At 40.7% G+C, this 111,272-nt stretch overlaps 2 protein-coding genes and 1 long non-coding RNA gene across 3 annotated transcripts; all 3 read left to right on the plus strand.

The window, feature by feature from the left end:
- Positions 1 to 9,369: 9,369 nt before the first annotated feature.
- On the plus strand, positions 9,370 to 10,992 carry LOC121891263 (ecto-ADP-ribosyltransferase 5-like). The gene is made up of 2 exons (XM_042404089.1): positions 9,370 to 9,402; positions 10,143 to 10,992. Exons 1-2 carry the CDS (start codon positions 9,370 to 9,372, stop codon positions 10,842 to 10,844), a joined length of 735 nt encoding a protein of 244 aa, XP_042260023.1. The 3' UTR covers positions 10,845 to 10,992.
- Positions 10,993 to 18,819: 7,827 nt separating this feature from the next.
- LOC121891173 (potassium voltage-gated channel subfamily D member 2-like) lies at positions 18,820 to 102,799 on the plus strand. The gene is made up of 9 exons (XM_042403958.1): positions 18,820 to 19,031; positions 19,443 to 19,536; positions 21,385 to 22,723; positions 23,529 to 26,430; positions 92,029 to 92,191; positions 93,514 to 93,612; positions 97,128 to 97,223; positions 98,085 to 98,326; positions 101,431 to 102,799. Exons 4-9 carry the CDS (start codon positions 25,319 to 25,321, stop codon positions 101,615 to 101,617), a joined length of 1,899 nt encoding a protein of 632 aa, XP_042259892.1. The 5' UTR covers positions 18,820 to 19,031; positions 19,443 to 19,536; positions 21,385 to 22,723; positions 23,529 to 25,318; the 3' UTR covers positions 101,618 to 102,799.
- LOC121891175 lies at positions 78,246 to 85,327 on the plus strand. Its single transcript, XR_006094048.1, has 2 exons — positions 78,246 to 81,986; positions 84,176 to 85,327. It is a non-coding gene; the product is annotated as an uncharacterized LOC121891175 (long non-coding RNA).
- Positions 102,800 to 111,272: the final 8,473 nt, after the last annotated feature.

The raw sequence follows: 111,272 nt of genomic DNA on the forward strand, positions 1-111,272 counted from the left end.
ATTTTTCTGTTCTGTATGTTTTCATCATCTCCTCCCAACAAACAGGAGGATTTAAAAAAATAAAAAAATATTTAGACTGTTTTTCTCCAATCGACCTTCCTGAACTAACTAACTAAATCTTTCTCTCTCAACCCAACCGGTTGGTTGATGGTTTCAGCTTCTGTGGAATAAAAGATGCAAGGATCCACTTCAAATTTAAATCTTTTGTGAAGAAAATCATTAACAGGATATATTGCTGATATTATTTAAAAATGTGTTTCTTTGACTTTAGGAGCAACAGGACATGATAAATGAAAATAAATAGACTGTTTCCTTAATGGGACGTCTATCTTATCTCATATAGAGCATGAGTTCAAATCTCTGAAATGTCATTGACATCATCAGCTTTTAAAGAAGGCAAAGACGGTGTAATGGAAGAGAAACAAACTGCTTTGTATCATTCAGAGTAAAGGAACAGGAACTGCTTTACAGATTCTGTCATTTCCTTCTCTTGAAATAGTAATTTTGTTCTTACTGGTAAACTCATCAAAGGATAATAAGAGTCCATCTGAATCCAATAAATCACGTTGAATGTTAAACCTTTGTTAACTATTCAGCTATAAATTTCTATTTATGACAATAACTCCATTATTGTTCCACAATAAGGAATTATGTGGTGAAAAGTTGCTGGTAAACATCATTTTTCCATAATGTAGTGCCTGTTTGTGGAAGTTTTACAGGAATTTCAGACACTTCAAATCAATCCCTCCAACCTTATTAAATATTTATTAGGGATATGGTACCATACAGGCTAAATGTGTTCTGCATAAATAATGAGTTTTGTTTCTTCATATAAACTAAAAATTATGGAGTTAGATGACTTTATCACTTTTGGTGAAGTGGACAGAGAATGGCAAGGGGTAGATAAACCTTGATAAACCTTCAGCTTTAGACAAAATAATTCAACCCAACATCGATAAATCAGAGCCAGTGATTTAAAGACTTGAACAGCTTTCAACCTCAATAACATTTAAATCTTCTCTGCTATGCATTTATTTTGTTTCTACTAAACCGAGGTGTTTTACCTCTTCTTTAACTGGGATATTGGATGTGCTACTCAGATCACTGCTATGAACAGCCACAACTTCACATTTTCTAAGGTTCAAAGTCAGACATGATGCTTGATGCTGATGGAGTAAAGATTGATCTTGTCAATTGCTTTTTTAACCATATTCTTGTTTTTTAAAAATAGTGCTGTATCGTCAGCAAATTGGCTAGTCATGAATTCTTTCCCCAATATTTCGATATCTTGTATACTGGGGAGTTTTTAAGGAATATCGCAATCAATTCTCCAGCTAAAATAGATAATAAAGGACTAATCGGGCATCCCTGCTGAATTCCCCGTTTAATTGGGAATCTTTTTGAAGAGCCACTGCCCAGTCTTCGCAGATTCATCAGTGCATCGCTTCATTAACCTCATCAGCCTTATAAATCTCAGAAGTCATCAGCCTCCAGCAGAGTCTGGACTCCATGGGGGGATTTATCTTGCTGCTGCTCAGGACTGATGTCCCTCGATTCAGAATCTGTCTGTAGAGTCGCAGCACCAAAGACTTTTGACACAGTAACACTCAATCATCAACATCTTCTGTATAATAAACAATTATTTTTGCTTCATTCACTTGTCTCCCCTGATTGAAATGCTATTTTTTATGGCTATAGTTTACACCATTGTTTACACCATGGGGCGGAGCAGGGTAATCAGCTTGGTGAAGCATGTCTACAGAAGAGAAGTTTTAAAGGGTATGTGTAAAGTTTTTGTGTTTATTTGTGTTTTATTGTTTGTGTCATGTTGTTTTATGTTCTGTGTCATGGATCTCTACGGGGGTTTGCCCTGATTTTGAAGCAGCTATATGTCATGTAAAAATTAAAATAAAAAAGTATAAATGGTACCAAAGAAGCTTATAAAACCTCTATCAAATAAATTTACCATTTGTACCTGGAGTATCAATGGACTAAAAGGTGCTAAAAAACATAAAGTTCTTGGTCATTAAAAAAATGTATTGAGACATTGTTTTTGTTCGAGAGCTTCATTTCGAAGCCCAGAAATATAATATCTCAAGAGACATGCTACAATCCCCCACACATTTATGTCCTTCATACAATGTTCAGGTCAATTTGACCCACATACACAAAGGGGGGGCCAAACTTTTTCAAACAACTTTACTGCAGCAGAACGCTGATCCACCGCTGCTAGGTGATCACTGCACGCCACTGCAACATCAGGTACTGTTACTACTGCTACTGCTACTACTATTACTACTTCTACTACTACTATTACTACTACTGCCACTGCTACTACTATTACTACTTCTACTACTACTACTACCACTACTACTACAGTTACTACAGTATTCTCGTCCCCGCAGGGCTACTACTACAATTACTGCAGTATTCTCGTCCCTGCAGGGCTACTACTACTGTTACTGCAGTATTCTCGTCCCTGCAGGGCTACTACTACAATAGCTGTGGTCCAGATTGACACTTGCATTAGGTTTTGGAGTCCATCAGAGCCAGCTAACACTAGTATCATAATGAGTGCAGCTTTTCTTCATTAATCTATTATACTAGTGTAGGGAGAGGGCAAAGGTCAAGAGTGCATTCTTCGCAGCCAAGACCAAGTGTGAGAAGATCTGAACGGATGTTTGCTTTACTTCACAGACTGAAAAACCACTTGAGATCTGAAACTTAACCACATAAACCACATGAACCACATGGACGTGCGAACATGTGGTTCATGATGGAAACTGCTGCTTGAGTGTTGCTTGGTGCATTGTAGAACTTTTAGCTTTGTCAGTTAAACCCGTTGCGTAGGCAGGTTGCCCTTATATAGATACTAAACCTTTAAGTGGTGTTTGGGTCAAATTGACTTATTTCTAATTTTTAACAGAAGAAAATTATACAAGGATATCAGGGCTACTACCACTACTACTAATACTACTAATACTTCTACAGCTGTGGTCCAGATTGACACTTGCATTAGATTTTGGAGTCCATCAGAACCAGCTAACACTAGTATCATAATGAGTACAGCTTTTCTTCATTAACCTATTATACTAGTGTAGGGAGAGGGCAAAGGTCCAGAGTGCATTCTCCGCAGCCAAGACCAAGTGTGAGAAGATCTGAACAGATGTTTGCTTTACTTCACAGACTGAAAAACCACTCGAGATCTGAAACTTAACGACATGAGCATGTGGTTCATGTGGTTCATGTTGATGGAAACTGCTGCTTGAGTGTTGCTTGGTGCGTTACAGAATTTTTAGCTTTGTCAGTCAGAGGTGTTGCTTAAGTAAGTTGTCTTTATATAGATACTAAACCTTTAAGTGGTGTTTGGGTCAAATTGACTCATTTCTAATTTTTAACATAAAAAATTATACAAGGATATCTGGGCTACTACTACTGTTACTGCAGTATTCTCGTCCCTGCAGGGCTACTACTACTGTTACTGCAGTATTCTCGTCCCTGCAGGGCTACTACTACTGTTACTGCAGTATTCTCGTCCCTGCAGGTCTACTACTACTGTTACTGCAGTATTCTCGTCCCTGCAGGGCTACTACTACTGTTACTGCAGTATTCTCGTCCCTGCAGGTCTACTACTACTGTTACTGCAGTATTCTCGTCCCTGCAGGGCTACTACTACAGTTACCGCAGTATTCTTGTCCCTGCAGGTCTACTACTACAGTTACTGCAGTATTCTTGTCCCTGCAGGTCTACTACTACAGTTACTGCAGTATTCTCGTCCCTGCAGGTCTACTACTACTGTTACTGCAGTATTCTCGTCCCTGCAGGGCTACTACTACTGTTACTGCAGTATTCTCGTCCCTGCAGGTCTACTACTACTGTTACTGCAGTATTCTCGTCCCTGCAGGTCTACTACTACTGTTACTGCAGTATTCTCGTCCCTGCAGAGCTACTACTACTGTTACTGTGGTATTCTTATCCCTGCAGGTCCACTACTACAGTTACTGCAGTATTCTCATCCCTGCAGGGCTACTACTACTGTTACTGCGGTATTCTCATCACTACTACTACTACTACTACTACTACTTCTACAGCTGTGGTCCAGATTGACACTTGCATTAGGTTTTGGAGTCCATCAGAACCAGCTAACACTAGTATCATAATGAGTACAGCTTTTCTTCATTAATCTATTATACTAGTGTAGGGAGAGGGCAAAGGTCAAGAGTGCATTCTTCGCAGCCAAGACCAAGTGTGAGAAGATCTGAACGAATGTTTGCTTTACTTCACAGACTGAAAAACCACTTGAGATCTGAAACTTAACCACATAAACCACATGGACGCGCGAACATGTGGTTCATGATGGAAACTGCTGCTTGAGTGTTGCTTGGTGCATCGTAGAACTTTTAGCTTTGTCAGTTAAACCTGTTGCGTAGGCAGGTTGCTCTTATATAGATACTAAACCTTTAAGTGGTGTTTGGGTCAAATTGACTTATTTCTAATTTTTTACAAAAGAAAATTATACAAGGATATCTGGGCTACTGCTACTGTTACTGCAGTATTCTCTTCCTTGCAGGGCTACTACTACAGTAACTGCAGTATTCTCATCCCTGCAGGGTTACTACTACTGTTACTGCAGTATTCTCTTCCTTGCAGGGCTACTACTACAGTAACTGCAGTATTCTCATCCCTGCAGGGCTACTGCTACTGTTACTGCAGTATTCTCGTCCCTGCAGGGCTACTACTACTGTTACTGCAGTATTCTCGTCCCTGCAGGGTTACTACTACTGTTACTGCAGTATTCTCGTCCCTGCAGGTCTACTACTACTGTTACTGCAGTATTCTCGTCCCTGCAGGGCTACTACTACTGTTACTGCAGTATTCTCGTCCCTGCAGGGTTACTACTACTGTTACTGCAGTATTCTCGTCCCTGCAGGTCTACTACTACTGTTACTGCAGTATTCTCGTCCCTGCAGGTCTACTACTACTGTTACTGCAGTATTCTCTTCCTTGCAGGGCTACTACTACAGTAACTGCAGTATTCTCATCCCTGCAGGGCTACTGCTACTGTTACTGCAGTATTCTCGTCCCTGCAGGTCTACTACTACTGTTACTGCAGTATTCTCGTCCCTGCAGGTCTACTACTACTGTTACTGCAGTATTCTCTTCCTTGCAGGGCTACTACTACAGTAACTGCAGTATTCTCATCCCTGCAGGGCTACTGCTACAGTTACTGCAGTATTCTCGTCCCTGCAGGTCTACTACTACTGTTACTGCAGTATTCTCGTCCCTGCAGGTCTACTACTACTGTTACTGCAGTATTCTCTTCCTTGCAGGGCTACTACTACAGTAACTGCAGTATTCTCATCCCTGCAGGGCTACTGCTACTGTTACTGCAGTATTCTCGTCCCTGCAGGGCTACTACTACTGTTACTGCAGTATTCTCATCCCTGCAGGTCTACTACTACTGTTACTGCAGTATTCTCGTCCCTGCAGGTCTACTACTACTGTTACTGCAGTATTCTCGTCCCTGCAGGTCTACTACTACTGTTACTGCAGTATTCTCTTCCTTGCAGGGCTACTACTACAGTAACTGCAGTATTCTCATCCCTGCAGGGCTACTGCTACTGTTACTGCAGTATTCTCGTCCCTGCAGGGCTACTGCTACTGTTACTGCAGTATTCTCGTCCCTGCAGGGCTACTACTACAGTAACTGCAGTATTCTCATCCCTGCAGGTCTACTACTACTGTTACTGCAGTATTCTCATCTATAGCTGTGGTCCAGATTGACACTTGCATTAGATTTTGGAGTCCATCAGAACCAGCTAACACTAGTATCATAATGAGTACAGCTTTTCTTCATTAACCTATTATACTAGTGTAGGGAGAGGGCAAAGGTCAAGAGTGCATTCTCCGCAGCCAAGACCAAGTGTGAGAAGATCTGAACAGATGTTTGCTTTACTTCACAGACTGAAAAACCACTCGAGATCTGAAACTTAACGACATGAGCATGTGGTTCATGTGGTTCATGTTGATGGAAACTGCTGCTTGAGTGTTGCTTGGTGCATTGCAGAATTTTTAGCTTTGTCAGTCAGAGCTGTTGCTTAAGTAAGTTGTCTTTATATAGATACTAAACCTTTAAGTGGTGTTTGGGTCAAATTGACTCATTTCTAATTTTTAACAAAAAAAATCATACAAGGATATCTGGGCTACTGCTACTGTTACTGCAGTATTCTCTTCCTTGCAGGGCTACTACTACAGTAACTGCAGTATTCTCTTCCCTGCAGGGCTACTGCTACTGTTACTGCAGTATTCTCGTCCCCGCAGGGCTACTACTACTGTTACTGCAGTATTCTCATCCCTGCAGGGCTACTACTACTGTTACTGCAGTATTCTCATCCCTGCAGGTCTACTACTACAGTTACTGCAGTATTCTCGTCCCTGCAGGGCTACTACTACTGTTACTGCAGTATTCTCGTCCCAGAATAACAACAATCATAACAATAACAATAACAGCACCAACAGCAATAGCAATAGACAGGGAAGGACACCAACAGGACTGCGAAGGACCACAAAGGCTCGGCCTGCAACCCAGGGTATCCTGCAAGATGAGAAAGCACAAAAAACTCTGGGGAAGAAGCCAAGTTAGTAACATGCATTGATGTTACATGAATACATACAGATGGAGAGGAGGAGGAGGAGAGAGGAGCTCAATGCATCATGGGAAGTCCCCCAGCAGTCTAGGCCTATAGCAGGATCACTAAGGGCTGATCCAAGGCGAGCCTGGTCGGCCCTAACTATAAGCTTTATCAAAAAGGAAAGTTTTAAGCCTACTCTTAAACATAGAGAGGGTGTCTGCACCCCGGACCGAATCTGGAAGATGGTTCCACAGGAGAGGAGCCTGATAGCTGAAGGCTCTGCCTCCCATTCTACTTTTAAAGACTGTAGGGACCACCAGTAAGCCTGCATACTGGGAGCGCAGTGTTCTAGTGGGATAATACGGTATTATGAGCTCTTCAAGATATGATGGTGTCTGACCATTAAGGGCTTTGTAAGTTAGGAGAAGGATTTTAAATTCTATTCTAGATTTTACAGGAAGCCAATGTAGCGAAGCTAAAATGGGAGAAATGTGGTCTCTTTTTCTAGTTTTAGTCAGAACACGTGCAGCTGCATTCTGGACCAGCTGGAGAGTCTTTAGAGACTTGTTAGGGCAGCCTGATAATAAGGAATTGCAATAATCCAGCCTAGAAGTAACAAATGCGTGAACTAGTTTTTCTGCATCTTTTAGGGACAGGATGTGATTTTTGTGATATTACGTAAGTGAAAAAAGGCAGTCCTTGAGATTTGATTTATGTGGGAGTTAAAGGACATATCCTGATCAAAGATAACTCCCAGATTCCTTACGGTGGTGCTGGAGGCCAGGGTAATGCCATCCAGAGTAGCTTTATCATTAGATAATGTGTTTCTAAGGTGTTTAGGGCCAAGCACAATAACTTCAGTTTTATCTGAGTTTAGTAGCAGAAAATTGCAGGTCATTCAGGTCTTTATGTCATTAAGGCATGTTTGGAGTTTGTTTAACTGATTGGTTTCATCAGGCTTCATTGATAAATATAATTGGGTATCATCTGCATAACAATGAAAATTTATGGAGTGTTTCCTAATAATATTACCTAAAGGAAGCATATACAAGGTCAATAGAATTGGTCCAAGTACAGAACCTTGTGGAACTCCGTGTCTAACTTTTGCCTTCATGGAGGATTCATCATTAACATGTACAAACTGAAATCAGTCTGATAAATAGGACTTAAACCAGCTTAATGCAGTTCCTTTAATGCCAATTAAATGTTCCAGTCTCTGCAAAACGATTTGATGGTCAATTGTGTCGAATGCGGCACTAAGATCTAACAGGACAAGTATGGAGGGAAATCCTTTGTCCGATGTAGTTAGGAGGTCATTTGTGACTTTCACCAGTGCTGTCTCTGTGCTATGATGCTAGATGGCGTCTGTCAGTCAAAAGTAACTATAGGTCACTTTTAACGACTGAATTTAAGACCTGTACTGTGTTTTTCTTGGGAGGACGGCTGCATTCTACATAAGTTGTAGCAAATCTGTAGAGTTGTGAACCATTTCAACTCTACATTCATTTTATTTACACCTTCATTTGTAGTTTTTACAAAAGCGGAACAGAAAAGATGAGATATAGTGAGAGAGGGGAGGGGAGGTTCCACGTAGAGAGTTTCTGTGAAATGGTGACCACAGAGAGTTCGTCTCATCTCTGACAGACTATAAAACCTCTGCAGTCTGACTCTCTGCTCTTCCTGCCTCCTCAGCATCTCAGAGCAAGTGTTCAACACAGGTAAAAACTCTTTGACACACTAACGATGAAATACTTTCAAATATGAAGATCAGGATTTTACACCAGATTCACTTAATAATAACTGAACCTAATAGATGTCCTCATTTATCAATGTATTGAGTTCATTATTATGCAATAACATTATGTTTTAACGTTTTTACAAACTTTATGTATTTGTGTGTCACTATGGTGACAAGCTGTGGCTTCGTGGTGAGCTGTGTGTCTATGGTATTTATAAAAAGAGACGACCATGAGTCCTGTAGAAATATTAAGGACCTGCTGTCTAACCAAACCTTTTGACCAGCAGTCAGCATGTCACACTTCTTTATTTGTGTATGTTCACGTTGTACAGCTGTTTTCCTGACTGCAGAGATGGCAGTGCCCTGCACAATCATCATGGCTGCTACAGTACTTACAGCCCTTATGCCACCCATCTATTGTGTGGTGAGTAACACATTCTGCTAACAGTGAGGGACATTTTTACATTTACTTTCCACTCCAACATCATGTGTGACAGATCTGTAGACACATCAGAAAAAGTCCTGACAATAACGAGACATGTGCTGTGTGTTTTCTGATTGATGAAACAACATCTGAAGTGTAACTTCATGTTGTGGTAAAAAAACCACGAGAAGCTTTTTTCAAAGTCAGAGCTCCAGCGTTGAAGAGCGTCTAGAGATGAAGCGTTCCCACCTGATCATTGGAGGAGTTCTAGTCCTACTTGCTGCTTTAAGACTTTCAGTCCTTGTCTGGTGGTTTAAGATTAATATTAACATTTATTTATTGTAATTTCTCATCATTCACATACATTGAAACTAAATGTATCCTCTGCATTTAACTAAACCTACACTCACACACTAGGAGCAGCTACAGAGCAGCGCCCGGGGATCAACTCCAGGTCTTTTTGCCGGTTTCTTGGTCAGGATCTCTGACAGGAGTATTAACCCTAACATACATGTCTTTGATGGTAGGAGGAAACCAGAGAACCCAGCAGAGACCCACGTAGACACGGGGAGAACATGGAAACTCCACGCAGGGACCTGCCCATTGTGGTGAGTAACACATTCTGCTAACAGTCTTAAGCTTCAGTTTTATTGTCTTTATACAACAGAGGATTGATCAGTCAAACCTGTTGAGTGTATTGAACGTTAAGGTTTGTATGTAACCAACTTGTGAGTGGACGGTATCATCTTGTTTTATTCCATGAAGTCAAGTTGGTTGTCAGCTCAGTTCCAGCCCTGTCTCCTACTAAATGTCTTTATATACTAGGAAATAGTTTTCCCATTGTGGTAACAAATGTAATGGCTGCTTGAATGATGTTTGAGAGCAGAGCTGTAGAGGAGGATAAACACACAGAAACACTGTTAAACCAGCGCTCAAAGTGCAGAGTTCACATCCTCAGTCCTGTGTGTTCAGTGTTTGGTTACAGTTAGTGAAAGATGCTGCTTTCACTTCATTGTTCATAAACTTTCTCTCTGTATTAAACAGAGACCAGGATCTTTCTCTGACCTGAACCAGGTGCCATAAACCACAGTCATAAAAACCTAAATATTGCTGTGTCACTACCAGCTGATATTAGTCTGCAAAACAATAAAACATGTTATCAGTCAACGTTTTATTGACACGTTCAGTATCAACATTTTCTCATCATGTTGACAGAAAACATCATTCAGACTGCATTACGTTTCCTTCAACCTGTATTTACTGCTGCACTTTATATAAGTTGGTTTGAATAAACCATAAAACCTTTGTTGTGTAACATCACCTGTTCCTTCCTTCTTCTGCCCTCCAGACCTCCAGCTCATTTCCACTGAACATGGCTCCTGATGCTGTTGATGACATGTACTATGGCTGCGACAAGGAGATGAAGAAGAAGGTCAAGAAAGAATATTTCAGAAAAGAGTTTGTGGGAACATTTAAAGATGCCTGGGAAAAAGCAAAAAAATGTTCAAACAAATACTCAAAGGATCTCACCAAAAACCAGCGGCAGGCAATCTGTGTCTATACATCCAACGACATTTATGATGAATTCAATGAAGCAGTCCGGACCGGTAGGAGCATCTATGGCAGCACCTTCCCATTCCATTCTTTACATTTTTGGCTGACCACTGCCATACAAAAGGTGAAAAAAAGCCAAAAAAGCCAAAAATGTCAGACTACTTATCGAAGAACCTGGCATGAATTCACTGGCAAGGTTAACGACATCATTCGGTTTGGTGCGTTTGCCTCCAGCTCTTACAACAAAAGCCTTACTCATTTTGGTAGCAAGACCTGCTTCGAAATTAAGACCTGTTCAGGAGCTTACCTGAAGAATTATTCAGAGATTCCAGAGGAGGAAGAGGTGCTTATCCCCCCCTATGAAACATTCAAGATAACTGACATTATTAAAGGTCGGAATAAATTTAAAAATCTGAAGGATTGTGAGAAGGTCTTTGTTTTGAAGAGTGAACGAAAAGATAAAAGTAACCTAAACTGCAAACTTGCACCCAAATGAGAGAGCAGAGTTTTCTTCTACTGATGGAGAAAATGCAATAAAATGAGTTTTGTTCTGTAAACGTCATAAATCAATCAATAAATCTATAAATCTCTACAACAGCTGTACTGAAGTCAATCATCATGCATCACAACATCATCTATTACTGTGTACAGTATCAGATGTAGGAGCATCTGTGCTGTTTTGATTCTACTCAATATTCTCATAACTGACCAAATAAAGAATGTTAACACGTGTGCAGCGTCAACAACAAATAAACAAACACAAACAGTCAGAAACTCATTCAGTCATGTTGATGTTGATGGAAAGTTTCCAGCAGCTGTTTGACGTCCTGCAGACTGACTGCAGCAGCTCAGACGCATCAGATGGAAATAAAAGGCTTCATGATGTAAACTGTGAGATTATTTTTCTGTTCTGTATGTTTTCATCATCTCCTCCCAACAAACACAGGAGGATTTAAAAATAAAATATATATATTTAGACTGTTTTTCTCCAATCGACCTTCCTGAACTAACTAACCCAACTGGTCGAGGCAGATGGCGCCACCTAAAGTCCGGCTCCGCTTAAGGTTCCTTCCTGTTTAAGGGGAGTTTTTCTTGCTGCTGTCACCAAGTGTTGGTAATCGGAGAATTGTTGAAAGTACAGTCTAGACCTGTTCTATGTGAAAAGTACCCTGAGATAACTTCTGTTATGATTTTGTGCTTTATAAATTAAAGCTACCAGCAGCAACACATCCTTTGTTAATTCACCCCTGAGAGTCTGTTTCTGTGAATGAAAACCCGTCACTGCCGACTGAAACCTTCCTGAAACAGAAACGTTCGTATATTTGATGATATTTGACGTCCAGCAGCAGTCGGCGTTGGAGACAAACTGTCTCTCAGTGGTTCAGATATAATCTGCAGTAACATCCTGCAGTAGTTTCATTTACGGTTTAATTTAGTTTGTGTGTGTTAGTCCTGATGAGTAGAAGCTTCTTCACATGCAGTTTTCATTATCAGAGTTATTAATTAATGCTCAGGCAGTTAACAAAGCGCGAGTCGAAGCCTCAGCCGCTCAGGACGAATAAATTAACGTCCTCATTGTTGTTCGTCATCAGTGAGTTAGAGCTTTAATTTTCAGAGGTAGAAACTTATTAATATTTGGTCCCAGGGACGTTTTAAATGAGGGAGGAATATTCAAAGAATCATCTATTAGATCCACAAAGGAGCTTCCATCACGCTCTGCTTTATTTATTCATATTCAGCTCCGACACAAACACACAGATCAGATAATGTTCAGTCCTCTGCTGCCATTAGATCCATATTACACCATAAACACTGAGCTTTATGTTTGTTTCAGCTCATTAAACCTGCAAATCTAACTGCTCTTCATTTCCTTATGTGACCCAACAGCTCCGACTCATCTTAAAACAGGGTTCCTGCAGATCCTTCAAAAGTCATTTTAAGAATTTAAGGTCATAAAAAAGTCTTATTCTTAATTAATGTAGGTCTTCTCGAGGTGACGCCTGGCTGTGGGAGAAACGTCTCTCAACAGGATTCATTTATTTAAATATGGTTTGGTCTTCAGTGCAGCTCTTTGTTTCTCTGCTAATGTTTGGATCAGAAGAAGTACACAAAACACAGTCAGCTGCAGAGCCCTCTGTTATCTCTGAATAATAATGTTAATAATGTTTTTAGTGCGACGGCCAACATGAAGGAGAAGAGCAGACGTTTGATCTGGCGACTGCTCAGCTGGAGTTTACAGATTTAATAGGCTGTTAAAGTGGATGAAAGGTAGATAAACTCTAACATGTACGACAACCTCCCAGTCCTGAACTGGTATTTTAAAACTCAAATAAAAACTCAAACTGGAGGAAAGTCTCCCTGACAGCAAGACCAACTGGTCAGAAATACAAGTTTGTGTTTAAGGTCTTTCTTCAGTTCTCGTTAACTGCTAATGTTGTATCAAATTGTTGCAGAAAAAGGTACCAGAGCAAAAAACTCTCTCTTGAAAATAAAAAGGGAGTCAGAGGTCCAAGCAGCAAAGTGTTCTTTAATGCCGGCAAAAAAAGGGGAGCAATCAGCACTTTTACAAAGAACCAAATCGCTCCAAAGGTTTTTTCTTTGGGGCATTGTTTTTATTCCCTTGGGTCGGCTTAGGTCACACCTTATCATCCACCCTCCCTAATTTTTGACCAATTATTATGTTACTTTTATCTCCGTCACTCGTTGTTGGTCAAAACTCTTCAAAACAGGTTTTGAGGTGTTTGAGGATATGTACTGGCATATTCAATTCTACCTGATTATATCCAATTTTTATTGGATTTTATAGTATTGGGAATCATTTTACACCATTATTGCCAAGTTGTCTTCTGGCCTTTTATTTTTTTATAAGTTATTCTAGTCATTTTACACCCTTATTTCTTGATCTCCTCCAGAGAGTATTTTTGAAAGGTGAAGACTTTAGCAGACCCAAGCAAAGTGACATGTAATACAAACACACTCACATTTCTCCAGTGTATGATTATGATTCTTCTATCGTGCCTCTATACGTACATTGTGATTAAATATGGTTCATGAGATTATAACTACACCAATACAAATTGTATCACACTAGCCCTTATTGCTTATAAACTTATAAAATCAATCTGCATAGCTTAATATTGTCTTTAAGCACACCAATGACTTTTAATGAAAATACACCACACTAACTCGTTTCAAACTTTTACTAGAAATACAGCATCATCAGCATATAAAATATCTCACAATAACAGGCCAAATTAAGGCCATTGATGAATAATAGTAATGGGTTTGATATCTATCAGTAAGACAGGATTTAACCACCTAATGGCCACATCATTAAAACCCAGAGCTTTTAATTTCTTTTTTTAACTTCTCATATACAGTACATGAGGCTGCTTTCAAAAACAATGCTGTGAATAGTTTTAATTTATCAATGAACTTGTTACAAAGTTGAGTAAACAGCAGAAAGTAAATCAATATTTGCTGTGAGCAGCTTCTCCTCAGTTCACTTTAACAGTTTTTCATGGTAACTTGCAGGCAGGTTGTTGTAACCATCCTGGAGAAAGAATCTTCTTCTGTGGATTTATTATTTAGAACATCTCAGGTGCTTCTTCGTGTTAATCCCAGATTGACTCCATGATGTTGAGATCAGGGCTCTGTGGGGGTCGAACCATCTGCTGCAGGACTCATCATTCTTCTCATTGCTGGAAATGGTTCTTTATGACTCTAGCTGTCTGCTCGGGGTCATCGTCATGTCATCAATACGTTTGGGACCGATCAGACGCCTCCCTGATGGTATTGCATAATGGATAAGAATCTAAACATCTAAAGTGCCTAAAACTTTTGCACAGTACTGTATATGTTTCTACTTTTCCTTACATATATACATATATATTTACTGTTATGAGGACATGCATGTACTTTGTACTCTATGATGCATTCTGGATGTACTCATCCTCTGTAGTATTAGAGATGGAACAGTCAGACTATGTATTTTGCACTCTGACATTACTTGTATCTCATTATCTTATGGAAATGTTATATAAATATAGTGCTGCAGTAAATAAGTGCTTTAGTTTTGGGGAATGTGAACCTGTTGGATTCTCCACTTTCATTATTTAAAGACACACCTGATGTAGTAGATCAGTTAATTGTTGGTTTAGATCAGATTTTCCTTTAACATCATATTTTGTAAATTATCTGATCTTCATTGTTCTTGTCAGAATCTGATGTCGTCCTCAGTCCTGCAGCAGCTCGCTCACATCAGAGGAGACACAGCAGGACTTCATCTGTATTTTCATATAACAGACTTTCCCTACAGGTGCAATTAGAACTCAGATATTAATTATACACACACACACACACACACACAGTCAGGAGGTTGTTGTATCATTTGACAGTGACAGAAACAATTAAACTGCATTAATCCCTCATTAATGTTCATCCTCCCTGCGGACCTGCAGCTGCACTGTTTGTAACAAACTGTTTAATTACCCGACACACCTGAGACACACCTGACACACCTGAGACACACCTGACACACACCTGAGACACCTGAGACACATCTGACTCACCTGAGACACACCTCAGACTCACCTGACACACCTGAGACACACCTGACACACCTGAGACACCTGAGACACACCTCAGACACACCTGAGACACACCTGTCACCTGAGACACACCTGAGACACACCTGACACACCTGAGACACACCTGAGACACACCTAAGACACACCTGAGACACCTGAGACACATCTGACTCACCTGAGACACCTGAGACACACCTGAGACACACCTGAGACACACCTGACACACCTGAGACACATCTGACTCACCTGAGACACATCTGACTCACCTGAGACACACCTCAGACTCACCTGACACACCTGAGACACACCTGACACACCTGAGACACACCTGAGACACCTGAGACACACCTCAGACACACCTCAGACACACCTGAGACACATCTGACTCACCTGAGACACACCTCTAACCCGAGACAACCTTCCCCCTGCTTCTAGTCCTTGTGAGAAGCTAGGCTAGCAGTTTCCCCCTGCTTCCAGTCATCATGCTAAGCTAGGCTAGCAGTTTCCCCCTGCTTCCAGTCATCATGCTAAGCTAGGCTAGCAGTTTCACTCTGCTTCCAGTCTTCATGCTAAGCTAGGCTAGCAGTTTTGCTCTGCGTCCAGTTATCATGCTAAGCTAGGCTAGCAGTTTCCTCCTGCGTCCAGTCATCATGCTAAGCAAGGCTAGCTGTTTCACTCTGCTTCCAGTCACCATGCTAAGCTAGGCTAGCAGTTTCCACCTGCTTCCAGTCATCATGCTAAGCTAGGCTAGCAGTTTCACTCTGTGTCCAGTCATCATGCTAATCTAGGCTAGCAGTTTCACCCTGCGTCCAGTCTTTGTGCTAAGGCAGGCTAGCAGTTTCTCCAATCACCAGTTGCATTGTGGGTAATGCAGGTGTCATGTTTTGACCAGAAAGAAGAGGGATGTGAGGAATAAAACAGATATTTCTGATTCTGCTGCATTGATTTGCTCATCATGAGTCTGAAGACGTTACAGGAGAGAAATGATAAAAATAAAAAATAATAAATCTGTGGAGTGAAACAGAAAAGTTTCATTTATTCAGTCATTTCAAAACAATCTGTTAACTATGAAAAAGTACATTTCCTGCTTCTCTTCTCAGTTTATTAATCGTCTCTCATTACAGAATGAATAAATCACGGCTGTAAGAAGCAGCTTCTCCTTCAGATCAGTGGTTTATAAAAGCTTCCTCACAGCAAACAAAAAGCCTTTTGTGAAGACGACTGCGACACACGAAGGTTTTTCATCAGTTTGAAGGTCACTGAGCCGAAGGACGAGCAGAGTCGACGCTTCCTGTGTTTTGTGGAGAACATTTGACTCATGGCTGCATGTTTTTTTTGTGTTGATTCTTTGGGAAATGGAAGAATGAAAAGAAGAACTCTGAGAGAGATTCCAGTTCAAAGTGAATCATAAATGCAAATGTAGGAAGAAAACAGAGCCGTGATGAGAGCAGCTGCTCAGACTTCATGTGAAGCCTCAGGCTGACCTCCGACATGTTTCAAACCTCGTGTTGATGCAACTGTTGGGAGAAAAAAATGTGTTTTTGATGGTTTTATCCAGCAGAAACTGTGAGGAGTATTAATGGTTTTAGTGAGGCTGCCAATCATCGAGAGCAGAAGAGAAGAAAAGTTTGGAAACATCAGTAAAGAAGCCTGTAAAACTAAATACAGTCATTTAAAAATAAATCACAGAATAATTACAGTATTTTAATAGTACTGTTAAATAAACTACAGAAGTGCTGCTACTCATAGTTATCACAAATAAAAAACATATTATACATATATATATTAATATAAAACAATATTTTGTTCTGATAATTCAATTTGAACAAGTGTGTTTGTCTAATATCGGAGGACTTATGTCTATGTGACCTGAGTGGGCCGAGGACGGATCCATGTGGGATTCCTGTCTGTCTTCTCGTCACGTCAGTCTGTCGTTAGTTTGATTGACAGCTGCCATCTAGCGGTCTCAGTAACTGCAGTTCAGATGACGTTTATATATGTGACAGATGGAGGACGGAGACAGCTGTTCATTTCCTGTTTCCGACCACGATCGTCCCCTAACCTTTAACCCTGTGGTTATTACTGTAGCCACGGCAACCGGGCTGGTCTAACTTTAAGGAAGTAGTATCTTTAACCAGAGCTGAACCACAGCGCCGTCACATCATCAAACATCATTATTGATTAACAGTGATGACTGATGATGTCGTCCTGCTGATTACTGCTGATAGAGACGCTGCTCTGTGTCCTTCTGGAGTCACATGATCAAACCACACATCTGGATTTAATGTGCAGGAAACTCTTATCAATAACAACAGTTCAGCTAGAAAGGAAGAAGTTTGAGTTTGCTGCAGTTTTATTTATATTTATAAAGTAAAAACCTTTTCTGAATGAAAATTAAAAACTGGAATCCTTGAATTTGGAGGATTTATTGTCTAAAACTCAAACTGGTTCTCACAAAGGAGACGTTACTGGAAACTTTACCTGTAAATAGTCTTCACCCTAAAATATAAAGATTCATCTGTTGTCCTCACAACATGAGAAATACAAGTTAACACACACACACACACACACACACACACACTGATGTATTTCCTGTCTTTGCTGCAGTTCGTCTCGTCCATCAGAGCAGCTTCACGCTGAAGGCGGGAGGTCTCACTCTGCTACTAAATCACCGAACAAAAAGAACCCAGAGGAGCTCAGATCAATGCTGTGTGTGCGTGTGCATGTGTGTGTGTGTGTGTGTGTGTGTGCGTGTGTGTGTGTGTGTGTGTGTGTGTGCGTGTGTGTGTGCGTGTGTGTATACACTGCATAGAGGGTCTCTATGTGTGCTCTGAGCTGTCAATCAATATGTTTGATTGATGGATCCCTGCGGAGCTAATGGGGAGTCTGAGCCGTGTGTGTTTGAGAAAGATTCACTCAATTTAAACCGTTTTCTTCTCACACAGATTCGTCTTCTTCACACGTTTGTCTCGTTTATTTGAGTGTTTGTGGTTTGTTTCATAAATGTTAGCTACTTTAGCTAAATTATGCTAACTGAGCAGGAACATTAAACTAATAGTGTGACTCACTGTGAGCCAGCTGTCAATCACAGCTGTCAATCAGCACCCACACAGCAGAAATAAAGTATCAGTCTCCAAATCTTATTAGTGGAGCAATAATTTCCATAATGACCACCAGCACACTTATTAGCAGCCTGAATGTAAAGACGGATACCAGAACGACTGACTCAGTGTTTGTAGAGAGAAGTTGCTGATTGGTTGGTCGCTAACATCAGGATAACATCTCCAGCGTCTCTCTGCTGTGTGGACGATTTCAGCCTGCAGGTAAACTCTACAAACACGATCAATACCTGTGATTGGCAGCTCCCGGTCCCGCCTCTCTCTGTAATTGGCCGGACACGAGGCGGCGTGTGTGTTTCACAGGTCAGAGGTCGATCAGATTGAACTGTGAGCGAAGTGAACGAGGCGATCGATGAACGACAGGAAGATGTCTGAAAATCAATCTCACTGACGTTGTATTAATCTTAATCAACGAGGTTATGTGATTTTGAACTTGTTAGCAAACAGCTGCTTATTTACGGAGCAACGTTATCATTCATGTGGAGTCGTGTTTCTGCTCTCCACCAGCTCCTGAGGGAAACATCTGGCTCTGTAGCTGCTAAATGCTCCACTATGTTCACCAGCTAGTCTACAGCTAACTGTTAGCAGGTAGTGAACAGCGGCGACGCTATGAGACGCTGAGAGTGAACCAGAACAGATAAACAATGAGCTGAAACTCACTATAAAGCTGCAGAGTCACTGAACAACACATCTGTAGTCTCAGTAAACAGTTTTTGATAGTAAATTTGCTCTGAAGTGTTAAACTTCAGGAGGAAAAGTTCCCTGTTTGGTTTTTATTTATTTACGTCCTCCTCTGCTGTCATTGGACGCATCAGTCCGACAGCGTCAGACAGACCGAGTGCTCTTTAATGAAACCTGAAAAACTCTTTCCTTCCTCTCGGCCAATCAGACGACAGCGTGAAACAGATGATTCAGCAGTTTTTCGGAGCTCAGTGAGACTCTGAGAGGATGAAATCAGGTCACTTTATCTGACGGGTGAGTTTATCAACCTGCTTCACGTCCGATGATCTGAAACTGGATCAACAGCTCAGATTACAGACAGAAGATTCATCTGTCTGGACAGAAAACAGAAACTGATCATTATTATTATTAAGAACTCGTTTCTTGAAGAAGAAGTGAGAAGTTAAGAGCGTTTCTATGAATGTTCATAAATGTTCTACATGTTTCATGGATGCATGAACACGACAGTCTTCTTCATGTGGGCTGTCTGGTGATGAAGATGATGCTGGAACATTATAAAGTGATTCTGCAGTTACGATGCATCTCTGAAGCTTCAGACGGTTCTTCAGATGGATTTTATCATCGTCTGAGTCTGAAGGTTAAAGGTCAACACACAGTCTCTCTGAACTTGACTTTTTCACTACTCTTCACTCCCAACACAACCAGAACACTTGATCCACATGTCAGGATCATCCTGGACATCTTTCCCTCCGGTCTGGTGGAGGTTCATCAGCTGATCTGGTCCACTTGGTCCTTGCAGGTAATAAACTGGTTCTCTCTTCTCATTGGCTGACAGACCAGCAGCCCTCAGGTGTGAGGTCTGTAATGGGAAATTGCTGATCACTCAATAAACACACAAAGAGAGCATTGTCAGGTTATGAAATAGTGTAATCAAATAATACAATCAGAAGTATAAAGCATCATAGTTCTGGAGACAAAGATACCACCTAGCTATCTTTACTTTGTCTGAAAGGTTAACCAGTCCCTTAAATACTGCTCGTACAGGATTTAAGACATCTGTTTACTAACCTTACAGGTCAGCAACCCTCAGATAGAAACATAAGTCAAAAGTTCAGCTAACCTAGGAACAGACTTTCTTCACCACCATATATGACAGTACATAAGCACCAAGTAGCATCACAAAATAACATTACTACTATATTAAATTAAGGACAAACCACACTATCCTCTAAAGCTGATCAGTTTTACACATAAACATCTACATAACTACAGTTTATCTTATCACTGGCTCAGGTAAAGGTATAACAGAATAAACTTAACTGTTAAACACACAACTGCCTCATCTTACACAGCAAAGAACTAAGTTTAGAATAGACACAGCACACACAAACTAACACTAAACTGAACTTAAACACTGTCTGAAACATGTATGATATATTTAAGAAATACATCAAATGATAACCTGTTATTCAGTTTTCCTTTACATTGGTCAAAATATCAAATTCTAACAGCAAACTTTAAGAAGACACAACTCAGCTCCGACAGTTTTTATCATTGCACTAAATTTCTATTTGTAAGCGTCAGAAGACAGAAACAGACGCTGTAAATGTGAAGTTTCATGCAAGTTTCTCACATTGAGCATCGCTGTGTTGGTTTCATTCTGATTTTTAAGGTTTATGTTTCGGTTTTCTTGTTTGTTTGTTTGTTTGTTTGTTTTTTTGGGGGGGGGGGTGCATAAAGCAGCTGTGTGCTAAACACCATCATTTACACCACATTCTGTAAACTGACTGTTGTGTTTCTTCGGTTTTGCAGTGGATCAGATCCACTCTCAGCTTCTCTCTCTCTCTGAGTGAAGGTCAGAGAGTCTCAGTGTGGATAATTGAAGTGTGAGTTTGTAATTAAGAAGTGTGAAGTGAGATAATCTCAGAGAGAGACGAGCAGCTAGTTTCAGTCTCGTAGAGACAGACGGAGGAGGAAGTTCTTATCTCTCTGCAGGAGCGAGGGATTAATATGTAAAGACGGAGGGAGGACAGCGAGGACGGGGAGGAGGACAAGACAAACTAAACACCTGAGCAGGTTACCTGCTGCAGTGGGAACCAGCTGTGATTGGTTCTTTCTATCTTTTATTAAGATGAACTGTTGATGTAGCAGAACACAACAAACTGCTTCTAACTTACAGTCATTTATTGTTCAGTTTGGCTTCTGAACATAAACTCATCAGTTCTGACAGTATGTAAGAGATTAAACACACACAGATGTTTGCTGCTGGCTGTTAAATCCAGTTTACTGAGAAATGTTTGTGAGTAATATTGTTAAAAACTGTAAATGTGATATTTTTACACATTATTTTTAGGCCGGTGTAGTGTAATGTAGTGAAAACTTGAGTTTATTTATTATTCATCGTGTCCTAGAAATGACCTTTAAATACTTCTTATACGTTTAAATAAAACATGTTAGTGTTTAATTAGTTCATTATTTAAACGTCTGCTTCATCGTCTGAATAAATAAATCTCGTGTGCAGATGTTGAGTTTTAGTCGAAGGCCAAACATCAGCAGCTCTGCATCGAGTTTCTCTCTTTAATAATCGACCCGCAGCCTCGTTTCAAGGTGGTTTTTTATTGTTGAGGAAGGTTTTCTGTGTCAGCAGCAGAAGAGGCCGTCGGGGGATTTGGAGGAAACTCGCTGGATCTTCTCCGACTGACTGAAGATGTGTCCCGCGGCCTTCTGGGGGGGGAAAAAATCCGGCTCATTGTGAGAGCTGCGACATCAAACCCGGCGTCCCCGAGCGTCTCTGCGAGCAGCTGCAGACCAGCAGAGACGACTGCTGAGCTCCCAGAAAACATCCCGCCAACTGTCAACAAAACTTCATCCAACCTGACTGCAGAAAATGATCTTTTCCTTGTTATTGCAATAATATTATTCAGCAGAATTCATTTAACATCTGGTTTAAATTCATGTGCATGAAGGTAAAAATGCGTTTTTAGAGCCAGAAGAAGCCGTGAAGGAAGGAAAATCTGAATAAAGCGATAAACTGGAGGAACAGTAACGATAGCAGAGCGATGCGTCAGAGATGAAGATCAACCTCCCGACAGACTGAATACACGTTATTGGTCCTACTGGTCTTACTGGTCCTACTGGTCCAGCTGTCATCAGGTCTCTGTTAAACTAAACTGGGTCAGACCAGGTTTCACCAGACACCCTGAAGTACAGTTCTAACCTACTAGCTCCTGTATTTACATCTTCAACTGGTCTCTCACAGCCTGCAAAGTTCCATCTTGTCTTAAGTCGGCTGTGATAGAACTGGTTTCCAGTAAACCCAGTGTCAGTGGTTTGAATGACTACAGGCTTTAACTTGATGAAGGTGTTGAGAGGCTGGTCTGTAGACGTCTCTAATGCAGATCTAGACCCACGTCAGTTTACTAACAGGGTAAACAGCAGGACCTTCTACATCTAGAGGGTCCTGCTACCGGTGCCAGGTCCTGCTCGTGGACTACAGTAAAGCCTTCAACACAATCCTTCCCTGAAAACTGCTGGATATTATTATTATTACTTTTATATAATAGAACACAAGTGGTAAAAATCAGGAATATGTTCTCCAAACCCAGAACAGAGAACGCTCCTCAGACTGTACATCAAACTCTGACCCGTCAAAATCACAACGTTTGCTGACGACACTCCGCTCGCCGTCTGATCAGGAAACGACGAGTCAGTAAACAGGAGGAAGGTGTAAAACCTCAGAGATGCTTCTAGACTGTCGGGAACGAGCTGAAGCTCATGGAGATAAACGGTGAAGTGGGTGAAAAGGTGGAGAACTTTAAATTCAAACACTATAATCATGAAACGTCATCAGAGATTATCTCTGTGACAACTGAAGAGGTTCAGGTTTTCTTCTGAGGCAGCGGTGGAGACGTTCTGATGTTCTCCATCACTGTCTGGTACAGGAACACAACAGCACAGGACACATCTGGAGGGAACATAGAGACCAGGTTAGTTAGTATCCGACACAAAGCCCTCAGAGTGACCTCTGACCCGTCTCGGATCGGACTCCCATCAGAGAGAAGATGGCGCTCCATCAGTACCAAAACCAGTAGATATAAAAACAGAACATATCCTGTTGTAATTCATATTCAGAACTCTTAATGACCCTTCATGTAAAGTATAATATGAACTTTTAATCTGTGACGACTGAGAAGAAATGTTTCACTCTTTTATTTTTACCTTTTTACTTTTCATCATTGTTGGTTATAGAAGAAGTTTTATATGTTTCCATGAACTGTGTTGTATTCTGAGCTGCACTGCACCAAATTCCAATCAGCTTGTTGAAATGGCAATAAAATATTGAATTGATTATGTGTGAATGTCAAATCTTCACATCTTTCATTATAATTATAATTTTTCATGGTGAGAACTGCGGCAGCGTGTTTCTGCCACCAGGTTTCTTATTAAAACGTTACAGACATGAGATATTTTTGACTTTTTGGCTGTAAAAACTTTGGCTGTTCCTGCAGACGTCATCCAGGTCATTAAAACTGAGCTTCAGGGGTTCAAAGCTGCTGCAAACTGACGTAAATCAAACAAGTTTTACTCTTCATTCAACACACGTCAGCACATCAAGAAGTGACTGATGTTACGGGGAAAGTGTCTGCTGCCCTCTAATAGATCAATCACAAGCACTAATTAAGTAATCCACGCGCACAAATGATTAAATCTTAAAAATCTTTAAATTATCTTCTCCTGTAAAACATGCAATTAAAGTCTGAGTGTATTTTTAGCCCTGAGTTTTGTCTGCAGGTCTCGTACAGTAAAGGCAGGCCGTATCCTGAGAGGCAAGACCCAGGGCAGAAAACGTCCCCAAACGCCCGGCTGCTGTGAAACAGGATCTTTAGAAGTGAGGATGAAGATGTTTCCTCTGGTTGAAGCTTCCTGACTGTCAGACAGAAGAGAGTCCGGCGTCTCTGCAGGGAAACAAATACTGTGTCGACACTGTGTTTGTGTCAGAGAGGTGTGAAGGATTCAGGTCTGAGTCTCCTGAGAGAAGAAGAAGAAGAAGAAGAAGAAGAAGAAGAAGAAGAAGCCTTTCAATATTGATGAGCACAGTTTCACTGATGTGGGAGGAAGATAAAGAGACGCTCAGCGACTGCAGATCAGAAAGAAGCAGCAGAGAAAACACACCTGGATCTTCACTAGATATGAAATATATAATAAACTCTCTGGTTTCATTATAACAGTCTGATAGTGTTGCACATTTGTTCTTTTAGCATCAAAGTGAAATTAAACTTTTTTGTCTCCTACAGCAGCACATCTCCTCTGTAAATCTCCATTTTTCTCCTTTTTAATAATAAAAAAACTATTAACATAATTAATAACATTAAATGTTATTAAGTGGAGCAATTAAGAACCTCATTCAGATTAATTCCTCATCAGATATAAACAGATTTCTTTTCTTCTTCCTGATGATGATTTAAACCTTCAACACGGACCTCTGCGCGCGACCTGTCTCCACCTCGCGGGCGCGCGGCCCTGCGTGTGTGTTGTCACCGCCCGCAGCTGATTATCAAACACACACACACAGACACATAATCACCGCCCGTCCCGCAGACACACACACTCATTAACCCTGAGCGCGGCAGGCCGCTTCCTGACGCGGCGCTGCGGCGCGTAAAGCGGCGGAGAGCTCGGTGTGATCCGCGGGGCTTCACCGCCGACACGCCCCCAACAGAGAGAGAGAGAGAGAGAGAGAGAGAGAGGGAGGGGAGAGAGCGGGGAGAGGGGAGGAGAGAGTGAAGAGAGAGAGAGGGAGTAACGTGGGTTTCCGCTCTTCTCTCAGCAGCACCTGTGTGACCACAGAACGAGCCGCGAACATCTTCTCTCCTCCGCTGCGGTTCGGTTCGGCTCAGTGTGGATCAGCGCGGCTGCCGGAGCGGCGGAGCTCTCTCTCTCTCCCTCTCTCTCTCCCTCTCTCTCTCTCTGTCTCTCTCTCTCTCTCTCTCGTGTCGCTGTTCACCGCGGGAGCAGTTTGGGGACCGGGAGACTCTGCCGGGGAGACCCGGAGGGAGGGCATGCCTGCGGCGGCTCGGTGCCAGCTCTGCGTCCCGGTGAGGAGCGCGGGATTATCCGGACGCTGCTGAACTTGTTGCTGTCGGAGGAAACACCGACTAGTGAGGAGAAAAAGTACCGACAACACGCCGAGGAACGGCTCTATGAACCGGATCTTATCTGACTACTGAAGCCTCGGAGTGTTTCTGCCTGTGGAGAGTTTATTCAGTTTTTCTGCTTCTCAAACACACAAACAGCTGCTGAGCTCGCACTGCTCACATGTGGATTTCTTTGTTTTGGGCTGTTTTTTTGAGGTGACTTTGCTGCAGTTTCGATTTTACGATTTCGTGCGTAAAATCTATTTTTCTTCTGGAGAGAGTCGCTTTGGTTCCATCTGTTGCCTGTTTCTCTGTGTTTCGTCTCCACATGTCCTCCCGTCGCTCCGCGGCTCCGTGAATCCTCCTCTAACGCGCTTCTGTACAGCTCCAGGACCCACCGGGCTCCTCCAGGACCTCCAGGACCGGGCTGCTCCAGGACCGGGCAGCATGGCAGCAGGAGTGGCGGCGTGGCTGCCGTTCGCCCGCGCGGCGGCCATCGGCTGGATGCCGGTGGCCAGCGCGCCCATGCCGGTTCCCCCGAAGCAGAAGCAGCGCGGGCAGGACGGGCTGATCGTGCTGAACGTGAGCGGCACAAAGTTCCAGACGTGGCGGGACACTCTGGAGCGGTACCCGGACACCCTGCTGGGCAGCTCGGAGCGGGACTTCTTCTTCCACGAGGAGACCAGCGAGTACTTCTTCGACCGCGACCCGGACATCTTCCGGCACATCCTGAACTTCTACCGCACCGGGAAGCTGCACTACGCGCGGCAGGAGTGCATCTCCGCGTACGATGAGGAGCTGGCGTTCTTCGGCATCATCCCGGAGATCATCGGGGACTGCTGCTACGAGGACTACAAAGACCGGCGACGGGAGAACCAGGAACGGATCCAGGACGACGAGGAGAGCGACCAGACCAACGACCTGGTCTCGCCGGACATGAGTTTCCGGGAGACAATGTGGCGCGCCTTTGAGAACCCGCATACCAGCACCATGGCGCTGGTCTTCTACTACGTCACTGGCTTCTTCATCGCGGTGTCGGTGCTCGCCAACGTGGTGGAGACGGTCCCGTGCGGCTCCGCGCCGAACCGCGTCAAGGAGCTGTCGTGCGGGGAGCGGTACGCGCTGGCTTTCTTCTGCCTGGACACCGCGTGCGTCATGATCTTCACGGTGGAGTACCTGCTGCGCATGCTCGCCGCGCCAAGCCGCTACAAGTTCGTGAAGAGTGTGATGAGCATCATCGACGTGGTGGCCATCATGCCGTACTACATCGGCCTCGTCATGACGGACAACGAGGACGTGAGCGGCGCCTTCGTCACTCTGCGCGTCTTCAGGGTGTTTCGGATTTTCAAATTCTCGCGGCACTCCGCGGGACTTCGCATCCTGGGCTACACGCTGAAGAGCTGCGCGTCAGAGCTCGGCTTCCTCCTCTTCTCCCTCACCATGGCCATCATCATCTTCGCCACCGTCATGTTCTACGCAGAGAAAGGATCCAGCGGCAGCAAGTTCACCAGCATCCCCGCCGCCTTCTGGTACACCATCGTCACCATGACAACACTGGGGTAGGTGATGCTGAGCGCGCGCGCGTGTATGTGTGTGTGTTGAGCTGCTTCTGAAACTCCTCAAAAGTTTGAAACATGGAAGCAAAACTTGTTCAAACTGCTGAGAAGTTCAGTTGAATGTGTGAACATCTGTGAACATCTGGAGGAGAGAAGCCCGTCTTCTGTGTTCTCGGCTTTTTAGTCTCAATATGTTTGAGATGTTTGCAGGAAGTGTTGAGCAGCGAGTGAAAGCTCTGGGTTGTTGAATGTTCTCAGTGAGGATCAGATCAGACGCAGGATTGAACCTGATGCTGTTGTCGTGACGCTTCGCTGTCCGTGGTGCTGAAACCAATCAGCTCCTCTGCTCTCATTAAACACATGAAGTTCATGTTGGAGGTTCAGCGTTTCCTCACAGTTAGAATCACCGTCTCGTTCTTCAGACTTTCATCTTCTAACAGTCACATCTGAGGCACAAACGCTCGATAAATATAATGTTGGAAGATGAGGATAAAGCTCACAAACTGTTTCCTCGCAGCGAAACAGATCGAAGTTTGTTCATTAAAATCTCTCAGCAGGTTTTATCTTTTGTTCATTTCACAACAAGCGTCTCGTTTTCTTTTCAGGTTTAACTGTAGAAGGTGTGATGACTGCTGTTTGGACGTAAACTAGTTCATGCTGTGTTCAGAACACACACACACACACTAACACACACTAACACACACTAACACACACACTAACACACACACACACACACACACACACACACTAACACACACACACACACACACACACACACACTAACACACACACACACACACACACACACTAACACACACACACACACTAACACACACACCAACACACACACTAACACACACACACACACACTAACACACACTAACACACACACTAACACACACTAACACACACACTAACACACACACACACACACTAACACACACACTAACACACACTAACACACACACTAACACACACACTAACACACACACACTAACACACACTAACACACACACTAACACACACACACACACACTAACACACACTAACACACACACACACACACACACACTAACACACACACACACTAACACACTAACACACACACACACACACTAACACACACACACACACACACACACTAACACACACACACACACAGACACACTAACACACACTAACACACACAGACACACTAACACACACTAACACACACTAACACACTAACACACACTAACACACACACACACACACACACACAAACACACACACACACACACACTAACACAAACACACACACACACTAACACACACACACACACACACACTAACACAAACAGACACACACACACACACACACACTCTTGTTCTCGGTTAAGTGATTATTTTTAATGACGTCGTCGTGAAGCAGAGAAAATGTTGCTGTTGTCAGAGTTTGTTTCATGTAGAAACAAACGTTTTAACGACACTCAGAGAACCAAACAGTCAGAGGAAGAAGAAGAAGAAGAAGAAGAAGAAGAAGAAGAAGAGGAAGAAGAAGAAGAAGAGGCTGGTCAGGTGAAGTAGTGAGGTTTTCATATCGTCATATTGAGTCTTTTCCCTGAACTCTGACTGACAGGCAGGAAGACGACTGGAAGCAACTGAGATGAAAACTGAACCTTTCATCTCTGATCAGACACAATATAATAATAATAATAATAATAATAATAATAATAATAATAATAATAATATAATGGAAACAGATTTTACTGACGATTATTTTCATTATCGACGAATCTGCTGATTATTTTCTCCATTAATTGTTTTGTCTATAAAATGTCAGAAAAAAGTGAAAATTGCCTCAAAATATTCCTTTTATTATCATATATGACAAACAAAACCATCAATTTGTCACATTTGAGAAGCTGGAAACAGTGAAACTTTGGCTTTTTTGCTTTAAAAATTACTAAAATTATTTATTTTTTGACAATCTACTAATGAATGAATGAATGAGTGAATGAATGAATGAGTGAGTGAGTGAATGAGTGAGTGAGTGAGTGAATGAATGAGTGAGTGAATGAATGAATGAATGAATGAATGAATGAATGAGTGAATGAATGAATGGTTTCAGCTCTACACTGTCAGGTTTGTACAGTAACTCTGGTGGACAGTATTAAATCTGAATAGTTCTCTGATACTTCAATTATCTTCTTTTGTCCAACAAAACATTCAGTTGATGAAACATTTCAGGAGCTGCAACCAGCAATGATTTGATTTGTTGATTAATTATCTGGTGATTGATTGTTTCAGTGATGATCAGCCTGCAGGTTGGTTCGCATCAACCTGTTGGAATAAGAACGTGACGTCAACCAGTCAGTGACATATCGCTACGCTACGTTAATAAAATGTTTTATGATGTGACAGCGCCGTGGTGACGTCTGGTTCGGTTCAGACAACAACTCCTCCCAAGAAGTGAAAAATCATCTGAACTGCTTCACTTCCTCAGGTCATAAAGTCAAAGGTGACAGCTAACAGGCATAGCAGCTTCCAGCTAACAGGTGCAGCAGCTTCCAACTAACAGGCGAGGCAGCTTCCAGCTAACAGGTGCAGCAGCTTCCAGCTAACAGGCGAGGCAGCTTCCAGCTAACACATGCAGCAGCTTCCCACTAACAGGCGAGGCAGCTTCCAGCTAACAGGTGCAGCAGCTTCCAGCTAACACATGCAGCAGCTTCCCACTAACAGGCGAGGCAGCTTCCAGCTAACAGGTGCAGCAGCTTCCCGCTAACAGGCGTAGCAGCTTCCCGCTAACAGGCGTAGCAGCTTCCCGCTAACAGGCGTAGCAGCTTCCCGCTAACAGGCGAAGCAGTTTCCCGCTAACAGGTGAAGCAGCTTCCCGCTAACAGGCGTAGCAGCTTCCCGCTAACAGGTGAAGCAGCTTCCCGCTAACAGGTGAAGCAGTTTCCCGCTAACAGGCGTAGCAGCTTCCCGCTAACAGGCGTAGCAGCTTCCCGCTAACAGGCGAAGCAGTTTCCCGCTAACAGGCGAAGCAGCTTCCCGCTAACAGGCATAGCAGCTTCCCGCTAACAGGCGAAGCAGCTTCCCGCTAACAGGCGAAGCAGCTTCCCGCTAACAGGCGTAGCAGCTTCCCGCTAACAGGCGAAGCAGCTTCCCGCTAACAGGCGAAGCAGCTTCCCGCTAACAGGCGTAGCAGCTTCCCGCTAACAGGTGAAGCAGCTTCCTGTTAACCTGTAACCACGTCAGACTGACTTCCTGTCTGGTTTCATCCATGAAGACTCTGTTTCCTCCTGCTCAGTGTCAGGAGACTGAACTCTCTTCTTCTTCTTCTTCTTCTTCTTCTTCTTTGTGACGAGTCAGCCAGTCGCAGTTTCTACTTTCAGGAACAGAAATGAAATAATGGTGTGAGTGTCGCGGCTCATTGATCCGGAGCTGCCGTGAATATCAATGACAGAGAGATAAATACGCTGCTCGACAGCTGCAGCACACACACACACACACACACACACACACACACACACACACACACACACACACACACACACATTCATTCAGCTGCAGGAAAAAGACTCCTTTTACTTACAGAAACACACCAGAAACCCAGACTGAGCTGCTGCTTCTTCTCCTTCCTCTTCTTCTTCTTCTTCTCCTTCTCCATCTCCCTCTTCTTCTCCTTCCTCTTCTTCTTCTTCTTCTCCTTCTCCTTCTCCTTCTCCATCTCCCTCTTCTTCTTCTTCTTCTTCTTCTTCTTCTTCTCCTTCCTCAATATGCAATATGATCACATGACCTTGTGTTTCTGGCGTTCCAGCCGTGTGTGTTTGTAGGTGTTCAGGTTGTTTAATCAGGTTTAATCAGGTTTCATTCTGATCGTGGACTCACATACGTTGAGGCACATCTCTGTTTTATCTCTGAGACACAACCTGTTGAAGATGAAAATAACTTTTAATACGACTTTCCTGCTGCTGCAGACGTGATTCAGCTCATTAAGACTCAACTTCATGATACATGTGGAGGCACAATAAGCATAGAGATTATTAATCCTTCCTTCTAACTTCCAGCTGATTGGATGTGTTTGGTTCCCTCAGAAGGGCGGAACACAGTCAATTGATCAATAGATCACTAGATCAATAGACCAATAGATCAATAGATCAATAGATCTCTAACAAACATGTTGAACATCTTTCCTTCATAAAACATTTACAAAGCTGATTTAAAGTATTTTACATCCTGAATTGTTCACACAGCCGGATTAACCCCATAATAAACATGGCAGCACTCTACAGCTGAAACCATCAATCACTTTGATAACTGATCGATCAGTTTGATCACTGATCGATCAGTTTGATCACTGATCGATCGTTGAGCGTCTCTCTGGCAGCAGCTTTTCCAGTTTTCTATGAACTCAACATCTTTGTTGTCGTCTGGGTTTGGATGTGATGTCACAGCTGTGGGTGGAGCCACCGCTGCTGAGGATCATGGGTAGTGTAGTTTTAAGAGTCGACATGTTTCTGCTTTTAAACAAATCAATTATATAATTACATTATTGTGCATTTTATGCTTCTTACAGCGACGGCAGAGATTTAATAACAATATATAAACATGACGATACATGACCGAACCATCAGACAATAATAATCTGACCTGTAATAATAATAATAATAATAATAATAATAATAATAATAATAATGATCAGTGTGTGACGTGGTCTCAGGATCAGGTTCTGAGGTGTCGTCGTGTCGTTTCTACTGCAGAAACGTTAAACAGCAGTTTTATTTCTCTCTGCGGACGAACCGACAATAAAAGACAATAAAGGCGTCTGATTGATGATCTCGCAGCTTTTTTTTATGATGTTTTGGTCCAAACACAGAAATGTGAATCCCATTAAGACCATCATCACTTCAGCTCAGAGAACTGGAGACACATTTACTGCTGATCAGCTGATTCTCTACAGGAAGAATAAACTAACATCACGTCTATGTTCACATGTTCACATCCATCAGTCCGACATTTATAACAACTACGAGTGTTTATTATAACGTCTCTTATGAAAACAGATACATTAATAAACACTTATATCTGCTGACGACGTCATTATAATGAGTTATAAACCATTTAATAACTGTTTATTAATGTTAAACAGCAGCATGTAAAGTGTCTCAGTTTGATAATGAAGGACAGAAAGAGTCGTATGATTATAAATATAATATATATATATATAATATATATATGTCCACAATAACATCAATAAAATTACATTAAATACATTTTCTGATAAAAGTGTTTCTGTATGATAATCTGATATATGACGATACATTTAGATTCATATGTATTATATGTATTATTTATTCAAACAGATGGAATAATAAACATGAGAGAAACAAACAGATGATGATGAAGCTGCTTTATTCAACCAAAAATATTCAGTTTATCATCATAAACATCTGAGAGGCGAAACCGTCAATAATATACAGAATATATATCAATAATATTTGACTAATAACTAACAAGTGGATGAAAACTTCCAGCAATGTAATTAGTTATTTACCATCTAATGTGAACATATTGGATCTAATATATTATATATATATTAGTTACATTTATGTTTATTATTAATCATCTGACTGAAAGAGAGAAAATATTCTTCACGAGATTTTGAAACGAGTCCGAGTGAGACGTCCTGCTGCAGGTGAGCAAACACAAAGAGGCTGAGGCCAAAGGTAAAAGGGGTTTCCATGGCGACGGCTGGGACCCGGCTTAGCGGATTGGCTCCGAGCTCGTTAAGTCTGATGACAGACGATGTTAAACAAGTGTTTCTGGTTCATTCAAAACAAAGAAGCTGAAAAAAGACTTAAGCACATGTTCAATAATCAACTTTATTTAAAACACAAAGTCTTCATCAGCTTCTTCGTCTGTTTCTCATCAACGAGACGAGAAATGAAGTCGATGTTTGACGTGATGAAGATGAAACGTTTCACGACTCTTTTCATGACGACTGATGAAGATTGAAACTAGTTTTGGCTGCTGGTGTTGTGATGTCATGTTAGACCAGGAGGCTTTAAGACTTCCAGGAATCCATGATGAGGTCCTGGAAGTCCTGGAGAATCATTCCAGGAATCCTTGAGAGGATTTCAGGCACCGAAAATGTTTTAGTGAGGTTCAGTTCAGCTGGTTTACTGCGTCTGTGTTTACATCATGTTCATGTACAGATACACAGATACAATTATACACACACACACACACACTCACACACACACACACACACACACACAGGGGGATCATATGGAGGGTGAGTCAGAGTCTGGAGGAAATCACTTCCTGTTCTTTAATAAACAACAACAACAGACCTGCATATATGTGTGTGTGTGTGTGTGTGTGTGTGTGTGTGTGTGTGTGTGTGTGTGTTTGACAGAAACCAGAAGGCTTTAACACAAACACACAGATGAGTCCGGCACTGTGGCCTCTCGTCTGTTTTTACTCTCCTCAGTCAAATCCTGAGTGATCAGTGATCAATAATCAGAGATGTTTGGGAGATCAATTCTCACTTTGGGGATAATCTGATGTTTCCTTTAGCGCCACCATGAGGTTTTATACTGGGCAGAAAGTGTTTCTGCTGTTTCTTTCTTATCGTATCCGATAAACGATGTGAACATGTTCAGATCTTCGTCCTGCAGGCTGAGCGGCGACATGCAGAGTCCAGCTGAGTCTCAGTTAAAGCTTCAAACATCAACGTCCTGATCACAGCTCCAGATGCAGAGTTTCCTCCAAGAAAACTTTCCTCCACTGATGCAACGACCCAGTCGCCAGAATCTACAAACGTAGCATATTAACATGTCTACCCGTTGAATGATGATGTTTTATGGTGTGACGTCACTGTGGTTCAGGTTTAGACACAAAGACCACTTGGTTAGAGTTAGGGGGAAAGATCATGGTTTGGGTTAAAATTAAATAAAAACAGCTGACGTCTCGCTAAAAACAGGAAGTGGACACTGGTGTCGAGGTGTTCTCTGCTGGTTTCCAGCTTACTAACCGTCCACCGAGTCCTCCTGATAGGAAAGATCAGCTCATATAGATCACATGTGAACTTCGTCACTTTGGAAATGTTGATATGATTCGTATTTCACGTGTTGAAACGTTTCTGTGGTTTGCAGAACGTTTTATTCTGGCGAGCAGGCTGGATGCAAACACGCAGCAGATACGTTTGTTGTCTATTATTCTGTTATTTTTTACTGAATGAGGAAACGATGTCGTCCTCACAAACAGTAAACAGAGAAGTGAAAGACTTGATGACTGTTTCTGTAAAAAGCTGCAGGCTGTGAAACCGGAGCGTTGACCTGCTCACCTGGATCAGGTGTTTCACTGCAACATGTGACTCCTGCATCACGTGTGCAGCGACACACCTGATCACGGGTCAGCTGATCGGCTCACGTTGTTTCACCGTCGATGTGACGGGAGGTCAAAATCTCTTTCATCGTTTTTGACTTAAAAAGTTAAAATTAGTGTCTTATAATTTTGACGTTCTCGGTTCAAATATCTTTTAAAATCTCATAACTTGCTTTGAAAAGTGAAAACTGTGTCTCCATGTTGTATAATTTTAATTATAATGAAGTATATAAATATTGAGTATATTAAGTTTAAATTGTGTCTTTGTGTCTCATATTCTTTGACTTCATTAACATGTAAACGTGTCGTCATTTGCACTTTGTTTTTCATATAATCACAGTTTAAACTTTGAAAGTGAACATTTTTGTCAAAGTATTTCATTTTTTACATAAAAGGTAAAAGCAGCATTTTTGCTGGCTGATATTATAATGTTATAATAATAATAACAACAATAATAATAGTAAGTATTTTATTGTCTCAGGATTTCATCATTTTAACAATTATTTTTGGCATTTTTGAGACACTGACAGAAACAGAGAGACACAATATCATAATATATTATAGTATATAATATTATATAATATTATAATATATCATAGTATATTATAGTATATTATAGCACCCGCAGTATAAACAGTGTATTCTAGTGTGTATAATATACACTATAATATATTGTACACACTAGTATATATATATATATATATATATATATATATATATATATATATATATATATTATAGTATATTACAGTATAAACTGCATTTTACAGTATTTTCAGTATATTACAGTAAATTGTAGTACATATAATATACTGTAATATACTAGTACATGCAGTAGTATACTACAGTATACTGTATGTACTATAATTCACTGTAATATACCTAACATACGGTACATAATGTAATATACTGAACATACGGTACATAATGTAACATAGTGTAATATACTACAGTACATACAGTATACTGTATGTACTGTAGTATATTACAGTAGTAGTTGAAGTATAAAGGCTCCTGTGTGTTTCTGCTCTCCTGCAGTCAGTAAAAAGGAAATAAAAAGCTTCAGTAGCAGCTGCTCTTGTATTTTTAGCCTCATTCAGACCATGGCGCCTCTTCATCTGCAGATAAACATCACACACACACACACATGAGCACACACACACGAGCACACACACACGAGCACACACACACACACACACATGAGCACACACACACACACGAGCACACACATACACACACACACATGAGCACACAAACACACACACACACATGAGCACACACACACACACACAAACACACACAGATGATAACTACATCCGCTGCTGGCCGTATGGTAAACACAATCGACTCTCTGCAGCCTGAAAACAGAGTCACACATCATCATCATCTTCTTCTTCTTCATCTTCATCACTTGCTGCTGCACGAAATGAAAAATGTAATCACAGTTTTTATTGAAATAGAAACAGACACATTGGACAGAGCAGCAGTCTTCATGTTAACAAGATCATAATTTAAATATATTTTACCACCATATTTGACTTTTCATATTTCAAAAGAAGCTGTCAGTTTTATTATTTATCACTTTATGATGTTTCTACCTCTAATATTTCATAATGAAATATTTTTAAGAGAGTAGTTTGAATGGAGTCTTTTTATCTTCCTCAAACATGGAGTCACAAGCTTTAATCTACAAAACAAACATTCATCTGATTTAATGCACTAATTGTCAAGTCAGTGTTATTTATATAGCAGCAGTCATCTCAGGGCACCTTTCACAAAGAGCCGGTCTCAACCGTACTCTTCAATTTAGAGACCCAACGTTCTCCAATGAGCGACAGCAGCAAGGAAAAACTCCCCTTTAACGGGAAGAAATGTCCAAAAGTATGTTGACAGCCCTGGTGTGGTTTGGGTCTGCTTTGTTCTAGCGAAGGTAAATATTAATCAATTAAAAGACATGATTCTAAAAAAGTGGAGTTTCAGACAGGAAATGTAATGCTGCTGTTCTGTCTTCAGCGGCCCCTAGTCGGTCCCTGGTCGGTCCTGTGTTTCTTTTTTAAAATTTGCATTTCATTGTTTAGCAACAGTAACTAACGCTAGCTATCACATGAAGACAGTAAACAACAGTAACAAACACTAGCTAACACACGAACACGAACGCTAGCTAACACAAGAAGACAGTAAACAAAATAACTTCCAATGAGACTAGTAGCTCATTGAAGTTACTTTTGTGTACTGTCTTCATGTTAGTTATGTTCATGTTAGTTACTTTTGCTGTTGCTACTTTTCCCATTCCCAAACAATGAAATACTGATCAGTGGATGTATTCTTGTGCCGCAAATATGACTCACCTAACTCAGTTTGAAGGAAGTAATATCACCATTAAAATTAAAAACTTATTTGAGGTCCTTGACTTCGGCGACTCGCAAGACTCCAGCTCCTGAGTCATATTATTATATTATTAAAAGGCACAATATCCTCATCACTGACAGAGTGGTTTGATTGTTATTTGATATAAATATTCTCAGTTATGATGAATAATATTCATATTTCACACTGTATGTTTGTTTTTAATTTCCTCTGTTTTTCAGTCTGCTGACCTTGTTTGTCTTCCCTCCTGATTTATTTAAACCTTCAACCTCATCATCCATCAGTGTTAACAGGTCATTATATCACCTGACAGCTCTGTGTGTGTGTGTGTGTGTGTGTTATATAATACATTTGTCCCTGAGGGTAATTACAGCAGGTGTGGAGCTGAGAGGAGAAACTCACCTTGTTTGTGCTACGTAACACCAGGATACAGTGACACACACACACACACACACACACACACACACACACACACACACACACACACACCTGACTGACTGTTGGTTCCTGTCAGCTGTTGAACACCTGTCGACCAGTTTCTGTTTCGGAAAAAATAACAAAACAGAAAACGCAGCGTTTTATCAGCTGATCTGAAACAAACAGAAGAAGAAGAAGAAGTGACTGGTTAAAGTGGGCAGAGACAAACACAGCGTGTCCCAGTGAGACATTCTGTGTTGTCACTGGAAGAACTGGTTAGAACTGGGTATTAAGGAGGTTCTAGAGATGTTTAGGTGGTTTTGTATTGTTTGTGTTGCTGTTGTGTGCAAATAGGTGTTAATGCGTTCTAGTGGTCACTGAGGAGTCTGTAATGGTTGTTCATGAGGTTCTAGTGGTCATTAAAGAGGTTCTTATAGTCACTTAAGGTTTGTTGTCATTGACGATGTTCTTGGGGTCCCTTGGTGATTCTAATGGTAATTTAAGGAGGTTGTAGGCAGCTCTAGTGGTCATTAAAGAGGTTCCAGAGGTCATGTTAGTGGTTCTAAATGACCAGTGGTCCTGTAAATGGTTCTTTTGTTTTTTTAAGAGGGTGTACTGGTTCTGTAAGTGGTTTTAGTGGTCCTTTAGAGGGTTGTGTTGTCTTGAAAAGGTCCTTGATGTCACTTAGGTGGTTCTCGTGGTAATTTAAGGTGGTTCTAGAGGTTCTAAAGAGATTTTGTGTCATTGAGTAAGTTTATTATTTTGAAAGTGCACTGACACACAACACTCAAACTAACTTACCTTCTTCTCTGGGTCCTGTAGTTTGTTCTAATGGTTTTTAGGAGGGTCTCGCTGGCCTTGAGGGGATTCTGTCAGGTCTTTATCAGTGGCTATGTAAGTTTTTGGATCCACATGTTAGACAGCGTTCTCCACCACCATCACCATATAAAGAAATATGTTTTGGAGAAAGACTTTTACAGATCCCCACACTTATAGAACCTGCGGAGACTCTGTCATCTGTCTCATATCTGTTAGTGTTTCTGTCTGTATACAGACTCAGACACACTGCAGGATGAGTCTCTGCTTCAGCAGCTGGATCAGCGTGCGGAGCTGCGTTTGGCTGCAGCCCAGAGTTCACTGAGTGAATCCAGGAGGGAACCCTGACACAAACACACCATAAACCCTCTGAGTGTGTTTCACTGTTTAATCGCTGCATTTGTTCTGTTTTCACATTCGTACCTGCTGATGATTCATGTGAGTGGCTGCAGAGGAGGAACAGATTCCTCAGAGTGATGAAGACTCAATAACACACACGTCTCTACTCGTCCTGCAGGGCGACGGCTCAGCGGTCGTCTGTCTGTGACAATATGAGGATGTTGCTGCTTTTCTGGAGAGTTGATGTGAGCCGACGCTGGAAAACAGAACACTGATACTCTGATGAGCATGAAGACATCACTGGAGTACAGGATAAAGTTGTATTCAAATTCAAATCTAATATCCTTGTTTATGCGATATTTATGTTCTCAGTGGCCTTGAACAAACACCATTTCCTGTTTTATTTATTTGGATCCACTATCAGGGTGGCAACTACTCTTCCTAAACATGACATCATCATGTCAAACACTAGTGTGATGAATCAACACCAATAAAACTAATAATAATAACAATAATAACAAGCAGCTGCAACATAACTTCAATAAGACAGTAAAGACATTTTATACAGCTCAGCGTTTACAGTGAGTTCATCTGCTTCTTATTTCAAACAGTCACATGTTCTGCAGCAGAAATAATCTAAATGTCTGCTGCTTTATGAGACGAACAGGAAGCAGCAGCTGGTTTTATATGTTTTACTTGTTAAATGTGTGAAGTCTGATGGAACCATGCATTCAGTCCTTGCATTTGTTTTTTGAGACAGGAAGTGAAAAACAACCTTATGATGCATGCTGGGTATTAAAGTTACAGCTGAGCGGTCGAGAATATGGAAAATAAGATTCAGCTTTTCACAGGAAACAGGAAGCAACAACACGTAGAGCTGCGACCGATGATTATTTTCATCATCGATTCATCTGTCGATTATTTTCTGCAATAATCAATTAGTTGTTTGGGCCATAAAATGTGGATCAGTGTTTCCCAAAGACAACGTCATCAAATGTCCTCAACTCAAAGATCTTCAGTTTACTGTCAGAGAGACCAAAGAAACCAGAAAATATTCACATTTAAGAAGCTGAAATCACAGAATTTAGACTTCTTTTTCCTAAAAAAAAATGACTCAAAACAGTGAATCAATAAACTAAATAGTTGCCGATTAATATTCTATTAATTGACTCATCGATTAATCAACTAATCTCCAGAGTGAGATGATCAGCAGCTGCTACAAACTAGTCAGAGCTGGAGGTCAGATCTTTAAGATTTAATGATGAACCAAACACATAAAACATAAGAAAAGACATTATAATGTAAATATATTAGATAATTACAGGTATGATACATTATAAAACATCTTATTTGAGACCTCCGTGATGTGAAATATGTTTCCACAGCAGCAGCAGGAGTACAGAGAGTCTCTGTGATGGATCCGAACCAGCGATCCTCGGCTCAACGTCCTGCTTGTTGCCGTAGAAACAAACAGTGGATGTCCGTCCTGCAGCACATTAAACAGATGGATGCATCGCAGCAGAGCGATCAATATAAAACCTGCAGAAACAAAACAGCAGCAGGAATATAAACTCTGCTGACAGCGTCTGCGTTCACGTCGTCATGAGAAAAAACGATCAGCTTCGTATCTACAATGTGAGATTGATCACTGAGAGCGGGTATCGATCCCGCGGAAACACAGAAAACTAAAGGAATTATAGAGGAAATCTGTGGTTTGTTGTTGATATTTATTCATAACTGATTCATCTTCTCTCCTTTCAAACAAACTTCAACACATGACATGTTGAACTCAGGAGAAAATATATTGAGAAAACATCAGTTTATCAGGAAGGAAAAGTTCCTGCACAGCTGAATAACCTGGTGTTTAGAACATCATTTTCTGTGTGAAAATACCAGTCAAACAATGATGCCAGATGTTATAAATACTGTGAATTCTCTTCAGTGAGGTCAGAGTCTGGTCAGTCTTACTGAGCTGTGGACATTCACACAGTTTTCACCACAGTGGAAACAAGTCTGACTGGAATAAACTCACTATTATAAACTGAAGAATCAAACTTAAATAGTCAAGACAAGTTAAATTGTTTACAATAAAAACAAAGGAGAAGAAGATGTTTCTATCTGGCTTCCTGCAGTTAAGGTCTGTCTAAGTCACTAGATTTGTCGCTAGGCACTTTTTTGGAAAGAATGTGATTAAAGGACCAGTTCCCAGTGTTCCCAGTGTTTCTAGTGTGTTAAAGCAGCAGTCAGGCGTCTGTAATCATTCCTCCTGTTCATACTGGATATTAAAAGATCCTTCAAATGTGTTTTCAATGCATTAAAAAGTCTGAAAAGTCTGTGTGAAGCTTCTATTCAGCTTCAGCAGTCTGAGTTAGTCATATCAAGTGGATATCTGACACATTTACAGTCTTTTTAGCATCAAATTCCCTCTTTGTGTTTCCTCGGACAGTGTTTCCCTGTTGAGCTGCAGGTGGAAGTATAGTAACAAAAAGAGGAACTTTGGCACTAAAAAGACTGTAACGTTGAAAGATATCTACTTGATTTGACTCATTTGGACGCTGAAGCTTCATATTAGCTTCAGACTGTGGATTTTGTCCTCCATCACTTCCATTGTAAGGTCATTATGAAGGGATCTTCTAATGGTCAGTATGAACAGGAGGAATGATTACAGCAAGATAAACAGCTTTAATGTTCATTTGGACTCCTGACTGTTGTTTTAAGACTCACTGGAAAAACTGTGAACTGGATCTTTAAAAGTTGCCAAATCCTGTGAGAAAGTCTGTAAGTTGGCAACACGTCTTCAGCATCTTCATCCTCTGACTGTTGTTGTTTGTTGTCGGACACTGAGGGAGATTATCTGATGCTATCAGGGAGGAAAGAGTTTCCTCTCCTTCTCATCAGGCGTGTAGCACTGACATTCACCTTGGAGAGAACATTATCATGGCGATAAAGACACGACTTGATCTGCAGTCCCCCCCCCCCTCCCCCCTCGCCCCCCCCACTCGCCCAGCGGCAGGGTACGGTGACCGCCAAACAGCAGCAGTGAGTTAAAGCTCTCTGTGGAAACACTGCAGGTGAGAGTTGAAGGATTGAGGGGAGTTTTAGAGCGTAAGCGTGTGATTGGACGACACGGTCACATGATAAAAAGATGAAGGATAAAGTGTATCAGGAGGATCAGGCCTTCCTGAGCTTCATCTTCCTTCCCAGCGTCGAGTCAAATCCCCGACCAATCAGAGCTTTGAAGTGCAGAGATTAAAGGATGTGAGTGATCCTGGCAGGTAGGACTCACCTTCCTCAGCGTTTTAACTTCATCGCCTCCAACCAGCAGCAAAACTGGAAGCAACTTAAAGATACCGTGAAGTGTTGTTGTCACGTCTTTACTGCGATGTGTTCGTCAGTTATGGAGAAACAGTCATGTGATGTGGAGCAGACATATCATGTCTCATCATTAACCAACCAGCTCACACAGATAACGTTCATTATTTATTAAGTTAGAGCTGATACACCAGTAAAAATAATGTTTATTATAACAGAGATAGAAATGATATTCATCTAAAAGTCTTTGGTGAAAAGTCTTCTACTGAGATGGATCCCAGTAGAGTCCAGACTGGTGATGGAGGCAGACAGACTGGGTGGAGACTGCATGCTGGTGTAGCTACGATTGATGTGTCTGACTTGTTTCTGACTTATTGCCACATAGTTAATGTTCATTATTTATCCTTCTAGAGCGGATTTTTTAATTCAGGAGAATTGACGGTCGCCAACTCAAAAAATGAGAAGCTGGTTCCACCGCGTGTGTAATTATTACAAGTTTGACGGTAAATCTGCCACACAAGCCGATTTCTGACAGGATGAAGCAGCCGTATTAAAGATGAATGCTACAGTTTATATTAATGTATATTTGTGTGAGTCAGCAGTTTCCCAGACTTCATGCAGAAAGAAACAAAATCCATCATCAACACTTTCTGTTCCCCAGTGACAAATATTATGTGGTCAAATGATACAATAAAATCTATTTTTATTCCTGGACGAAGACTGAATCTGTGTGTGTGTGTGTGTGTGTGTGTGTGTGTGTGTGTGTGTCTGCAGGATGTTTTTCTGGGCGATGCGTTCGCTGAGTTTCTGCAGGTCTGCAGGACTGAAGCTGCTTCCTGTCACACAGTGAAGTATCTGCTGTATATTTATGTGGAAGCTGAAGCGCTCTGGCGGCAGCAGCTCTGGGCTTTAGTTTTATTTTTCTCCATCTTTGTCAGATTTTTCTTGGCCGTTGTCACTGTGAGCTCACAGACGGTCGAGTCAGCAGATTAAAACGTCAACAGATGATGATGAAGAAGAAGAAGAGAACAATATGTCTTTCTGGGTCTATCTGAGTGTAACAATTGCAGCTGAGAGCAGAGATCAGTCCGGTAGTCCTGGTTGGTCCTGGTTAGTCTTCTTCAGCCTCAGAGGACTAACCAAGATCAACCAGGACCGACCAGGACTAATCAGGACTAACCATGACCAACCAGGGCTGACCAGCACCAACCAGGACTAACCAGGACTAACCAAGATCAACCAGGGCTGACCAGCACCAACCAGGACTAATCAGGACTAACCATGACCAACCAGGGCTGACCAGCACCAACCAGGACTAATCAGGACTAACCATGACCAACCAGGGCTGACCAGCACCAACCAGGACTAATCAGGACTAACCATGACCAACCAGGGCTGACCAGCACCAACCAGGACTAATCAGGACTAACCATGACCAACCAGGGCTGACCAGCACCAACCAGGACTAATCAGGACTAACCATGACCAACCAGGGCTGACCAGCACCAACCAGGACTAATCAGGACTAACCATGACCAACCAGGGCTGACCAGCACCAACCAGGACTAATCAGGACCAACCATGACCAACCAGGGCTGACCAGCACCAACCAGGACTAATCAGGACTAACCATGACCAACCAGGGCTGACCAGCACCAACCAGGACTAACCAAGATCAACCAGGACTGACCAGGACCGACCAGGACTAATCAGGACTAATCAGGACCGCCCAGGACTAATCAGGACCAATCAGGACTAACCATGACCAACCAGGACTAACCAGAATTATTATTAAGTTATTGCTGACTTGTTGACTAGTTGTTGACTAGTTTTTGACTAGTTGCTGACTAGTTGACTAGTTGTTGACTAGTTGACTAGTTGTTGACTAATTGCTGACTTGTTGACTAGTTGACTAGTTGCTGACTAGTAGTTGACTAGTTGCTGACTAGTTGACTAGTTGTTGACTAGTTGCTGCCTTGTTGACTAGTTACTGACTAGTTGCTGACTTGTTGATTAGTTGCTGACTAGTTGACTAGTTGTTGACTAGTTGCTGCCTTGTTGACTAGTTACTGACTAGTTGCTGACTTGTTGACTAGTTGCTGACTAGTTGACTAGTTGTTGACTAGTTGCTGCCTTGTTGACTAGTTGTTGACTAGTTGCTGCCTTGTTGACTAGTTACTGACTAGTTGCTGACTTGTTGATTAGTTGCTGACTAGTTGACTAGTTGCTGACTAGTTGACTAGTTGTTGACTAGTTGCTGCCTTGTTGACTAGTTGTTGACTAGTTGCTGCCTTGTTGACTAGTTACTGACTAGTCGCTGACTTGTTGACTAGTTGCTGACTAGTTGACTAGCTGTTGACTAGTTGACTAGTTGCTGTCTAGTAGTTGACTAGTTGTTGACTAGTTACTGACTAGTTGCTGACTTGTTGACTACTTGTTGACTAGTTACTGACTAGTCGCTGACTTGTTGACTAGTTGCTGACTAGTTGACTAGCTGTTGACTAGTTGACTAGTTGCTGACTAGTAGTTGACTAGTTGCTGACTAGTTGCTGACTAGTTACTGACTAGTTGTTGACTAGTTGTTGACTAGTTGCTGACTAGTTGCTGACTAGTAGTTGACTAGTTGCTGTATTGCTGTGTGTTGTTGAGTTTATTTGAACGAACCCATGAAAGGAGGAGAACACGTGTCGTGTGTTAAACATGTTATAGTGACCGCAGGGCTGTTCGGCGTGTACAGTTAGACCCGTCTCCGTGGCAACATCCCGTAGACCTGTGAGTTTGGCTCAGACCTCACATTCCTCATTTAGGCTGTCAGCAGGTTGTGTTGCTGTTGGTTATGTGAACACGTGTCACATGTTCCGTGTGGTGCAGCGTGTTGTCACCGTTAGCGTGTGTGTTTGCACAGAGCAGCAGAGCGTGAATTGTACATACCTCGCCCTGCTGTATCACCACGGCGACCAGATGGTGCTGCTTGGAGACCATTGCCAAGGTGACCCCTGAGGTGCTGGGGTTGTCGACCCGCGAGGAACGACATTCATCACACACACACACACACACACACACACAGTACATATATTTATTTACTGCTATACTTGTGAATTTTAAACACATGACCTGCTGTAAAGTCGTTCACCTGGACGGTCGGAGCTGACATGTTTGATCCTCTGATGCAGGAAGTAAGTAAGTAAAATTCACAGTGACATTAGTCACAAAGTGCTTCACATGAGCATGATGCAACATACAAAAAAAGGAAGAAATCATAACAGATGAGGTGACCTCCCAAGTCGCATGATTAAAATTGCAAAACTAAAAAAAACACAATCTGCAATAAAAAATACACAATAGAAACATAAAATGCTGACTTGTTGTTTACAAGTAATCAGGTAATGAGACATTTGAACTGAATCCTACAGACGGGTGACAAATGAAGGTAAAACCTGGTCCAGGTCTGGACCCCTACAGTGAGGGAGTCTGGGGGATCTGTTATGCTGGCATGGTTTGGGTCCACTTGTCCCCTTAGAGGGAAGGGTCACCGCTAATCAATACAAAGTAGTTGTGAGTGATCAGCTTTATCCTGTGATGACCTTCACAGTCACCTGATCTCAACCCAGCCGACGTGTTAGACAGCGCTCTGCATCATCATCATCACAACACCACATGAGGAAGATCTTTATAAACAATGATGTTCAGAGACTGTAGGATCAATAACCAGACTGAGGACCGCCGTTCCACCAGATCCCCTCAGTGTAGGGGTCGAGCATTCAGACCTGGACCGGTTTTTCCTTTGTCACCCGTCTGTATCTGCAGCAGGAAGCCAGTGAAGAGGTTTAAGTATAGGGGTGATATGAGATTGTTCGGCTGACCTGGTGAGGGGTCTTGCAGCAGGATTCTGGATGGTCTGCAGACGGTCGAGGGCGGAGATACTAAGAGAGGAGAATAGTTGACATCTGTAGATCTGGTCACCTGCCTAACACGGGTGTTGAACGATGAGAATTGATCAGATGTTACCCTAAATTACGCAGGTTGGAGTGGGCAGTGGAGGAAAAAGGCCCAATACTTTTTATAATCACAGGGGCTAAAAACCAGAAGCTCTGTCTTGTCAGCACTGAGCTGTAGAAAATGTTCTGCTGTCCAGTCTTTAACAGTGTTGAGACAGTCTGGGAGCCTGAAGAACCTAAAAGACTGCAAATCTATGATAAGCAACATCAAATCTGTTGATGATCCGTCCCGAAGGCAACAAATATAAAGAGAATAACAGAGAGCCCAGAACTGAACCCTGCAGGACACCACAGTCGCTAATAGAGACGCTGAAACTTCCGTCAGTGAGATAAGATATAAATCAGTCTAATGCTGTGCCTGATATGCCCACCAATCACGTAATCTCTTTATCAGGACATAAGGGGCTACTGTGTTGAACGCAGACCTGAGGTCAAGTCGTACTGGTACAGAACAATCACCCACATCAAAGGACATTAGTCTCAGTAGAGTGCTGTTTCCATAAACCATCCTGAAGACTCTGAAGGACTGACAGTAGCTGATACAGCGGGGGCCAATAACTGGCAAAACTTTTCAAAATTGAGAAGACGGCTTTACATCCATTGGGCTAGAAGATAACTTCATTTTCCTAATTAGTCCTATCAGATCTTGTAAGCTGATATGTTGGAAAGAGTCCAGAGCAGAAGGAGATAGAGTGGAGCTACAGCCTAACCTAATAGCATTAGCTTATCAACAAAGAAGGTAAGGAACCTGTTACAAATGTAGTGGGCGGCGGTGAAACAATGTTAGTTATAGTGTCAAATAAAATCTTAGGAGTTTTTCTTGAAGAAGAAATTAAATTAGCTAAATAAGCAGTCCGGGCTTCCTTAACTAGAGCATTAAAAGAGTATCAGAGATCTTTAAGATGCACCTCTGGCTTCCCGTAGTCGCTCTGTCCTGTGATGTTTGAATGTTTGTTCACACTTGTTGCTTCGTGTGTTTCCTCTGAACCTGCAGCAGTAAATACTGGAGCTGAGTGAGAACAAAGCTGTGACACCAACATGTTCACCATCATGAAACATCAGAAACAACGAGTTTGATTCAGTAAAAGATGGAAAAACTCTCCAGATTTAGTTTTTTTGTCTTTATTTTCAGTGAATTTTTCATCTTTCAGGTTCTTTATGTCTCCGAGATGGCGAGCAGATCTCAGGCTGATTCATTAAACATGGCTGAGGTCTATATTTAGTGTTGGTTTCCACGGCGATCACATCTGGATGTTTCATTCATCATCTGAACGTGCTCATTACATTTCACACCGAGCTGAGCTGACGGGGGCGGGGGGGGGGGGGGCACTGTCGCTTTAAATGTGATTACATTTTTAAAGGATTTAAATAAATGAATAGAAAATTAACATTAATTATTGTAAACAAAATACAAAACCAAACTACAAAATACATAAAATAATATTCAAATATAGTTAAATAATGTATTAAAATAATTTAATAAAAATTAAATTACAAATAGAAAAACAAAATTAACAAAATTACAAATTGAACATAAATTTGTCACTTGAATTAATTTTAGCTATAAAAAAAATACTTAAAATTTTACAAAATTTTAAAAAATTAAGTTGAATATAAAAATGAATAAATAATATTAACACAAAATAATAATTACAACAATTACATATTTCTTAATTTCATTACATTCATCAAAAGTGTAATTAATTATTTAAAATGTAATCAAATTATTTATTTTATAAATTAAAATATATATAAATTTATGATTATTTATAACCATAAATTTATTGAACTAATTAAATTTTTTTTAAAAGGTCATTAAAACTATAAGAATTCAATTTACTTCATTATTATTATTGTTATTAAAATTTAAAAATTACCCTCAAAATCTTACAAAAATTGTTCCTCTAAATGATTCTTACAAACCATTTAGTGTAAATAATTTGTCTTTATTTCCTGTTTTTAATCCTTTTAAAAAGATTTAATGATAATTTATTAATTTCAATGAGTAATGTCTTGAATGTAAACGCTCAGAGTGATGAAATAAACAGAAGCAAAGAATAATGAAACAGTCAGCTGAGCTCAAACCTCCATGAAAAGCAGAAATAAAATCATCTGTTTCCTCCGTCCTGTAATAACTCGCCTCTGATTTCCTTTTTTTATTTCCCCTGCTGCTGCAGAGAAATCTAATCATCAGCTGCTCGACGCCATGAAAAGATTCATTTATTTCTCACATGAGCACCGAGAGAGAAGAAGAAGAAGAAAGGATTTCATGCTTTTGTTCAGTTTTTAAATTATTATCTGTGTTCTCAGATGTCAGATCCTACAAAGAAGAAGAAGAACATGAGCTCTTCTTCTTTTGTTCTTAGTTTGCAGGTTTTAAAATCAAATCAGACAAACGACGATGGATTAAAACCTGTACGGAAAAATAAACATAAAGAAAATAAGAATAAAGTTACTCATGTTGACTTTATGAACGTTATGACTGCAGATGATGAGATATTAATAATAGTGAACATTGTTTAATGATGTTTTACTAAAACGTGAACATATATTAATATTAGACGTATGATTCTAATCAGGACATTTTATAACTTCTATATATTATTATATATTAATATATATTTATTACTTCTATATATTATTATATATTAATATATATTTATTACTTCTATATATTATTATATATTAATATATATTTATTATTTCTATCCAGCAAATATCAAACATCTTTACCTGATATTAAACATACAGTTATATATTACAGAATGAATATCACCTGATGTTCAACCTCCTCTTCCTCCTCCTCTTCCTCCTCCTCTACCTCTTCCTCCTCCTCCTCCTCCTCTTCCTCTTCTTCCTCCTCTTCCTCCTCCTCTACCTCTTCCTCCTCCTCCTCCTCTTCCTTCTCCTCCTTCTCCTCTAACTCTTCCTCCTCCTCCTCTTCCTCCTCTTCCTCCTCCTCTTCCTCCTCCTCCTCCTCTTCCTTCTCCTCCTTCTCCTCTAACTCTTCCTCCTCCTCCTCCTCCTCTTCCTCCTCCTCCTCCTCTTCCTCCTCCTCTACCTCTTCCTCCTCCTCCTCCTCCTCTTCCTCCTCCTCTTCCTCCTCCTCCTCTTCCTCCTCTAATCCTCCTCTTCCTCCTCCTCCTCTTCCTCCTATAATCCTCCTCTTCCTCCTTCTCCTCTTCCTCCCCTACCTCTTCCTCTTCCTCCTCCTCCTCCTCCTCCTCCACCTCTTCCTCTTCCTCCTCCTCCTCCACCTCTTCCTCCTCCTCTTCCTCCCGCTCCGCCTGTTCTCTGCTGACGGCGGCAGGAAAAGCTGCTGTCGTTATCGAACACTGAATCAGACTTCGGGGCCAATTTGTTCTGCCAGTAATGAGGGTCAAAGGTCAACGGAGCCTCAGAGACCTTTAACGTGTTTGCAGGTTATTTAAATATTGACTTTATAAAGTTTCTGTGATGAAGACGCAGAGTCTGGTTTTTAAAGGGCTGTAATTGTGGAAAGCTGATGTTTGGGCTGATCAGGGTGATCGATCAGGGTGATTGATCACTTCTATCTGCTCTTTAAAGTGATTTGAAATGTTGAAACCGGCGGCGGCAGAGCGAGCGGTGTTGAGGCGGGACTCAGGAAGCTTCAGCGCTACGCCGAGTGTTTCCGTGACGACGGTCGTCAGTTGGCAGCAGGAAGTGACGGAGACGATCTTCCTCCGTTATCAGCGAGCGACTGTGATCCGTCTCTACAACAAACCTCTGACCTACAAATGTCTTTTCATTCATAAACAGTTTATCAGTCGTTAATAATCAGCTGATTAAGACTTAATGAAGCTTTCAGTTTATTCTTTAGGTTTTATTTATTAGACTGTATTATGATCATGTGACTTCAGTGAACGTTACTGAACGTCTGAATGATGATTTGAAGTTTTTGAATAAATGAGGATCAGATTTAATGTTTGTTTTTGTTTATTCTTGTTTACTGCTGTCACATGATCAGACTGACTGACGTTACTGCTGCTTTCATTAAGGCCTCTTCTGATTGGCTGAGGGGGAAGATGGGGGCCACACCTCCAGCCAATCAGCCAATCAGAGTAGGAGCTCATTAATAATGCAGATTTATGTAAATAGCTTCACACACATTAGCATATTAATAAACTGGGTGTAAACAGGTTTTCAGTGGATCTATAACAGCAGTGATTGATAACGAACACACTGGTATTGATTGGTAATCTCCCTGGTGTAGATGCTGATCTGATGATATATGTATTGATTAACTTATTGGAGTGTGATCAGTCTGATCGTCACTGAGATTAATGAGGCGGGTCACATGATCACAGAGTGACAGACAAACCGGTTGGCAACACTTCCTGTGTCAGCACGTCAGCTCCGATCGATCGATCAGAGCCGGATCAATAACAGTGATTCTATGACTCTGATCTCTCTCTCTTCTTCTTCTCCTCTTCCTCCCTTCTTCTTCTTCTTCTTCTTCAGCGCAGCAGTCAGACTGTTCAGAGTGAAGTTTGTTTTGATCGATAAAGGTTTTTTCAGTCTCTTTCATCTCAGACAGACTTCCTGCTCGTCTTCGGTGTCGAGAGACGAAGATGAAGTTTCTTCAACATGAATAAATAAAATAACTCAGCAGCCTGAAAGAAAAGTGAACTTTGGAGGTTTTACAGTAACTTCAGCGTCTCTCGGTGAAAAACTCACCAAACTTCTGCAGTTTGTGTCTCGACTCTGAAATCGATCACATCTGCTCGTCAATAGAAAAGATCAAAACTGAACAGCTGCAGAGAGATAATGAGATAATGATCAAGTTTCTATCGTTTGTTTTCTCCTACGTGTCTGCTGACAGTGAGGAGAGGTGCACTGATGCTGGTTCTAGTCGCTCGCTAGAAGAAGAAGACGATTTATTCAATGACACGACTGTAATAAAAGGAGGAGATCTGAGATGTGAGTCTGTGGAAGCAAATAAAGATGAAAAACATCAGATTAAACAAAGCAATTAGAAAAACATCTTGACATTTACTAAAGTTCAAAGAGCTGCTGAGCAAACTGATGATTTATTATTTCCTACCAGACGAGTCTGATCGCTAAAAGCAGTCGATTAATATTAATATTAATAAAACAATAGTTACAAACTGCTTCACAGACCAAAGAAACACTGAAAGATCTTAATAAATAACAGAAGATCAAATATTCAAAATACTAAAATGAAGACAGTGAACTAAACATTATATATATAATATATAGTATATAATATATGATATATGATATATATACATATATATATATATATACATTATGTATATATATATACATATAAACATATGAGAGACGATCTCATTGCAGAAGCAGTTCAGAGTAGCTGCAGCTCACTGATGAGAACGGAGGAGAACATCGTTTCTGGTATAAAATGGTTTGTTAGTCACCGTTCTTGCCGCCGTTGAAGCATCTAGAAACCCCCCCCCCCCCCCCCCCCCCGACATCAGTAGGTGGAGATCTGGTTTGTCTGGTATCACGAGACCAGATATAAAGAACAGAAGATAAATAAACAGCCAGCTGTGAACATCTGTGCACAAGAGGCTGAAACTGAGTCTGAGACCACGTCCAGTAGTGGTGTAACTGATCATAGTAGTTGATCCATACGGATCGCCCCCCCCCACGGTTCTGCACGCATATGAACCGCAGATTAATTATCATTTAAGACAAAGTAAACAAACTGCTGTAAGTATAAGTCACGGACAGACAGCGTGTCGCTAACAGGGATTTAGAAGAGTAACGATCAAACCAGCGTCTGACGGGTCTGAAGTGACGTCTGCAGGTTTGTTTACATGATGTTTGATTAGCTGAGCAGCTAATTAGCATCTAGCTGCTAACTGACGTTAGCTCGTTCAACAAGCTGCAGAACGAGACGTGTGTTCATGTTTCTGAGTTATCATCAAGTTTAGATGATGTGGACAGAAGCTGTTTCACTACAGAGGAAGGTTTAATTTAACAACTGAGCATCGACTATTTTATATATTTCAAGATTTTATTCAAACATTGGACATTTTGAATGTTTTCATTTAAGACCATGGGTTAGTTCATCGCTGTAAGTGTTTTACAGGATATATATATATTTATATATTTATATATATTTATATTTATATCTGATCCGTTGCAGCCTTAATGTCCACAATAAATCAGCTGGTAAACACGTCTTCTTCTCTCCATTTTGGAGCTTCATTCAGACTAAAACTGGTTTCATCTTTTCATCATCGTCCAGACGTCGGTGTTGTAGGAATCAGATATTTCAGCTGTGATACTGGTTACACTGGTTAGTAGATCAGTTCATCATTGGTTTGGATCCAAACATGAAGACAAAGATATAAAATCAGCAGAATGATCCTTTAAAAACTAAAACAAAGGCTCTTCATCCTTTATTGAAACTGTTGTGTATTGATCTGAGAGCAGAGAGGTTCATCTCAGATTTTCATTGTTTTTATTTAATTTAATTGTGTTCATCTCACGCAGGTTAATGTGTGTTTGTATGTGTGAAGGTTTCATTCAATCCTTTATGACACAAGATATGTTTTATGTGCAAACAAATCAATAAAATACAGAAAACTGTGTTTAGTAGAATATTGATATAAAGTTGTTTATTTAATAACTAATGAATACGATCAGATCAGAGTTAACAAACAGACGAACTAAAACAAAAAGGGTCTGCACTGTTTCTGTTCAAACACAAAGAAGAAGAAGAAGAAGAAGAGGAGGATGAAGAGGATGAGGAGGATGAAGAGGAGGATGAGGAGGATGAAGAGGTCGTTCCTCAGGTGTTTTCTGAAACTAAAACATCACGAAGCAGAAAAACTTTCATGTTTTTCTTCTTTATTGAGTCCAGAAACATTTCAATCGTCTCTCTGACAGCGTTTCAACTCGTTAACCGTCGTCGATCTCCAGATAATAAAATAAAATAATTTCTCTTTTAAACTGAAACTAAAATAACATGAAAAACATTCATACTGGTTCAGTTTAGACTCGTTGACTCATCATCATCATCATCTTCATCATTCACAGCTGCTGAAGCTGCTTTATTCTCACTGCTGTTAGTTTGGCAGAACTGAGTCTTTAAAACGTGACGGATGTGAATGAAGTTTGGTGCAGAGGTCAACAGAGGTCAACAGAGGTCAACGGAGGTCAACAGAGGTCAACAGAGGTCAACAGCGTCAGTCTGATGTTGATCCGTGTTCAGGTTATAACCGACATCCCAGAATAATTTCAAAATAATTTCTATGATGTTTCTAGAAAGTAAATCTGTAATTTCATCGTTTTATTAAATATGGAAAGTAAAGTTTGTAAACAAACGGCTCAGTGAGTCTGTTTCCTTCTCGCTCTCTGGTTTCATAGCTTTTTATTTTCTTCTTCTTTGGTATCGGGTGTTTTGTGAGGATCCCCGTATCTCTGTGAGACAGCCTGATGAAGAGCTCAGCAGGATGAAGAAACAGACAGACAGTAGAGAGCTCAGGCAGATGAAGAAAAGAGATAAATGATGCGTCAGCGAGGGAAACGTCCTCAGATTACTGAGAAGCTCTGAAACAACAGCAGCAGCAACTTATTTCACTGAGATGGAAACATTATGAAACATTACACATCTGACTCCTGAGTTCATAGATCATCTGTTTCTTTATGTTGATCCTTCAGAAACCAGACTGTTTGTCCTGAAGAGAACGAGGTCATTCGGTGCGAATTATAATAAAAATGGGAATTTTCCTCATGAGGCAACTCGAGGTGAGCAAGTCTGCAAACTAGATCACATAAAAACTCTCTGAAAATACAAATATGATGTTAGAAAGAGATGAAACACACGAGGATTAACGGTGATTAATCTGTCAGCGTTTATCAGTTTACTCTTCATGTGTGTTGTAGAAAGACTTCATTCATTCACATGATTTAAAGTGTGACAGCGTGTAGTGCTGCTCACAGGCAGCATGAAGGATATTAAGATGTAATAAACATCAGTAAAACAGGACTTCAAGGGTTAAACTCAGATTATTGTTTTATATTTCAGTAAATATCAGCAGACGAACAAACTGAGAGAAACGAAGTCAAACGCTGAGAAAACCTCAGAGAGCAGAGAGGAGGAGGTTTCCACGGCGACACCAGCATCCCTCTATGACTGTGAGCAGGTTGTAGATATCTGAAGAGGTTCTGTGAGTCCTTGAGGGTGCAGAGTTAGGGTTAGAGGGTCATTATAAAGGTTGTAGAGGTTCCTGTAGAAGAGTCACAGGTGAGGTTAAGGTGTTTAGAGGTTTCAAGAGGTCTTAAAATGATCCACGGACTCCTTGGAGGGTTTGACAGCTCTCTGTGAAGCGTGTAGAGGTCTGAGGAGGCTCCAGGAGTCCTTGAGTGGATTTTGAGGTCCTTATAAAGCAGTCAGTTTTCATGGGGGGGCAAGGGGGGGGTAATAATGCCAGCAGCACTATGTGACAAGAGAACCTCATATTAAAGCTAAAAAACACTTTAATACAAAAACACATTTTACTAGTTAATGACACTCTGACAGTCTGTCAGATACAAACCTGATGAACAAACACAAGAATGTTACTGAAGCAAACTAGCAGCTTAGTTTACTGCGTCTCTACATGTTGTGAAGGTTTCTGAGGTTAATGTTACTGAAGTATCCAGAACTCCTCTGAGTCTAAACTGGCTCATGAGAGACTGCAGCTAGCAGCTAAAGCTAAAGTTAGCATTTGTATTTACGTTGTATTTCATTCTTGTTTTATTGTCGACGCAGTGACAGAAACGTTGCAGGTTTGTGAAATATTTTCTATGTTGTATCAACAACAATCGTCAGCAACACGCAGGGAAGTTATCCAGCAAATACACAGAGCCTAGTGGGTCATTCAGGGGGTCTTAAAGAGTGGCTTGTTTCCAAACAACACAGAGCCGGAAGGAAGTTATCCAGAGTTCAGTATCTCCAGTAAATATATATAGCCGGTAGGAAGTTTTGGGGTCCATTTAATAACTGTGTGTTTTCAGCCACCTGGTCGTTCTGGGAGTGTGAAGCTGAACAGGTGTTCAGCCTGCAGGTGACGGAGGCGGCAGGAGGGGGGGGGGCTGTTTTCTCTCAGCGTGACTGAGACAGTTTGACATGAACAATCAGTGACGAGGCACGACTCAGCAGAAAGCAGCAGATTTTAATGTCTCTTGTTCTCTGCGGGGAAGAAAAACCTCCCTCAGGCTTCATTAATGAGTTTCTGAACGTTTTCTTACAGCTGATGTCAGAAACACAGAACCACTAAAACATGCAACAACCAGAGAAAATCATTCATGGACGTAGAATTGTTCTCTATAATAACCGTATTGTCCTGAATAGAAGAGACCCCATTGTATTACGGTAATATCATAAAACATCAAACATACTGTTGGCAGTGGACGTGTCCTTCAGTGACACCTGTAAAACCTGAATCACTCTCCTCGCTGTGGGTTTGTTGTCGTTGCCATAGTAACGCACCGAGCAAATCATTTCAATTCAGTTCAGAGTCTTTATTCGTCCCTCACGGGGTGAGTTTGCAAACAGACATAAAACTATATAAAATTACAAATATCATCACCGAGAAGTTAAGTTTATATTCACTAAATTTCAGGAAACGAATCTGGTTTTCTCTCAGCATGATGAGAAAACGATGATCTGACAAGTCACACAAATGTTGATACTGAACGTCTCAGTAAAATGTTCCACCAGTGCTGACTACAGCATCGTTAAACTGGTTTATGGTTGCGTTTGAGCACTTTGTTGGTCGTCATGGTTACGACGGTGTTGAATCTGTCGTCAGATAAATTAGTGAGGTTTAACTTCTGTTCAAATATCTTCTTCTTCTTCTCTGGTGGCGACTTTCATTCTTCTGAGACGTTTGAGATCAAATCTAAATATTGAAGTTATTGTGTGAAACTCAACGTTGCTGATGTTTGAACGTCGTTCCAGATTAAACAGCGTCGCATGTTGTTGTCACATGACGGAGAACATGTGTTCCTGCTTTTGAAAGGAAGGATGTGTGATGATATCGTTCAAAGGAAGAGCTGACGAAGTTCTTATTTTGTAGACGTTTATTAGACGATGGCCATCGGGTCCATTCCATGTATAAAGATGGTCTGGGCACCGTACCCCTGTCAGTGCATAGCTTATATGGGGTTACACATCTGTATCTTATCACATGAATAACATAGGTTTTCCATGGGCACTAGGTCAGTTGGGAGCCATCCATCAAGTAATTGACAGCTGCCTCACAACATATTATGTGTCACAACAACCCACATCTGGAACAGTTCCAAACTTGACCATGGATCCATTGTTTGTATTTCTAAGGTCCCCCCGAAGGGCCATACCATGTTACCTAAGGTGACATGCAGACTCTGAAATGTTTATGTCACATGTCCAACACCCAAAATCAGTGAAGTACATAGGGTCAGATAAAAATCATACTAACAGCTTTAATGGATAAACTGTGACTTTCTATTCAGGCCGAGGAGAGATAACGAGCCTGAAACTCAGCAACACGCGTGATTAAACACGTTCACCTCCACTGATGTTAACACACGCTGAGCTCTAAATAAAACACAGAGTGACGACTCTCCTTCACAACATCTCTCCGCTCTCAATGTGAACATGTTGTTTCTACTCCTGTTGATGCATATTTATATGTAACCTGTGCTGAAACAGGGTTTAGTTGATTATTTCTGTCTGCTCTTCTTTTATATCTGAGTTAAACATGAAACATGAGCAAGTAGAAAACTAATTATCGTGTCATTTAATCTCTGACAAACAGCATTAAAGTTGGTCATTAAACTGAAAATCATCAGACCCCCAAAAAGACTTTTAATTAGTGACAGACTTCTACTCAGACGCCTCTGAAGGTGTCAAACTGTTATTTCACACGGACACACGTGATTTTTCACTCACACAACCACAGATGGGCTGAAGCATCACGGTCGCCGTGGAAACCAGTCAGCTCCCATCACGACTCCTCTTTTGCCTCCGTCTTCAATTATTCACCCTGAGAATCATCTGACAGCACAACATCACACAGTTGACTTTAGAGAGGTTGATAGTTAAAGGCTTTATGTTCAGCTGTCAGTGTTTATTTCCTGTTCTGATGTTAAACAAGGTCAAAGTTCAGACACTTGAGGTGAACGTGTGGAAATGCTGATCGCAAGTCAAAGTTCAGGGCTTCAACCTGCAGTGACGTCTTAAAGAGACAGGAGCTAAAACTTCCTGTTTCAGACGGAGGCTGAACTGAGGGGCTGCATGAACCAGTAGAAGATCAATAAGGAGGTTTTATTCCAGTAGAGCCCCAGAATATAAATTCGAGGGGTCAACATGCATGTTTGAATAAGATTAAACGAGTCAGCCCAGGTTGATTTGACGTCGTCTGTGGTTACCGTGGTAACAGCAGGTGATGCGACAGCAAACAAACTCAGCGACTTCATCACTGACGATGAGGAAGTTACAGCTTTACTTACTTTACGTAGAACACGAAAACATTTGTTTTTAGCATAAAAGGTTCTCGTTATAACGACAACACGTATTTAATTATTACAAGACTTTTCTCGTTCTTCCTCTGATAGAGACGATATCAGTCACAGTGTCCTGATAGCAAACACGTCCAGGTGTCCCGCAGTCGTTTTACTGATATAATTGATCTTCTGTGGCGACACAAGCAGCCACAACATGCAACTGTCAGTTAAATATCATGACTTCCTCTTTGAACTTTGATGCCTCTTTTTGTTTCTGCACTTTAAGTGCAACGCGAGGTCCAGATTTGATCCCTGCAGGCGGAACATCATCAACATAATGAATCTGCAGCGAGTTATTGATCTGCACACATGCAGAACAGTGAGGATGAAATCCTCGGTGACCGTTAGATGTTCTGATACTGAAGTGTCACATTAACACTCGGCTTAATCTCCTCGCTCTCTTAATAGCTCCATGATGAGGCGGCGCGCTGTCATTGGCTGACTTAAGTCCTGATAAATAGCGGAGCGGCTGCGGAGCGGAAAGCACAGAGACGTTAATCTGGAGCTGCTGAAAGCCTCGTCGCCTCTACGCCTCATCCTCCTCCTCCTCCTCCTCCTCCTCTTCTTCTTCTTCTCTTGATGTCTGACAGAGGTCACCGCCGGGGTTCAGAGAAGAAGAAGAAGATCAGATCTCTGAATAACTAAATGTTCACATTTGAACAGATTAATATTAATAATCTAAAGATTATTTTAAAGCTGCCTCGGATTTATGATTTTTTAAATTGTTTATTGACATTAAAACACATCCTTCCCCCTCGAGGACCCAACGACAAATAAAAACATGGTAGTTCCTCATTTTCCAACTGCATCACAGAGCAGGAAGTTCTCAGACAGCTTTGAAGAGTCGAAGTCATCAGAAACATGTCGGGAACAATGAATCCTGTCCTCCATTCGTCTCTGACAGACACAATGTTCACGCCAGGTCTCGCTGTATAAACACATGTAGCTCAGAAATACGCAGCTTTATGATGAACTCGAGTTCAAGAAGAGAATCTGCTGCTCTGAAGTCTTCATAAGAAAGCTTCTTGATGTTTTGGACAGTTTTTATGATTAACATCTGAAGGGGCTGCAGTACTAACAGTTATTTTCAGGATCCATTCAGCCAGTTCATTGAATATTCGTGTCCTCGCTTTTCAAAATGTCTGTTTAGTCCAAAACCCAAAGAATCAGTTTATTATCACAGAGGAGAAAAAAAACAGGAAATATTCACATCTGTGAAGCTGGAACCTGTGAATTTTTGCCATTTTTTGCTTTAGAAAATTGTTTTTGTTTTTTTTTTTAATTTTTGATAATTAAAATCAATTAATTTCCTGTAGATCAGCTGATGGATCCTGGCAGACCCCTGCAGCAGGTTTACGGTGGCAGGATGTCGTCTTTGTCTTTCTTATGTTCACACATGCAGCAGCTGTTCATGTGTGAAGTCCAGACTCTCAAACAAACAAACTTAATTTCACACATTGACCCTGTGAATTAGGAGTCAGATCTTTAATATATTTAATGTGTAAAAGTCACAGTTTTGTCTTAATGATGATGAAGGTGTTAAAGGAAACATGTTTATTACAGCGCAGACTCGTATATCTGGGAAACTAAACAACCAGTTTACCTGCAGCAGAGAGATGAAGGGCATCTCTGTCCAGGACAACAGCAGGCATATTTTGGATCGGGAGGTTTGAAAGAGGAGTGAAGGAGGCCATCGACTAGATCTCTACCCGAGTACAAATAACGAGTTTAATATGAATATTTGTTTGATACATATACTAGCTCGCAGGTCGGTTACATCACTATCTCAGTGTCTCTCCTCTGCTCCGCTGTGACGTCTATCAGCAGGTCTCAGTGAGGGGAGTCACATCCACCTGCTGCATGACGCACATTTCCTTATTATGACATCAGTCCTGGAGTTGGGGGTGTTCCCCAAGAGACTCTCCATAACCTGTTGTTCCTCTTCTCCTTTCCACAAAGTTAGGTTGTAAAAAAAATAGGCAATAAATGAAAAGAGCAAAACAAGAATCACCTTTGAAGTTCTTCTACATGTTCCAGGCTGTGCTGTCTGTGTGTTATGGGTGTATAAACAGGTAGAGGTCTGTCTGCAGGGAGGTGATGAGTAAAGTTTTAGCTCAGTAGTCAGCGCAGTCGTCTCTGATCAGTCTGAGACCCGGTGTCGGGACGTCGTCCTTCATAAGATAACTTTATTCATGAACACTTATTTTAACATTTTCATTTTCTAAAATTAAAAGCATAATAAAGACAACTTTCCACTTTTATTCAAATACAGATATAAATACAGATATAAATACAGATACCGGGCTCTCTCTCTACTATCAAAGCTGAGGAGGAGGTCTGCGACACCACTGATCCTCCACCTATGATGCCGTTCTTTCATCCCTTCCAGGAGATTTAACAACATTCACGCCTGGCCTCTGGTGACTTGCAGCCAGGAACACTAACAAACCGAGCGCTATCTATGACCTTGGAGAATCCACCACCGAGCCCAGTCGCCATCAGTCCAGCCTGCCTGGACGACTGAGAACCTTCACAGACGTCTTTTTGGGTTTTTTGACTGTTGGTCGGACAAAACAACACATTTATGTTTTATAGACAAAATGATTAATTGGAAACATCATCAGAAGATGAATCGTTAATCGTTAAAATAATCATTAGCTGCAGCCCTAATTAATGAGCATGTGTTTCCTCTAAACTCAACATATATTCATCCTCCTTTCACACACATGTATTTCACTCTCATCTCAAAGTGCTGCTGAGATAAATTACCAATGTGATCAATCAATCAGCCGCTGAGCTGAATCAGACACATCTCAGTAATTACAACGTGAAGGTTTAAACACTTTCCTTCCTGCTTAAGTATAATTTGACGTGACTCGTTCTGCCTGAAGCCTAATATTACATTTCATAAAAAATGTAATACTTTTTATAATAATTAGCAGAAGAAAATTATGACATCAACTAATAAGATGTGCAGGAAACCCTGAAAGGAAGACTGAAGCTCTGCGTAACAGGACTGAACCAGGATCAGTTCACTACAGATTAATCACTTTGTTTATAAAATGTCAGAAAACAGTAAAACATACATTAGATTTCTTAGAGCTCAGAGACACTGATCAACATTTTTCACCATTTTCTGACATTTTATAGATCAAACAACTAATTGATTAATGGAGAAAATAATCGACAGATTAATTAACAATGAAAATAATTGTTAATTAAATAGTTATTGAGAGGTGCTGAACTAATAAACCGGCCTGTCGTCACCACCAGCAGACGTTGCGCCGCCAGATGAATATTTTGGCAGGAGAAACAATTGAAACAGTTAATTAACGACATCATTTCCTCGTTATGTTGACAGAAAACTGGCAGCATTATGTTCCCAGCAAAAACATATTTGCTGATGTAGTTTAGTAGAATATAAACATAATTTCTAAGAGATAAAGTTGTAAATAATACAACATGCAGAGAACATGTGTCGCTCGGTTTTAGATTCTGTTTAAGGAGGAAACTAAATCCATGTATGTGACAGTAAAACATGCATTTATCAGGACATATATGATGGAAGAGGCTCATGATGAATTCTGTCTTGTACGTCTCTGTGGAAGAGTGCAGATGGTTTTTTGGAAGGTTTAAAGCAAACAGTAGTTATCTCACAGCAGCTCATTAATAAACTGAGTTTCCTGCTGAGAGAGAGAGCACCGCTGCGCTTTAAAACACCTGATGTGATTGGAAATAATTAAAATCTTGAGGGGGATTTAAGAGGGAAATAAAGATGTTAGGAGGTTCAAACGTTGAGCAGTCTCAGTATCTTCCTACCGGAGCCGACGCTGAACTTCCTCACTACAAATTGGCCACGCTCAGAAACCACATCTCCCAGTAGGCCGAGCCATTATCTGATTAAAGAGGCCGAGGCCGTGCCAGCTGATCCTTTATTCACAGTTGTGTGGTAATTTAACCCACAGCGCTGATTCAATTATTCAACGCTTCAGACCGAGAACACACGCACACACATCACACATGGGTAAAGGGTTTGGTATGTCGCTGAGATATCATGTGCTGTCATACATGAACACGTGTTCTGTATGTGTCAGGAAACCTACAGGATCCAGCACGTCGGGCCAATATTTCACAAAGATTCTGCGTTTTATATCTTGTTAACAGAAGATCCGGATCGTCTTCATCTGATGGGAAAAACTGTGGACCAGTTTGGGAAGAATACCGAGTATTTCTACTGTTTCTATTCAGGGCTTTTCAACGGTTTCAGTTCCAGCACTGAGATGGTTTTTCTATGATCTCCTACGTCTCTCGGCTTCCTGGGTGTTTCTATTTGACTTGTAAGTGTTTTCACTCCAACTGGTTTGATCAGATTTTTACAGACCTTTTTGTGTCTCGTGTTTTGACTCGGACTTGTCTTTGCTAGGACTCGAGTCCTGGTCTCGTGTCCTCAAGAGACATTTTATCTATCCTCTCAGACTTGTGTCTGCTGTGTGACTTGGACTTGTTTCTGATTTGCAGAAGCGAACTGGTGATACATCTGTTCCCCGACACTGTGACAGAAACAGCCCTGATCCTTCTGAACAAAAGAGAGTTTGTTTACAGAGTTTAGAGGAAAAACCTTCCAGCTACGACGTCTTTGTCGAGGATTTCTGCTACTTACTGCAAACACAATTACAGACACACTTTTTCCTCCTGAAATGGACTCAAATTACTTTATTTTTCAGCTGATTGGTGGAGCTGGTGGCGGTTTGAAAAAGAGTTTCAGCCCAAAAACTCCTCAGGAGAAAGATAAATGACTCGATTTAAGGTGCAGAGAGAATGATTAACACTGCTGCAGATAAAAAGGGGTTTGCTAAATGTGTGCGTGTTTGTGTTTGTAATATTCGGCTGTTTGTTATCAAGACTCTCTTTCTTCCAGAGGCTGAACGGTTTTCTTCCTCTGGTGTTTAACACAATAAATGTGAATATGAGCTCATGCAAATGAAGTCAGATATAGATTGGATGTGGGACGGAGGGAATGCAGTCGGTGCATGCTTGTGTGCAGCTGCATTAAGAGTGTGTGTGTGTGCATACATCAGCAGCCTGCGTGTGTCCTCCGTGTTTAATTAACTTCGTCGCCCCCGAGGATTTCTACTCATCCCTCTGCTGCTGATACTCATATAACACTCACACACATACACCATCGTTATCATCTCTCTTCCTATAAATGTTCAACTCAGTTTTCATCAACCTGTATCACAGATTATCACAAACCGATATGTAGCCAATATGTCGAGTATAGACACATACGCGCTTCAGTCGACCTGTATGTCTGTATTGGCGTCCTCATCCCGCTGACCTGGACTTGCTGATTCAGACTAACGTTTACTCACTGGAGCGTCCTGGTTTAGCTTCATGGCCGTGCAGCGTTTAGGGAGGATTAACGAGATCTTCAGAAACTGGAGCTCTGCTTAACTGATCGTTAAAACTTGATGAGGTGAAGGAGGAGGAGGAGGAGGAGGAGGAGGAGACGCAGAGAGGATGAGGAGGAGAGGATGGAGGACAAACAGGAACACATGAAGAAGGGCAGTAAATGTCCTTCGTTGAGTCTGGATAAGTCAGCATGGGAGAGCAGTGCACAGTAGAGTACAGTAGAACTACAGTAGAATACAGTAGAGTACAGTAGAACTACAGTAGAACTACAGTAGAATACAGTAGAACTACAGTAGAACTACAGTAGAGTACAGTAGAGTAGAGTAGAACTACAGTAGAACTACAGTAGAAGTACAGGATAGTATGTTGGTTTGCAGTTTAGTTGAGCACAAAATTAGTAAAATATAATAAAGTCAGAATTTTAAGAGGGTGATATTATTATCCTGATATTAGAAGAGACTGTAGTTCTACTGTAGTTCTACTGTATTCTACTGTAGTTCTACTGTGTAATTTTGCAAGAAAATTTAAAAGTTATGATTTTACAAGAATGCAAATCATATGTTTTACCAAAAGGTCACATTTAATGAATGAAGTCATAATTCTAGAAAAATACGTCCTAATTTTGCAAGAAAATGAAGCGAGTTTGTAGTTTTACCAAAAAATCATATTTAACGAATGAAGGCAGAAAAAGACATTTTACCCAAAAATTGTTATTTTATGAGAGAAAGGTTTGATGTTAAATATGAAGTTGTAATTTTCATGAGAAATAAACGTCAGAATTCTTTGGGGGGAAAAGTAATTATGAGAATAAGTTGTAATTTTATGATATTTTACAATAAAGAGGCAGCAGAACTACAGCAGAACTACAGTAGAACTACAGTAGAACTACAGTACAGTATATTACATTGGATTAGGAGTTTAGTAGAAAATTAGCATAACACAATAAAGTCAAAGAGTTTATATATATATATGTATATATATATATACACACACAATATCAGAATTCCTCAAGAAAACATTATATTACAAGAAATTGTAATTTTACAAGAGAGAAAAATATATTGTATTAAATATTTTTACATTTCAATATCAATCAAATATTGAATGTTATGATTTAATTATTACAACCAATTTTTTTAAAATGAAGCCTTTATTGTGAAAATATGGAGCGCTTGTCACAAAATTACTGACGTACTCTCATGAAATCACAACTTTTTCCTCCTTTTTTTAATCTTTTTTCTCCGAATCTCTGAATGTTTCCTTCCTCGCAGTGAAACTGGATCATAACAGAGCAAACAGCTGATGATGGACGTCCCTCCTCTTCCTCTTCCTCTTCTTCTGTGTTTTACAGTCTGATTCAGACACACTTATCTGTTCTGAATCTCTGCAGTCAAGGCTGCAGTTTTACTCCAGCTGATCATAAATCTGTTCTGCTGCTGATTGAAGAGAAAACGAGAGCAGTAAAATGGAAGAAATGGCACACGAGGGAAAAGACCGGCCCGTCCTGCCAAGAAAAACCACAGGATAGGTCGTAAATCCAGTCGCTAAAACGACCTATAGTTATATTTACGCCATCTAGCGGCCGTAGTCATTATGAGGACGTTAGGAGGAGGCGGGTTGGATGGATGTATAGAAGCCGTTTGCTTCCTGTTTCCAACCGCGAGTCGGGACGGTTTTTTAAAAAACTGGAACTACGATTGTCGTCGTGTTTACTGTTGCCGTGACGGCGACGGTCGCCTAACTTTAAGGAAGTAGTAACTTTAACCCACGCCGTGTTTTAAATGATCATTTAAACCCAAACCAGGATCTTTCCCTTGAACCCTGAACCAGACCTGAACCACAGCGTCGTCATGATTACCGGCGACACAGGCGGCGTATTAGAAACGCTCCTACGGGGACGACATGATGAGGACGTGTTGGAAAAGACTGACCTGCTTCTTTTTGCTTCTCTGTCACAGAGAAGTCTGGTTATGAAGCATCAGGCTGTTTTTAATGAATGTGAAAGCCTTTTCCTCTCTGTGATTGCTGAGGGTTTGCTGATTTTCTCGACCTTGGGCTTCTCTCAGCTTAAACCAGAGCGAGGCTTTCTTTTATCTTCCCTTAAAGCTTTAAAAGAAGAAGAAGAAGAAGTGGAGGAGGAAGAGGAGGGGGGGGGGCTGAGTGAATAAAACCGTCTTTATCTCGATATTCAAGTTCATCTCCTCTCGCCGCCTCAGATCTTCTCTCTCTCTCTCGTACATCACTGAGCTCTGATGGTGATGTGCTGTCACAGGCGGGCCTGAGGATGTTCGCTGCAGGGAGTCCGTCAGGATCTCTGAGGACCAGCGGATCCTCCTCCGTTACACGCAGGACTCGTAGATAACGCCGCTCGTTTCTCCACAGCAGCTTATTTTTAGCTGGCGAGCGCCGAGAGAGAAGCGACTGGCACAAAGAAGTGATTACAGAGCTTCTGTTCAACCACTTTTATCAGTTTACATCTAAAAATAAACCAGAAGAAGTTTCTGTTTATTCTCATTTATAGATGATAGAAAGAAAAATAAACAGAAGAAGAGAATAGAGATGTAACCATAATTATAATATTAATAATTTGCTGAGTATACACTGTTCAGTGATATTAATATGATATAATATGCTGTACGTTAGTGCAACTATTATCAATTACACACCACTCAAAACAATAAGAATATAATAAGTAATTATTTTAGAAATATATGAAAAATGTGGTTTTGCCTAAAACCTTCATTATCAATGTGATACTGAACACATGAGGAGATATCTATACTTTCAATGAAGGAAACGTTTATTTTACTCAAATTTTAGTCCTTTAATTTTTTATAAGTTTTATTTGACAAAATCTTTCTTCATGCATTTTTATTTTCGATGTTTTTTAAGCGTTTTGAGGCTTCAGCTGTCGCCAAACACACAGTAGCAACACAGTCAGCTGTAATATCGACTAACGAATTGTTCCTCAATGGGGTTAATTAATCAGAAATATAAATGGACTTTTTCAGCAGTTTTTAATTAAGAGATTAGAGGTTGAAGTTTATTTTTACATTTTAATTTGCCTCATGAATCACATATTTCACAGTTTTTTTTAATTTACTCATAAGATTTTTTATTTTTATTTTGAAAGTGTGAACTGCAGCTTTAACTGGATTTCTGTCTCTGACAGTCGACCCTTTCACCTCCCCGTCAACGTGATGAAGTGCCGTCAGCTGACCTTCGACCTCATGAGCATCTTTGTGTGTGAGACAGAGGATGAAGGGTTACGACTGAGCAGTAAAGCTGCACCTCACCTATTTCTTTATATAATTGAAGTGATAATGAAAAACATTGACAGTAAATGTCTGGTTTTATTTATTGTCCTTCTTTAAAACCTGGAGAAGAAGAAGAAGACAGATTAAAGCGATGAAGGAGACGGTCGTGTTTTTGTTGTGTTTAAGATTTCACAGAGTTCAGTTTTAAACTTCAGAAACTTCATTTTGTTGGTTTAGATGTTAAAAAGCATAATTTTCTTACAGTATTTAGATCCTGTTGGTTATGAAGCTCTGAGGCTGTTAATTGGCTCCTCACAATGTTAAAACCATATTAGATAAAGTCCATGTAATATATTAAATATTAAACCTGCAGTAGCTGTGAACACTAGTGCTGCAGTCTGCTGGTCGACTGGTTGGTCGAATAATCTCCGTGTTATTTTCATAAGGAGAAAAGTGCTACATCAACAGCTTTCCAGGATTAATCCATTATTTCCTGCGGCGAGAGGGACAGACTAACAAATTACCTGTGAAAACAACGGGGGTGTATTCAAAACACCCCCGTTGTTTTCACAGCTTTGAACTCGCCCAACCTGATGGAGCCTGCTGGGTCTAACTGGACTCAACGGTTACTGAACGGTTACTGAATCTGTGTTTCTCCATAATGACACAACGAGAACCCCCGCCAGGCCAAAAAAATATATTTTAATATTTGATATCCGACAGCGTTTGGGAGTCTCTGAGCAGCGCTGCTCCGGTACGTGAGTCAACCTCTGCGTCGTTGCCTGGGAAACCACTGGTCGCGCGGCTCCGTTAAGGAGTATGTTTGCGTAGCGAGCGGGAAAGAGCGAGGAGCAGAGAAGTGACGGTGGATGCGAGCGGAGCAGAGGAAAAGGTTAGTAGTAAGTTGTCAGTCTGGCAGTAAATGTACAGCACAGACTACAGTGTGTCAGTTAATAAATGCTAAAAAGTCACGTCTGTTGTTTCCCCAAATGCTGGAAAAGTAAAGGAGGTTAGCTCCAAAGTTAGCAACGATAGGTTAGCCTAGCCTGAAGACGCTAAACAGAGAAATACAGAACAGAGAAATGTGCTGCCGAGTTCACTGTGCACTCTGCCGCCCCCCACGACTAATCGATTAGTTGAAGATTATGTACGATTGGTTGACTGCAGCCCTAGTGAACACAACTCTGACTCATCATCACCTTTATGTTGAACTTGTTAGCAAACAGCTGTTTATTTACGGAGCAACATTATCATTCATGTGGAGTCGTGTTTCTCTTTTAGCTGTTTCTGCTCTCTACCAGCTCCTGAGGGAAACATCTGGCTCTTCAGCTGCTAAATGCTCCACTATGTTCACCAGCTAGTCTACAGCTAACTGTTAGCAGGTAGTGTACAGCTAACTGTTAGCAGGTAGTCTACAGCTAACTGTTAGCAGGTAGTCTACAGCTAACTGTTAGCAGGTAGTCTACAGCTAACTGTTAGCAGCTAGTCTACAGCTAACTGTTAGCAGCTAGTGTACAGCTAACTGTTAGCAGGTAGTGTACAGCTAACTGTTAGCAGGTAGTCTACAGCTAACTGTTAGCAGGTAGTCTACAGCTAACTGTTAGCAGGTAGTGTTCAGCGGCTTTTTACAGCTTTGTCTCTCTGAAAATGACGCTATGAGACGCTGAGAGTGAACCAGAACAGTCGGACAGATAAACAATGAGCTGAAACTCACATAAAGCTGCAGAGTCGCTGATAATTCTCTGTAGGTTCATCACTACGAGCCAATAACACATCACACACTGACACATCCTAAAATGCTAAATATTAAATGCTAAACATCAGCATGACATCCAGTACTCACCATGTGAACCTGCTGACATTTGGCATTAAACTCAATGTGTCTCAATCTTTTGCCATCTTTCAAACTATGAAATTAAAAACTGCTGCTCAGAGATCATCACCGGCTGCTTAAACAACGTCTTGTTTCTAAACTCTCATCACCACCAGTGACAAACATACAAACGTTGATGTTTTGTGAACAAAAGCTCCGACAGAAAACACGCACGTCTTTTTCCAATGAAGTGGTACAAACGTGAGGCGATGAGTCTTATCCGTGGTGGCGTTTCCTCTGCTGTGATTGGACCGTACGAGTTCAGTTTGACAGGAAGTGCGGAGCCGCCGCAGGGACTGAAAGCTGATCTGCCTCCATGACAGCGAGTGTTTAAAAACCGGTTTACAGTAATTAGTCAGCGAGCAAAGGGAGAGTGAGCTCTTACATTTACAGCAGTCAGCTCATTAGGGAGATTTTCACCGCTTGAAACCCAGCGGTTGCCTCCGGAGGTCAGAGGTCAGCGCCGCAGCACGAGGCCGACACATAATCTGGCTTTTCAATTAGTCACGTTAGAAATGCTTCAGAGGCTGATGAATAAATCAGATTTATTGTTTCGTCCTCCGGGATGAGACAGAACTCTTCCCGCAGGACTCCATCTATTTTCTTTTATCCTCGCTCCATCTCCTCCTCCTCCTCCTCCTCCTCCTCCTCCTCGCGAGGCTGACAGGAGGATGAGTAAGAGTTTGGATGAAGCAGCAGGGGACAGATTAATGAAGAATGAACACAGCTCTGATATTTTCAGACGCTGCCTCTCTGTAAGTCTGTGCAGCTTTATAAACCTCCTGCGATCCTCCTTCCTCACCGACCAAACACCACGGCAACAACGCGGCGCCGGTTTTATTAGAGGTCAGACCGACAAAGACAAAGACACATATTTAATGTTTACTGTCAGTATACATAGTATTGTATTTCTTGCAAAAACAAAGTGAATGTAGCTGTGTCATCACTTTAGTTTTCATCCTGTTGGGGTCGGTTGTGAGATTTAAGCGTCCTGACAGAACTCTGCTTCTGGCCACCGAAACATTAAAATAATATAAATCTTTTATTCCAACAGAGATAAAAGTATTTCTCCCACTGTGTTTTATGTTTGAATGTTTGATGCTTTGTTTTAGGTTTTTAATATTTCCTCTTTTCACGTCTACCATCACCACGACGAGCAGGTCTACGGTTTGATCATGTGACTCCAGGACGACGTCATCAACACGTCGCCGTTAATCAATAATGATGTTTGATGACGTGACGGCGCTCAATTTAGAATTTCTAATAAGGAACTTAATCTCCAGATGTAAATGGACTGTACTGAACCTTTCTAGTCTTCCGACCAATCAAAGCGTTTTTTACATGTTTTACGATGTTTGTACCTTTCTGTTCTGAATAATATTGTAGATTCAGGTTTGCACAGATGGATGAAACCTTTTGGCTCTGTATTTCCTTTGTGTTTCTTCTGACTTTTTATATTTATTTTCTATGTTGACATTTAATCACATGCAGATATGAGCAGTCTCTCAGTATGTGTGCACCAGCCGCATGTCTACAGCTGAAACACGGTTTCACTTTCACCTTTCTGTCGCCTCCTATCAGCGTGAAGATTTGACATTGTCGGCTGTAATTACAGCCGGCTTCACACACTCATCCTTGTCCGTGGGCTTTGATTGGTCGACTCCGGCGTCGCTGCAGCAGCCGAGGGCGAGACGAGTCACAGCGGATCATCCGGAGTCAGTCCTCCCGTCTGCTGACTGACACCTCGCTGTCCGATAAATCTGTCACCCGACGCTGACGCGGTGACAGTGTACAGTTGACCTTCATGATGGCACAAACACACACACACGTTGACAAGCAGTGACGCTGGGTTTTCATTATAGTTGTGAACCTCTGAAGTCAGAACAGAACCTGCAGGATCTGACACCAAACCGTTTAAAATACTCAGAAAAACGACTTTTTAGTTGAACTCTTGTCTGCTGTTCAAGCGTCGACACTTCTGGTGACGTCGTGCTGATCGTGTTCACCAGATTTGTGCAAACAGGTTTTCACAAGTTGAGAATCACATCAATATGATAATAATAAAACTGCAGAGCTGATGTCAGTCAGTTAAAGGACGAGTTCACAGTTTTAAACCAACAGTCAGTCTTCAAATGAACATTAAAGCTGTGTTTCTTGCTGTAATCATTCCTCCTGTTCATACTGACCATTAGAAGATCCCTTCATAATGACCTTACAATGTAAATCCACAGTCCTCCTTCTGTGCAAACATGTATTTAAATCAAGTAGATATCTTTCAACGTTACAGTCTTTTCAGTGCCAAAGTTCCTCTTTTTGTTACTATACTTCCACCTGCAGCTCAACAGGGAAACACTGTCCGAGGAAACACAAAGAGGGAATTTGATGCTAAAAAGACTGTAAATGTGTCAGATATCCACTTGATATGACTAACTCAGACTGCTGAAGCTGAATAGAAGCTTCACATCAACAAATCAACATAAAAGCACATTTGAAGGATCTTTTAATATCCAGTATGAACAGGAGGAAAACCTCTTTCATTGTTTATATGGACGCCATCCAGGAAAGACTTCTCTGCTTTACTGCTGGTACGATCAGTGTTTATTGTTCTTCTTAAATCAGAATCTGCACATCGGATGCTGACATGTCCGGACGTTTAGTCTCTAGACTCTGACTGTGTATTGCTCATAATGATCTTGGCAGCAGACTCACCGTTATCAAGTCTGAATTTCTGCTCGTACACAAGAAAGTCTGTAAAAGTCAAAAATTAGGCTCAAATATCAGAGAACAGAAACAAGTAGTTCAGACTCTCTGAATACTCAGCAGACTTCAGGGTTTCCAATGAGAACATTATTCTCCTATAAAAGATATTTTTAGTTTAGACCTTCTTGTTCTTCAGTGTGGTGTTAAAATCCAGAGAACAAAATCCAGAAAGATGGAAATTCAATGACGTTCAATCCCCAAAACACTGGATCCTACAATTCCCAGAATACAACTGAAGAGTCTTTTCACTGGTCTCTACAGTAGCATCACAGGCTGCTAGCTGGACGTCATGTTTAGTCACATCTGGACCGCAGCAGCACTGGTACTTCCATCACTCATTTTAGGATGAAATTCAATAATTACAGAGACTGAATGTTCATTCTTGACCAATTTAAAGGGAAAACTTTTCATCCATTGAGGTTCCACCAGATCAGAGAGCTCCATACATGAACAGCATCCTGTAAAACCTGAACCTGAGTACTTCACTGTATTCATTCTTCTTCTGCGTCAGCTGGTTCAGTTTGGTGTTTTTTCTCTGTGGTTTTGGGATCGTTTGGTGCCGTAGTGGTGTTTTGGTTCCCACTCGACATTGTGGACGATGTTTCACTGCTAATAAAGTACAAAGGTCTCAAACTGTCTGAATGATGACGGCTGAGGTGGTGAGACAGTAATATCACTCAATAGTTTTAGATTAAATAGTTATTCAGTCCATCCATTGAGTATGGAGTTATGGTCTGAGGCTGATAAAAAACATTAATATTGAATGAGCAGTGATATTAACCCATAAGAACCCGGACTCATGTCTCCTTAAAGGAACATTATGGGGAATATAAAACAGACCAAATGGACCACGAGGAACACCTTCTACCTTCAGTGTCAAAGATCTGTAATGTAACATATATATTATAACGATATGTGGTCAGAACAGGTTACATGTAATACAGGACGTCTTATTAAAGCATCAGAATTGTTAAATAGGTTGAAACCGACCGTTGGAAGTGATGTCATGGGTGCACAGATTCACACATGGTCACATGACTGCACCAGGATGTTCAGTAGATGTCACTCAGGGACTTCATGCGTTAAAATCAAGGATAAAGCTGTATGAGGAACATTGAAAGGGTTGATGTGTCACCGCGGGTTAAAGGGTTTATGGGTTAAAGGATACGGTCCTTGTCAAACATATGGAGAGAAGAACGCCACATACTGTAGAGAAAGGTTCTGTTTCAAACCAAATAATGAGGTTTTCTTTCTTTACTTCCTGTTTGTTCTCCTGTTCAGAACTCAGAAACCGCAGTAATGAAAGTGAGTCCTCCAAGAAATGAACAAACCTGCTCTGCTTCTCTGGGATTTCATTGATCATGTGACTTTAAAAGGTTTAATGTGTGTGTGTGTGTGTGTGTGTGTGTGTGTGTGTGTGTGTGTGTGTGTGTGGCAGCGATCAGTGTGTCAGTAGGCGGTAAATGAGGTTTACATTAATTGGATTAAAGCTCATTAATGGCTTTAGCACACAGAGAGGAAAGATTCATTTAAACACATTCAGCAGAGATTCTCTTCACTGTTACAGTTAACAGTGACTGACAGGCTTTAGTACTTTAATACTACTTTAATATAACCTCCACACACACACACACACATCACTGCTCTGCTCATATAAAAGCTCCAGTCATTTCTCATCAGCTTTAAATAAATCACTAACCTTCTCACAACCTTCTGTTGACGTATATCAATATGTACACTATAGACGTACTGTAACACGTGTTCACGCACCTGCAGCAGCTCCATATTCAGACTGTTTATTCTCTGGAGGTTCGGTGGAACCGGTCAGCAGACGACGGAGGAGTAAACAGCAGAGTATGAAGTATGAAATTAGAGAATGAAAACCGGACGATTTAATAATAAGGAAGAGAATCTTTTTCTTCATATTGCAGAAAAGTTTTTTTTTTTACGCACGCTTGAAGCGGGAAAGTTTTCTGCTGATGAGGAAACTATTATGATAAATGAGGATGGAGAAGCGTTTGTGGAGGAAGATAATGATGTTGGATTTTTGCATGAACGGGCTGAAAACGGTTCAGAGGTTTTATTACACTTTTAAAAAGTGACTCTGAGTGTTTTTGAATGTTTTCTGTATAAATATGTTCCGCTGCTGAGAGGTCAGACCTGCTGTTTGTTAAGTGCTGCTTTATAATAATCACTTCATATTTTAGTGTAGTAGCTTTGTTTGTTTGGGATTTTTTTTTGTATTTATATAAAAGCTTGAATGTAACCAGAATCAAAATGAGTCTCTGAAACACTTTAACGTTCGGTGCGTTTCAGGAATATAAGAACCGTGTTGATTGGACCTTCTGCTGATAGTGTGAAGAACAGTAAACACTTTCATTGTTTTTGTTTTTTTCTTATTTCTATTTCAGATGAACATGCTCTGAGGTTTGGAACTACAGTTCCCATCATGCTCGGTTGCAAGTTGTGACCTCAATAAAAACATCATCTGCTTCATTTAATGCTGGTCGACACAGCGAAGGCGTTCCCAGTCAAACAGACCAGCAGCAGACCATTAAAACCGTCTGTAATGTTGCTTCGCTTTAACTCAGACGTGTTTTTGGTGAATCTGCACAATGAAAAGTCTGTTTGCACTTCCTGTTTGTAACCACAGATGTAGAGATAAGAACTTCTGGATTAAACATCTAAACATCCTGATGGTAACGAAGGTTTTTTTTTGTCTTTGTATGAATTGTGAGTAGATAGAGGTTTGTTGGCGTTGGACGTGACAGAATCTAGGTGAGAACGTTCTCTCCTCTCATTGGTCAGATGACACAGGAAGAAGGTCAATCTGCCCAAATATCAGGACGTGTTTGGTTGTTAGTCCATTCATTCAACGGCTAGCTGCTAGCTGCTAGCTGCTCATCAACATCCCAGCATGCAAAGCGCTCCTAGCTACAGGAGGCCAGATTTTTTTTCCAAGGATGGTGAAGTCATGACCCGCCCTACTCTGCCTCTGATTGGCGAGTACTGGTTGCCTTCGTTGGTTGGTTAGGGTAAGAATATCAGGGTCAGCCAATCAGAGGCAGAGACTTCGCCATCCAGGGAAATAAAATATCGCCTTCAGGAGCCGTTTGAATCGAACTCGCAGCCTTGTAGTCGATCAGATGGAGGTCAGGTGACGTTCCCGCCACAAGCAGAGCGAGACCACTTCCTCTACAGCGTCTCTGTGTGGTTGATCTGTGTTGAAACGAGTCGCACCGAGGAGGAAAACATCAGTCTCATCTGTCTGAGTACAGCCTCAATGCTAACCTTCCAAAAACCAAATCTGTGTCACCGTGTTCAGAAGAAGCTTCCAGTTTTGAATATGCTTATTATGATATTTTTATATATTATAATGCTTATTGTCAGAGTGTGAAATATTTTCAGAAATATCAGCTTCCAGCAGCATCTTTATAGTCTCGTTATCACTGAGTCTAAAGTCTTATCAGCGAGCTGTCGGCTGCAGGATAATGTGCTTCATCAGCCGCCTGCTGAGGCTGCTTCCTTCTTCCCTCCGGTTCTTCTTCTGCTGCGTCTTTACCTCCCGCTAATAAAACTGAGGAACCACAGAGAGTCTCCGGGCTTTTGCGTAATGTGAGGAGTTTTCATTTGATTCATTTGACGCTGCCTCACATGTTACCTCACATGTATTATGGACACTGCTTTCATTTATTCCTTTCCCTGAAGTAGCGTCTGAGAGAGTTAGCGCTGTGCTACGGGTGAAAATAAATGATGTGTGAACAGAACCCGTCTCACCTGAAACAGCATCATGTGACCTCTGCCCCCCCCCCCCCCCCCCCCCCCAGGGATGAAGAGTCCTCAGATAACGTACCGTTAGCATGTTTAGCTTCTTCCTGTCGCTGCTGACAGTGAAGAGATGAACAGACTCACCTGTTTTATTAAAGCAGGAGGAATCAAACTTTATCTCAGTGTTAAAGGCTCAAAGTCAGATGAGAGCCTGATGAATATAAACAAACTGCTTCCTGCTTTTATTATCAGAAGTATGATGATGAAAATCAAAGATCAGTGTTGTAAAGATTCACTCATTTTGCCTTATTTTTCCACTTCCTTTTCCATCACCTGACTTCCTGCCGTCCCTTTTCCTTCTCACTAATTGGTTGGTTGGTTCACGCTTCATCATCTTGATTCATCTCAGCTGTGCACTCTAGTCCTATTGAAACACATCCCTCACTGTCATTCATTCTTTCACTTCTACACGGGGCGGCAGAATTGGTAAGAAGTTTATTGTCCTTAGTTTTGTTGAAACATTATTTCCTTTTTAAAGATATGAGAATAATTTTCTGTTCATTTAATCTTGTATTTCTTTTCTTTCAGATATAAACCCATGTGTGTCTCCCCCCCCCCCCCCCGCTTCTCTCCATACACTTCTACAATCCACATTATTAAATAAATATCTTGAGAGTGAATTCCAGTTTTCATGGTCTCCTGCATCCTGACCGATGCCCATCACCTGGAAGCCTCCTGTTATATAATCACACTGTTGTAATATTCTGTTGTTTGTATTTTCAAACAACAGAATATATTCATAATAATATTTGATTATGAATATTAGAATGAGGATGTTTAGTCGCACTTTGCTTCATGTGTTTTTGGTTCGTTTGGACGCGGCTTCATCATGTGAGGTCACATGATGTGACCTCTCTGGCCTCCTTCAGTCCAGAAACACGAGACCATCTTTTACCAAAAGCTGTCCCAGAATCCTTTGCTGCAGCAGTAGAAACAGATAAACAGTGTTTGTGTTCTACACTCACACACACACACACCTGTAATACACACACACACACACACACACACACACCTGTAATACACACACACACACACACACACACCTGTAATACACACACACACACACACACACACACCTGTAATACACACACACACACACACACCTGTAATACACACACACACACACACACACACCTGTAATACACACACACACACACACACACACACACACCTGTAATACACACACACACACACACACACACACACTGATGCTAACAGTGACCATCAGTCACCTGACTGGCTTCAGACAGGAAAGATGTTTTCTGTTCTGTGATGTCTCACTCTGCTGTAAATATCATTCACTGTAAATTCATCTCAACATTTGTCAGTTTCACGTTTTATCTCGACGTCTGAACTTCTGATTCTTTTATACAAAGACTTGTTTTATGTGGAGACTTCATATAAAACATCAGTGTGTGTGTGTGCGTGTGTGCGTGTGTGTGCGTGTGCGTGTGTGCGTGTGTGTGTGTGTGTATGCATGTGTGTGTGTGTGTGTGTGTGTGTGTGTGTGTGTGTGTGTGTGTGTGTGTGTGTGTGTGTTCTGGCTGTTTGTTCAGTTTGGTCCCTGTTCAACAGATTAAAGAGCCAAAAGGCCTTCAGTGGCAGTTTAATCACCATGTCTGATCCTCTAACCCTCCAGCCAACACAATGCATGATAATCCAGCTAAACACACACACACACACACACACACACACACAGGATTTATATGAAATATCTGCAGAATCATGCAGCTTTATAAGTCATATTTCAGGAGGGATTTCTCATTTTTTGTAGCTTCTTTCACTCATTTATTGCATCAGATTTAGTTTCCAGTGAACGCTGCTGCGATGTTTATTTTACAACTATGGATTCATGTTTCCGCCTCTTAATGATGGATGTGAGTCTGCTGGTTGCTGAGTGCACTATTCCACGTTATGTGACCGTTTATTTATGCGTCAGCGCCGCCGTTAGCTCAGCACTTCCAAACTTTAGTCCATAATTAGACATTTAATAATAAAATAACAACATATTACTTTGTCTTGTTATGTGAGGAAACAAATGTTTTATCATTAAAACAAGAAAGTTGTTTCATTATAATGATGATGGGTTATGCTGTATGTTATTATAACGAGATGTTTATTGTTTTAATGAGAGACTGTATCATTAAAACAGCAACATTGTCTTGTTATCATGAGAAACTGAGCAATTTTCTTTTTTTCATGGTGGCAGCAATATGTTGCCGTCAGTTATCAGTAATGTAATGAACACTGGGAGCAGTTATATTTATTTCATATCAAAAACAGCAGAATAATTAAGAAGTTTTATTAGAGTCCAGCTGAAATGACTTCTCATTCCTCTCTGCAGTCAGAAATAATCATCAACATGTTTTAAAACGTCTTGTTTTGTTTTATTAAAATGAAGAAAAGTATCAGAAATGCTCCTGGATGTGAATGTGTGTCTCGTTCAACAAGCTGCAGGACAAGACGTGTGTTGATGTCCGTAGATCAGATGGAGACGTTAGCAGGAAGCTGATGTGTGTTGTTGAGGAGCAGGATGCGATCAGGCTCAGTGTGACCGTCTGCTCTGCTGATGACAGAACGCCACGTTATCGCTGCTCTCACTTCATTTTACGCTGTCGTTCTTCTCCACATGCTGTGTATATCTGCTCTCAGCGGCCAAATCACTGGTCTCACGGCGGCGGCGTTGTCGGCGGGAGCTTCGATTTAGCAGGATGAGGGATGAAGCGGCTGTGATTATTGGCTGAGAGAGCCGTCAGAGCGGCAGGACTCAGAGTCCAGTTAGCTCACATCAATAGATCAATAGATCGTTAGCTGAGCTCCCCCTGTGATGTCATCGATCAGTCAGCGAGCCGCTGAGAGGTTAAAGCTTCACACTGAGACTGAGAGTGAACAGAACTGTCTGTTTTTTATAAATGGCTGCAGATGTGAGAGTCGATAACGTCTCGGAGGGACAAACTGCTCTCACCGAGATTTATTGTTTTCTGTTTATTCTCAAAAGCAGCTCGATTCTCACACCGATAATTCATCTCTCACACACAAAGTTCATTGTTTTCTCTAAAACATACTCACGTTCTCTAGAGTTTAAACTGGATTTCATGTTCCCAAACCAGTCTCACCACTCAGTAGCTGTTCCGGAGCTTTCACTCATATCATTTTGACTTCCTCAGCTGATGGAGTCGTCAGCTTTTATAAGAAGCACTGATTGGTTTGTACAAATATCTGATTGTCGGACAGGAAATCCTCATGCTGTGGTCGTGTTCTCCATGTTGTGATGTCATTAAACAGACCGTTCCTGCCGTCTGTTTGGTTGATTATTCACTTCATCCTCCTCTTCATCAGCCTGCGAGTCGACTGTAAAACACTCGGCGTGTTTAAAAGATGTTTTACTGATGATGATCAGAGAGGAACATCATCAGTGTGACGGAGGGCAGCATGCGTTGGCTGCTTTTTGTTTGATGTTGCCTCTTGATGTCAGACAGGAAGTGATGTAAAAAGTGTCGACACAATCAGCTGCAGAAATCTTCACATGGTTTTGTTACCAACTGTGTTATTTAAGTTATTCCCTTTTTATCTGTGTAAATAGATTTATAGGAGATCAATATCTGCGATCTCTGTTATCGATTGCAGATCAAAAGTGTGGTTACTCTGCTTTATTTTTGTTGGCCAACATTAACAAATACTGTTGAACTGAGTGTTTCTGTTTTGGTTTTTACTGGATCCTGAACAGGTGTTATATGAGAGATGAACTGAACTGATAATTTTGTGGTGAACTGCTGTTGTTTCATGTGTTTGTTGTTTGTGCTGCTGGCTGTTCTGGTTCTGGTTTATATAAAGGTCTAAATTAATTCACACAAATCCTTTGTAGGGTAATCTTTGTCAGACTTTGACTCTGACTGGCGACTGACACGTTTAATTGGTGTAATGGGAAATTGCTGATCACTCAATAAACACACAAAGAGAGCATTGTCAGGTTATGAAATAGTGTAATCAAATAATACAATCAGAAGTATAAAGCATCATAGTTCTGGAGACAAAGATACCACCTAGCTATCTTTTCTTTGTCTGAAAGGTTAACCAGTCCCTTAAATACTACTCGTACAGAATTTAAGACATCTGTTTACTAACCTTACAGGTCAGCAACCCTCAGATAGAAACATAAGTCAAAAGTTCAGCTAATCTAGGAACAGACTTTCTTCACGACCATATATGACAGTACATAAGCACCAAGTAGCATCACAAAATAACATTACTACTATATTAAATTAAGGACAAACCACACTATCCTCTAAAGCTGATCAGTTTTACACATAAACATCTACATAACTACAGTTTATCTTATCACTGGCTCAGGTAAAGGTATAACAGAATAAACTGAACTGTTAGACACACAACTGCCTCATCTTACACAGCAAAGAACTAAGTTTAGAATAGACACAGCACACACAAACTAACACTAAACTGAACTTAAACACTGTCTGAAACATGTATGATATATTGAAGAAATACATCAAATGATAACCTGTTATTCAGTTTTCTTTTACATTGGTCAAAATATCAAATTCTAACAGCAAACTTTAAGAAGACACAACTCAGCTCCGACAGTTTTTATCATTGCACTAAATTTCTATTTTTAAGCGTCAGAAGACAGAAACAGAAGCTGTAAATATGAAGTTTCATGCAAGTTTCTCACATTGAGCATCGCTGTGTTGGTTTCATTCTGATTTTTAAGGTTTATGTTTCGGTTTTCTTGTTTGTTTGATTGTTTTTTTTTTGGGGGGGGGGGGGTCTATCACAATGAATTTTAAGTTGTTTGTGTTTTATCTTCCAACATCTTGCCTGTTGCATAAAGCAGCTGTGTGCTAAACACCATCATTTACACCACATTCTGTAAACTGACTGTTGTGTTTCTTTGGTTTTGCAGTGGATCAGATCCACTCTCAGCTTCTCTCTCTCTCTCTGAGTGAAGGTCAGAGAGTCTCAGTGTGGATAATTGAAGTGTGAGTTTGTAATTAAGAAGTGTGAAGTGAGATAATCTCAGAGAGAGACGAGCAGCTAGTTTCAGTCTCGTAGAGACAGACGGAGGAGGAAGTTCTTATCTCTCTGCAGGAGCGAGGGATTAATATGTAAAGACGGAGGGAGGACAGCGAGGACGGAGGAGGACGAGTCGGTCCATCTGATAAGAGCTGAAGCTGCTGTTAAACCGCTTCCTGACACACACCTGAACCCAGATCAGATTTAAAGTCTCTGAGAAAAAGAACAAGATGACTTCCTGTTCTTATCTGAGTCACTACTGCAGCAGCATTTCAGCATCCACTGGGCAGGTTTTCCTGCTCTCCAGAGGATGAACTCTTTTAATTTTAATGACTCTGTGACTTTTTTAAGGTTCCAGGAGTCTCTGAGGAAGTTCAGGAGTCCTCAAGAGCAGTAAAGATTTTTGTGCACAGAGGCTTTTATGCTCAATACGTTCTGTGTCGCAGAATATTCCAAACAAAATATTCTGCGAGGAAGCAAGAAGTCGAGTGTCACTGTGAGGACGTCATCGACCAAACATGGCTGCTTGCTGTGCTGCAGAGCTGCTGAGGAAGAATTATTGTGTCTGTGGCTGAAACAAAAAAAAGCAACTTAAAGCTTTAAGAACGTTAATATTCTTCACACATCTGTCTCCAGTTTGATGGTCTTGATTTTCAGCAGCAGGAGGTGAAGGTCAGGAATTCATTCATCAACACAAATCATCTGAGCATTCATGTTGTTTCTCCTAATCATCCGTCCTCGTCCTCGCCGCCGTTCGTATTTGAAGGTCAGAGTTAATAGAAAAGTTTTAAATGAGCGTCGCTGTGCTGCATCTGTCAGCTGCTAACTGCTGTTCAATCAGTCTGCTATTATCTGACATTAGAGAACAGAGAGTCAGGACAGACGGGGAATATCAAACAACAGAACAGATTTAAAGAAAAGAGAACCAACAGCAACAGGAAGTGATGTCATCATCCAATCCAAGAATTCAAATCTGTCCTTGTGCAGAACCTTCCTCCAACACAACACAGCTGGCTTTCCTGACAGTCGTGTAGGAAATATGGATCATTTAGGAAGTTCTAGAGGTACTTTGGCTGGTTCTAGTGGTCCTTTAGTAGGTTCTTGTGTTCCTGTCCGATGGTCACTGAGCAGAGTAGTCATTTAGGTGGTTTTAGTGGTTTTGGGGTGGTTCAAGTGTTCCTGTAAGGTTCACTGAGAAGGTTCTAGTTGTTCTTTCGGGTGTTTTCGTGGTTACTGAGGAGGTAACGGTCCCTAAGGACTTATAACAGATCCTGCAGGAGGTTCTAGTGGTCCTTTAGAAACTGATAGGTGTCCTTTACGATCCAGCAATGACTTGTAAAGGTCCTTAAATGGTTATACTCATTCTTTAGATAGTTCTTGTGGGCATTGAAGAGGTTCTAGTGATTCTTTGGGTGATTCTAGGGGTCACCGAGGACACTGCATAGGTCTCACTCCTTTAAGTGGTTCTAGGTTGATCTTGTGGACACTAAGAAGGTTCTAGAGGTTTATGTGGTTCTTCTGGTCCTTTGGGAGATTCTGTTTGTCACTGAGGGTGTTTTGGTCTCTTTAAGGTGGTTCTACTTGTCTTATGGGCCAAGTGGTCTCTTAGGAGGTTCTAAAGGTCTCTTATCTTGTGTTCATTAGCAAGGTTCTAGTGGTCATTTGGGTGCTTTGAGGGTTCCTGTAGTTGGGTTTTGTGGTTATTGAGGAGGTTCTAGTATTCATTGAAAGGGTTCTAAAGTTCCTTAATGAGCTCTATTTGTCCTTTAAGTGCTTCTAGTCACCATGAAGTAGGTTCTAGGGGTCCTCTGGAAGGCTCTAATTGTCTCAAATAGGTTCTTGTGGTCATGTAAGTGGTGTTGTAGGAGGTTTTAGAGGTCGTTTAGGAGGCTGAGGTGGTATTTTAGGTGGTTCCACTAGTCCTCTAGTGTTCTTTTAGTAAGGGTTCTCGGTTCTTTTGTAGTGATGTGTTACGTGTGTGACGTGTTCTTTGAACTGAATGAGTCCCGTTGTAATAGTGTGTCTATTAGAGATGAAAGCAGGAAGCAGGTCATCAGTCTGTTTATTCAGAGAAGTCTTCGACATTAAAACTGAACCGACTGAGTCACAGCTCGCTGTTACAGCCGAGCTGCTGCTGGTGAGCGCGGGTCTATTTTCAGTCCTTATTAATGCCGAACATCAACAGCTGAGGAATACATTTGCATCCTCTCTCGCTTCTTCTTCTCTTCATTTACTTTCTGTTCGTCCTCTTCGTTTCTTCTTCTGCTGTTCAGCTGCTTCCTAATTGGTGTTTGTCTTTGGATGAATGTGAGAGAGGCAGAAACAGAGATAAATAAGATCCATCTTTAATGATCCTTCAGGGGAATCAGACTGCTGAAATAATGACCTGATAGAAACTGAGGTTATTTAAACATTGGAGGATAAACTGTGGATCACAGCATCATCAGGAAGTCTGCAAATTATCATTATTATTTTAACATTATCAACGTGTTGATGTTTTATTTTCATGTGAACATGCAGGTTTGTGGTTCTGATATTTTAGATATTTATGATAATGTGGATCAGATCAGGTGAACTTGTTTTTTTCTGATTGCAGCGATGCTCCAGTGTTCAGTATCAGAGAGTTTATTGTTAGTGTGGAGCTGAGAGGAGGCATCAACCTGCATCTGTGCACCAGATCACCACACAGGATGTTAACATCCAGCAAAACTCATGTTCAACATTCATAACATAACAAGGTAACAGCAGGATGATATTCTGATAACATAATAACAATAAAGTAATAACGAGGTAATAGCTTGGTGTTAACAGCAGACAGATCCTGGTAGTATCAGAAAGAATTAACAACAATAAGCTTATATCAGCATCATAATAATATGGTGACATTAATGGGTTAATAACCTGACAATAGTAAGGTCTTTGATGTTACTACAGTTCTACAGTATGAAATGAAATGCACTCCTGATCTGCCTCCATATGATACAACTAACGGATGTAAAAAGAACCAATGAAACAACAGGATTCATGAGTGAGTGGCTGAGCAGCCAATCAAGAGCCCACAGGGAGGCGGTCCCTGTTCGTGTTCCTCACGATTATTCGATTATTGTTAGACGGACGGTTCACGCACGCTGGACTCCTGGTCAGGTTCACTCAGTCAGTCCTGGAGCCGTGAAGCGGAGACGTTCATCTAGTCGCAGTACGGCAGCCTCGAAGGACACAAACCTACATGTAAGCAGAGATGTCAGGATTTTATCAATATTGATACTGATACTGATAATTATCAATACTCTTATTGATACTACTCTCCATAATTTGGTTCGCTACGTCGTTAGCGGGTGATGTCTAGTGTCTGCACTAGAATATCATGTTAAGTTGCTGCGAGCTGTAAACTCACCACTTCTCCTCGGCCCGCCGCTGGCTGGGCGGCGCTTTCTTCTTCTTCTCTCCATTTTATGGCAGGTGTCAAATAAGGTACATTACTGCCGTTAGAATGAATTAACGTTACATAAATACCGATAGCTGATTCAGAAGCTTATCGATATATTGGTTGTTGATACTCATCCCCAGCAACAACATGACAAACAGACAGACGGTTGGTCGGTTTAACTGGAGGCTGTTTTTTATCTGCATTGTTGCATATCTGCATTGTTAGAAGCAGGAGTATTTTTGTTATGTTAATGAAAACCAGATATTAATGTACAATCAGCATTAATGTTACATTTAAACATCCGCAATGTGCACGTGCAGGCTTCTCCGCCGTGGAGAGTAAATGTTTTGACATCAGAGCTGCTTGTTTTTGGACTGAAAGCAAATCTACAAACGTCATTGTCTGCATGATCGTTTCTGTGTCGTGTAACTGGATTATGAGGTTAAACCAGAAACATGAGGAGGAGAAACTGAAATACAAACAAGACAAAAGATGTTTTTATTCTGCAGCTTTAACAGGCTGACAGAGAGAGAAAAGGCTGTTAGAGAAACCAGTTCAGACCAGTTTGTAGAGGGAGAAAAAAAACAGAAACCAGAAACCAGTTCAGTTTGATAAACATTTCATGGTGAAGAGTTTCACATCTCTGCGTTTTAAAGACTCGTGTTTGTGAGACCCTGCAGATGTAAATTTAATGAATGAATCTCACAGCTCATTTCTACTGTAAATGACTCAGGCGGTGGGGTCTAATTCCTGGTTCCTGTGTAACCAGCTGTGTGTCAGCGCCCCCTGCTGGTCTGAGCGCGTAAACCAGCTGATTTTATTCTGGTCACAGAGAAGAAACACCTGATGATCAAAGAAGCTTTTCTTTAATATTTAATCATGAGAAACAAACAGCTCTAGAAGCCGTCCTTCAGATCCTCTCAAACATATGAAATTATACATACTATATATATATATATATATATAACTGTAGTTTAAAGGGTCAATTAACTTAAATGACCTTCAGCTTCATCTGAAGAGCATCAGATCTGTGTGGAGCGATGATGAGGAGGCTGTAACCTTCCTCACATCGACACATGAAACTAACAGAAACGTTTTGTTTCCATCACGTTTGACTCTTTTAATGACGTCATCTCGTTGTTTCTTCTTCTTCTGCAACAGTTTAACGTCGACGACAACAGCAGGATGGAAACAAACATTTTTTACTTTAAATCTGTTGAAATTTGAGTGACGTTTTGTCGGAAACGTGACTGAAAGATGAATTTATACATTTGAGTTCAGTGTGGACGTCGAGTCAGTCAGTCGTGAGGAAGATGAAGACGAGTCAGAAACAGGAGAGTTTTTAAAATGAGCTGCATATGTGTGTGTGTGTACAGCAGTGTGTGTGTGTGTGTGTGTGTCCTGATGATGGATGTGTTTCCTACGAGTGTGTCTCTGCTCTGAGGTCAGAGGTCAAACAAATCGAGGTGCTCGTCCTTCTCTGCATGTTTTCGTGCGTCCACATGACTCATAAAGAAGAAGATGGATGATGACTCCGACAGCTTCAATCTGTTAGTGTGACGTGTTTAAAAATAGAAAGATGAATAAAACTCAGCCGCAGCTTCTTCTTCTTCTTCTTATAATCACAACTTTTGCAACAAACCTGCCACTAAATCAAAGAAAGAACGAGACCTGTAAGCAGGTAGACTGGGGTCCAGTCATGGTCTGACAGAGTTTCTTTCTTGTTTTACATCATGGAGGCTGCAGGTTTAAACCCTCAGTTTGCGAGTTAAACCCAGAAGTCTTGATTTCACTTCACTCAATGTTTTCGCATTTGGATGCAAATAGACGACTGAGATTAGCTCACAGAACACCTGAGATGCTAACCTGATGCTCAGGTTGAACTGGGAGGTCGTATATACGTAGGTTATACAGGTTTTCATAGTGACGTTGTGTAATCTCTGTCTGGATGATGTTCACAGTGATGATGAAGCTTCATGTGTCTCTGCAGCGGGAGGAGGAAGGAGGAGGTCGGGTTCAGGTCGGTGATGAAGATGCTGCTGTTGTATGAAACAGAGACCAGGATCAAGTCTGAACACTTTCACACTGCTGCAGTTTCTACCAGCTGATGTTTTACTGCAACATTTTGGTGGGAAAAAGAACAACGAGGTCGAACGTTTCACTCACATATACAGCAGCGACTTAAATATGTTCATTAACAATTACGTTGATTCAGCAGCGTCACGTTTCTTATCAAACATATTTGCAGTTCAGTCGAATATGAAGGTAACTTCTAGGAGACAGAGCTGAGAGAGTTAAACCTCACTGGTGCAGATCGTCTCTGAGGACTAAAAGCTTTCGTTGAAGGTTAAACTCAGGTTTCTTTGTTTAGGTTAAAATCTAAATGTCTTAAATTCAGATTAAAAGCAAACAGTCTTTCGTGTGTTTGGATGTAAAAGTTGTTGCAGGTTTTAGTCTGATCCTCTCTGCTGCACTTTAGCCTGTTGGAACCAGATGTTGTTAATTATGAATATAACCTGTTTATAACCCTCTGTGTTGTCTGTCACATCAGCCTGAACAGCCTCTCTGTTAATAACACACACACACACACACACACACACACACACACACACACACACGCTGAAAACACTAATCCATAATGAATGTGGCCTCTCATTAAACGAGAAGCATTTTACACACACACGCTTCTGAAGAGCATTTGTATTTCAGCGTGTGTGTGTGTGAGCATGTGTGTGAGTGTGTGTGTGTGTGCGTGTGTGTGTGAGCGATTTGTCGAGCACTTCCTGTTAATGGCGGAGGAGCAGCAGCGAGGTGGCGTTCGTTTGGTCAAATCAAAGCATAAATGATTTAGACGTAGCGAGCGCTTGACGCCGCATGAGTTCACTTCATGAAACGTTAAATATGATGTTAACACACACACACACACACACACACACACGCGCACACACACACACACACACACACACACACACACACACACGTTGGGAAACTGTGTCAATAATAATGATGTTAACCGCCATACAAACCATCATCACAGAAACCAATTAGCTGATATAAAACAGTGAACAGATGATTAAACTACAAAGGGAAACATACACAGTTTGTATTTTCATTTAATAAATATGAATATATGTAAATATTATATATATGAATATGTATATTTAATGAGTTTTCTGGGGCAGCAGAGATTCATTCATATTCATTCTCTGCACTGAAACACTTTCATACATTCACACACTGACCGCAGTCTGATGATGATGATGATGAAAACACCAGAAGAAGAATAGTTTGATAATCACAGTTCAGCCTGAAAACGTTTTCCTGAATATTAAACATTAAACTCTCTCTTATCTAGAAGCTAAAGATCTGCAGTGTTTCAGTTTGTTTGACGTTTTCTTTTCTGGACAAATGATGATTTAAAGGACTTTTTTTTTTTTTTGCTTGTGTGTCCGTCGGGAGCAGAAAGTGCTGACAGCTGCATCAGAGTCAATATCTGTTTGTTTTGACAGAGGACGTACTGACACCCACACGTCTCTCTGTAGGGTTCGTGTGGTCAATAAAATGGAGGTGTGTGTGTGTGTGTGTGTGTGTGTGTGCGTGTGTGTGTGTGTGTGCGTTACCTGATGATGAAGGTGATTTTGAGGAAAGTCGAGTTCACCTTTTTCTCTGCAGCAAACTGACTGAAACATGTTCTGACTGCAAACACAAAGACATGAACATAAAAACAACATCAAATATTAAAAATAGATCCTGTAAAATCCACAAACACTGGATCCTACATTTCCCATAATGCACCTGGATAGAGTCTTTCACTAGAGTCTTCAAACTCCACACCTCCGGTTCGTAGCGCAGACCTTCTGTTATATTATTTTTAAATATTTCTTTTATGTGTTTTTTTTCTTCGTAATTGGATTAATTTTTTATTTAATTATTATTTATAACAGTTTTTTCTTCGGGTAACGTGCTCCGTTTTCTCTGTTCAATTCTGAGAAAATAAAACAAACATTTGGGTGGCTGTGGCTCAGGACGTAGAGCAGGTCGTCCACTAACCGGATGAGCGGCGGTTTGATTCCCGGCTCCTCCAGACCGCATGTTGAAGATCCTGAACCCCAAACTGCTCCTGAAGGCTGAACCATCAGCGTGTGAATGTGGCTTGTAGTGTAAAAGTGCTTTGAGTCTAGAAAAACCCGTTTCCATTTCACATGTGGGAACTAAAACGAGGCCTTCGGGAACATTTGATTACATCATGTCGTGTCTCTGCAGGATTTCATTGTTAATTTGCGTTTGAACCTCACTGGTTGTGCCTGAAGTGCAGCTGATAAAAGCTCCGTAAAGCAGAACCGTGGCAGGAAAGATGACAAAACTACAAGAATGAGACTTTTTAAAGCAGAAGGTTCAGTCTCAGACCAGGCGGCTCTCTGCTCTGCGTTCACCTGTAGAGGAAGTTTCAGTGTCATGGCAACGTGCTCTCCAAGGTGACGGCAAAGTTTGTGTCAATGACTGATCACCTCGTCTCCTCCTTCAAACCTCCGAACCTTGAGTCAGAGCGTCTGAACGCTCACAGCCAATCAGAGGCTGCGACCTTGTCAGTGTGTGTGTGTGTGTGTGTGTGTGTGTGTGTGTCACAATAACTGTCACGCATACAGAATTAGAAACACACACACAGTCAGAGTACAGGTGTGTGTGTCAGAGTCATATGACTGTGTCCTTCATCAAGGATCTGCTGCTCATTAATACAGAAGCTTCCAATTAATCATTAAGCCTCGTTCAGTGTAAAGTGTCGTCAGTGCCTCCTACAGGCTGCAGAGCTCATCACACGCACAAACAGCATTTATTTGTTTTTATGGAAAACAGAAAAGGTCATAATTCATCTCCTTTTCCCTGCTGTTTTGTTGTTGTTGTTGTTGTTTACTTTTTATTAGGTTTTCTTTTTAATAACACATACACACACAGAGTGGTGTGTTACATATGTGCCAAACAGACACAAAACACACTTGAGGAAGAAAACAATAATAATAATAAATAAAATAAAATAAACAAACATCACAGCTGAAGGCTCAACTGAGCAGAAATAAAAGAAGCAGAAATAAAAGAAAGTTCAAAGAAAATAAAAACTCTGGTAAAACCAGGAAAGTGAGTTTTAAGAAGAGACTAAAAGGAAATCAGTGACTGCAGACACTCGAGTTTAAAAGACGACAGAACGGAACAGACTTAGTTTGCAGCTGCACAGAGCTGCGTTCATAACTGCCAGCTTGCGATATATAAAACTATATTACAAGCGGTATAAAACATCAGCTTTGTTGTTCAGATTTCCACAGTTTGAAGGTTTCTTCACTCTGTGTGATGTTGTTCTGACTGAGATTTCACTGTGAGAATCCACCGACGGATGATTTTAGGACCAAAGTCACACCATGTGACTGCTGCTACTACAAACCAACCAATCAGAATGCAGCATGAAATGACACAGAATACGCTGGATGGTAAGAAACCAAAATAACAGGCTGTTTTGCAAATACCGCCATCTTGTAATTTTGATGACGTTTGATGACAGAATGCATTGTGGGATTGTTTGGGAACAAAGGTAGAGAGTAGCGCAGAAACAGGGTTTAAATGAAGTGAAAAGAGGCAGAGCTTTGACAGCTGGACAGTATGAAGTTAGAGAAGAAGACAGTTTCTCTAAGATCTGAGATAAACATGTAAAGTTTGTCCTGCGGGTGGCGCCAGAGGAAACATCATGTGGTCATTAAAATCCAAAGGGTTCATCTTCTGGAGAGCAAGAATTAGATCAGATATCATGTTTCAGATCAACATCACCATCGTTACATTTCGTCTCTTCACCTTTTCTTATTTAACGGATGCAAACTGTGGACGTTGAACGTCTGAACTCAAACAGGCTGCAGGACTCTGATGTGACGCTGCTGCAGCCTTCGTCCTCGTTGTCACTGTTCATCGTCTGTCTCGAGGAGACGGGAGGTTAATTGGTGTCTTCTCATATTAAACTGCAGTGGACACACAGAGCTGCGAGCGCTGAGAACAGATTTAGACCCTGAACACACACTGAGCAGCCGTGGTGGAAAAACAGCGCCGCCTTCATCACTGCAGGCTCAGAGAGAACAGAAGACGTTTGCAGAGAAAACAGAGATGTTTGTGTCCGTCAGATGAAGGTCGTCTGCATCTTAAAACACGAGTGAAACATGAACCTGCTGTTTGTGTGGAGTCGCTCATTAAAGCAGCAAGAATTACTGCCGATTACTGTCTGTAATCATTTCACACACGATGCTGTAAAAGTAATGTAACACTATTTCTGTCTTTAGCAGCCCCCGGTCGGCCCTTTGTTGGCCCCCGGTCGGCCCTTTGTTGGCCCCCGGTCGGCCCCCCATTGACCCCTGGTTGGCTGTTTGTCGGCATGCCACCCAGAATGAAACATGAGGATTTTGTAGATTATAACCTTTATTTTAATAGTATATAATAATTATAGTGGTTCAACAAATGATTATTTTCATTATTGATTATTTGATTATTATTGTTTAGTCTCAGAAAATCTTCAAAAACGTCGCCACAGGTTCGTAACACCCGAAGTCAACAACTTACTTGCTCTCCTAAACAACATATGAAAACCTCAAAATGTGTATTTTACTGCAGAATAAGATTAAGAAAACTACAAGAACTACAGAATGTTTTGATTCAACAATTAATTCATTATTAAAATAGTTGTGATCATTTTTCTGTCAATCGACTAAATGTTTCAGCGCTCATGATGCTGTAAAAGAAACGTAACACTAGTTCCGTCTTTTAAAGGCCCCCGATTGGTCCCTCGTCGGACGTTTGTTGCAGGATTTAAGACGATTAGTTCCAGTCAGACAGGTTTGATGGAGCAGCGGTTCATCCTGTCAGTTTGTTGTTTGAGCAGCTGATAAAAAGTTCAAACTGGAACATTTAGTTTGTAGATTATTGAGCTGCAACAATTCATTGATTAATTGATTAGTTGTGAACTATATTGATAATCAATTAAACATTTAAGAAGAAAAAGTCAAAATTCTCTGATTCCATCTTTCTAAATGTGAATATTATCTGGTTTCTTTAGTCTCTATGACAGCAAACTGAATATCTTTGTTATGGACAAAACAAGACATTTGATGACGTCGTCTTCAACTCTGAGAAACACTGATCAGCATTTTATGGACCAAACAACTAATTGATTAATTAAGAAAATAATTGACAGATTAATCGATAATAAAAATAATCATTAGTTGCAGCCCTAATAGATTACGACCTTTATTTTAATGCCCTTTGATGACTGTATGTTAAAAAAAAAATAGAGAGCAGCAACAATAAATACAAAGAACATAAACAGACTGAGACAAATGACGCACACTAACGTACAAGATTTATTTTATTTTATAATCTACAACAAATGAATTAAGGTATTTTTGTCTCCTGCAGCAGTAGCTCTGGAAGTCCTGTGTTCTTTGAGAAAAATAAAAGGGAGAAATGTATATTTTAGATCAGAACATCAGTTTTCTGTCTCTGTAGATGACTTTAGTCTCATTTTTATTTTGCATTTGGACTTCGAGGGATCAAACACGTCTCGTCTCTTGGTGTATTTCTTCGTTTTGTCGCAGCATTGGTGTGTGAATAAAGTTTCTTGCAGCTTCTCTGCAGGATTTTAATTTGAGCTGATGGAGACAGAAACCCGCAGAGACAAACTGAGCTCTCCTCCGACTGAACATCTGATCGCTGAGCATGCTGGGAAGGCAGGACGGCCATCAGGTAGAATATACATCTCTCTGTGTCTGATAATAATGAACGAGACGTGTTTTTAAAGAGGACTGAGAGTTGACCAGCGCAGAGACGCTGTTGAAGAGTTTTTATTGTTTGAATGTTGTTCAGGACTTTAAATGAGCTCATCTGCCTGCAGAGTGTTTACAGGCTGTGATGTTTTACAGTCAGAATAATGAACTCTGCAGATCTCTGGCTCCTCCATGTGGACGCCGACTGAACTGCAGCTTCATTCAGAAAAGGGACAAAACGCTGCATCAGCTCCATTTTCTGCTGATTGTTGGAAAAAGTAGCGTTTAGTTTACACATTGAGTTTCTGTCATCAGCAGCAGCGTTTACACTCATTATTCATAAAGCAGCAGCTGTTTATTCTAAAGGAAAGTGCTTTTTCTGTAACTGATCATCTTTCAGGAATAAATATTAAGACTCGCACACTGTTTGCTTCATTTTTACACATTTTAATAAATGGAAATACAGAATATAAATGAAGATTCTGACATATGTGGTGGATTTTTCAGCCTGAATTAAAAGCAAACTGGAAAATGGACAATTTAAAGGAAAAGTGACTGTGAGGGAAGTGTGTGAGGGGCTGGTTTTCATATCAGGAGATGATGAAAATGACACAAATACATCACATAACTATTCTCCAACATTCAGTATCACACTTTATATTTATCATGATCCCCCAACATTGTCCTGATCATGTTTTAGTTCTAGTTTTGTTTATTTGTCTCTACATGTATAAAGCAGCTTACACAGTTTTTAAAAACTTCTCTGACCTTGTTTTATATACACACACACACACATATATGTAACGGGTATAGGATGGACCCAATAGCAGCACAAATGACACTGGTATAAACTTTGCAGTCTTTATTTCACACGATGTCAAGGCAATAGTAGCACGGTCGGAGAAACACAGTTCTAATGAGTATGGCTCCACCGGATCTTCCACTCCCACAGCGGACAAAGACCAGGGAACAGGCAGGCAGAACTCAGAGTCAGGGACAGAAGGCTGGTGGGTTTACCGGGGCAGAGACGAGGGGCGATGGTCGAAGACAAGCTGATCAGAAACCGGGAAGGCAGTCCAGTGAAGATAGCAAGATGACTGAGCATAGCAGCGTAGACAATCTGACAAGGAGGGAGTGGGCCGAGGCAGCTTATATACTGGCTTGATTGCAGATGATGAGCAGGTGGGAGCGCCAGGTGAAGGTGGTTGAACTAATGAGGGGTGTGGCAGAGCAGAGAGTGAGACTGAATGATTGGATGATTCCCACAGCAACAGGTGAGGGGGAGAGCAGACTCTGACACACACATATATATATATATATATATATATTCATATATATATATGAATACCTGTTAAATAGGGAATTTGATGACCTTGACTATAGTTTACAAATTAGAGTTTTTACAATTTGCAATTTTGCACAAAAATATGGATTTAATGTTTTGACCATATTATAGTTTGCAGTGCAGAATTTCTAGTATTTATGATCGTTTATATTTCTCTTGTAAATATTTTAACATCGTGCGAGTTTAACAGCAAATTTGGGGGGAAAAAAAAGATGTTTTGCACAACATCAAAGAACTTCCATACTTATAACAGGAAAATGTATTTTCTTATTCTGAGATACTTTTCTGGTTGTAATGATGAAGAGTTTTATTGTTATAAACGTCTGAAAACAAACACATGTATTTAATTCTGCGTTAAAAGACATTTAGACTCGATTCATTCAAACATTAACAAGCAGTTTACAGTCTAATAACACTTTTCTCCTTAGAACCAGAAAAATCACTTGTTTAATGTTATAATGAGTTGTTTTACTCGTTATAATGAGCAAAAAATCTTGTTTTATTAAGTAAACTCTCTCACTATAACTAGAAAAACTATTCGTTATAATACTCTCTATTTCTATTCATGGTGATTTATAGAGTTGAAGAGACTGCAGTAACATTTGGTGAGAACATGTGTGACCATCCCGCGTGTATTATCAGTATTAGAGCCTGAAGTCAAAGCCCGACCTCTGACCTCTGACCTCTGACTCTCTCTCTCTCTCTCAGATACGGCGACATGGTTCCAAAGACCATCGTGGGGAAGATCTTTGGCTCTATCTGCTCGCTGAGCGGCGTGCTGGTCATCGCCCTGCCGGTGCCCGTCATCGTCTCCAACTTCAGCCGGATCTACCACCAGAGCCAGAGAGCCGAGAAGAGACGAGCTCAGAAGGTGATGACACGACCTTTAACCCCCTTTAAACTTCCTCCAACTCACTGAGAAACTGTTCTACGTAGCTGTTGTTGAGACAGAAGTCAGATTGTTTGTTGCCCGGACAGATAGAAACAAATGTGAACGTTAACACTGTGAGTTTTTTTTACTGCAGCAGATTTCATCTTCATCATGAAGCACAGCTCGTCATGTCCCATCGCAGCTGAGTTTGTGCTTTTTCTTCTTAATTTAGAAATCTTAGCTTCTGCAGAACCCACAGGAGAAAAGGGAGGAAGACGCAGAGAGGACAGAGCTGCGTCCAGGATTTACTTCCTCTCAACATCAACAAATGACTGTTCTGGTTGAGCTGGAGATCTTTGTTTATCCCACTGGGAGGCCGATAGAAACATGAAGCAGCTGAATCTTTTTCTCTGTCTGCTGCTGTCTGAATACCAAAATCTGTACACGATCAACATTTGTCTGAATCACACGAGACGCTCCGCTCAAAACCAAAACAGACATTCGTTTTCTCGTAATTATGATTTATCCTTCAGAGCCGCTGAAGCCCCACAAAATATTGACAAGAAATTAACTTTTATTAATTATTATCTTGTTCCCACAAGTCAGTATCATGTTCATGTGAGATATTATCTGTCTTTCATGTTCAACTTATCATCTCTGTTGCAGAAATGATCTCGTATGCACAAATTATTTTCTTGTTTTCGTGAGTTATTATCTTGTCTGCACAAACTGTTTTCTTGTTTGCACACATTATTATCTTGTTGAGAAGTTATGTTCAGGCCGATTTTAATTTTCACCGTGCAAGATATGTTCTTTGCACAAGTTATTATGTTGTTTGAGATGTTGTCTTGTTTGCACAAGATAATTTAATTTTGTGCAAAAGATTGTAGGAAAACATTTCTCTTGGCTTCCAGGGCTCAGTCTAATACATGAATTTATCCCTTAATAAACCCCAAACTGAGGTCACAAAGCCATCGCAGAACCTCTCAGGTTTTGAGTCAGATAATCACAAGTAGACGACTTTGAAAATAATTATTTTGAGATCACAAAAAATGAATCTTTTTTTATGAAATTCAAAATGATAATTAGGACTTTGACCTCTTTATCTCTTTATTTGATCAGACAGATTCTGGGGTTCAAAATCTTTCCTCAGTGTTTCTGTTCTCCACAGATACAGTCTGTCTTTGCAGTTTAACTCAGCTGCTCTGTCTCGTCACTTTACACACACACACACACACACACACACACACACACACACACACACACACACACAGAGGATAATTGGACAGGCTAAATGGACATGTGTGTGTGTTCACAAACAGAAAACCAGGCTTGCTAGAATTCACGCGGTGAAGAGCGGAGGGGCTAACGCTTATTTGCAGTACAAACGCAACCAGCTGCTGATTGGCCCAGACGAGGAGGTAACCACGGAAATGCAGTCGTCATCCATCGTCGTCGGGTGGTGCTGGTGTTTTTTTTTTTTTATCCTTTGATTTCTTCCTTTTTTTCATGTTTTTCTTTCTCTCGTTGAGCTGTGACCGAACGCGCTGCAGGCTGCTGCATGCTGGAGGGGGATTGGCTGTTTACCTCCTCACGCTGCCGTTTTCCTCAGTCAGTGATCCATCATGTTTTCTTTTTTCTTTCTTATCTGTCAAGCTATAAATATATCAATCGGTTCAACATTAACATTTTTCCATTTCCCCCACTGGGTCATAAAGCTACTCTGACCTGCAGTTTATATGTTTTACTTACTACCCATCTGTAGTCAACAACAAACAACAAGCTCCAAACTTTAGTCGCATGTTTCACTCCAACTCTAAACACTATGGTTCCCATAATCCAAACAAAAAGTAGCTGAATTCATCCACAACTGAGCCAGAGTCTGAAAGTAGCATGAACCCAGACATGTGACTCACTCAGGCATTCAAACAGTTAATTATGTGAAGAATGTTCAAAATATAAACCCTTCAGATGGTAAGCACTCTTTTTAGTGACTCTTACTATGACCGTAAAAGCTGTTTTGGAGCTGTTTTCTTCCACATTCTTTCCTGGACGGCTGGAAGAGACTTTTCTTCTCATGTTTTTGTTGTTGAGAAAAGAATCTCATCATAAGGTCCATTTAGTACCTGTTCTGGAGCTTTAAATGACATAATATCATCTCCCTCAGCGTATGGACTTGTCCAGTTGTCATATAATTATAGATATTAATAGATTGAGCACTTCCAGAACAGAATATCTCATCTTGAACAGCTACTACATGGACCTTGTGGTGAAATTGTGTTCTTACCTGCTGTTTCCAAGTTTAGGAGCAAAATCTGGACCTCCAGGCTCTGAATGACCTGTTAGCTCTGGCTAACCACACCGTCATCTAGAAATACATTATTATCAGTTAGCCTACTGATAAACGTTGGGTCTGCTATGCTTGACATTTTGTTGTTTTATACATTGCTCATGACATCATGTTATGTCTGTTTTACTGGTTTTTGCCTCATTATTTATTTATTCCTGATTTTTTTTGTTTTTATTGTCTGTTTTGCTTAAAGCACTTTTTAAACATTGGTTCTGAAAAGTGCTACAAATAAATTTTGTTATTACAATTATTTTCATTTATGAGCTGCTTCTAGAGTTTTTCCATTACTGGGACTTAGAGACCCGTAACTGAACTTGTTCCGGGTTCTGCTTTTGTTTCCCACAAGTTCAGGGAGATAAATTTTGGGTATTAAATCAAGTTCCAGGTGCTCGGTTAAGCAGATTTGTCATCATACGTCAACCACAACAAACACAACAACATAGCATTAGCCACCGTGTCACTACTCTGTGTAAATCAATGAAGACTTTTTCAACTTTAAACCAAAGACTTTTTAATATTCCAATGACTTACATCTAAAGCTTTTCGCCTTTTTATTTACATACATCTGATCCTTCCCGGTTTGTAAAATACCAGGGCTGGAAAAGCAAGGCAGAACCGACCATCTTTGCTCTGCAAGGTTCAGTTTTAGGTTACAAGTTATTCAGAACTAAAGTAGCACACCCTGAACATCTTGTTTTTGCTGCCCTCCAGTGGTGTAACTTCTCACCTTGCTGCAGTGATGTACAGGTGTACTCCAGGACACTGTGACGTCACTGTTGGATGTGGTTACAGGCTGAACAGAAAACATTTCTGACCACATCCAACAGATGAAACAGAGAGGGCAGAAAAATCCTGCTGTTCAGCCTGATTTTAAGTTTTTTTTAAGTCCTTGTGATGGAAAAATACCAGCAGGTTCACTGTCCTGATGTTACTTTTAACTCCGCCAAAGGAAACTGTTACTGCTGAACTTTCTTTCCATCTCTTTCTAACCCTGCTGTCTGTGGCTGCATCACTGACTCACTCTCAGTCCTGCTTCTTTGTTTTTTTTCTTTTTCTTAGAATCTCTGCACATCTCTCATCTTTGCTCTCAAACTGACACCATATGTGGAGAACAGAAACTGTTTATTGACCTCTTCATTCGTTAGTCCGCCCCACTAACTCAACTGTGCATGACCTGGTCCTCAGGTGTTTTCTGAGGGTCTCCAAAGGCTTCATCCCTCCACCTTCGCCTCCCAGCTTCTGTCTTCCTCTCTGTTTTGTTTGGATTCATGTGCATTTTGATTGGCTCGGTGGCTCGGCTGCCGACTGACTGGCCTGCGCTGCTCATGACATAATCAATACGCGTCTTAGATTTCATCACCGTGTGGACGAATGAGATTGAAGGATGAGCTGCATGTCAATCAGCCAGCCATGCAGCATGAACGGGGCAGAGTCAATCTGACGCAGAGGCTACAGTGGAGCTAGACAAACTGAACAGTCTGGAACAGTCCAAAGTTTTGAGAAAAAAGCTAGTTTGAGTTCTTAACCAGAGTCACGAGAAGATGGAAGAGACAGATACTGTGTACATGAATAGAAAAGAACCGAGGCACAGTCCTAAGTTAGGCTAGGAGTTTCAAGAGGGTCCAACTGCAGACTTCCTTTCAGGGTTCCCTTAGTCTGCAAGCCAATAGGAAGGGTATAGGGTCCCCAGGAGTAATGTTTGTCACCTTCTTTAGGGTTTTCAGAAGTCAGATGACTTGCTTTTGGGTCGTCAGAGGGTTTGTGACTTCCTTTAGAATCTTCAGGATTTAAGATACCCAGACTTCATTAAGGTCTCCAGTATTGAGGGAGGATCATTACTTCCATTACAATTCCTAGGAGTGAGGTGTGTTACTTTCTTTAAAGTACCTAGGATTGAGGTTCATCATTTCCCATAGAATTCCCAGGATTCAGTGAGGTGTATTACTTCCCTTAGTGTCCCTATGAGTATAGTGCTTGCCTTCCTCTAGGGTACACAGGAGTAAGCTTCACTTACTTTACCTACCCTCTTCCCATTGGCTTGCAGACCCAGGAGGTCCAGCGTGTTCCTTCTTAGCAGTTTCCCTTTACTTCCAGTCTTTGTGCTAAGCTAGACTGAACATGCCTCGTAGCCATCTTCTCATGTGACTCTGGGAAAGACGGATGAAATGCATACTCCCTAAAATGGTGGATTGTTCCTTTAAGTATCTGAGCTCCTACCGCCATCTTCCCTAAGTCTTCAGCCCTTCTGTCTATCCACCTGCGTCACATTCAGTCTGAACCCCTGAGCAACATGAGTACGGTGGCTCTCTTGGATCAAATGAGGCTTGAGTCAAACAGACAGACATGCAACACCAGAAACACAAACACATCCGTGAGAAGCAGCGATGAAGCTGCTGAATGGCGGCAGTCTGTGGCCTGTGTTTGAACCAGTGAGCAATCCGTCACTTTCTAACTGGACAGATGTGAACGTAGCCATAGGTGGTGAGAACATTAACGCGGACGCTGGGGGACAGTCCTTGTTTGTGCTGTGACATGTCCAATGATGGATCACTGTGTGGTCATGTGATTTATGTTTGTTCCCTGAAGGCATCCAAGGAGGCAGGACAGGCGCTGGTGTGCAAGATCAACCCCAACTTTGAGGTGCATCATCATCACCTTCTGCACTGTTTGGAGAAAACCACGGTGAGAACACAAACACACAAAACACACTGAAATTTAAAAACTGTATAACTGTACAATGTAACTGTATAAACTGTTTGATGTCCATAATTAAAGGAACATTCTGGTTTATTCCAACTTTGGTCTTTTTAACAAAAAGAGAGTGAAACTGACTTTTTAATCTGATTAGCAGCAGACTACACTATGATTACATAAACGTTGGCAACAGATAAATCCAGGTGACATTACATTAGAGCACATTATTTCTTTTTATAAATCTGCATGAAATCAGGAAAAAAAAACTGATTACCCACAAAGAAGATCTGTAAAAGTCAAAATCAAAGACAACATTTTGACGAAAAAATATTCCCCGTTACCTTTTTCCACAATAAAAAATGAGACTAAAGCTAAATGAAAAGTCACTTGAGAACAAGAACTATGTCAAAATATTTTACATTTTTCATCCATGAATAAAAACTAAGTGACAATATGAAAGACGTATGAATGAACTAATGAGTGTTTTAAAGTGAAGCATCTGTGGAATCACACTCCCGATTGGTCAAACAGTCTCCAGCAGCCAATAAGAGCTCTTGTTCAGAAGTTGATTTAGCTGTTTAACCCGCTGCTCTGCCGTTATTAAGATGCATCTTCATTCAGTAACGTTCTGTCTCTGTCAGTAATGTTATCTGATGTTACAGATTTATGGGCTAAATTCATCTACAAGTTTCTGAATCATCAGCTGCTGGATTCACTTTAGTTTTTGTTGACTAAAACTAACAAAAACTGAACTAAAACTAATAAACATTTTCATCAAAAGACTAAATCTGAATCTAAATAAGGCGTCACTATTACCTCTGCCTCTAACATCCTGCCTCTCCGCCTCAGAATCACGACTTTGTGGACGAGAAGACGTATGAGTCGAGCTGCAGGGAGGTGGGTCTGGTGAAGCAGGTGTCTCGCTCTTCCTCCCTCTCCTCCTCCTCCTCGCCTCATGGCTTCACCTCCTGCTGCTCTCGCAGGAAGAGGAAGAGCTTCAACGTCCCGAACTCTAACATGTCGGTGGGTCTGCAGGGCAGCCTGCAGGAGCTGAGCACCATCCAGATCAGAGAGAGGCCGCTGACCAACAGGTGGGATTTTATACTTTATATGTGACAACTGATGTTATTAAGGGGGTGTAGAGGTCCTTGAGAAGGTCCCAAAGGTCTTTAGAGATTGTTTAGAGTTCCTTGTGAAGGTTGAAAAGGTCTTGGAGAGTCCTTGAGGTTTTAGATTTTGTTTAGGATTTTTAGGATTTTTGAATAATCCTTAAGGTGGTCTTGGTCATTAGAGATCATTAAGGTGGTTCAAATTATCTCTGAGGAAGTCCCAAGAATCCTTAAAGAGGTTACAGGACCCCTTGAAGAAGTATCAAAGATCATTGTGAAGTGTTTGTAGGTCTTGAACAGATATAAGGGGTCCTTAATGAGTAATGATACTTCAGTAGCTCATTGGGATTCTTAAAAAGGTTCCAGGAGTCCTGGATGAGGTTACAGTGGTCAGTCAAGAAGTCCCAGGAGTCTTTGAGAAGGTACCAGGGGTCCTGTTCTGGCGTCATGTTTTCTTCCTGAATATATTTATCTGAGTTGCATCTAAATAGTTTCATACAGTTTAAAATAAAGAACAGCATTTTAATTTAAAGGAGGATCAGCTTTAACTTGACTGACATTAACACATGAAATTAAAAACTGGACACTATAAAATAAAGTGATGAAGTGAGCAGTATGGGACACAGAGACATACTGTATATAAACACATGCCAGCAGAGATCATGTGACCGTGTATTCCCGTGTTGAGTCAGTGAGCAGGAATCCAGAATATGTCCAGCTGTGGGAGGCTGTGGGAGGTCTGGGAACTTTCTCCTAAACATGGACAGCTGGGAGACCAGACTGCTGTCTGTGAGCTGCAGAGTGTCAGTCACATCTCTGCTGCTACTCTGCTGTCTCTCTATATGTTCACAGATACGATGGTTCGCTGTGTAAATATGATTCAGAATGACAATGAGAATCAATTATGAGAAATATATTATTTACAGTACAGTCGCCCCACACTAAACAGCTGTAACAACCTACTTAAGTCTCAGTTTTTACCTTTAATGCCACTGATTTTATTCCACATGGTAAAAAGTGTGTGTGCTGGTATGTCAGCCGAGGAGTCGATCACACCGGACGGTAGAGGAGCTTTTACCAGCTTCTGCTTCAAAACCAGTTTAGTCGACTTCTCTAACATTCACCACCGGAGCTGAAAGCTCCTGTTTCCATCAAGTCAATTTTATTCTTTTAGTGCCAAATCACAACAGAGGTTATCTCAGGGCACTTTTCACATAGAGCAGGTCTAGACCCAACATTCCCCCATCAGCGGCACTTGGTGACGGCGGCAGGGAAAAACTCCCCTTTAACAGGAAGAACTGGACTCTAGGTGGACGCCGTCTGCCTCGACCGGTTGGGTTGAGAGAGAAAGAGGAAGGGAGGGGGAGAGGGGGGTGAAAGCACAATTACTGCAGTTTTATCTGAGTTTAGTAGCAGAAAATTGCAGGTCATCCAGGTCTTTATGTCCTTAAGGAATGCTTGGAGTTTAGTTAGCTGATTGGTTTCATCAGGATTCATTGATAAATAGAAGTTGGTATCATCTGCATAACAATGAAAATGCATGCAGTGTTTCCTAATAATATTACCTAAAGGAAGCATATACAAGGTGAATAGTCAAAAAACTGAAGATACTCTGTGCACAGCAGTGCCTCTCTCCTGGGTGCCAGCTGATGCAGGGCAAATACAGTTAATCAAAAAAAATATTCCAGCACACACCAGGATATAGGATTAAAACTTTTTTATTAACGGATTACATAAAAAACAAAAGGAGCAAACTATGTCTTTTGCATGTTGCTTCATGAGATTCGCTCTGTGGATTTCATGCGCTCTAATAAACCTCAAATAAACTATTGATACGTAGAAAGTCACATAACTGATTAGAGACTGCTTTCTCAAGGATCTTAGAGAGAAATGGAAGGTTAGATATAGGTCTATAGTTGACTTACTGTAACGTTTAATTACAGCTACTTTAAAGGACTGTGGTACATAGCCTGTTACTAAAAACAGATTGATCATATCTAGTAAAGAAGCTCTAACTGAGGGTAAGACTTCCTTAAGCAACCTAGTTGGGATGGGGTCTAAGAGACAGGTTGATGGTTTAGATGAACAAATCATTAATTCAGGAAGGTTGATTGGAGAAAAAAGTCTAAATATATATCAGGTTTTACAGCTGGTGCCTGTATCACAGTTTTGTAGTTTGGTCATTTTGAGACAAAGTAGTGATTCGACTGATAAATCACAAGACGACCAAGAGGCTTCTCCACTGATGATTCAAATAATCAACATTTAGCGAGCAGCTCTACTGTTCTCTAAAAGATAATTAACCTGCATTATTTGAAAAACCGAGAACATCGTTTAAAAAAACTGTTGTTCTGACAGTATTTGCAGAACCATTAAAGGAAAAATACTCTGACCTCAGATTTTAACTTAACTTGAAGATGGCAGTCGGACGGAAAAAGAGTCGCAACTTGAGAAACAAGTTAAAAATCTTTTTATCATTCAGCAGACAGAATATTTTTCCATCCAGATGGTTTGAAGAGTATTTGAGGATTCTGGAAATACCTTTGAAACAGCAGGAAGTGGTTTTAAACAACCTTCTACCTTCTACAACATCATTGGTTATTTTTCTTCTAAGAGAAGGTGATGTTATCTCTGTGACCCAAATGTTTGCTGATATATGAGATGCACAAACCAGGGCTAAGAGGAGTGGTAAAAAATAGAATACATTGGTCTAAACCTTGTATCACCATTAAAAAGTTATGAGCAAACATGTAAAATTATTATAAATGTCCCCTTGGTGGCACTATACACACGAGAATCAGTTCTTTAGTTCCTAAAATTTTACCAAGTCATCAATGACTTAGAGACGAATATGAACACAGAAAACAAAATGTATTTTTCAAAGTTCAATATTCATGTTAACGACTAACAAAACTGTTGTTAGGTCCTGGTTCAGTTCGGGTTCATCAGTTTAGGCGGTTTCCACCTTCACACCTTCATTAGTAAAAGTATTTCTTCTTTCCTGAGCTTTTCACTTCCTTCTCTTTGTAAATTTACACATCTGAAGTGTCTTATGACTCTAAACATCCTCCTGTCTCTCTCTGTAGTCGCTCCAGTCGTTCCAGTCTGAACGCCAAATTTGAGGAGACAGTTCCTCTGAACTGTGACCAGCCGTACATCACCGCCGCTGTCATCAGCATGCCCACGCCACCCGGCACCACGCCCGAAGGCGATGAATCAGCGAGCTCCACCGACTATTCACAGGCCAACATCGTCCGAGTGTCCGCACTCTAGACTCGGAAACCGATACGGAAACACAATCCACCCGGCTGGAGGATGACGGGGTCAGAGGTCAGAGGTCGGCGGCCCCGCACCACCACAGACTCACCGGGTTTGGATGACGTGTCCGCGATGAAGTGACGGGTCAGCTCGAATAGTTCAAACCTCTGGTGGAGGAAAACATTGTTCTGAACGCACTAAATCTCAGCTAACCTCGCCTTGGATTACTTTTTCTTTCTCTTTTCTCTTCAGAAAGGATTTTTATTCCAGCAGCCGAAGGAGAAGAGAGAATAGTAGCAGCTCGGCTGATGACTGATCTCTTCCTGAGATACATTTAAATATCATATTGCTATTTTTCCAATCCTGTATGTCTTCAAATTTGATGTCTTAAAATACAAAGAGAGCTGAAGGTAACATAGATTCTTTAGTTTGTAGTTTAAGGACATTTTGGGAACAACACTTGGTAACCGTCTTATCCAGAGTCAGATGAGAAAATGGATATCCGCCTCTGCTTCTCTGTGACATCAGCACAGAAATGCATTTTACTTAGCTTAGCACAAAGACTGGAAGCAGGTGGAAACTGCTAGCCTCGCTCCATCAAGAGAAAAAGTCCACAACACTAAAGCTGTTTGATTTACATATCGTACCTTCCTTAACTAAGTTAATCAATTCAAGAGTATTGTATTAATAAAGCGCTCAAAGATGCTTTACACAACAAGTTAAAAGGATCCTAAACTACTAAAAGCACAAGGTAGCAATGATGCTAACTCGATTCACAGCTTTCCTCAGATTTTGTGAAGTGTTAGCATTAAAGAGAAAAGCTCTGCTAACCCATATTCTTGCAAAAGACAAAATTACATTTATATTATTACATAAAACACCTCTGTGACCTGTTGGAAAGTCTTTGATGTCCTCAGACTTTTACTCTTTTGAAGGAGTAGCAGTTATGCTAACAGTCTTCCAGAGCTAACTGTTCATAACATCAGCATGTCTCATTTTTTTATTTCTACCTGTGTGAAATAAACAAGATAAGATGTGAAAAGTAAGATAGTTTTGGAGTTGTTGGGAGCTTTTTCTCTTAAGAAAAGCAGTTTAACCATCTTATCATCTGTCTCTGGTTAAAGTATAATTCTGGTGATTTTCTATATTTTTCTTTTTGTCATCAAATCTCATGTTTGGATCCAAACCAACAATGAACTGATCTACTAACAAGTATTGTGTGTGTATCAAAGCTGATATATCTGATTCCTCCGTTGTTGTCATACCGCTGCACTGGGTGATGATAAAAGGAACCTCGGTGTGACTCACTGACGTGTTTTTAATAGTTTCAGGATCCAAACATGAGATTTATTGACCAAAAGAAAAATATAGCAAATCGCCAGCTAAATCCTTTAAATTAGCTCTGATTCAGGACAGAAATCTCACTGAAAACTTCTCACGGACATTTTTTGTCACTCAGGTGCTCATAAAAATTTCTTACAAGAAGAATATGTTGAAAGTAGAAACTCATCATATGTTAAACAAGGTGGAAAAAGAAAGAAAACAGCAGGTAAAATTATCACCTAAAGAATTTGCTGAAGACAGGAAAAGATCCAGGAAAAGCTGACTAAGTAAATCGCAAGTTTAGAATATTTTAACACAGACTACAATGATATAATAATTATGTTTATATAACTTTACACCTAACTGACATATTTTCTACGCGGTAAAAGTCAAAGAACACTTCCTGCCATCTCATTTGACTGAATTTATTTATGGATCAACGAAAAACATCAATTTAAGATTTTAAATGTATTTATAACACAATCCCAAGATGTTAAAAGACAAACATAAAATTACACAAAACCAAAACACCTAAATACAACTAAACTATTATTCCCTGACTCGATCTATAAAAGCTTCCTCTTGTTCCTCTGCTGAGTTTTGTATTTTCAACATCTCGTTAAAAATATTTTGAGCCTCTGAGTGACTGAAGTGTCCGTGTTACTGATATGTAGCAATGACGGTAAGATGTCCAACAAACGCGATGAGATTTAGAGGAGGAGGTTTTGTTTTTGCAGCTCTGACGTAGAAGACGAGGAAGCATTCAGCATGTTCTGTATCTGTGTGTGTGTTCGAATGCATGGGCCGGCGTTCCTCTGCATGCAGATCTGTTTGAATGCGTGCGTGACCTCACCGCAGCTGTCTGGTCTTCACTGTGCATATATTTGTTTTTTTTGTTTTTTTACCTGATCTTTCTGTCAGAGCTGACTGCCTTCTTCTCTGCTGTACAGAAACATGAACACATCTGAGAACTGTTGATGTCAATTTGTGATAAGAAAAATCATTTATCTTTGTTGTTTTTGATTGACGGCAGATTTATTTAACGCACATGTTGCCTACTGTTACTTTTCTTATTCTACTTTGAGCTCTGGTTGTAGCGCCGCGTCGGGCAGATATCAGACTGTAAATACACCACATGTTGACTGAACTGACTTCAGGGAGATTCGAGGATGTTTCGGGGAGATTTACATCACTGACTCTGTACTGTACCACTATTAAAAGACATTTAGCTGATATTACCAGAGATTTAGTGATTTAAAACAGTGGTTCTCAAAGTGGGGTCTTGGAGGGAGTTCCAGGGGGTCCCCAGCAAAAAGAGGAATCATTTATTGTCACTATAATTCCATCCTTAAGTAACACGATGACAGGATGTCGGACTATGTTGGTCATAGAAGCAAAAATCTAATCAGATGGGGGTCCAGGATCTAATTTGTGTCAGTTTAGGGGTCCTTGATGTGAAAAAGTTTGAGAACCACTGCTTTAAAACATCACATATGCAGAGTTTGAGCTGAAGTGTACTGTTATGACGATGGTCAGTGGAATTTACTGCACTTATACAGCCACTCGCTAGTCTTCCAGCCACTCATTGCGCTTTTAAACTACAAGCCACATTCACTCATTCACACACGCGCTCACACCACCGATGGCGGCAAGCTACCACGCAGGATGCTAGCGTAGCCATCAGGAGCCCCTATCAGCAGCTGTTTCCTGCTATTTTATCAGCATTTATTTCATGATTCAGTCAAACTACAAACAGAAACTGTTGGCGTTTAGAGTGATGAGTCTCAGTCAAGAAACAATTTAACGTTAGCAACTGTGCACGTTAACGTTAGCGAGCCGAGACCACCAGTTTACACTCGTGGACAGTACGAATTAGTCTTAATAAAAGAGATCATCAACAAACGTTAGCTAACGAAACGTTAGCTCAGCAGCTGTAAGGAGACACTGAGAGCTTCAACAGGATCAATTTATATGATGTCTGATATCTTCAGCTTTACTCATAAGACGTTTGATGATTTACTAGCAGTTTGTCTTTATTAGTTTAAGTGCAAAACTACACAGCGGTCAAATATAACTTTAAAATGTGAAAAGATAAATAACTAACACAGTAATGTAGCTGTTCTTGCCTAAGATTCAATACCTTATTGCCATATCAACATGATTGCTCACTTAAACAAGTAAAAATAGTAAAACCACTCCCTCATACAGCACATAATACATTAGACAGACAGGTAATATCCAACCCATAAAACAATCATAAAAGCATAAAACAAATGGGTAAAATAAAATCCAACACTTAGCACCTGTAGGGAAATTAGCAGCAACATCAGACGACCCCCGAGATGAAGTGCATTAAAAACATCTGTCTTATTGCACAATAATTAAACCTGCCGAGTGCCTGCAGCGCTATGTTTGGAGCGTTAAGCTTCAGGGTATGTGCTATCCTGGAACCTGGATGTTCTGGTCTTAATGCTTCTTGGTCTTTTGAGAGAAGGGAGGAAATTAAAAAGGTTGTTAGCCGGGTGAGAGGGGTCGTAGCCTTATAGCTTTCTGCTGGAGGCAGGAGATCACATCCAATAACTCTGGACGCAGCACGCAACACTTTGTCCAACTGTGTCCTCAGCTGACATGTTGCCAAACCAAACGGCTATTTGCTCTAACTAACAAGAAAATACCAAAGTCTGTTAACATTTCTGTTAATATTTATGCTTTCTGTCAGAGCTCCTGAAGTCCTGAAAGATATATTTCATGATTTCTATTATACATTTTTCATTATTCTGTTATTGTAACTGTGGTTTTGAGTTTACCTAATTATACATACAAAACAGGAGATAGAAAATCAGAGGCTATAGGACCTATATATATATATATATATATATATATATATATATATATATATATATATATATATATATATATATATATATAAAGGATCCTTTCTTAAATTAAAGTGCCATGTTTATGACAACTGGGCGTTGTAGGCTTTGATTCTGGCTTTTTTCAAGTCCCATCTAGCAACACTGCTTAGATCCATCTTCTGTGCACAATATAACAATTTGCAATTATCTTGTGCAAACTAGATTTTAGAAAAAGTGAATCTGATGAAGCAACGTGCGAAATGTGTAGTTCGCTCCTTTTGTTTTTTTTATGTAATCTAATAAAATAGTGTCTATTTACATTTTTGACTTTCTGTAATTTGCATCAGATGGCACCCAGGAGACACTGTTGTGCACCGGTTATCTTCATCTTTTTGTTAAAATCCAGGACTCCAGATGCTCCATACTTCACCCAAATTTGGTAAAAAAGTTGACATGTTACATTAAACATTATGTTATTCATTGGCTGTATGTGTATGTGTAGTTATAAGCTGTTTTACACTGAAATTGATAGCAAATATTCAGTATAGATAGATAGATAGATAGATAGATATAGATGATAGATAGATAGATAGATAGATATAGATAGATGATAGATAGATAGATAGATAGATAGATAGATAGATAGATAGATTGGTAGGTAGGTAGGTAGGTGCAGCATGGTAGCTCCAGTGGAAAGAGATGATTTTTGGGTTCCAGTGGACAATTGATACAAGAAAACATTTAAATGTACAGATGTTGAATCTCCTCTCAGAAACATCAGTATCTGCCTGTGCAGGTCAAACTCGAGTCTCACCTGTGGTGACCAGAAACACCTGAAGATCAACTTGTTTGAATCCATTTTGATACAAAGACGATTCTCCTTTTCTTAATAAAACGTCTCTCCACGCCTTTGATGATGATGATGATCAGTTTCCAGGTAGATTTTATGGATTTGTTGATGAGTTTTTTTCTGGATTTATCTCGTGGACGTTTCTTCGCCACAGCAGACCAAGTTCGTGTGATCTGGATTTTGCATTTTTCTGCATTCTGAGTGTCAAACATTCGCAGACGTCTGAAATCAACGATGCAAATATATTCTCAGTGCTGGAGATGAATCTCTGATTGAAGCCACTGAACTTGATTAAAAGCAGATTGATTTCTTTGTTTTGTTTTTTAAGATGAGAAATGTTTTCGATGTTTTCGAGTGAAAATGCAAATGGCCAACCCTGCTAGCAGCCCCTAAATTAGCATCATCCATCACTGCTTGACTTTAATGTGACATATGCAACCAACGTTGGGTTTTCTTTCTCTTCCTTTGTTTTGTAAAGATACATTATTCTTTGTATGTAGGGAAACAGGGGAACGGGGTGAAACGGGGGGAAAAACATATTTTTGAGGCTCATGATGTTGATTTTTGTTTTTAAAGAAAGAAATAAGGATTCTCTATTACTGTTGCTAGTGCTCATGTGCTGTAATTGTTCGTTGGTGTAGTAAATCATCTTATTTTTACAGTCTTTTCCATAAGAAGTTATTGTGTCTTACGTTGAGTTTACATTCCACATGATATTTTTCTAAAGCGTTACAACATGCATGCGTTTGGACCAGTCGGAGGAAGGAGGTGATTAAAGGATTTACCTGTAAATTGAAGAACACTTGAGGATGATTATGATAATTATTACTTTTGATTTGTTTACAGCTTGTGTTATATTGATAAAATATGACTTATCGAGGATAATATTTAAAAAAAAAAAAAAAGAGAAGCTTCCATGGTTTTGTCCGGTGCAGTGTCTGAGTAAATAGAATAAAACATTGTCCTATTAAAACACTCAAACAGGTCTGAGCGTCTCTTCATTCAGATGGTTGAAATTTACAAGAACCTCAAAGATTTTAATCAAAGTTGTTATTTCATGTAAATGCATTTTATTCTGTTCTTTGTTTGGCAGTTAAGATGTGTTACAATAATATATGGTATATTGTGATAAAGTGATACTATAAATTACGTTAAGATTAGATCTGATACTATAAAATACAAAACATTACAGTACATGTTATGATAAAATACGATAACCGTGAGCTTCCTGTTTCCAACCGCGAGTCTTATGTTTCCAGTCTTTTGGGTTTTTTTAGGGACTCTATTGTTTTTCGTGTGTTTGTTTGTTTGTTTCTTTCTTTATTATTACGCCACTTCAACCCTTAATTTGACCCCCTAAACATGCTCAAAAACTCACCAAATTTGGCACACACATCAGGTCTGGTGAAAAATTTGATGAAATGTAAAAATGAACCCCCAAAATGAAGTACCACAATGTGCTCTCTAGCGCCACCTATGTCACTAAAATGGCCGCTACAGCCTGTAGGAATGTCGTAGAGAGATCAAACCAAAACTCAATTATTCGTCTCATCAAGACCTACAAATCATACACTGACACCCCTGACCTAAATCCAACAGGAAGTCCGCAATCAAAACAAGACTTTGCCCCAATTTTTGGCCTCCAAACAAACGCTATCTCCTCTGAGGGCGTTAATGGTATCTGCTTCAAGCTTTAATAGGTGACTTATGACACTGTGCTGAAAAAAAACTTTGTAATAACTTGAACGGTTTAGATCTAGTAAGCCCTGAAAGTTGCAGTGCCACATCACCCTTACAATGTAAAACAATGGGGAGGCAATCTATGGGCATGAACTTTGTGTCAAACAGAAGCTTCTGACGTCTAAACTATAAGTCTGACCACTTTCAAACTTGTATCAATGGATTCGCCATGAAATTCCCTACTAAAATATGATTTTTAATGTTAGATTTGGCCAAAGTCATGGGATTTATGAGGAGAGTTCACAAAAAGCGTACTCTAAAATCCTCCTCTCCAACTGCTCCTGGTGATGTCACTCCCTCAGTGCTGTGAAACATTCCGCAATACACACTCATTATAAAATCACAGGAGGAGCAAGAAAAGACTTTAAAACTCACACTCTAATATCTCAAAAACAATAAAAGATAGAAAAAACATGTAAATTCAAGATTTGTAAGTCAAAGTCTCGTGACTCATTTAAAGTTCAAATGAAGTTTGTATCTAAAACTATGTGGAAGCAGTAAATGTTCAAAAAGGTGTGGGTTTGCTCTCCATTCAAATATATGAGTATTTTTCTGTGTCCAGCTGCAGTTACTTATTGTCTCTACACACCTGACAGTACACATGTCAATCAAACTTTCAAAATAAAAGCACACCACACTTGTAAGAAATATCCCTCATTTTTAAAAAGCAAAATTATCTGATCCCGACGGGCCAGAGTGCGAGGTCCCGACCTGCTTGCAGCTTTAATTGGGACAGTTTTTTAAAAACCATAACTAAGATTGTTGTGGCGTTTACCGTTGCCATGACGACGAAGGTTGCCTAACTTTAAGGAAATAGTAACTTTAACCCAAACCAGGTGGTTTTTGTGCCTAAACCAAACCAGACACAGTGTTGTCATGCAATAAAACATCATTACTTTTTCAGCCCTGTGAGTCTGAGTCAAACACACCAGAGTTGGACGGCAGCCAATCAGAGCTCAGCATATGTTGGAAATCCTTCAACACTGCTGGAAAACCATCCAGGTGTCGACCTCATGATGCTGGTTCAGATATTAACAGAGTGCAAAGCTGTCATCAAGGCAAACAGTGGTGAAAGACACTTTGTTGTTTATACCATGAATCTATATGAGTTATTTCATAGTTTTGATGTCTTCAGTTTTGTTCTATGATGTAGAAAATAGTAAAAATATAAAAACCCTTGAATGAGAAGCTGCGTCCAAACTTATGAATGATGATGTAAAGACAAGATAAGACACAGTACAGTAAGATAAAACACTATATGTAACGATAGATCATTATCATCTATCAATCTATCTATCTATCTATCTATAATCTATTTATCTATCTATCTAAAATCTATCTATCTATCATCTATCTATTTATCTATCTATAATCTATTTATCTATCTATCTAAAATCTATCTATCTATCATCTATCTATCTATCTATCTATCTATAATCTATTTATCTATCTATCTAAAATCTATCTATCTATCATCTATCTATTTATCTATCTATCTATCTATCTATCTATAATCTATCTATCAGCTTTTAGTGGATGCAGGCGGAGCCAGACTGAGGAGATGGGGTCGTTGGACATTGCGGGTGAGGAACTATTAATATAGTGTACAGTGGTTGCAGAGGTAGAATTTCAGACACACTGGACGTTAAGAGCTGTTCACGCTGGACAGCTGACACCCTGTATGTGTGTGTTTATGTGTGTTATGATCTCCAGTTTCTCCCAACAGCTGCAGCACAACTTGAGGAATGTGTTTTAGTTGAGATGTTTGGTCTCAGACTCAATTCACAGTTTTTAAGCTTCACAGTTTGGACGAACGACGTCCACTCTGCTTTTCCTTTTCTTACACCTCTGTAGGAAAAACCCGTCTTCAGGACTTTTATCACACCACGTTTCTGCCTCTAGATGAACTTTTACAGACTGTCATATGATTCATGATGATTTATCTCATTTGCAGGAATTTCAGAGGTGGAACAGTCAGATATTCTCACTTTAATGACTTTAAGAGGCCTGGAGATGTGAGACCATCCAGTAATTTACTACTCTAAGAATTTTCAGAGGCCTAAAGAGGTCAATGTATATATTATTTCTAGAGATGCACGATATTGGATTTTTTGCCAATATCCAATACGCCGATATTCCCAACTCACTGTAGCCGATACTGATATATACACATATTTTTTTCCACCTGGCTGAGGAGACTATTATACATGCAAGCATAGATTGTTCTAAGGTTGATCAAGAAAGACAATATATGAAGGAAGAACTTAGGAAGACTGGAGTTCAGGAGCTCAGCATTAAAACTTCAATGAACCTGCCAAGTGGGAGCAGCAGTAGAGTTTTCATTGAGTTTATTAGACAGACAGGATTAATGTGTAGGATTTAATCTCTGGTCCACACTCCGGAGCAGAAGGTGGCGGTAATGCACCTGATACGCTGGTTGACAACCGCCGTTATAAACCAAAAAGAAGTTTTTTTCCAAACAGAGTGGTACATCCTGTCAGCTGACGTGTTTCCTATCTGTGCAGCCGAACACAGCAGCTCCTCAACGGACCGTTTCATCCTGATGATCCCGGTGTTTCCTCCGCAGGCTGCACTTCACTCAGCTGCCTGTCAGACCCGCTGCTTCTTCCCGCTTTAACCTGAATAACAAACCGGGGCCTCGGTGCTCCGGTTGGATCCACACGGAGAGCCGAGGCTAACGTTAGCTGAGAGGCTAGCGGAGCATTAGCAGCAGCGTGACCAGAGAGAAGCACAGCCAGCTAGCCTAAGCTAGAAGAAGCAGCGGGTCTGACGGGCAGCTGAGTGAAGTGAAGCCTGCGGAGGAAACATCAGGACCGCGGAGGGAAACGCAGTCAGACGGCGGAGGAGAAGGCGACATATCGGCCTCTCATAATCAGCA

The sequence above is a fragment of the Thunnus maccoyii genome, chromosome 23, assembly GCF_910596095.1.
Source record: "Thunnus maccoyii chromosome 23, fThuMac1.1, whole genome shotgun sequence".
In the NCBI taxonomy this organism is placed as follows: Eukaryota; Metazoa; Chordata; class Actinopteri; order Scombriformes; family Scombridae; genus Thunnus; species Thunnus maccoyii.

Bases quoted from the DNA above. Each gene is read 5' to 3' on its own strand.
- LOC121891263 (XM_042404089.1), top strand. From the start codon at position 9,370: ATGGAAACTCCACGCAGGGACCTGCCCATTGTG. The intron at 9,403-10,142 runs GTGAGTAACACA...TCTGCCCTCCAG, and splicing joins GCAGGGACCTGCCCATTGTG to ACCTCCAGCTCATTTCCACT.
- LOC121891173 (XM_042403958.1), top strand. From the start codon at position 25,319: ATGGCAGCAGGAGTGGCGGCGTGGCTGCCGTTCGCCCGCGCGGCGGCC. The intron at 93,613-97,127 runs GTAACCACGGAA...TGTTCCCTGAAG, and splicing joins TGATTGGCCCAGACGAGGAG to GCATCCAAGGAGGCAGGACA. The intron at 98,327-101,430 runs GTGGGATTTTAT...CTCTCTCTGTAG, and splicing joins GAGAGGCCGCTGACCAACAG to TCGCTCCAGTCGTTCCAGTC.